The 144,179-nt window shown below is 39.5% G+C and overlaps 2 protein-coding genes across 5 annotated transcripts; both read right to left on the reverse strand.

Moving 5' to 3' along the window:
• Window positions 1-79,427: 79,427 nt before the first annotated feature.
• LOC100730653 (hepatitis A virus cellular receptor 2-like) lies at window positions 79,428-100,649 on the reverse strand. Of its 3 annotated transcripts, XM_063230703.1 has the most exons (7): window positions 100,473-100,629; window positions 98,642-98,980; window positions 97,723-97,808; window positions 93,587-93,646; window positions 91,768-91,894; window positions 84,992-85,028; window positions 79,428-82,170 (listed from the first exon to the last, which is right to left on the reverse strand). In XM_063230703.1, exons 1-7 carry the CDS (start codon window positions 100,564-100,566, stop codon window positions 81,936-81,938), a joined length of 978 nt encoding a protein of 325 aa, XP_063086773.1. In that variant the 5' UTR covers window positions 100,567-100,629; the 3' UTR covers window positions 79,428-81,935. The 3 variants fall into 3 exon arrangements, with proteins under 3 accessions (XP_063086773.1, XP_063086771.1, XP_063086772.1); XM_063230701.1 differs by lacking the exon at window positions 84,992-85,028 and having other exon boundaries at window positions 100,473-100,649; XM_063230702.1 differs by lacking the exon at window positions 84,992-85,028 and having other exon boundaries at window positions 93,587-93,627; window positions 97,725-97,808; window positions 100,473-100,642.
• Window positions 100,650-130,744: 30,095 nt separating this feature from the next.
• On the reverse strand, window positions 130,745-135,812 carry Med7 (mediator complex subunit 7). 2 transcript variants are annotated; one of them, XM_003473281.5, is made up of 2 exons: window positions 135,687-135,812; window positions 130,745-132,754 (listed from the first exon to the last, which is right to left on the reverse strand). In XM_003473281.5, exon 2 carries the CDS (start codon window positions 132,735-132,737, stop codon window positions 132,036-132,038), a length of 702 nt encoding a protein of 233 aa, XP_003473329.1. In that variant the 5' UTR covers window positions 132,738-132,754; window positions 135,687-135,812; the 3' UTR covers window positions 130,745-132,035. The 2 variants fall into 2 exon arrangements, with proteins under 2 accessions (XP_003473329.1, XP_005005206.1); XM_005005149.4 differs by having other exon boundaries at window positions 135,651-135,751.
• Between the last annotated feature and the right edge of the window lie 8,367 nt (window positions 135,813-144,179).

The raw sequence follows: 144,179 nt of genomic DNA on the forward strand, positions 1-144,179 counted from the left end.
TGTATTTTGGGAGTGTAACAATAATGTCCTATAGTTCATTGAGGCCTTCAGTTGTTGGTTGTACTAAACACAGGATAAAGCCCCCTTTAAGGGCTGTTCCAGTTTACTGCTCTCTCAAACCAAAATGCATAACTCAAAGAACTTCAATCCACACTGTGTTATTGTCTGCTAAGCTCCTGTGGGCTGGCTGGGCTCAGCTGGGAGGTTCTCACTTGGGATCACTCATGTGGTTGTAGTCTACTGGTGGCTGGGGCTAAGGTTATCTGAAGGCTCGACTAGGATGCACGTCCAAGCCAGCAGCCTCCTGTGGCTGACAGCTGAGGCTGCCTTTAGGCTGATAATGAGCCACTCTATTAGCCACAAATCTTCCAGGCCTCTTCATCTGGCTTGGGCTGCTCTCACCATGGCAGAGGGTTCTGAATAAGAGCACACAATGGTAGGGGCTGGGGATTTAGCTCAGCGGCATAAGCACCTGCCTTGCAAGCAGGCGGTCGTGAGTTCGATCCCTGGTACTGATAAAAATGAAAAAGACAAAAAAAAAAAAAAAAAGAGCACACAATGGGGAGAGTATCAAGAACAAGCATTCCAAGATGTCTGAGAGAAAGCTGCAAGGCTTCTTAGGACAGAGCTGCCGGACTCCCACAACATCCCCTCTGGTCCACTCCCTTGCTCATGCATACCTAATGCTCACCCAGACTCAAGATAAGGAGAATTAGACTTTGCTGTTAATGTGTTAATGAGAGGACACTCCATGAGATATTTAACCCTGGTCACAAACACGGTTACCACAAACATAGCCAATTGAAACCACACACCTTTCTATCCCACAGCATCTATGGGATAAGAGAGTATGCAGGGAGAAGGTTGGCTGCATCATCTGCATTAGGGTCTTTGCAAAGCAGCCATCAGGTATGAGTCAGCGCTGGGGTCCTTTGGGGAGGTGCAGGTGGGAAAGGCTGCACTGCTCATTCTCATGACACACAGCAGACTTTAGCTCCTGTGGTCTGTCAGGCTGCAGGCCTGGGACTCTGGCTGGCTGACATCCCGAGGCTAGCCTCACGTCCCTGCCATGTCATGTCCCTATCTAATGGTTGACACTCGCCCCAGCCAGAAAGGGAGAGACTCAAAAGAAATCTGTTAGCAAGGCAACAATTCTATCTCATTTACTAAATTCTCCTGGTTAAAAACAAGTCACTGGGCTGGTGCTTGCTCCTAACCAGGTGTTTCACAGGGTTTCAGTATCAGGTGACCTGGTCACTGGGAGCCACCTGAGTCTTCCACTCCAAGTTCCAATAAAGGTGGGTCCATGTTTAACCTGCCCCACAGATTTGCAGGCAAAGACTAAAGGGGAACTGACAAGTATTTCTATGTTCAAAAATAATTCCTGAACGTCAACAATGCACTACCCAGGCATCACAGTAGGCCCAAGAAACAAGTAAAATCTAGTTATTGTCCCCCCCAAAAGTCATATATGAAATAGAAAGACAGACATACAAAAACTATGTTTTGAAAAAGAAAAAATAAATATATACAACATATAGAATGCCACAATAGGACAATATAGAGAAGACAGTCAAGGAAAAATAAGGTCTACACAGGGCACAGAGAAATAAAGTGAGATCGTGAAACAAACATGGTTGGCCAGGAGTCATACCACATGGTGTAATCCCAGCACTTAGGAGACTGAGGCAGGAGGATCTTAAGGTTGAGGCCACCCTGGGCTACATAGCGAGTTCAGGATCAGCCTGTACTATGTAGCTATGTCATGTATTTTAAAAAACGAGATAAACAAGGTTATGCTAGGTAGAGAATGTAGCATACAAAAAGCAGCAAGAGTGAGAAAGAGCACTATGTTTCTAGAGAATGATGAGTCCTGTGCACCACTGGGAAAAGATAACAGGGAGGACAAGGAGTGGACAGTATACTGCAGAGGTATCATGGGGCCACATTAACATGCATCAGTTCTGTAGGGGACAAAAAGAGGAGTCTGAAACAAGAGGGATGGACATCTGAAACACCGTGTACTTCTAGGCATCTCTGCTGTGGTTGTGTGGGGATGGACAGGAGGAAAGCAAGGAGGAGGAAGGGAGACCTGGGAACTGTACTGAAACAATCCTGCATGAAGAAGCAGGGCCTGAGCGGGGATGGATTCAAGACTGTAGGAACAAGTAGCCAATAGTCTGCATGGACGGCTTTAGGGGAGTGAGAAAGAAGTTTGGGTAAGATTTAAACAGGAGAGAAGAATGCAGAGTGCATATGCGTTTTGTTTACTTCTTGCGTAAAGTCTTGGGGATGTTTAATTTGTTTTACGTTTCTTTTTTCTCCCTTTGAGCCAGGATCTCACTGTGTAGTCTAGGCTGACCTTTAACTCACAGTTATTCTGGCTCAGCCTCCTGAGTAATGAGATTGCAGGTGTGCCTCTCCATCCCCTGTGCATGTACTCTTTGCACATGATACTTTTCGGGGGACTGTCACTAAAAGGCATTAAGCTCAGATCTGGAGAATTAACAATCACTTGACCTGTAAAATACCCAAGAAAATCAACCAATCAGCAGTTCACAAGTGGATTTGAAGCTCACAACACAGACTTTGCTTTCACAGAGATTTGGGGCTTGTCCAATGAAGTGGGGGTTATGTTATTCAATTGCGTTTTAACCAAAGTCCTGGAAATAAGTTTGCAAACTTAGGTACCACAGTATTTTCTCCCTTTCGGTAAGTGGTCTATCCAACTTCCTTCATAGTATCCTTTAACAAACAAAAGGTTTAGGGTTTGACAAATCCTACTTAACTATTTGTATTAAAAATTGTTCATGATTTTTATATTATAGCTAAGAACCACTGTCTAAATCAAGGTATTGAAATTTATATTTGTGTTTTACCTCACTTTAGATCTAGAAAATTCCTTGCATGCCAACTGCACAAGAAAGGTTTGTTAAATGTTGAGGGAAAGATCAGGGAAATAGAAAAGTCAATGTGAATTTTTGTTCTTAAAAAAGAATGAATATAGACATGAATTTCCTCAACTGGATTTTCAAAATCTACTACCAAACATACATCTAATACCAAACTTCATGGTAAGAAAGTCTCCAACAAGATTAGAAAGCAGGTATGCATCTCCCCCTCACATCATTCGTTTTTGAGATCATAGTGATACCCAACTAATGTAACTGAGATGAAAAAGTTTACAAATTGTTGAGAAAGAAATAAAATATTCACATATGTTATGGGTGCAGAAAATCCTAAAAATACATAACCAATACAGTCCTACTGGAATTAAGAAATAATTACAGCCAAGCTTCAGGACATATAATTAATGTCCAAAGTCTAGTCTCTTCCTATAAACCTTTGATGAAAAGTTGGAATGTGATGCAACAAGTAAACATTTATTAAAATGAAAGAATAAATCAAAGGATTTTCCATGGTCAGTGAAGACAGCACTGAAAAGACAACTGTTCTTCCCAAACTTATCCATGGTTTCAATGAAATTCTCATCAATGTTCCAGGACGGTATTCCGTGGAAATTGAGAACATGATCCTAAAGTGCATATGGAGAAACATAAGATCCAGAGTAGCAAAGCTAAGATTGAGAGGGCAGAACAAATTCTGAGGACTGAAACTCCCCAAACTTAAGGCTTGCAGTAATGCTACAATAATCAAGATAGTGTGTTATATCTACAATCATACAGATAATTGTAACAAAATAAAAATCCCAGAAATGTACCTATAATAACACAGTTAAATTATCTTTGACAGAAAAGCAAAAGTAATGGAGAAAAGAGTCTTAGTAAATGGAATCACATTAACTGGACTTGCGCGTGTGAAAAATAGTGCAAGTAGACACAACTCTGCACTCTTCACAATTAAAACAAATCAGACCCCTACATGTAAAACCCCAAACTATTAAACTCTTAAAAGACCACAGGAGAAAAAATAACTCTGAGTTGTCGATGCATTTTTTAGCTAGCATGTTTAAAGCATAATTTTCAAAAGAAAAAGTAGCAAGTTGGAATTCATTAAACTTTAACACTGTAATGCAAAAGACACTGTCAAGAAAACCAAAGACACAGCCAGGCTTGAAAGAAATACGCGCAGAAGATGGGGTAGGCAAGTATGAGCAAGGACTCTTCCAATGAGAGCACAATTCACCTGGTCAGCAGAGCTTCCACCTGGGCCCCCCCCCCAAACACTTCCGGGAAAGGTGCAGGTCTCACAGGAAGCGGGACTTCCGGGCGCATGGAAAATACTTCCAGGTGAGGTGAAAGTCTCCTGGGCCTACATGGAGCCCAAAACAGAGTTTGCGAATCCTACAGACCAGACAGTGGCTTTTGGTGGCCTATTCTGGGCAGAGGACGTGCTGTCCTTGGAGGACGTGGGCCACCATCCTGCTGGCGGCCAGCCAGGCATGCTAATCTCAACAGAGCTCTCCGAGACTTTCCAGAAATTTCTCATGCGCGCACCTCCAGAATAGCACTACGCAGCTGGGTCCCAGCACCAGGCTCAGCCTCACTGTTTCTCCTTGCAGGACTCCCTCCACACCCCAGAACTCATCGCAAAACTCTAAGGAAAAGCGGTGTCCTTCTGTGTGTGCAAAGTGCTGTCTTTAAATCCTGCCTCCTGGGGCTCCTGCAGTGGAGAAATGACCATCTGGAGCTCATGACCTGGATGGCAGGAGGAGCAGAGCAAGAAGGGAGGATTCCCACTCCATTCCCAATTCTGGTGGCCTGCTGCTTCTTTTTAACTGAGGGCTGCTGGGTCGACGACGTTAAAGACCGATTGTACTGTGAATAGCAAATGCTGCCTGAAGAAATCCTATCTCTGTGCAGATGTTTAATTTTAATGGACAGTGCCAAATGCACTGTGCGAATCTCAATCTTCGAATGGATGTTGAGTAGCTCCCTCCTCCTGTGCGCTGGAACCACCCATACACTCAGATCATTGTGATGTTTTGTATGGCTGTAGATTTTGGGAACATGTAAGTACTGTGTACAGCAAAGATTTATGAAAAAGAATCAAATGTATTCAATTTTACTAATGAAATTTTGAAACTTAAAATGTATAAATGAAAACGAAGAAAAGAATGTATTCTCTTCATGGATTATAGTAGGTGAATGTTACATTTATTATGAACATATATGGCCTGCAACAATGTAATGAGCAACAACTCTGACTAAATTTTTTAAGTTGCTGTGTTCCTGAGAAACATTTCCATTTTTAACAGGTTCAACATTTAAAATCTTGTAATGTTCTTTTTGTTAGATAATAGTAGAGTAAAATTCAGCTTTTCAGTATTCCTCAGTAAGTAAAAATCGCCATGATTTTCACTGATTATGAGATTGCTAAATTAAAAATATATGCATATATGTTGTAGAACGAAATTTGGTAGTTCTTATCAAAATAGGAATTTGAAAGTTAAAAACTGTAGTTTGTCTTATGCTGTTTATTGCATCTCTAACTTGAAGACAATATTGTAAGACAGTTGACTTTTTGGTATGGCTTTCATCTAAAATCAAGTTTGTCAAAGGTTCTGATTAGTCTATTTATTATTACAAACAAAAATTATTAAACATGTTAATAATTAAATTTGAGTGCACTCGGATTATAAAGAAATTGTCTTAGGTATATTTGTTGTATGTCTGTCTGTCTAATTGTAAACAAGTGTTTTACTGAGCTTAACAAAGTTTCATTTCTTTTGCATCCCTAGATTTTTGAAACATTTGTCAGTAACTTAAATTGGGTTATAGGTAAATGTCATTAATATGAATGCTTTCACCCGGGTTGCCAGTGGCTCAGTGATAATAAGATTGGTTTTATAGATGTAATACATATTGTTGTGTGTACAATAAGTGGAATTTTTCAATGGTCAAAAAATAATGTGTTAAGTGTTATAATCAGATTCTCATAGATCAAAATTTTGTTAAGATGATGAAATAAAAATCCATTAGTCTGTAGAGACTGCTTCCTTTGCTGAATAAGGAAGCAGCTGACTGGAAATAACTCTTAGTCCTTGTTCATTAATGGAGGCCATGGTAGTCTCCATAACCTTATGGAAGACACCATGATAAATGTAAAATATATTGCTGTGATAGATTTATATTGGTCATTGTCAACACTTTAAGTCTGTATGGGCAATACAATAAAATTTTCTCATTACGAGTTGTATTTGGTATAAAATTAAATTAAGAAACCAAAGTTTTTATATGATTATGTCTATTCTTTGTTTCTAATTGCATTCTGTTCTAAATATACTCATGCTTTCCAGATGTACAGGTCTTTCAGAATGTATTACTGGGATTGTATATGGTGATAAATATTTTCTTTCAGGTTTAGACATGTGCCTTCTTCTTATGCTACAACTACTTCTGATAGGAGGTCCTGTGCAACCAGCAAGAGGTCACTTGTCATATGATACTTTTTAAAAACAAAGCGTACATGATGTGCAATGCACACACACACATCTCTATATATATAAATATATATATTTTTATATATATGCAGTATACATAGAGATGCTGAGTAGTCCAGAAAATGTCATTCTATTACATTGCATTAAAGGACAGCAAATTAGATAAAAGCTTTTTATATACTAGATAGGGGCCTCTGGGGCCTCCAGCAGTGACCATGCCTCTGCTGGATTGAGCTGCCTCTCCAACACAGTGAGTCTGGCTCAGGGAGAAGGCACTGCCTACCCCTTCCTTTTATTTTAAGCTTCTCTGCTCTCCCTGTGGGCCTCACTTCTTCCTTGGCATCTTTCCTGTGTCCAGAGGACCAACCTACGTCCCTCCTTACTCTCTTTTTCACAATGCTACATTCTTTCTCTGCTGCTGCCCCTTCTGCCATCTTCCCAGAAGACTATGTGCTGTCATTGAAACAAACACAAGTGATCGGTCTCCTGTGTCACTATATAACAATCTGTATAGTGACAAGAAGCCAACTGATCTAATCTGGGTATAGTTTCAACATTTCCATAAGCTTTAGAATATTTACTTTGCCCTTTACTCTTACTCAACTAGCTTTAGAGTACCTAAATGTAAAAGTTTTAGACAGTCTAAATAGCAACAGCAAGTCGTGCATTTCACCCATTTTAAAAATATGCAATAAAAATGATTAACTGTTTTGAAAATGCGCTGCACTTCTCTATGACTCCCCCACTATTTCATCTTGAAGTTACAGGTATGAAAACAATGCTCCTAGCCACCACGCGACCCAGTGTACAAATGTACAAAATTTTCTACTCAAACTCTTTTCCAGAAGACTTTAATTAATTAAAAATGGGTTCTTGCTTTGTACCCAGGCTGGTTTTGAACTCAGGGCTATCCTCCAGGTTTAGCCTCCCAAGTGCCGGGATTGCAGCTCTGTGGGTCTTGCTGTGGGTGCCAGGACACAGCCCCATGGCTGCCAGGATTTACTGTTCTTCCCCTCTCCTCTCGCACCTGCCCTCTGCCAAGGCAGCTGGCTCTTTGTTAGCTGTAACTGAACTTAGCAGTGTCACTGCAGCACGGGAAGGTGCTGAGACATTAGTATGTGGGGATATAGGACCGGTTTAGCCTTTAACATGCTAAAGGTGTTGGTTTTCCCCTAGCAGATGTGTTCCTAGAGCCTATTCCACCAGCCCCTGCTTCCCCAGTTCCCGTATCTACAGCCTCAATTATCTGCCTCTCTGCTCTAGCCCAGGCCCTGGAACACTGTTGTGCTCTCAATACTTATGCTTCTTCCTGTGCTGGCAGGTAGAAAATGTACAGCAAATGTTCACGTGGTGCCACTTACACATTCTGTTGCCTTCATCTCAATGTCAGCTCTTTCCCAGCAGTCCCTGACACCATGCTAAAGCCTGAAGAGTTCCTGTGTCTCAGGCATCACAGATAGAGCTGATGTTACCCCTCAGGGGACACTGGCATTTGTCACACAAGGAAGATCTTACTGGCACCTAGTCGGTAGAGACCTGAGATGACACCCAACAGCTGACAATGAATGGGACATTCCCTAAACAGTGTTTCCAACCACAAACTCCACAGCCCCAAAACCACGCTCTTTGACAAGATTCTCTTGTGTTCATTGGTGCCAGAATAGTGGGCATTTTGTTTGTTTGTTCTGTTTAATACAAAAAAAATCCAACTCAGTGCCTCACAGTAGGTAACCTACATCATTAGGTTCTTTTTTTCCATTTTGATTTTGAGTCCAAGCCTCACAATGTCAAGTGTGAAATCCCCCTACTTCAGCAGGGTGTTGAAATGAAAGGTATGAGGCACTGTGCCCACCTCTGTCCCCAGCACCAAGAGACCGGCAGCTAGTGGGCACCCAGTAAATTCTCATATAATTTGGCCGCATCCTAGGAGTCCATAGCAGGATGAGGATGCAGAGCTGTAGCTAACTGATGAACCTCAAAAAAATGACGTCAGTTTTCAAAATATAAAAATTTTTATTTGTTATACAGCCAGTAAGAACTCCTCATTTAATGTACTAACAAAATTATTTCATATTTGAATGAATGGTTTTTCCATTTCTTACACATGTACAAAATTTCATAAATTGAAATAAACTATCTTAAATGTAGCATCCCTTGTCCCGGTTCCTCCCATTCTCCCTCACTCATTGCTTCCCTGCCTCACTCTGAAACTTACTTCAAGAGCCTGGCAGTTTGCAGTGCCATGGCACAGGGCTGGTATCACACACAGCCTAAGTGTGATGAGCCACATGGCAAGTGCTTGTCTTCCCTGGTGCCTGCGTGGTTCCTACGCAGCACTGTCACTTCATCTGACAGCTGAAACAACCACTGGTCCAAAGATCACACAGAGCCAGGAGTAAACATCTATACCTATAACAACAAAAGTGGACTCTCTTCTGCTTCCTCATAAAAGAAGCAAAAATCTGCATATTCACGTGCTTTACACTTAGAAACATATAAAACATTCCATTCGGAGTTATAATATAAAAGCAACCAGTAATTATAAAATATACCAAAAGCCTCAAATTGGCTATTTTGCTTTTTAAAACCTACTGCTTTTGACAGTTGTGGTGGGCTCATTTTTTGTGTTACCCTGATTACTTTCTTTGATGGATAGAAGGATTGTGGAGTCTAACGAAAAGACAAAACTGTGAGGTATTCATGCTTGACAGAAAACTCTGCAGTGCCTCAAGAGACCAGGCCAGTCTCAGCATTAAGATCAGGACTATAGTAACAATGAATTTGACAACATAAGGCTTTGGCCCCAAGAGCTACTCTATCCAACAGCTCTGATTCATTGGAAATACAGATATAAGTTACGCATAAAAATGATCCAGGAATCCAAAGGATTGAACATAGTGAGGCATGGTTGGTGTCCTCTGCAGTCACCTGTCATAATCTGTGACTCAAAGTTTACTCTCGATGACACAGGCTTTGTTTTCTGCTGGATCTTGCTCTTCTAAAACTTGATATTGAGGATGAGTCTCCCAAACCTTGCTGCAGGAAGAGATGTAGAAGAACAGCATGAATAAGAGCAAAGCACATAACTTCTGAAGTACAAGCAGTGCTTGTATTTATGAGCCAGCAAAACTGGCTCTCTGGGATCTGTGACAGCCCTCATCATACAAAGAAAAAATACCTTTTTCCAGAGATATATAGCTCAGTAGAACAGTGTCTGCCTGGCAAGCCCAAGGTCCTGAGTTTGATTCCCCAACAACCGAAAAATGCCTTTTGTTGGTGTGAAAAGTGTAGTCCTTGGTATTATACCACAGCAATATCTGATTTAATATGTAAATAGACTGAGTGTGGTGGGAAACCCGTGTAACCACAGCTACTCTGAGGCTGAGGTAGGAGTATCACAAACTGAAGCCCAGTGTGGATAACTTGGTGACTTTGTAAGACCTTGTCTAGAAATGGAGGGGGTGGATGGATATAGAACACTATCAATGTCCTGAGCTCAATCTCTAGGACAAAAAAAAAATAGTGTCCATTACGATACTCATATACTAGAATACATAAGTGAAAACACACGTGTTTGGTATCAAACTGAGTTACTCAGTTTTCAAATGTCACTAAGACATGCATAACTGAGCTTTGTACAACTGTGAATTCTGAGCTTTTAGAAAAGGTTATTAATTAGTGGTTTACATCTTGTAAGATAAATATAGAACAGAAGAGTGTAGCAGGCAGCCAGAGAGTACTGTTCACACTATTGTAGTGGATCGTGGTGCCCAAAACCTTGCTGTGTTTTATGGTTGAGTCTCCAAAGCTTGGGACAGTAAACATTTAAAACACTAATATTAATAAACAACACTGATGGTGAAAGGATTCTCTTTTTAGAGAGAGCTTTGGTACTTCCTGCACCTGTGTTCCTCTGTCTTTGGAGGTGCCCAGTGAAAGTGCTTGGAGAGTTCATGGTGCTTTCCTGGTATTTGGGGTCCTGCCTGAGGACCACTGGCTGAGGTGCACAGAAATGGAGGGGCCCATCAGAGAAGAAAGTGGACTGAACTTCAACTCATGTCTGGTGCTGTGATGTGGCTGGAAATTTGTGCTTTGTCTAATACTGACTGTTGCTACTGTGGAAATGTGAACTGGAGTGTTTGATCAGGCATGGACAAAGAATGTCCTGTCACCCACTAGATTTAAAAAAACTTACAGACAAGGTATCTCTATGGTCGTGGGTCAGTTACCCATGTGATACCCAACTGAAATCTCAAATGAATCAGTGTTTTCAACCGCCAAAAATTAAGTATCATCAGGAAATGTACATTATATGTTAAGCTGAAATTCTCTTTTGCTTTTTGTACATTACATTTTCTGCCATAGTTACACAGTATTATTACTGTGTAATATTATTACACAGTATTATTATTAGTGAGCCTCCAAAAAGATAGTCAACAATGCAAGATTAGAAATCAAATGACTCAAGAATGCTGTGGTCCATCACTTTCCACCTATGTGGAGCATTTCCTTTTCATGTCCAGAGCAGTTAATGAAAAATATTTACAAGCATGGGTTCCTGAGGCTTGATTCTTTATGAACTGTGTGGTTGGATGTGGTGTGTTGGACAGTGTTCAAGGCATGTCCTATGGATTGGCCCATGGAACACAGAAAAGGCAGACCTGCAAATAGACATCCACAGAGGATGAATGGGAGTTGCAAAGAGGGGCCTAGTGGCATTGATTTTGAATATTAAAAAAAAGATTTTGTGTGTAGTCAATCTGAGCCAAATAAAGCAGGACAGTTTGCTTTCTAGTGGGACAGATAATGAACTGCATGGAATAGATGCAATCTAAGAGATTAAGCTGAAATTGAAAGATGCAATAAGTGTTTAAAAAGCTGGGTCATCATTCAAAAGAGTAGAGTGGGCAGCGTGGAGTGGAGGAGCCTGCATAAGAGAGCCCTGGCCCTGCCTCACAGCCTCTGCACTTCCTGCCCCTTCAGCCAGGAATGAGGTTCCTTCACATCTGCTCCAGGAAGCTCATATAGCTTGCTTCCTGTTCTGTGTTTCTCATGGTGTAGATAGAGAAACAATTACAGGGACCTTGTTGCTTTGCTTATGTGTCTTATGGGTTGTGTTTGTTTGTTATGTTTTCTTTATACTGGGGATCAAACTCCAGACCTCGCGCCTGCCAGGCAATTGCTTATGATGCTGAGCTAAATCCGTGGCATCATGTTTTCTCTTTCTCAAATCAGGTTCGAATGAAATAGATACTCAATAAACAATAAAAGAAAGTACTAAAGAAAATGTTTTTAAAAACCAAAAATAATTCGTGCAATATACAGCACTGTAGTTCTTTTACTCAGAGATTAGGAAAAGCTCCTTCTGTGCCAGTTTTTCCACAACTGGAGGGAAATACACTCAAGGCATTGCAGGAAGGTTTGCATAACAATAAAGGTATACAAACAGCAAAACTTTGAAGATTCAAAGGAGAGAACGTGCCAGAGGTGGTGGCACAGGCCTGTAATCTCAGACCTCTAGGCTGAGGCAGGTGGATGGCTGCAGGTGGAGGCAAGCCTGGGCTACAAAGGAAATTCAAGTCCAGCCTGAACTACATAGTAAAACCCTGGCTCAGAGAAAAAAAATTTTAAAAACACAAAGCAAAGAAGGAGTATTTCAGGAGAAAAAGAACAACTAAGCATAACTTCTTTTTATTTTTACGAGCAGAAGAACATCAAAACGTTCTGTCACAAAGCTTTTCAAACTTACCTTAGTGTCTTCATCTTCACTCTGCTGTTGAAGTAGTCTAGGTGGCCATGGAGGAAACCAGAAAGAAGTGGACAGGAATATTAAACATGTCAGCAAAAACGTTCAGGAAAACTGCTTCCAAACAAGTATACTGTTTCTGTTGTCATTTGCACCCTCCCCTGGTAACTCCAGGTTGATTCTTCCCCAGAAACCCATTTGAGTCCACAGAAACATAAAGCAGCTCTTCAGTGCACACTGTCTTGTTTTCATTACTGTTGGGTACATTCTCCCACGTAGCCTGCCTTATTACAATAAAATTTTTAAATTGCCTTTATCTAATGCACCGGAAAATTTCAGTTTTCCTAAGTGGCTGCTGGAGGTCAGGTGTAACCCAAGTCTGTCCCAGGCTACCTGAGACAGAAGGCACCGTGCTAAAGTTCATGCATCTGCCAAAGACCTTTCATACTATAGTCAAATTTTTATATTATCAGTAATTCCTCCACTTAAAAAGAAGATAAAAACTGTTTTGGTTGAAGAATGGAGCATATCTGAGGAACTTTACCCAATATCTAAATAATCATTATATGACTAAGCAAATTCTTGTAATTAAGTGAAATCTTTCTCAGATTTGACAAGCATATTCAGCTTTCTGATTTTTGCCCAGACACATGAAATAGATCAGCAAGGAGTCCATTTACTGTGTCTTACAAAATGGTGATGTAGGTTCTTTCCCTGCAAGTAGAGAAACACACATTGAGCACACACACACATACACACACACACACACACACACACACACACATACCCCTGGAAGAAAGGGGGTGCTCATCCTTGGATGGCTGTCTCTTGAAGACCTACACTGTAGTGTTAATACTATTTGGACAGTGTCCCCTCCAATGTCTCATTTGCCTCTTGCTAAATAAGTGTTCTAAGGTATCCTACATAACTTAGGGCTGTCAGGCATCTCCTGTACACCATAAGTCATTCTCAGTACGTTATAGGTACCAATACAGCCACCAAAAAATAGATATTGCTACCAGGCACAATTTACAGATGAGGCCTTGGGGACAGGGAAAGTCACGTGAAACCAAAATGAACCACCACATGGAGTTACAGTATTTGACTGCAGGCACCTGGCTGCAGATCCCTTGCTCTATTCCCTTGAAGAACAACCTTGAAATCACTTACTTTTGATAATGATGACAACCACAATAAGGAACGAAGCCAAGGTAATAAAAAGCACTCGCATATAGACTTCTTCATGAATCCGCCGCTGCCTTTGGGCTGGAAACACCTGGTGTGGAAACATCAATGAGTTAAAAAAGCAGCTACCTAGAGTTATAAACACGAAACATTTCCTTGAATGCATCAAACCCATGCAATTATTCCATTGGCCCTCAGCTACTTTGAGGCCAAAGCACAAATGACATTAAACCTAAACCACATCTGAGGATATAAACACAAAGAAATTAACAATTTGAAATGCAAAGTGTTTTTTTTGTGGATGATGGAAATGATTTGTTTGCTTGACACAGTATTTACATAGATGTATACTTTTGTAAAATCAAAACTATGCACAAACTAGCTATGTAATCTATATAAATTACATATGTTTTAAAACATGGTAACCATTGTTGATCACCTTGTATTATGTTTTTACATTATCTATTATGTCCACCCTTTTGACTTGACCAATTGTGTTCTGTTATGTCACATTTGGTTTTACTCTCTTCCAAAAAAGCAATAAGAACCGTGGGAGCAATGAAACCCAAAATGTGTAATAGTCATTGTACAAAAGAGAGGAAAAGAAAGTGCTCTAAACTATATAACTGCATGTATATTTAAGTGTATAAGATAGAAAATGATATCACAGAGTTTTATTGTATCATTGAACAGAACTGTTTGCAGTATCATTGTTGGAATGTCCACTCTACAAGCTTTAATTTTGTGACTTGAACAATTAATTCTAAGATGGCAATATGTAATCCATTAACTAGTGATTTCCTACTGTTCCATTTTTTTTCCTCTGTAAATCTGTATAACTTGTACCCTTTCACTGTTTTTTTTCTTCTTTCCTCCTTAAATAAAATAAAATTAAAAAATAAAAATAAAAAAAATAATAAAACCAGTAGGTTATTTGTGTAAGCATATCATCTTTCTTAAGAATTTTGGTTCCTGAATATCTCAATTTGATTGGGTGTCATTTGCATGTGCTTACTTATTGATTTGGTCTTTGATCCAAGGCTTGGTTTTTCAAATGTAATATATACATTGTGTATGCCTGGAATACTATCATAATCCTAGCACTTCAATGTAAGAGGGTCAAAAGTTCAAAGTATGGTGACTCAGTCCTTCCCATGTCACTAAGTGTGGGAAGTAACTACATGCTTGCTGGCAATATTTATTTGTGCCTAATTGACTAAATAATAACCCCTTACTAGTGAGGATTTACCTGTTACAACACATTCATCATGAATTATAATAATGAGTGTTCTTTCTCATATATCTTCACATTCAATTCTCTTAAGGTAAAGACAAGAAGTTAGCCCACTGGGTCAAAATATGTGCTCTAATTTACTCAGTGTATCTGGGAGACATCTGCAGACTGAGGGCTCAAAAGGCCCATGTTTTGTTATCTTTACCCATCCTCAGCTTGCTCCTAAAGTGTTTTTATTTGCTGCTAAACGTATTTGTTCTGCAAGTAACTGAGGAGAAGAACACCATTGCCATTTTTAACCTAAATTTAAAGCTGCTCAATTAGCAAAACAACAATCATTTAAAACATGGTAGTTCTGATATTAGCCAGCATATAAAATTTTGTCCCTCCCTATCAGCTCACCCAGGGCCCATGTGGGAAACGCAGTGTGTGTGTCTGTGTGGAGCACTGGGGATGGAATCCAGGGCCTTTGCATGTAGCATGTAGCTACATCTCCAGCCCACTTTTCTTTTCTTTTTTTCGACTTAGAGACAGGTCTTGCTAAACTAATCAGAATGAGCTTGAACTCACAATCCTCCTACCTCAATCTCTCATAGTGCCAGCAGTTCCTGATATCATCGCTGAGGTGGTATTGTTATTGTCACCACAGACACAGCATGGGACCACCTGGCCCTACACTAGAGTTCCACCCAGAAATTCCTGAATTCCTCTTTCAAGGACAAACTTTGTACTAATTTGTCTTTAACTTATGTTACTTGCACGTACTGAAACAAAGATAGTGTCCCACTGAAATTCCCCCCCAAAAACAAAGATGTTACTAAAACATTTTCCAATTGGCTGTAAAGATAAATGCTTATGAGTATCACATGACTGGGGTTCCTTAGCCTTTCCTCAAGCTCAATGTGCAAGAAATTTAGAATTACAGTGTTTGAAGACCTTACTACCTTAATGGGCAATCAAGGGGGAAGTTTATGTATACTGACCACAGAATTTCTACACAGAATAGTCACTGATTAAGAAAAAGATATTGAGCCCTGATCTCATTTAAGAACTCTCCCTTACATTCTATTTTTGTTGGGACAGCCCCACTCCATCCCATTGAGTCAAAGATGTTGTATCTCTAATGATAATTTCAGGGCTCCTTGGTATTAAGTTAATTTGTTCTCTCTGAATTAACTCATCATTTCTTTCCAATTTTTGTCCATGGAAAGATCTGTGTAGTGTGTGAGTGTGTCTGTGGTGTGTGTGTGTGTGTGTGTGTGTGTGTGTGTGTGTGTGCACATGCACGTGTGCTATTTCATTATTATTAAGCACTTCTAACAAACTAGTCTACTTAAACATTCCACTTCATACTCTATTTCTTTCTTCCTTCCTTTCTTCCTTCCTTCCTTCCTTTCTTTCTTTCATTCTTCCTTTTAGGAGATAAAAATCAGAAATAGGCTTTGCATTCAACTTGATTCTAAGAAGGATTACAATTGTATCCTGCTAATAAAATAGGAAGGAATATGCTTACATTTCGATCATTCAGTCCACCTGCAGACTGTGTCACTGCACCATTCCCATCTGCTCAAAAGAAGAAAAATTAATTAATGCTACAAAAATTTTGGATTTTCATTTCAGGCACTAAATACATTCACACTGTCTTCTGGTGATAAGAGATGGGATAATAATAATTTGAGAGGGAGCTCTAGAGAGTGCTCCAAAGCAGGTCTCCTGGCCTGGCAATCACAACACCCAGCCTGCCTTGGGAGAATGCAGTGAGAAGGTACAAGTCTCCAGATATACATGTCTGTCTGTAATGTGGCTGGGGGGTTTGTGACATTCCTTCCAGACCCAACATTCTTCATTTCATCACAGCTTTCACCACCTGAGGGCTGACATGGGCATGATGAAGTCTTGGCCCAGGGGCCTCAGATTCTCAGCCAAATGTCAGTGTTCATGGAAATCCCTGGAGCACAGCTGCTGCAAGGCCTGCCACATTCCAGCAAGCTCTATGGGGACCAGGTTTGAATAATATGGTACTGTAAAAAATTACTGCCAAGCCTTAATTTCTTCCTCCCCTATAAGAGTGGGCTGTCTTGTATTTCTATCACATTCTGTTTGGTTTTTGTGCACAGAAGTAGTTAACAGGGATTCCACTTTCTGAACCAAATGTTGCCACTATCTAATCCCTACTGACTGACCCCACCTCTGTGACTCTCACTGCAGGTCCATTGCAGATTCACCAGTTACCAGGAATGTGTGGCAAAAGCCAGGCTCAGGGGGAAGGGTACCCACAGGCTGGCAACTACTCAGAACAAGGAGTCACAAATCCACACAGCCCAATCAGTTGATCCATCTGGGTGAGGCACGGGCTCAAGGACACCTAAGCCAGCTCTGGGTCAGAAAGAAGATCAGCAGAGAGTGCTCTCAAACCTTACCACTATGGGTAAGAATGGGAGTTAGCTGGAAAAGACAACAGGGTTCAGGGAGAGGTGACCTTCCTCCATCTGGAAAAGACAGGTGGAGCCTACATGTCCAAATGATGGGACCTGCCCAGTCTGGCCAAATGGGCATTGCGTTTACAGAAGCCACCTGTCAGTGCAGGTTCTTTGATGCTGGTGTTGTCTGTTTTGTGAGCTCAGCATGCTGTAACAGGATCTCTTACCAGGAGTCACTGATAAAAGAAATGTCTGGTAAAGGCTGGGAAGGCCAAGATCCACACACAGGGTGAATGGGTGCCTCATGAGCATTTTCTTCATGCTAGGTGACACCTTCTCTGCACTCCCGTGGGAAGGAAAGGGCAAACAAGCTCTCTCTGGTCTGTTATAAAGAAACATGTAACCCTAGATGTTCCATGTCTTAATACACTTACACTAGGGATTAGGAACCAATGTATGATATTTAGGGGCAGCATATGGTCCATAGCAACACCTAAGAGGGTCCAATGAATAAAATCTTGAGATCAGGGAAGCCTCCTGGACATATTTAGGATCTGGGACTTGGAGATGAGGAGGAACCAAAGGGTCAAGCTCAGGAATAAGCATGGAGACAAGATTGTCAGATTTGATTCACCAAAAGAGAGCAATATGCATCTGATGTTCCCAACTCATACAACTCCCAATAATGCTACTTCTGTGAATTCTGGATGCTCTGCTTCATGGAAGTCATTCATTTTCTTCCAGAATTTGTGATCGCAGTTGAGTCAGTGCCTACCAAGATCTACCTACACATTCTAGGGTTCAGGAGAGATAGTGCAGTTACCTGATGGCCGTGAATCCATGGTGGAGGTGATGGGCTGAGGCTTTGTTTCTTGCAGCGTTGTATGCTGGGTTCCTACTGCTTGGGTTGGAACAAATAGAGTACTTTCTGTAGTGAAAACAATGGAAGAATTATGATCCATTTGTAGAGGGAAATGTGCAGCCTGAAAAAAAACAAAACATAAGCCTGGTATGGTGGCACATGTCAGAAATCCCAGAACTTGGGAGGCTGAGGAAGGAGGATCTCTGTGACTTGGAGGCCAGCCTGGACTACATAGACAGTTTAGTACCAGCATTCAAGACTAATTTGAACAACACAGTGACACCCTGTCTTAAAAAGCCAAGTAAATAAATACATTTATTTTACAAATGTCCTTCATACACTGAATTGTTATCTAGTTTTTCATTATCCTATAGGAAATATGATCTATATAATATTGTAGAATTTTTGATATACAAATTCTTCTGTTCTCTACTCCAATAAACTTCTGTGCTTCGTCTAAACTTGCAAAGTCTACAACAGTGCATGTCTTGTGGGACACCAGGTCACAGCTTTTATTTTATTCCTACAAGTGCATTTTACCTTTAGGGAATAGGATCCCGGGAGTTCCTATTAACCTGTCCTAAACCACTGGTAATGTCTCTCCCTGGATTGCCTCAGTATATGCCGAGTTCTGCGTTGTCCACCTCTCTCACGAGGGAAGAAGCCCTAGTGACCAACTGAGAGTACACGCACTGTCTGCTGCCTGGATGTCTCCACAAGGAGAAGATACTGCACAGTGTTTCCACTTAGGTAAAGATTTGCATCCCCCAAAGCGGGCTTCCTGGTAGACCTTAGTCCAGCTCTGACTCAGCATGCATTTCTCATCAAAAAGACACCACTGAGTATTCTCAAACAGAACTATGTGTTACTTTCCTTTCCTGAAAGCTTAGCTGTTTTCTGTTCCCATAGCTGGCCATTTTTACACAGTGGGTCACTTGTGTTTGTGAGGTCCTCACATGATATCCTTCTCCCAGAATATCTCAGAATTTTATGTCAAATTCATGGCAGCCGCAGGATAAGAATTCCTCAATGGGCCTCCCTTAACTGCTCCTCACCAGGCTTTGTTTCCCTCCCCACTCTTTGCATTCCTCTATCACCACTTTTCATATTTTGAACTTTTGTCCCATTTTCTCTAACACTCAAAACTGTAAAAAGATGCCACTGTTTTTAGGAAATAAAAAAAGACCATGCAAGAGAATCAGATGGTCAGGCTTTACCGGATTTAGCTTTGCACAGAATTCTGCCTGACCTTAACTTCTTCCTCTGTGGCACCCTACTAATATAAAAGTACTTATATTGATTCCATAACGTTTTTGTGTACATGCTGCCAAAGCAAGCACTCCATGACTGCTTTGGGCAGCTAGCATGAGCAGAGGCCAAGGTGAATGTAAACATAAGTGTCCCACAGTAGATGGGCTGTAGTGCTCACCTCCTACCTGTACTGTACAGTTTCATTCTCAAACTCATTAGGAAACCATCAGGATAAGAATAAGACAGGTATGATGAATAGGGCCTGCAATCCGAGCATTTGGGATGTTTAGGCAGGAGGATTCCCACATGTTCAAGACCAGCCTCGGCTAAATACTGAGTGCAAGGCTAGACTGAGCTGCATAGTCAGATCCTGTCTCCAAGCACAAAACAAAAAACCGCACCTAGAGACTCAACTAAGAGCACCTCCCAGATCGTATACATACATATCTATAGCGATCTATCTCTGCTATATCCTGGCTCTTCAAATGCTTACACTCGTGAGTTTTTAGGTGAGGACACACACCTTGTGAAGTTCATGTGTTGAGCCCAAGTTAGAATCCTCATACTCAATGGTAATTGTTTCTCTCTCTGTGTGTGTGTTTTCTTTGTTTCTTTTGTAACTGCAAATACATCTTTGCACTTGCCAGGCAGGAGCATATGCCACTGAGCTCAATCCCCGACCCTGGTACTTCTTTCTGGGTACAATGCTCTGTACGGTCTATAGCCTCCCACTAGAAAGCCTCTGGGCTCCCACAAACACCTTTACCTGTTTCCTTGCTCTGAGTCCGCTCTGTAGTTGGAGGAGAAGTGGAGACACTGGCTGACGTGGGAACACTTGTGGTCCCAGCTGGAGTTAGAAATCAAACACAAAAGCAGAGATTAGTGGAGCAACAACAAACCAGAGTCTCCTGCAGGAACTGCAGCTGAGCCTGCTAATGAAAAACGGTCTCTAGGCAAGAATGTCTCTATGCATCTCTGTCTTCACCAATGGCCAGCTAGAAGCTCTGATGTGGGAGGGTTTTCCAAAAATGCTGGGCGTGGAAAGGATCAGCTGCATTGAAAAATTAGTATTTGGGAGATGAAAACATGTATCTCATTTGCATGGAAGTCCCTTTTACAACTCCAGTCACAGAAAAGTGTCCAGAGTCACACAATTCCCTATTTTGGGGGAATCACACTATGCCTATTTTGTTACTGTGCATCTCTGCAGGTACTAAAGGAGCAGAAGTAGAGACATGAGCTGCCATTGAAACACTTGTGGTGCTGACTGCAATTAGAAATCAGGGTGGAAGCAGAGATTAGTGGAGCACCAAGAAACCAGAGCCTCCTGCTACATCTCTAGCTGAGCAGTGATGACAGGCTGTCTCTATGCTGGCCTTCCTCTCCAGGATTTAGCCTTTAACAATGGATAGCTACTCGATTTGATAGAAGAGGGTTTTGGAGACATGCTGAGTTTGGAGACGAGCATCTTAACTGGAAACTAAATATCTGGGAAATGAAAAAACATATCTCATATTTCAACTGAGGTACTTTTCTGAAGAAGACTCCGAGAGAAGGTGTCTAGAGTCTCTGACTATGGTTTGTCCTCTCAGTTGCAAGCATGTTTACCATTGTCAGCCCCAGGGACAATACTTCAGATACTGCTATCTGAGCTAAAGATCCATTGCATCCCATTAGCCTATGGTAGATCACATGCAGAGTCAGCAGGAAAGATTTGGACACTTGGTTAGAGGAGAGGCAAGGTCTTGGAAGGCTTCTTTCCATTAAAGATTCACAAAGTGGGTATCCATTCGCCAAAATGCTTGCAATATTCACATGTACATAATGAGGTATCAGGGAAATGAGGTTCAATCCTCAGTATGTGATTCACTCATGTTGCACATATACTATAGACACATAACAAAAACGTAAGTTCATATAATATTTCACTTTCAAAAATGTTGTGCATGAATCAATTTCTTAGTGTGAAATTATCTACTGATTTGGTCATACTATTGCTCAAAAGTTTCAGATGTGAGAGTACGGGAGATTTTGGATTTTTGGATGACACACTTCATATGCATTTTAGAAATTGACAGCATCAGAAATGTGAAAGAGGCCACAAATCCTGCTGAAATTTGGGGAGCTTCACAGAGAATAGAAACTAAAATTGATCCTGAACAGAGAGTGCGGAATAAAAACAGTCAGGAATGGAATGGATCAAGCATGTACAAACAGTCTCTGAAAAAACCGCATCTGTTCTGAGGAGCCTGTAGACAGAACTTGTCTGACTGGAACAAACAAAAAAATCAAAGAGAAATTTAAAAAGTAGGAGTCCTAAAACAAAAAACAGGGTCCCCAGAAGTGTGGACTTATGAACTTCTTATGAACAACTAACTAACAGTTGTTAGAATGGAAAAGCTTGGAAATACCATCAACTCAATATTTTTTGTTTGGTTTTTTTGACAGAATTTCTCTGTATAGTTCAGGCTGGCCTCAAACTCACAGTGGTTCTCTTGCCTCAGTCTCGTGAGGGTTGTGAATATAGGTTTGTGCCACCACCCCAGTTAACAAGGGAAATTTTAAATTTTAGAATGTCAATTTATTTGGTATAGAATATGTTTTAAAACCTGGAGTTAGCACAGGGAAAGTAGTATAACTCTATGCCTATACAACACACAATATGTACATTTTCATGAACTATTCTTCTAAGACATGAACTCAAAAAAGGTGCAATGGTTTAAGCAAATTGCACTTGATGAATAAAACCCTTCACAATATGTCACTTTGGCACAGTGAATGCCATTTCATGGACCCAAGTGCCTGTCTGAGGAGCTGTTCAGCAAGACATTTGGTGATTCCAGCTCATGGCCTCGTGTATCAAGGAAAGTCTAGGACTTCATCTGCACAAACACGTGTTATTCTCCCTCTACAACCTAATGTTCACTGTCAAACAGCACTATGGGACCTCCTCTTTCCTATTAAAGAAAGAGCAGTTTACCCACACAACAGTTTATGAGTGGAAGGATCGGAGGGAAGAGAGCTTACCTGACAAAACACTGAGCTGCACCGTTTTTTTGCTACGACTGAACCATCTCAGAAACTCAGTGTGGCAACAGTACAGGCCACTGTCACCCTCGGTCACATTCTGAATGGTGAGGGACACATCTCCTTGACTAATCTTCCCATGGAGCCAATAGTGGCTGTCCTTCCGATAGGTCACTCGGTGTCCATCCGTCTTGATGAGTGTGCGGGAGCATCTAGAAGAGGAACAGGGTCCTCGGTCCCAGCACATGGGTAGGATTCTCCTGTTTCTCACTGAGTAGCTGCAGGGTAGAGTAACCGTCTCACCCTCCATGGTATCCACTTGGTTAGGAAATACAGCACCTGAAACAAAGAGGAGAAATGGACAATGAGAACTCAGTCTCTTCCTCGTGTTTCTCACTTTTGAATACAATTGTTCTCTTTTCTCTGTGCATTTTGTAATCATGATGAATTTATAGCATGATTCTTCTTTGGATAGCATGCATTGAACCCAGCTTCATGTATGCAAAGGAAGGACTCTGCTACTGAGCTGTTTGCCCAGAAGGTGTTACTTTGCCTGGCACTGACCGCAAAATTTACATATTTCTGCCTGACTCTGCTTAATAGTTGGGAATTCAAGTGACTTCCACCTTGTTCAGTAGCAGCTTATACCTTTGAATTCTAATGTAAACACTTTCCTTTTAGTGTATTCTTCATCAGCATGACTATGTAATGAATATGTTTGTGGATAAGCAGTGTATTGTACTGCATGATGCTCATGCTGCTTCCCATTTGTTACCATTATACAGGGCATGGAAAATATTTCTATTGCAAAATTATTGTATATTTAGGTTTCCTAAAGGATAGATTTCTAACAGAGAAATTATCAAGAAGGAATATACAAGCGTGTGACACCATATCCAGGTCACAGGGATTTTAAAAATATTATTATAGACAGCTAAAATATGTAGAAATATGATCAACTGTCAGATAGGACTGGGCCTTCAAGGAAGTCAGTGAAAAGGATGAAAATCCAGCAAGACTGTGGATGGAGGTGCACCAGAAGATTAAATCACAAGGGCTAGTACTATATACTTCCCTAAGGGATGTACGGAGGCTTGGGATTATTTGCATCACCCTTTTGAGATTTCTCATGATCTCATTATGGGTGGGCCCTCCTCCATCACCCACTAAGACTGAGATGAAATTCACTAAGAATAACACTAAGACCACTACGACTAAAGACTGACTCTAGATTATTGACCACGGTTAATGGTTTCACTCTTGTACTCTTACTACAATTAGAACAATGTTACCTAAGTGTCTATCCTCACAATCTTACTAGTTGATCATAACTTGAACCCATGTTGCACCCACCTCATGATTTTGCTTCATAACTCTTCCACACAGAGGTGGGCTCCTTGGCAATACATTTGGGACCTCTCCTATCTCTCAGGAGCTATTTCCATTCCCCATTCTCACCCCTATTCTCCATTACTTTTCTCTAGTAAACTTTACTACTCTTAACCACTGCTGCTCTTTAGAATTCATTCTTCCACTTTGAGAAAAATGAACTGAATGTATTTGACATCTAGCATTTGCCCTAGATCATCAACAACAGCAATGGGCACATAGTGGAAATGCCCTGTTCACCTGCAGGGTCTTGCTACTCTCCTTAAGATACTATCCCTGTTGGTTCAAGCACATTTTAAAAAATACCATAAAAAATAAAACCAAGCCTAGCTGGGCACAGTGGAGCACACCAGTAATCACAGAACTCTGGGAGGCTGGGACAAGAAGTGTCATGGTTTATGTTGGTGGAGCCTAGGGCTCATGCATTTGCATTATGCATTTGTCATTGTTTCATTATCTAGCTCTTGGATTGGAGGTGTGAGTGCTACAGTGGCCTAGGCCTGGAGCCAGGATATAATGCAATGGCAAGAAAAAGGTGTGTCTAGCTCTCTTGCAAGTTTCCCGCTTGTTGTTTGCAGCTACCACAAACCACGGCCCAGCCACGTCACCCTCTCATGGAACCACCTGAGTGGGGACTGAAACCTCCAAAAGCTCTAAGATATAAACCTTTCCTTTCCCAACTTTGCACATCAGCTATTTTTGTCTCAGCGAAGAGTAAAATGTAACTAAGATAGGAGGATTGCAAGTTTAACCCTAACATGGGCAACTTCGTGAGACGATATTTCAAAATAAAAATTAAAAAGACCCTGAAATATACTTCAGTGTGAAGACCATGGGTTTAACCCTCAGCAAACGAGCAAGGAAGAAAGAACCAAAGAAAGACAAAGAAAAGAAAAGAAAAGAGAAAAAAAGGAAAGAAAGCTATATTTACCTGAAATGATTTAACATGGTTAAAAAATACCAAGAAGCACAAAAGAATTTCATGAAATACTCACTCTCCTCTTGCACACAGTGTCTGTGTGTACATCCACTCAGCTCATTTCTGTTTCAATATAAATGACAGCATATGTCTTTCTCTCAGCTGCCTACCTTGGTTATCAATCTGGGAGTTCATAGCAGCTAAATAATAGCTTTCACTAAGATTTAATCCTGGTTCTCTGCTCACTGGAAAGCACAGAACCATCCCAGAGCCCAGGATCATCTGTCTTCCTCCTCTACCACAGCCCCCAAGTACAGCCCGCTGCTCACTTACCTGTCTGGAGAAGAAGGAGACCTAAGGCCACCACCTGAGGATGCAGAATCATGGTGACACGAAGATGTCTTACACTGCACAGGTCTTAATTCTCAGGATGCAGCTTCTCCTTTTACTCTGTCAATCACTGGACCCTGCTCTTTGGGAGAAAAGCAGACAAGGGACTCAGAGTTGCATTAGCTCCTAGTGGTGGACAGGGAAAGCTGCCCTGCAAAGCAGTCTTGCCTTTCCCAACTCCTTCCACATCTGCAGCCTCCAGTCTCACTGGGCTCTGATACAGGAGCAAACAAAGTGGAACACAGAAGTGCAACCAGAGGGGGTGATCCTGAGTGTGGCCAAGGAGCAGAATTCCAGAGCAAAGGCCACAGTACAAGGGCAGAGAGCTGGTGGCAGTGGTTGGAGCCACACATCAGCCAGCTCCATGCCAACTTCATGGAAAGTAAGAGGAATTGAGAAGAACACAAAGCACTCTGTTAGCTCCTCATGCTACCAGAATCAGTGCCTGAGTCTGCATTCACTGAGGGATGGAAAGACAACACCTCAAGAATCACTGGGTTCAGATCCAAGCCCTGACATCCACAGAGCTGGCGGACCCTTAGTGTGACAGAGCCCTCCATGCCTTGCTTTCTTCACTGATAAAATAGAGCTAAATACACTGGCTTTCTCTCTTGCAAAGAACTGGACTGGTTAGAAAAAGATGTGGCAAAGTGGCATACACATTTGAAAAGGGACCAAAAGTCCTCACAGCATTAGCCAACAGCATCAGCTCACATTGTCTGATGTGCTGAGCAGACTCTGTGATAAGGACCCACTTGCATCTAAATGCTGGAGGCAGCTGCTCTCAGCTCAGCCACAGAGAAGGAAGCTGAGACTCAGCAACACATGAGCGCTCCCACCCCAGGCTGCTTTTCTCTCTTGCTCTTTCTTACTTACTAAGCCACACAGACATGAGTAAGCTGCCCAGTACTTCACTGACTCTCTGGTTGGTGTCAAGATTTAGGAATTTCCTCCCAAGTAGTAAAGGTCTCTCCACTTCCAGCTTTGCAGCTATGGGAGGCTTCAAGGAGGCAGGGATGGGCCTGGCATATTGAGACTGCATCCCACATTCTGTGCGAACCTCCACTGCATCATCCTCTGAACTTGGTTGGATCAGTGCCTTTGCATGGAGCTACCCCATGGCATGTTTAATTTTTAATTTTGGGACAAGTTCTTGCTGAGTTACTAAATCACCCAGGAAGAGCTCACACTTGAAGCCCTCTTGTCTCAGCCTCCAACAGTGCTGGGATTACAGCTACATATCACCCTGCCTGGCTTTTTAAAAAATGTTTTGTTAAACGAAATGGGTTGACAACATGTAGCCTCTGTCATTCTAACCTTTTAAACTTTCTCTCCAGCCTGTCCCATGTTCACAAGTGAGTTGGAGACCACAAATTCACAATGACTAATTTCGCACACTTCCCAAAGAATAAAATGGAACCTTGGTATTATGAGTGCCTGCCACTGAGATTGTCCACTGACTCTTCTTACTGTATGATCATCTACAGCCTCTTGAGCTACCCCAGGATTATACTCCAGAACCAGATCTTTCCCTGCACATGATCCTCTACAGCAGCTTAATCTTAGCCTTCTGCTGAATTGCAATCATTTGCTAGCCCCACCTATCCCTGTAGGTACCTAACAAACAGTGGGGTGAGGACCCATCAGAGACACTGACTCCTCAGTCATTGATGTATTGCTAAGCTTGTCTGTTTTTTATTTTTTCTTGCTGTACTCCTAAGACAATCAGGACTCTCAGAAGTGCTCCTGATGATAGAGGACTTTAGTGTCTTATAGTAGCCTTGATTGAAAGGAGCTTAACCTGAGGCCTCCTTCTTGTTTTTCTTACTCTTGGTATACTTCCGTTTGGTATTTTTTAAAACAAGTCCTCACTGAGCGATCCAGGCTGGTCTTCAACTTACTGTCCTCCTGCCTCAGCCTCCCAGATGCTAGGATTACAGGTCTGTCCCACCACACTCTGCTTTTTTCACCATCTGAAACTCCAACACTCTGATCCCTGGGCCCTCCCACAGGTGTCTGGCAGCCTATTGGTTCCAATTCTACTCTCCACAAAGGAGTTTAAACCAGGACTTTGATCTTCCATTGCAGAGTCCCAAAGTCAAATTTGCTCCAACCCTTGCACTAGAGATCTTGGCTCACACACACTAAGTATGTTGCTGTGTGCTTGCTGCCCTGTTTATGTCTGCCTTTGTATGCTTGAGAGCAACACTACTGATCCCATCTCAGCCAAATAGCGGAGCACAAATGTAAGAACCACCAAAGATTGGGAGGAGATGATTCATTTCAACAGAGTGGGAAAGATCAGAGTAGGGAAGCAAGTCCCTTCAAAGGTGATCCATGAAGTTAACCACTGAAGAAATGTGCATAGAGGGGTGAAAGGCATCTGAAGAGGAGGAAATGGGGACCAACAGTCAAGGTGAGGATGTGGAACCAAGCCCCGCAATGGTGACAGTGGCACAGCCCCACAGAGTTGCATTTCCTGACTGGCCCCTCTCCCTCAGCCTCCACTGTATCTCATAAGAAGGTGACACCAAGGACACCTCAGTTTAAAGACTCTGAGGGGTCCAGCTCAACAACGTGACAGATGTTATGCTCTATAATTATCAACCTAGTAACCAGGTACCTGGAGCACGGACCACATTATAATAAATTTGTTATAAATTAACTGACCTCCACAGAGTAACCTGTCTGTGGTGTCAATCTTTGTTCCCATTGTAAGAGACAAATGATGCTGTGTCAAACATTGTTCCCTTTATGAGAGACAAATGTTCTTGGAATAGGCAGACCAAGGGCTATGAATCGGCTAATCACCCACTGTGAAATGCCTCTCACCTCAAGCAAAGGGGAACAAAGGCCCACCTTGTTTATGTTCTCATCGCTATGCACTTACTGATCAATGAGCTAATCAAAAATGAACTATAAAAGTCAGCCAAAATTCTAACTCAGTTGTACAGCTTTGCAAATTCCATCTGCACTGTGTCGCTGGGCCAGCTAAAATAAAAGTGATTCTTTTAAAAGACATTGTCTCCTTTTTCATCTCGGGGGTCTTGCCCCTGTTTTTCATCTCATGGGGCCTTTTTTGGGGGCGGGGGGCATATAACAACACACAGTGCTCGCCCACCAGCCCTGCATCTCCAGTGCCGACTGCACAGCTTTATCTCTGTAAAGCAAGAGTGAGGTGGACCCGAACATGAGCTGATTCAGTGTTCTTTCCAGTAAACACCACGCCCTGCAAAAGGGACACATGATCAGGAGGACAGTGTCCCCGGCCACCAGGTGCTATGGGTCACTAAGGAGAAGCAGGACAGTCTTCTAGGAGATAAGAGTATTTCAAACTCATGGAATTGGGCCAGGCATGGTAGCACACACCTGTAATCCCAATACTGGGGGGCTGCACAGGAGGATTCTGGGAGTGTGAGCCCAGCCTGTGCCCCACACTGAGTTCACAGCCAGCCTGAACCACAGTGAAACTGTCTCAAAAAGATCTTAAAAAAAACAAGTACAGACTCAGGGATTTCTCTAAATCTCTACTCTCCCACACCCTAAAGGTGTTCAGTGGTGTCCCTGTCCCTGTCCCTCCAGAATCTAAAGGCCCCCCGAGGCCCCTTCCCAGACTGGACACAGGCTTCCACTCCACGCAAAGCACAGCTGAGGCACTAATATGCCTTCCAGGTCCTTAGAAGCTAATATAGACTTCAAAAGTCAGCATCAACACAAGGCTCCCCTCTCAGAGAACACTGCACTCAATGCTATGGGTTATGTTTTCACAAACATGCTTACGAGTCACGAAAGTTCATGAATGAAACTGTGAAGATGGCCATGTTCCTGGGTTGTGATATAATACCTTCACACACTGGTCTAAACATCACTTAATCCAAACATACCATCCAGTTTTCTCTGGGTTATTTTCTTCCTATTTCTCTTGCTTTACTTTTTTAAGACAAAGCTTAAATAACTTAGCAATGTGAGTCTATTATTCCAATTGAATGAGAATCCATTTCACAACAGACCCAAGGAACCCCTGATGTTCACAACCCCACATTGCTACTGCTTAACCATCACTGTGCTCATTGACTCCAAATTCATAAGAGGAACATGGCAGACAGCGATGCTCTGGTTCCCTCCTGGCACGAGTCCACAGAGGACTGGACTTACCAGTTGGCTGGAGGTGCTTCCTCAGCTTCTTGCTGGCAGCCTTTGCTTCTCCTGGTCTGCTTGTTGTTCTCTTGCTCCAAAGCAATTTATGGATGTGAACCGCCCTTTCCCAGAATTCCAGTGCTCATCTGTCTGCCACACCTTTACAGAAGAAAATTGGGAGAATCATCTGGGATTGGTTAATCTTTTTGCAAGATTTTGTCTCTTTACTATGCCTTACTGTTATTTTGTTTTCTTTTGCTTTGTTTTGCGTCATTGAGATAAAATCTTACTATATATGCAGGCTGGTTTTGAACTCACTATGGGGCCCAGGCTGGCCTCTAACTGTTACCTACAGTCCTCCTGCTTCAGCCTCCCAATTGCTGGGATTAAAGGCGTGCACCACCACACCTGGTTTGATTTACTGTTCTCAGTTGAAACATGTTCTGGGGAAATCCTGGATTTAGAATGAGCAGGATTTCTTCTCTGCTGGGCTATTGTAAAAAGGGCAGCCAGGCATGGTGGCTCAAGCTGTTATCCCTGCACTTGGGAAGTTGAGGCAGGAGGATTACAGGGAGTTCAAGGCAAGCCTGAACTGCATAGTAAAACCCTGTCCCCAAAAGACAACAATAAAAATATTAAAAAGAAAGGAAGGAAGGAGGAAGCAAGGAAGGAAAAAAGAAAGGAAAGAAAGAAAGAATAAAAGAAAAGATGCAGCAGGATTTTCATCTGAGACGTGACTCTGGGTCTGAAAGATCAGACTGACTTTGCGAAGCCTAGTGTGGGAACCAATTTCAGCATCCGGGCGAAGGACACAGCTTTTATTTTATTCCTACAAGTGCATTTTACCTTCAGGGAATAGGACCCCGGGAGTTCCTATTAACCTGTCCTAACCCACTGGTAATGTCTCTCCCTGGATTGCCTCAGTATATGCAAGTTGTGCGTTGTCCACCTCTCAGGAGGGAAGAAGCCCTAGTGACCAACTCAGAACACACGCACTGTCTGCTGCCTTGACGTCTCTACGAGGGGAAGATACTGCACAGTGTCTCCACATAGGTGAAGATTTGCAACTCCCAAAGCGGGCTTCCTGGTAGACCTTGGTCCAGCTCTGACTCAGCATGCACCACAGGTCCCACAGGTCGATGCAGGCACCCTGCCTGCTCAGCTCTTCATTTGACTGGCCAACCCTTGACCTCAGTGTGACTGTGCCTCCAGTGAGTCAAAGTGGCAGCACCTTGGATGGCTCAACAAGTCATCTGCTGTGGAGGAGCACTGATCCTTTAGCTGTTCCAATAATAGCACTGGGACTGTATGTTTGATTGGTTCTTCTCACCTTAGTTTCTTCTTGGGATGAGAGAATTCATCTTCTGTTCAGGGTTACCCACGCTGTATTATGTTGAATTCTGAGTTGACTGTCTCAGGGAGCCTCTGCAGGTAGATAATAGCCAGCTGTTATCTACCTGCCACCTTTGCTCCTCCCCCAGCATGACTTTAAATTATTAAAGGAATTGATACAGAGTGGAATGAATAATGGAGCTCAAGGGCCATTTGCTTTGGGAATTTTAGATTTTATTGTGGATATTCATCACTTAAAGCCTAATGACATGAGATGTCTTATCCTCTCCTGCCTGTCTTGTAGTCTGTATTTGCATTTTATATTCAGTTGCAAGAGCAAGCTAAGGACTAGGCTGACAGAAAGAGATAGGATAATAAGATAACTACAGAAATGCTATTGGGAATAGAATAATTTGCACCAACAGTTGTGGTGTACCAATGGCAGTTGAATGAATAGCATATGTAATGAAAAGAGATTGGCTTACCGTACCTGAGGATGGGGCTCTAGTTCCATCTGTTATTAGTGTTTTACAAGGGCCAAGAGAACCTTAGAAACAATTCGTGGCCTGATTACATGAAGTCATACAGACAAATTCCTAATGCTCAAGAAGCTGACATGGTTGTTCAACTCATTTATGACATTGCCAGCAAGACCATAAACAGTCTTTGACCATTATGCAAGCTTCTGAAAATGTAAAGTTACATTAAGGTTTATCAGGATATTGGTTCAGAAACTCATAGAAGATCTGTGTTAGCTCAAGCTATGCTGCCTTTAAAAAAAGGTACTAAAACCATATTTTAAAAGGTTCATTTAAATTGTGGTAAAATGAGACAGCTTTGATGACAGTGTATGTTTGCAAGTCGACGTAATAACACTCACACCTCTGGAACTTACACTAACTCCAGCCTGGGAAGTAATGAAGCTGAATAAGGTCTTTCGTCCATGATAAGAAAAGAATGATCACTGGGCTAGACACTGTCAGTCTAAATATGACAAGATGGAACTCCTCTGTTGGAAAATGGAAAGGGAGCCAAAAAATGAGGGATGAGGGTTTGGGACTATAACTCAGTGGCATGATGCCTGCCTAGCAAACAAGAGATCCTCAGTTCAATTCTGGCTCAAAAAATAAAAAATGAGGGCTTACCCCAATTGAGAATCAAGCTTCCAATCAGATTTCCCATCAGAATGTAAGATTTATCCACTATAGACCTAACAACAGGCTTAGGATCCCAAAGGAACATTTCCTACCTCACTCAAGAAACTTCAGGGAACACAGGATTAGATCTAACAGCCACCCAAAAGGTAGATCCCATTGGGGAGCCACAAGTCAATTGTCAATCTCACTGGGGTTTAGGAACACCCACCTACAAATACTACTGGATTTATTATGAGGAAAACCTCTTTAAGGTTAAAGGTTCTAATTGTTATGCCTAGTAGTATTGACAGAGATTATGAAAATGAGAATCAAGTCTTTGTACAGACAATGGATATATTTAGGTAATTGAGCCTGGAGAATATATTGCTCCATTGATAATATTACCAGTACCCCCATATAGTGCCACTTGTTTTAGACAGCACCCTTGATTAGGACAAAGAAAAGGAGAATTTCAAAAAGAGAGATTTATTGTACACAAAAATTGGAGGAGAGACCATGAGCTCCATTAAAATTAATGGACAAACCTTTGAAGGCCTATTAGATACAAGTGTTGATGTTTCTATAATCTTTTCTCATTAGTAGCCCACTTCCTGGCCTGCTAAGCCAGCTTCTGCATTACTGATGGAACTTGGGTCATCCCAACAGATTTCAAAAAGCAAGACCTCTTTAACTTATCGTGAGCCTGATGGTCAAATTAATATGTTTCTTCCCTTTGTAGACTCTATTCCAGTAAACTTGTGGGGAAGAGATTTAGTAAAAGAATAAAAAATTGACTGCTGAAAACTCCTCTGTTGTTCAACAAGATTATGAAGGTAAAGACTGGAAAAAATAAGCAAGGAAAGCCCCAGCCCTTAGAGGTTAAAATTAAGTTAGACCATATTGGAATCAGATATCATAACCCTTTGTTAGTTGGGCCACTGTGACAATATGGCTAATGGTTGATTCACATCAATTCCTGTAGGCTACTCAGCCTAGGAAGAGTATAGGACTCACCAACTGGCCTGCAGGAGGAATTCAGGTGACTGGCCTCTCCCCTACACTGTAGGACCCAGCAATTGGGTAAACATCAGTCACACAGTAGGACCCTAAGACACACACAATAGACAGTCAAGACTAGCAGGATTGAAAAGATGAAAATATTAACCCAAGAGGTGAAAATGACAAAACAAAAAAGCAAAATGCAATCTCAGGCATCCAGTCCTGCAGGAACAAGTACAGGAGACATCGAAATATAGGATATTAGAAATCATACACCTGAAGTTCCTGAAAAAATAGTAAGTGAAATAAATAAACAAACCCATAAGAATACACAGGAAATCAGATTATAAACAGTCTCTCTGGTAAATAAAGAAATAACCTTAATAAAGGAGTTGCTCCACGTAGGTAGAGAAGATATAGATTTTTTTAAAAGTACAGAAACATGGGGAAATGATGGAAACTTGGATGAACAATATAAGAAAGAAATAGAATGCATTAAACAAATTCAAAGAGATATCAGGAAATTAAAACTTCCATTGAGAGCTGTCAAAACAACTTGAAATGAAACTGAAGATAGACTTTCAGACCTTGAAGACATGATTGCAGCCAGCAATCATGAAAGTAAAGAACTCTTTACAAAATAACAAGGGGCTATGAAACAACAGTTCAACAGCCCCAAGAAAATGCAAAGAAAAACAACATAACACTAATAGGTGTCAATGAAAATGCAGGATCCAATGAAAAAGACATAAGAAAACTATTCACAGAAGTAATAGCAGAAAATTTCCTAAGTGTAGAAAAAGAATCTGATATACAGATAAGTGATACATATAGAACACTGAATAGCCATAATCAAAATAAATCTACACCAATATGTGTAATAATCAAGACCCCAGAAATTCAGCACAAGAACAGAATACTAAAAGTAGTTAGACAAAAGAAACAGCACACCTATCAAGGAAAGTCCATGAGAATTACAACCAATTTTTCATCACAAATCCTCAAGTCCCGATGAGATTGTAGTAAAATATTTCAAGCTCTGAAAGAAAACAACTTTCAATCCAGAATGATGTACCTCCAAAACTTTGTTTCAAAGTTAATGGAGAAATGAGATACTTCCACAACGAGGAACAGCTGAAGAAATTCATGTTCACCAAACCAACTCTAGAAAGAGTAGTCTAGAAAGAATACTGTAAGACATACTAGAGATAAAAATGATCACAATTCTCAGAATAACAACAGAAGGAATCCACCAGACAGGGCAAGCAATTAAACAAGGGGGAAAGCAAGGGACCAACAACAGAAAAGTAACATGACAAAATTAAGCCAATGCATAACAGTTATAACCATCAAGGTAAATGGCATTCACTCACCAGTTAAAAGAAATAGATCCGCAAACTCAAGAAACAGGATCCAACAATCTTCTGTATATAAGATACACATCTAGTTCAAAAAGAAACAGATTGAAATTCAAAGGTGGGAAAAATATTACATGTGACAGTAACCCAGAAAGAAGCAGGGTTAGCTATCCTGTTTGCAGACAACATGAACTTCAAACCAAAAATAATCAGAAGAGGTAAATAAGGTCAACTACATACTTGCTTGGGGAAAAAAATTAAAGTAGAAGAAATAACAATCATAAGTATATATGCACTAAGTACAGGAGCACCTAACTATATAAGACAAATAGTAATACACATGAAAAATCAAATATGCAATAACAATTGTAATGAAGGACCTTAAAACCCCATTCTCACAAAGAAATCAACTAGACAAAGAGTCAGCAAAGAAAACAACTGAATCAAACCTGTGAACAAATGGATTAGTAGATGTTTAGAGTGTTCCACCCAACAACATCAGAATACACATTCTTCTCAGCTGCACTTGGGATATTCTCTAAAACAGATCATCTATTAGCCCATAAAACATGCCTAAATAAATACAAAGAGATTGGGATTATCCCATGCATATTTTCTGATCATAGTGCCCTGAAATTGGATAGCTAAATCTTGGAAATAATGCAAAGGTAACAACAAAATGGATAAAAAAGATGTGGTGTACAATGAAGTATTACTCAGCTATAAAGAAGGACAAACTTGAGGCCTTTATGGGTAAATGGATGCCACTTGAGATCATACTCATAAGTGAAATAAATCAAACTCATTCATAAATATCACATTGTCTCCCTAAAGGAAAAAAAGCTGAAAGAGTAATAAGAGCCAAAATGTACACTAGAAACTGAAAGAGTAAATAAGATACAAAATCTTCAGTGAATATTGTGAAAGGGTAAGAAACTGCTCAAATGGGAAAAAATACCTCAGGGAAAAGGAAAAAGAAGGAAAAGGAAAAAGTTATAAGTTTGTATATATATACCTAAGATAGCTAAGAGGATTATGCTACTAATTCTATTAGTACTTGGAACAAAACAGTTAACATCCATCAATTTTGCATGTTTGTAAGTGGTAATCTGAGTAACTCTTTTGAGGATAACTATGCCAAATAATAACCTTTCTTATGTTCCTACCACTTGTTTTGATTATTATTTGGGGCCCTTTATTAATGTTATCTGTCTCTTTTATTTCTTGTTTTCCTTGTATTTTGTTTTTTCCTTTAATACAGAAAGGATTGTTGGATATGTACAAGCTTACACAAGCCTAGAACTTCTCCTAAAGAGTTTATAAGAATTGATTGTGCTATGTGTAATGATATGAACAGCTATACTGAAGAAAATGGGACCTTATATTAGTCATTGCTGATTTTCTATGACCTTTTTGTGAAGTCAAATAATGCTTTAATTCTTTGTTTTATTGGTTTTAGTTTGTTTTCTATTATTTAATTCCAATATGTGTGAAGGTATGGACAGCTATTTTGAAGAAAATAAGAGACATTATGGTAGCCATTGTTGATTCTCCTGTTGTCTGGTTTTAAAGGCCCATAATGATTTAATTCTTTTCTTTGAATGGTTTTATACTATTCTATTTTGTTTGAATTCATTGTGTGTGATGATATGGACAACTATTGTGAAGAACACAAGAGACACTGTCATACCCACTGTTGATTTTCTGTTGTCTTGTTTTGAAGTTCTTTGTTGCTAGCATTGTTTTGTTCTGATCTGCTTTGTTCTGTTTTGTTTGTGTTGTTCTCTTTAAAATAAAAAATGTACAATAGATATTGTAAAAATAAAAAGGAAAGAAAGTGCTCAAAAGGAAAGAACAACTGGGATAGGAGAAAGAAGGAAAGGAAGAAAGGAAATGATTATATGTATATAGGAATATATATATGTGTGTGTATATATATAATATATACCAGAGAGATAATTAGCCTACTAATCTCTGTAAGTTCATAAAAACGAAGTATGTGCTTTCATTATTTCATTGGTTGATCATTTTTTCATGCCTAAGTCTTGTAATCTGAACAATTACTTCTAAGACAACAACATGAAATATATTAATTTGTGTTAATTTTCTATCTTTTCAGAAACCTGTATCATTTCTATTATTGCAATTAGGCCTTCATATCATTAAACCAATGTGATGGGCCCTTAATATTCTCATTATGAAGGTCAGAAAACAAATTCAAGCACTCTAAAGATGTCCCAGCTCCTGCCATACAGTGTATTAAGAAGCAATCACAGAAACCCATGCTCAAATATTTTTCAATAATTGAGCTTTCATTAGCTGCTCTGCATATGGAAAGGAAATGCTCCTTTTAGATAGAAAATGATACTTTGCAACATTTAATAACTATTCTTGCACTGTTGAAAATCTTTTAGTTTTCCTTTTATAACAATATTACTATTGCAAAAAATATAAAGTATAAAAACATTACTTGACATGATTTTTATGCTGATTTTCATGCCAAGACTAATCTTTCAATGCAGAGCAGAGCTCTTGGTCAAACATGAACACTTCACAGTTTTTTCTTGTGTTTACAATCCATAATCTTTGTATCTCATTAGTTCCATCAAAGGAACTAATCCAGGGTAACACAGCAAATGAGCCCAGCACCACAGATACGAGCAACAGAATTTAAAAATCAAAATACCCAATTCAAGACATTTAGGAGTGTTTCATGATCACCATTTGCTTTTATAACTCCAAATGAGACATTTTTGTTTGTTCACTAAGTGTAAATCATGTTAATATGCAGGTTTTCGTTCCCTTTATGAGGAAACAGAAGTGAGTCCGCTTTGATCATTACAGCTATACGTGTTTTCTCCTGGCTTTTCATGATCCCAGGATCCAGGTGGCTACTTTAGCTGTCAGATGAAGCTACAGTACTGAGTAGGAACCAGGTATGTGCCCAGGAAAACAATCACTTGATCTGTCTCAGCACATTTATGCTGCATTAACACTATCCATGCACCAAAGTGCTATGTCTGTCTGAAACTTCCAGGCTCTCTGAAGTAACTTTCATAATGAGGCAAGGCAGAAATGAATCAGAAAAAAAAGGAATTGGGAAAAATGTTCTGTATCTTACAAAATTTCTACTGCATGTATAATAGTATCTAAAATTTTTGTTGTTAATTTCAACCAAAATTCTAAATGAGAAAATTGTCTCCAGGACAATTTGAGACATAAAATTATTTCTTTTTTGTACCAGCAATTGAATTCACAACCTCACTTTCCAAGCATTAAAATTATTTCTGAAGGTTCTTTTTCATATCTAAGCAATAAGAATGCTCACTTTTTGCTATGTAATTAAACCTTGCTTTTGAAAATCCAGTTAAAGAAAGGCTATTGTAAACACAGCTTCAGTGACAGCAATGAGTTTTTAAAAGTGTTGATTTACAAGGTACTAGCATTGTCAGAAGAGAAGCATTTTTACCTGTACAGTTCACAGGGTTGTGTATTCATTTCAATTTAGATTTGAGTAACTCCTGAACTGACACTTGAGGTTCACAGCCACTGTCACCATTGTGGTCTAGGAGGACAGGATGCTTGCTTTCTAGGGTCCCTTTGTGCCACCGCCCTGCAGAGCTCTAGAAATGAGCAGGTCCTCAGAGGGAGGGTCAGTGGGCACATAAGACAGCTGCACACTGATTACTGGGTTTGCCAAGTGAGCTTCACATGATTTATCCTAAAACTGTATTGGGTTCACACTACAGTGTTTTGTTTTCCTGAAATTTGAGGTAACATGCCTAAATGCAAAGCTGTAAAATATAAAAAAAAAACAGATTTGGAGCTTGTCTAGAAAGACTTGTGAAGATTGAATTGCATCCTGAAGTGTCCAGGGCCTTCGGAGATGGAGCCGCTCTCTAGCACTGCGCTCCTTGCCTTCCTGCCCACGTATTCTATTCCTGGCTGATGCCTAAAAGGATTTATACTTGTGATACCTGCTCTAATTCTCTACATCCCCCTGAAGGATTATACTGCACTGTAAAGGGCCTGGGAATCTGCTCAGCTGTTTAGCATTTCAGACAGTTGTTTGAACACAGGAGCATGAGTAACCAGTGGTTTCCTGTGAGACAAAGTACAAGGGGGCTGAGGAGAAAACACACACAGGATTATTGTTAAACCTCATTTCTGATCACAACTCTCAGCAATAACATTAGGATCACTCACTCTTTATTCCTACTACGTATAATCATTTCACACCCACCGTTTCCTATAGAGGTAATAGCAATAAACTATTACCTATTAGAAGACTTTAAAAAGTAAAAAAAAAAGAACACTACAAAATGCAAGTTTCCTCCCAGAAAATTCTGTAGCAATAGATCTAGCATCAATTTTTAGTACGTAATTTCACACAGGTTACATTCATAAATGTCTTAAACATACAATGTATCCATACTCAAGACACATTCATATATATTCAAGAGGTATATATTCTATATATGTATAAAACTTTTTTGAAACAGTTGATGTAGATGGTTTCATTACTATAGCATAGAAAAAACTGGTAATAACACAGGAAGAATCATTAAGAAAAAAGACATTTACTTAATATAAATTTTTCTATAAATTTATGAGTATTTTATGTCATAGTATAATTTGAAGTTTTAAGACATGGTAAAGTCCATTACCTAAATCTGTCCTGGGATATTACAGTGCTGCTACATTTAAGGTTGTTTATTTTAATTTATGAAATTTTGTATATCTGTCAGAAGTTGAAAAGCCAGTCATTCATCACAGCTTTAAAAGTGGGATCATTTTGTGAGTACATTAAAATGAGGGGTTCTTACTGGCTGTGTAATAAAAATTGTTTTTTATTTTAAAACTGACTTTTCATTTTTGATGGTTCATCATTTAACTCAGGCACTGCATCCTTAGCTTTCTGTGGACTCCAAGCATGTGGCCAGAATATGTTAGAATTTATTGATTGTCCAGTAGCTGCCAAGATTCTTAGTGCTGGGGACAGACGTAGGCACAGTGGCTCTTGTCTGTCATCTCAGTATTCTGGAAAACTGAGGTTACAAGATTTCAAGCTTGAGTGACTTTAACTTCGTGAGACTTTGACTCAAAACTAAAATGTAAAACAAGTTAAGGATGCAGAATACTTAGTGTGACGTACTCTATTCAATTTTCAGTACTAAAATAATCAAGCAAACAAACAAAATTCCCATTATTCTATTTGATTGAGACAAGAGAACACTGTGAAAGAGCCTGGCTTCTCCACCTGGTTTCTGTGGTTAGAAGCTGTTTAAGGGACGACGCATATACTGTGAGATGCTGGGCGTCATCACAGGTCTCTACCCACTAGATGCCAGTAATATCCTCCTAGTGTGACAACTGGAAATGTCTTCTGGGGGGTGATACCAGCAGTGGTTGTGTTCCCCTGTGACACAGGATGTCTTGGGGTTTTAGCACAGTGTCAGGGGCTGCCCCTGGAGGTGACATTTGTGATGAAAGCAAAAGAATGTGTCAATGGCAGGCATGTGAACATCAGCTGGAACCAGGGCAGGAAGACGCTTAAACAGTGAGCAAGAAAACTGTTCCAGGGCCTTGGCTACAGCAGAGTGAGACAGGAGGGGCATGGAATTGAGGCTGGAGAGACGGGAACTAGGGAAGCAGGGGCTGGTGGAAAAGGCTATAGGAGCACATCTGCTAGAGAAAAGGACCCAACTTTTAGAAGACAACCCCCTTCAGCATGTTAAGGGCTAAATCAGCCCTATATCCACACATAATGTCTCTGCATCTTCCCGGTGCTTCAGTGACACTGCTAAGTTCAGCTACAATTAAAAAAGAACCAGCTGGCTGGGCAGCAATCAGATAAGAGAGGAGAGGGGAAGAAGGGTAAACCCTGGCAGTCGTGGGCTGTGTCATGACACCCAGAGGGAGACCCACACAGCTGTGATCCCAGCAATTAGGAGGCCAAAACTGGAGGATTACCTTGAGGTGGAGGGCATTCTAGGAACAAAGCAGCTACTCGGTTAGTTAACCGAGTAGCTTCCTGGAAAACAGGGTTAGTTTAGCACCTTTTTTTCCATTCTTGCACTGGGCCAGCCAGTAGCTGGGAGCATTGTCTCCAGACCTGTAGCTCTCAAAGGCAGTACTGAATGAATCTTGAGTCATAAAGAGACTCAGCATATTTTCAAAACACTTGTGGGATGCCAGGGATGTAGCTTATGGCACAGCATATCTCTGGCAAGTGCAAGATTGTGAGTTTAATTCCCAGTACCAAAAAACAAAATCACCATCAAAACATTTATGGACTTTGGTGTGTGTGTGTGTGTGTGTGTGTGTGTGTGTGTGTGTGTGTGTGTTTCAGTTACCAGGAATCACATTCAGGGCCTTGTGCTTTGCAGGCAGGTGCTATGACAATACACTACAATCCTAACCCCTTTGTTGAGTATTTTTAAAATGCTTGAAACGAGCCGGGCATGGTGGCTCAAGCCTGTAATCCCAGCACTCGGGAGGCTGAGGCAAGAGGATCATTGTGAGTTCAAGACCAGCCTTGGCTACAAAGTAAGCTCAAGAGGAGCCTGCACCATGCCCAGTGCAACTGCTGTGTAGAGTAGGCAGAAGATGTTTAGTTTTGCGTTAAACTAAAATGATTCAATTATTTTGTATTCTCAGTAGCAACAAATATGAGTTTCTGTTGCTCCACATACTGGCAAACAGCAATGAATCTAAGCCATTCAATGATGCATGCAATCATATGGTGCTGTTGTTTTATGTTCTTTAATAACAGGATGCTGAAAATATTTTTTTTGTTGTCTTTGTGAGACAGAGACTCACTATGCAGTTCAGGCTGGCCTTTAGTTCACTTTCTAGTCCAGGTTGGTCTCCAATTCACAAAGAGCCTCCTGCCTCAGCCTCCCAAGTGCTGGGATTAGAGGCGTTACCCACCACACCTGACCTTGAAAATGTTTTCACATGCTTATTATTATTATTAAAGGAAAATCGCAGTTAAAGTGACCTTTGACGACTTGATTTTAGATGAAATCCTTGAGATATTAATATGTAGCATAAGACAAACTACAGCTCTTACTTTCCAATTTCCCAGTTTCATAAGAACTATCCAGCTTGACTGCACTCAAACTACAATAACTTTTTTTGAATTTATTTTTTGTAATTATAGACTAGTCATAATGTTTTTTGTAGATCAATTAACAGTGATGTCTTATAATAAAAATTTGGAAGGAATCAAAATACACAAACACATATATAATATGTATTACTTTGTTTTGTCCTAAGAATTCCAGCAATTCCATGTCCCTTTCCTTCATTGACAGCCTCCGACTCACTCATCTCTACATAGTCTACCACCTGCTCAGATCTTTCCTTCTCACAGCATTCCTGGGATCTCTCTCTGAAAGACTTAATATAATTTGGGTTAATATTATCACATCTGTAGACCTCTTCTAACGGTGTTTGTGGAATCTTTCTGTAATATTTAACACAGCAAGAATGTGTATAAAGCAATTATACAGACTTAAATTAAGCCTGTCAGAACCTAAGAGCCATTTCAGGTAGAGGGGTGTGCCTGCCTTTAATCACCATAAATCTCATAGGCTACATTCTCTGATCACTGAAATAAGAGATTCTATAAAATTTAAATATAATTGAGGCTTTTATGTACTATGCACTAAAGCTGAGATTTTATAGGATTTGAATTTTATATTGCAACAAATTCTTAGAGGGTTTTTAAGACTTTTCGAGCTCACACAGTCTGCTGGTGTCTTTGTTTTGGCTCATGCTGGGGTTACAGCCTACCACCTTACTCCATGCACCAGTGCCACCTCATCACCCATTCCAAGGGCCTGATTTTAATTTTTATTTATGTTCTTAAAAGTAATTTCTGTCTCTCTTGTGAGTGAAGAATCTATAGGTCGTTCTTGGGTCACTATGACTATTCAAGAGACTTTCCATACATCTACCCTCCTCACCCAACACACACACACACACACACACACACACACACACACACACACACACACTGCCCATCCCCATTAATGTGAACACATTTATTCCAATTGATGAACCAATACTGACATATCATTACCAATTGAAGTCCACAGATTTATTAAACTTCATTGTTGATGTTCTACATTCCATGGGTTTTGACAAATTTATGACAGGGATCCACATCTAAGCTGCAAATAGAATAGTTTCACTGCCTTAAAAGTCCTCCATGCTTTGCCTAGTAATCCTCCCCTTTCTGCACAGACCTAGTAACCTCTGTCTTATTGTCATCGTAGTTTTGCCACTACTGTAGGTCGTGTATTTGGAATCACACACTAGCATATTCAGATTGATCACTTTCACTCAGTATTCATTTATGATTGTTCTATTTGTCTTTGGCTCATTTCTTTTTATTGGTGTCCCAACGTCTGAGTGTTCCACAGTTTGTTTATCCATTCACTTACTGGGGCACATCTTTGTGGCTTTCAGGTCTTAACAATTAGGGATTAAACCAGTATATATTTTTCATGTGGGTTTTTGTAATACCTAATTTTTTTGAGACAGCATCTCATTGTGTACTCCAGATTAGCCTTGAACTCTCTCCATGCTGTCCTCGGACTCAACAGCATTCCTCTTGCCTCATCCTTCCAAGTGCTGGAATCCCAGGTACTATATTGTATTGAAGTTCCTGGCAGGGAAGGACCATGACATGACAGAGAAATAAAAATAGAGAGCTGAGGTCAGGTGGAGCCCTCTCTCCAGATGGGAAGAAAGGAACTGCTTGACTATCATACAGTACTTATTTATACACTCTCGAGGTTGATGTCAATTGTAACTCCTCCACCTCACCACTTATTTGCCTGGTTTTCCTGGGCACTTGCCATTCTGCGAGCTGCAACATTCTGCAGCTTCAGCCACTTCTCACATACAGGCTTGCACCACCACCCCCAGTGCAACTGCTGTGTAGAACAGGCAGAAAATGTTTAGTTTTGTGGGAAACTAAAATGATTCAATTATTTTGCATTCTCAGTAGCAACAAATATGAGTTTCTGTTGCTCCACATAATGGCAAGCAGCAATCAATCTAAGCCATTCTATTATGCATGTAATCATATGGTGCTGTAGTTTTGTCCTTTAATAACAGGATGCTGAAAATACGTTTTTCTTTTCTTTTTTTGTCTTTTTGAGACAGAGTCTCACTATGCAATTCAGGCTGGCCTTGAGCTCACTTTGTAGCCCAGGCTGGTCTCGAACTAGCAATGATCCTCCTGCCTCAGCCTCCCGAGTGCTGAGATTACAGGCCTTAGCCACCACGCCTGACCTTGAAAATATGTTTTCACATGCTTATTTTGCCACCTGTACATCTTCTAGGGAAATGTTTCATCAGACATTTTAGCTATTTTTAAACCAACCATTATCATACTGAGTTCAATGTTTTTTGAAAAATTTGGTTTTAAATAGTTTTTTGTTAAAATTAATACAGTATGATACTTCATTTAAAATACAAGTATAGGCTGGGGATATAGCTCAGAGGAATAATCACCTGGCCAGTGGCATGCACAAGGTCACGAGTTCAATTCCTAATACCAAAAAGAAAAAAGAAAAAAAAAAAAGAAAAGTACAAGTTCTGGAAAATACAGAAAGAAATGTAATCACTGAGGTTACTTTATTTATGTTCCTCTCAATTCTCTAATACTTTTGTACATGTTTTTAACCTTCATGCAATTTCTTTCTGCATTCTTCTTTTCCACCAATTGTATCAGTATACAGCCAGTTATCTAGAGTCTTGGGAAATTGCTGACAATAATTTTATGTTCTCGGCTTTATCTCAAACTATGCTTAAACTTCTCACTAATTTTTAAAAGGACCAAAAGATCTTAACTTTTGATAAAGGAAAATCATAGTTAAAGTGACCTTTGACGGCTTTATTTTAGATGAAATCCTTGCCCCAAATCCAACTGTCTTACAACTAGATCTCCAAGTAAGATATTAATATGCAACATAAGACAAACTACAGCTCTTACCTTCGAATTTCCCAGTTTCATAAGAACTATCCAATTATTTTTTTTAAATGTGTACACATATATTTTTAATTTGGCAATTTCATATTCAGTGAAAATAATATTTTTAGTTACTGTGGAACGTTGAAAATCCTAACAATTGTGAAGATGAGTTTGATTTTACTATTATCTAACAAAAAGCAAAGAACACTGTAGGATTTCAAATGTTTAACCTGTTAAAAGTGGGAATGCAAAACAAAAGTGGGAATGCATTTCAGTCAAGGGCTTAGCATCTTAAAAAAAACAGTGAAACTTTCTAGTTATAGGAGTTTCTCATTATATTTTTGCAGTCCCAAGATGTTCAGAATACATGGGATACTCACCTATTATTGTCCATAAAGAGTAAATTCTTTTCTTGTTTTTCGTTCATACATTTTAAATTTCAACTTTAAATAATATAATTCAATAAATTTGATTCCTTCATCATAAAAATTTGCTGTAACCTAACTTACATGTTGTCAAAGTCTACAGCCATAGAAACATCACAAGGATCTGATTCTACCCATGGTTCCATCACACAGGAAGACAGAGCTGATCAACATCTATTCGAAGATTATAGATATGCACAGTGCATTTGTCCATTAATAATATTATTATCCAAGTTATTTCTTGTTTGTTTATATATTTGTAACGCTGGCGATCAAACCTAGGACCTTTTGCATGCCAGGCAAATGCTCTACTATGGAGCCTTAGCACCAGCCCCTACTGTTCATCAGTATTAAACACCTGCACAGAGACAGGCAGCATTTGCTATTCATAGTACAATCGACCTTTCAACTTCACCACAGCAGCTCTCAGTTAAAAAGAAGCAGAAGGCAACCAGAATTGGAAATGGAATGCTCTGCTCCTCCTGCCTTCCAGGTAGTGAGTTCCATAGGGTGATTCTCCCATTGCGGGATTCTCAGGAGACAGGATTTAAAGAAAGCACTTTCTATACACTAAAAGACACAGCTTTTCCTTAAAGTGATGGGCTCTGCAGTGCCAAAGAGCCCCCCAAAGAGAAGCAGTGAAGCTGCCTGAGGGCACTAGGACCTAGAGGAGCTGCGTGATCCTGACCCGCACACAGCTTGTGCCAGAGAAGATTCTGGAAAAGCTCCTCGCACTGCTCAAATCAGCACGCTGAGAGGCGTGGCCAAGGCGGGCCACGGCCCATAGGTCCCGGCCACCCCCCGACATGGGTGAGAGGTCAGCCTGCATCCTCCTCGGACAGCATGTCCTTCCCCAGCAGAAGCCACTGGAAGCTGCTGTCTGGGCCCTCGGTGTTCGGGTCTCTGGTGAGTGTTGGGCTTGGTTGAGGCCCCAAAGGCCCACCCCGGAAGTGTTTCCTGGGTGCCCCGGAAGTCTTCTTGAGGGCAAGATGTTGACCTGTTCTGGAAGTGCTTCCCAGAGGGCCCTTAGAGGAGATCACGCTCCTCTGTGCTTGTCCTATCTTCTGCAAGTATTTTCTTCCAGTCTGGTGCTGTCATCTGGTTCTCTTGATAATGTCTTTCACTTTGTAGTGTTAAATTTTAATGAATTGCAATCTGTCACCTTTTTCTTTTGTAATTATGTTTTAGATATGCTAGCTAATAAAAGGTGATTACTAAATCCAGTTGTTTCTGCTCCTGTGGTCCTTTAGGAGTGTAATAGTTTGGGATTTACATGTAGGTGTCTAATTTGTTTGAATTAATTATTGTGCAGGGTGTAGGATTGTGTCTTTGTGCCCTTTTGACATGTGGAAATCCAGTTACTGTGACTCCATTTATGAAAACTCTTTCTTTTTCCCTATTGTATTATGTTTGGTCTTTTGTCAAAGATGATTTGACTGTCTTAGTATGAATGCGTATCTGAGATTTTTATTTTGTTACAGTTGCTTCTGACTATGATTGTGAGTGTAACAACCTATCTTGATTATTGTACAGCAAGCTTTAAGTTTGGGTAGTTTCGGTTTTCAGAGTTTATTCTGTTCTGTCACATGCACTTTATGATCATGTTCTCAATTTCACAGAATAACTTTCTGGAACATTGATTAGAATGTCATTAAATCCATACATCAATTTGGGAAGATCTGAGGTCTTTTCTAAGAACATAGAGTATCTTTCTGCTTATTGTTTCACTTTAATAAATAAATGTTTAGTTTTTACATCTCTTGTAGTCAGGGGTTTGGAAGGAGAATAAGACAATTATATATAGGACGCATCATTTTTAGTTTTATTTTATAAGGTCACCCGGAGTCAAATACAAGAAGTATGAGAAATTTGTCCATACTCTGAGACCTAGCTAGGGCCTGGGTCCCAAAGTAGTGTCCTGTGTGAGTCCAGTTGAAGACCTTGAGCCCATGACAATGCCTCCCGCAAGTCCAACTGGACACCTAGAGACTACAAAAATGACTCATGCAATTCTGTTATACAGATCTGTGCTGGGAAGGTCCAAAGAACAGCAGTGGAAGCTAGAAAGTCTATGCCAGAGGGTAAAGAATCCGTACCAGTAGGTTGAGAATTCTACACTGAAGCCAGGAAGCATTGCTCAAAATGAGGAACAGGGCCCCTCCAAAAAGTACCACAGCCATCTTCAGGGAGAATGAGGTCCCAAGCTTCTCCAGTGTTGAGGACAGCTGAGTTCATCTCAGGAAGCCAGTGTGACAGGCTTCTCCTGAAGGTTGAACAGCACACATCTTCCCCTCTGGAGCCAGGAAGTGATGTTCCAAGTAAGGACGAGAGCTCCCCCAAAGTGAACTGCAGCCACTCTCAGCTTCAAGGTGTGAGTTCCTTCATTGATTATGGCCAAGTTCATATCAGGGAAGCCAGCATAACAAGCTCCTGCAGAAGAGCCACCAGCTACAAACTACATTTAGGAGAACCCAAAATGCCATACTTTTCCTTTTCACATCTCAATTTTATGCTGGCAACTTTCCTCAGGCCAGCTACACTGAGCATCACACTGATTCAGTTCAGCTGGTGTTAAGTTCACCAAAAGTTTTTAATCCACTACAACATCACATTCCGATTTTTCATCATAGGTTTATAGGAAGACAGTAGACTTTGGATACTAATTTCATGCCCTGAAACTTTGCTGTAATTACTTCTTAATTCCAGTAGGAGCATTGTGTGTGTGTGTGTGTGTGTGTGTGTGTGTGTGTGTGTGTGTGTGTGTGTATTTGTTGGGATTTTTTAGAACTATAACGTGTCAATGAAGTGTTTTTTATTTCTTCCTTCACAATCTGTACACTTTTTGCCTCTAATCTCAATTACAGCAGCAAGACATCACTATGATGTTCAAAAGGAATGATGAGAGGGGAGATCCATGCCTTTTTTTTCATCTTGTTGGTGAGAGCATCTAGTTTCTTACTTGAAGTTGGTATTAGCTGTATGTTTTGTAGTAGATTTTTAAAATCCAGTTGAAGGAGTTCCCTTCTGTAGTCACACTTTTTAAAAACAAAAATTCATGTTGATATTTCTGTTTCCCTGATTTCACTCAACATTTAACAAATCTTTGTCATGCAGTTGTTGTGCAAGGAATTTTTAGCTCTTGAGTGAGATAAACCATCAGAGTAAATTTCAATACTTTGAATTAGGTAATGGTTCTTAGCTTTAATATGATCAGTGTGAACAACATGGTTAAGTTAGACTTTGTCAAAATATAAACTTTTTGTTTCTTAAAAAAACACTGTCAAGATAATTTTCAGGCCGTTCATGGAAAGGAAGAAAATGCAGTGCTATGTACAAACTGATTTCCACAATTGTGGTTATAAACCCATTTGGATTTGAATAGAATCAAATTCGATGATTAGGTTCCATGTTTACTTCATCGGGAAGTTGATTTGGTTCTCACGCAATTGAGTTTGTGACAAGAATTATGGAAAGATTTAAATTTGTGAAATGAGATACCACCATATTTGCAAAATTTATACAGTAACTTTGTCTTCAGAAGATATAAGAATCTTAGTGTGCAGTTGAAATTAAATAATAGTACTAAATCTTATGAACAAGTTCTGTAATACTTTGACAGTCGAAATTGATATCCAGGTAAATATTCCTTGGTAACGTGTATGGTATGAGTAAGCTGGACAGAGGAGGAATCACATTTTAAGTAGAGTGTACAAGACCATGTGAAATTTCCTTATACTGCTCAAAAGAGCATGCAAGTTGAAAGTTGTGAATAAATTATTTCTTGAGTATTTAATATTGTCAGAGCTGGGATTGAAATCTTGGAAAGGTTTCAGAGAACAGGAAACTACTCTGTATGCTAAGAGTTTAGCACCACGACATCACTGACCAAAGTCCAGTGTGAGTACAGTGTCTGTTTCTCAATCCTTGTTACTCTTGGCCTCTTTGTAGCATTTGATCCCAATAACCAAACCATCTTTCTGACCATAACATTTAATTTGGTTTCCTTCTCTCCTTCTGCGTTTGTTCCTAAACTCTGAAGCTAGGTTCTCTATCTCTGTTTCCTTATGTATTAATGCACTCCAGAATTCCATGTACTGCCCACCTTTGCCCTGGCATTTGCCCTTCTTCATTGAATGTGCATCAGATCTCTGTGAAAGCTCAGTCTCTGTCATGAGGTTCAGGTTCATGTATGTACTGCTGATTGGTTGATTTCTCATGGGTATTTCATAGGCGCAGAGACTGTTGATTCTCCAGATATGAGCTTACTGTCTTTTAATTCCACTCTCCCAAACAATATCATATCCAAAGAGAATAGGGAGGCACATTGGCAATTTCATTACAAAGGAGGCTGAGGCAGGAGGACAGCTGTGAGTTAAAGGCCAGCCTAGACTACATAGTGAGACCCTGTCTCAAAGAAAAACAAAACAAATTTTAAAAATCCACAAGCTTCCAAGCAAGAAGCAAACAAAATGTATAAGCATTCTGCATTCTCCTCTCCTGCTTAAATCTTACCCAATCCTCTCTCTCCATCACCTGCAAGTAATCCATGCAGTCTTGAATTCATCCCCACTCTTGCCTGCCTGCATATGAGCCCTTAGCTCATTCAGTGCTTCACCATGACTAGATTATTTTGGGCAGTTCCCAGGTCTCTCTTCCTCTGCCTGGTTCTCCTCTTGTCTATCCCCACACAGCCACAGCAGAGACGGCTGAAAGTTCACAGTGTGTCAGATGTCCAGCCCTCTTGTTTCAGACCCCGCTTTTGCACCCTACAGAACTGATGCATCTTAATGTGGCCCCATGACACCTTGGCCAGTCACTGTCCACTCCTTGTCTTCCCTGTTCCTTCACCCTGTGCTACACAGAAGCCAAATGGCTCATCGTTCTCTGGGAGCATAATGCTCCTTCTCACTTTTGCTCCTTTGCATATTCTGGTTCTTCTACCTAGCATAACTTGGCTAATGTCTTTACTGTGTTTTTTTTAAAGACACAGCCTAACTATATAGCACAGGCTGATCCTGAACTCACTATATAGGCCAGGGTGGCCTCGACCTTCAGATCCTCTTGCCTCCGTCTTCCAAGTGCTGGGATCTCAACATGTGGTACAACTCCTGGCCAACCATGTTTGTCTCAAAATCTCACTTCATTGCTCTATACTCTAAGTAGGCTTTTCTTGACAGTCTCTATATTGTCCTCACCCTCAAACACGTTCTTTAGTCAACTCTCTGAACAGCCTGGACCCAGGCAAGGTGATACATTCACGAACCGAATCGCTTTGCCCTACCCATGACAAATATTCCATGAGCCTCTAAAAATATATTTTGCTTTATTCATAGCTTTCATCATGAAATTTAGTTTGATAATTTATTTTCTCTCTCTACCTGGCTCAAAGCTCATGAAAGTAAAGGTGGCGGTAGTTCTAAAAGGCTGAGTAGCTCAGGTCTGTGAGAGGAGAAGGGAAACAGCTCAAGGAAATGAGGAGGGGCCCTGGAGACCCTCAGAGCCATTGAGAAACACCTCCTGGCTGAGTCCCAGCAGCACTCTGAAGGCAAAAGCAGCGGAAGTCCAGGCAGCCTCAGACTTCTGCGGAGCTCTCAACTAGCCGTTTCTTACTTTGTGTACTGGTGATTTAACAATGTCAGCCTGAACAGTTGAATACTTAAAAAGGAATGTGAGGCTCAAACTGAATTATTTTCTGTCCATGGAAAAAAACCGCTCTAAAGCTAGTGAAGATTTAGCTTCTTAAACAATTGTGTATATTTTATAGAAATTACAGGATATACATGTCTAGTGAAAAATTCTATATACACTTATTAAATAAAAAATGAAATTACTACTCTACCCATTTTGATACATAGTTTGAGTACATTACATGCCCACCTTGGTAGTAGAAATTGCTTGCCACCCTAGTTAGACAGGTGAAGAAATCACGAAGGTCAGGAACATATTTATGTTTGAATAATTCAAGAGTGCAAGACACAGGATGTGGATCCATGCATTTTGATTTTAGAATTGGTATGTGCTAAGTTTGCTAATCTCCAGATATGGTTATTTTAAAGATAAAATCTGTTGGACTGCAAGCCATCCTCTGTTGCAGTGGCCACAATTCTGGTATCCTGTAGTCACAGGTGACTAGTGACCACCTTCCAGGACAGTGAGGTATAAAATATTCCCATCACACAGAATGTTCTGTGTGGCGGTGCTGCTGTGTAGTCTGCCTGGCCACATATGGAAAAACTACTTTCCTTACTGTCTCCTCTTATGCTGTAATGAACATGTTGCTCTTATGCGCAGTTCCCATGCATATTCTGTGTACAAAATTTCTGTTTATAAAATTGTTATTAATACATGTTTGTAGTATATAATGATTGTATTCATCTTGGGTAGTTGGTGCATGCTTGTAACAAAATTATCTAAGGAAATACAAATGTAAATGTCCTGATCATACAAATCTTATTTTCATGTAGTGTTTCTCTAAGGTAGGATCAAATTATGCATATTGTTCCATAACTTGTTTTGTTACTTAACAATTAATTTTGAAATTAATTTACAGCAGATTTTTGAGGAGTATCAAACTGTTTTCCAGAGTAGTTGTACCATTCCAGAGTGATTCTGATTCCAGCAGATAGGATTGCTCCAGTGTGTCTAGGTATTTGCCAACGTTTGAAGTCATTAGTTCTTTCAATTTTAACTAACTTGGTAGTTGTTTAGTGGTACCACATTGTGGTTTTTATTTGCAGTTTCCCAATAGCTGACTAGGTTAAACATCTTTTCACATATGGATTTGCCATTTTATACCCTTTTCAGGAAACTTTCCATGCATGTCTGTTGTCCATTTTCTACTTTGTTGTGTGTGTTTCAGGAGTTGAACTCAGAACCTTATGCTTGCCAGGCAGGCACTTGTGCTGCTGAGCTACATCCTCGCCCTTCCTACTTTTATTTTTTATTTCACCTGTTATCTGTATGTTCTTTGAGTGGTCTTTGTATATTCAAGTATTAGTCTTTTGCTGGATATTTTGATTTTGGATATATTTTTTCCCACTATACAAAGGAAATATCCAAACTCAAACAAGGTCTTTTATAGAGAGAAAAATATTGCTATGTAAACTAATTTATTAAATTTTCTTTATATACATAAATATTGGGAGGGCTTTTCTCAATCCTTTTTTCTTAGATGCTTTTTAGTCCTGTATTATATATTAAAATTTTTATTCATTTGAGTTTTAATATTTTTCTAAATTGTGAGATTAGATTGAATCTCTTTTATGTTGCTGTGAATAGCCAATTGCCCCATGATCATTTGTTGTAAAAGCAGTTTTCTTTCATTAAATGGCACTTGACCTTTGTCAAAAGTATACTGGCTGTATGTGTGTGGGCTGATACAAGGCTCTGGTTTCCTTCCATTGCCTGATATGTTTATCACCCTACCAGTATCACACAGTCTTCACATGCAGGAGGTGACCTGTTATATCTCGAAAATTGGTAGAAAATTCCTGCCTCTTATACACTTTATTTCAGCAATTCTGGTTTCTGTGCCTTTTCTTACAAACTTTGAAAAAGCTCTCAACTATGTTAATAAAAAACGTCCTTTGATTTACATGAGAGTCACATTACCTCGGTACAGCAATTTAATAATGAGTGATTTTTCTATGTTTAACCTCCCAATCTGTGAACAAATTATGTATATTTTTAAAGCATCTTAAACGTACTTCTAGAGTAATTTTTGGTGTTCAGCATAGAACTACTAAGCATTTTTGCTAGTCTTACACCTAAATACGGTTTTCTTTTAAGTGCTTTGCAATGACACTGTATTTTTAAATTTTGGTCTCTGTGTTCATTGCTGGTGCATAGAAATATGAGTGCATTTTAATTTCAAGTTTACCTTATATCTTACATATTTGCCAAGCACTCTTTTTAAATCCACCAAGTGTTTTAAAATGACATCTTCTATATAGACAAGCATTTTATGTACACTTTTTTCCTATTTTCTGATCTATATGTCTTTCATTTCCTGTTTTGTCTTGTTGGCTTAGGTTGAACTTGCAGCTGTATGTTGAATAAGGGTAGTGAAAGCAGACATCCTTGCTTGCTTTGTAGTTTAGCAGAAAACATTCAGAATCCTCCATTTAGTGTAGTGTTAGCTATAGCCTTTTGTTCTATATGACTTTTACTAAATTGAAGAAATTCCCTTCTATTTTTATTGTTCTGTAAGTTTTGCTTGTGAATGACTTTTGAATGTTTTTGAAAATTTTTCAGAATTAATTGCTGTGGTCGTTTTTCTCCTGGAACCCAGGTACTATTGGTGGACTAGAGTGAGTGATTGTTGAACGTAGAATCAGCCTCACATCCCTAGAATAAACCCTTGTGAGGCTGCACTGCATAATTCCTCTGGTGTATTGCTAATCTTTCTCCTAATATTTGGAAAGAATTTTTATATCTGCATTAATGAGGGATCCTGTTGTGTTGTCTTTGTTTTCAAATCAAGCTTTCAAGGTGAATTGAGAGTGTTGTATATTCTGCAAGAGATTATGTAGAGTTGGTGTCAGTTCACCTTTAAATGTCTGTTAGAATTCTCTATTGAACTTCTTTGAGTTTGGATATTTCTTTTGTTCTGGATTGTTAAACTTATGCATTCAATACCTTACTAGTAAAAGAGCAATTCAAATTATTGTTTCTTTTGGGTGAGTTCGAATAACATGTGTGTTTTGAGGAACCATATCATTTTATCAAAACTGTCAAACTTATCCATCTAGAGTTGTCTTTAGAATTCCCTTTTTATTCTTTTGATGTCAGGGGCAAATACTGATTTCCTTGTTTTCATATGTGATGTTGATAGTGTGAATATTTTCTCTATGTCAGATTTAATTTTATAGATCTTTCTAAAGAACTAGCTTTTGTATGTGCTTGTGCGCACACACGTATATGTGTTTTTGAGGCAGGGTTTCACTCTGCAGTTCGGGCAGGCCTTGAATGTTCTTTGTAGCCTAGGTAGGCTTCAAACTCACAGTGATCCTCCTGCCTCAGCCTCCCAAGTGCTGGAATTATAAGCATGTGCCACCATGCCTGACTCTAAAACAAGTTTTTTGTTTCATTGATTTCCTCTGTTGTTCTTTTGTTTGTTTGTTTCAATGATTTATGCTGTCATCTTTATTTTTCCTTCATATGCTTAAGAGTTTTTTCTTAGTACTTGTTTTAAATTTGTTTTACTGAGTTTTCTCTACATTCTGTAGATAGGAGCTTTATTATTGATTTGAAATGTTTCTTCTTTTGTATACACACAGTGTAAATTTCCCTTCGTTTATTTTTATAAACTATGTTTCCCACATTGTGATACGATTTTGCCTGTTTCACAGTTTTGTTTTGTTTTACTGTATTTTATTTATTTTATTTTTGGGACAGGGTTTCACTATGCAGTTGAGGCTGGCCTTGCACTCACTCTGTAGCCAGCCTGGCCTCAGACTCCCCGAGATCCTCCCGCCTCGGCTAGAACTATAGGCATGTGCCACAATGCTCCACTTCTAGTTCAACAGTTTCAAACATTTCTAAACTTTCCTAAAACTTCCCTTTTGATCTGTGGATCATTCTAAATTGGATTAGTTAGGTTCCAAGTGTTTGAAGATTTTTCTGTTAGTGTTTCTTCCGTGGTCTGAGGAGATGCCTGTGACTAACTTTTTTGGTATCAGGAATTGAATTCAGGACCTTGCACTGTCCAGGCATGAGCTTATGGCGCTGAGCTATATCCTGAGCCCCTTTACTTCTTTTACATAGTTTGAGGTTTGTTTTATGGGGTGAGCTATAGCCTATGTTCATGTGTGTCTCTTGTAAATGGAAGAGAAAGTAAGTTCTGTTATTAATGCACTTTGTAAATGTCATTGACATCTGTTCACTGATAGTGCTGACCTCCTCTATTTTGGTGGCTTTCTGAGTTGCTGGTCTTTTAATTGAGGTAGAAATACTTAAGTTATGTTATTAGTACCTGTTGTAGTATATGATGTCTATATCCTTTGTGGGAAATTGGCACATATTTCTAAAGTATCTTAAGTCTTTTTTTATCCCCTTCCCTTCCCTCTCTCCTCACTCATTACCTTACTTCATCCATCTCTTGATATGCTTCCTATTTCTTTTTTCTGTACTCTTTAGTAGTTTCTTTACAAATTGCATTATATATACATAACATCACAGTCTACTGGTATGGTTATTTTATCAGTTTTAGTATAGAAACCTAACTTCCTTTTCCCCATCTAAAATAGAATTATTTCTAATGTTTCCTCTCTATATGAGTGTCACTATATAATAACATAATTTACTTCAACCATAAAAATTGTTTAGAAAACTCAAAATTGTATAATGTGCAATAAATTGAAGAGAACTGGAAGATATATTAAGTGAAGCAGTCCACACCGAAATAGCCCAGCACCTCACATTCTCTCTCACATGTTGAAGCAAAAATCTGTGCTGAATGTAGAACACTGACTCCTAGAGAACAGAAATGTGGGGGAGGTGAGCAGGGAAGGGTGAGGGGGGTAAAAGGAGACTGGATTTGATCAGTGTAGCTTGTAAGTATGTTCTTAAATGGCATACTAAAGTCTGTTACTATAGAAAATTACACATTAATCAAAAGTCCATTTTTAGAACTTAAAAAGAGCCAGGCATAGTGGCACCTGCCTGTAATTCCAGCACTTGGGAGGCTGAGACAAGAGGAACACTGAGTTCAAGCCCAGCCTGGAAACATGAGCGAGCTCAAGGCCCGCCCCAGAACATAGGGAGACCCTGTCTCAAAACAGAAGCAACAATTTAGAAAGAAAAACTCAAGAATAAGAGTCTAATGTTTGTCCATATCTTTGTGTAATAAATGCCTTCCTCTGTTTTTGAAATTCCAGAAATTATCTATCTACCTATCTCTATCATGTGTCTATTATCTATCTATCTATCTATCTATCTATCTATCTATCTATCTATCTATCTAATTTTAGAGAACCTCCTTGTTATGGTTTAGGTCTAGATGTCACTTGAAATCATCATGGGGTCATGGAGAGGGCTGAATTTAGAGTGTCTGGTGCTGGATTAAGGATGTGTAGCTGCTCAGTCAGCCCACTGACCCTAATTCCAGCCACCTCAATACAATATAAAAATGCCTTCATTGCTTAGCTGTCCTCTGTCACCATGAACTGTTGCCCCTCTACCATGTGCCACCCTGCCTTGGAGCCATTCCTATGGACTGATATGTGTGCACTTTGCAGCTATATGAATTTTTCCCTCTGTTAACTTTGAGTGTCAGGTATTTTGTCTCCTCAATGAGAAAACTAAGACATCCCTTAAGCCATCATATTGTGGTAGACTTGCTATCAACAAATGATCTTAGTTTTTTTTTTCCTTTCGATCCTGAAAATATTTTTGCTAGATGTAAAATTCATACCTCATTTTTCTTTCATCACGTATCACTGTAATTTTTATGTGTGTTAAAAATCTTTTGATTTCTCTTGTAATATTTCAGTTTTTTGTAGCATCTTAGGGCTGGTAGATTACAACTTTTGTCTAATTTGAGAAGTTTTTTAAAATTTTATTTAAAGACAGATGAAACAGAACAGAAAATGGTTAGAAATAATACATACATTCGAAGAAAAAATAAACAGTAAGAAATCACTAGTTGATGTTTACATATTGTCCTCTTACAAATAGTTGTTCAAGACACAAAAGTGGAATATATAAAGTAGGAATTCAAACAGCGAGACTGCAAACAGTTCTAATCAACTATCCAACAAAACTTAGTAACATGGTTGTCAATCCTATACACTTAAACATACATGCAGTTATCCATATCTTCATTTATGTTGAGATTAAACAAACTAAAGCAGGCTAAAATCATTCTGAACAAACGATTATAGTATTTCTGGATTTCACATCATGACACTCTGGGATAAGCACTTGGTACTGTAGTGTCTTTTTTTATTTGAAGAAAGACTAAACAAAACAGAAAATGTATAGAAATCATACATACTTTCAAAGAAAAAAAATAAATAGTAAGAAATAATTAGTTGATCATTACAATTTGTCCTCTTACAAATAGTTATTTAAGATATTAAAGTGGAGTATATAAAGTGGGGATCCAAACAGTGAGACTGCAACCAGTTCTGTTCAACTATCCAACAAAAACTTAGAAATATGGTTATTGGGGATAGCGATTTAGCTCAGCAGCATAACCGCCTGCCTTGCAAGTAGGCAGTCATGAGTTGGATCCCTGGTACTGATTAAAAAAAAACTTAGAAATATGGTTATGGATCCTATTCACTTAAACCTACATGCAGTTATCCATATCTTTAATTATGTTGAGATTGAACAAATCCAAGCAGGAAAATATCACTCTGAACAAAGAATAATATTATTTCTGGGTGTCACATTATGACACTGCAGAATCAGCACTGTGTATTTAGTGTCTCTTTTCCTTTAAAGTATCTGTTCATTTCATCGTGTGTCATAAGATCAGTTATCACAAACTGTTTATAGGTTCTACACATGCATGAGTCTTAACATGTGTTTCTATCTTTTCTATATTAGAGGGAGAAAAAAACAAATCAAGACAAAACAAAATGTATTCTTACAAACACGTGAAATGAAAAAGACATATAAGATCGTTGTACAAGGAATTCTACCATAGTTCCTTGTGTTGTCTCTTGTTATCTTCAATAGAATTGGCTATATAATCAAGCATAGTATAACTGAATATATCAGTACATAGCAGTATTAATAAAAATACAACCTTGTATATAGTATAAAACTTCAAACACAGGCAGTAATCAAACCACAAAGTGTATCATAGTGAGTCTTATCATCTTAAGTGTAATTGCCTATACTCTCAGACTTGATATCAATCATATCACTTTTGAATAAATCTGTCGATACCAAACAGCAATCAAACAATCCAGATTTAACTAATCTCAGTTATGATAAAATAGTATAAGTCAGACAGGGCTCCAGATTAAGTTAACAAGAAATTAAAGATCATTACTGTGCTGCATCCTGATGTTTTGGGATAGCTGTCTATGCCCTCAAATCTAATGCAAGTAGACAAACTGGGACAGAATAAAATCTATCTAAGCACAGTGATGCAAGTAATGTGGATTTTAAATACTGATACATTATCAACAATATGTTCTGCCATCTTTTTTAACACTTTCCCTCCCCTTTCACTTCCCCAGGGCACACTGTGCATTTTTGGGTCTTGCCGAGACCCTTGGTTTTAAATTGGGGGGGAGAAAAACCTGCTATTTACCTAAGTGGTTCCAAACCTTCTCTCTCATGAACTTGATTTGTAATTATATTCCTTTACCTATTAAAGCCTCTCTACCCACAAATACTGGTCTAGTTGCCCCTATTACCCTGTAGTTCTCTGTCACATAGAGCATTGTTTTCTCATATTTGATTTTCAGTCCATGTACTCTTCTTCATGTTAATTATATTTCCTAAAAATAGCATCTTGGTGAATCCTAACTTCTGCTCTACTCTACGTGTGGTTCTCACTTTTTTTTAAATTTAGTGTATCAAGGCCATCTATGTTTGAGGTTATAACCAACCTTCTCTGCCTCATTTCTGTTATGCTCGCTTTATGTCATCAGTTGTCTGCTTGTCTTCTTCATTCTGTTTTCTGCTCCATTCATTGAGGCCTCTCTGCCACTGTTCCTGGATTCCTAGTACTTTTCTCTCTCTCTAGAATGCCCTGTGGAATTCTCCGTAGAGTTTGATTGGTGGTTGCGAATTTCCCACATTCCTCTTTGTCTTGGAAGCATCTTGTTTCTCCATTAATTTCTAGAGACAGTTTAACAGGGTGTATCAATCTAGGTTTGAGGTTATTTTCTTTCAGGGTTGGCATATTTCACTCCAGGCTCTTCTTGACTTGATGGTTTGTGTCAAAATTCTGCCATGATTCTGATGGGTCTTCCTTTATAGGTGATCTGTTTCTTGTTTCTAACAGCTTTTAATATTCTGTTCTTACGTTGAATCTCTGGGATCTTCATTATTATATGTCTAGGTGTGGCTCTGTTTTGGTTGTAGGTGGTTGGAGTTCTGTATGCCTCCTACATCAGAATATCATTTCCTTTTCCTATGTTTGGGAAGTTTTCCTTAATTATTTCTGTGAATAGCCTTTGTAGTTCCTTTGTTTGTGTCCCTGCTTCTTCATTCACATTCTTTACTCTCAAGTTGTAGATCATCTTATTGTCTTCTAGCCTTTGTATTGTTACTGCTTGTTTCCTTGTTATTTTTAAAAAAGTTTTTCCTTTCATAATCCCACACTGAAAAACTGTCTTCCAGTTTGAATAATCTATACTTAGCTTCTTTCAAGCAGCTTTATCATCTTTCCATAGTGTTTTTAACTTCCTGATAATCTCTTTGAATCTCCTTCATGTATTCTATATTGTGTTTCTATTCTTCATCAAATGGTTCTCTCCTTTGAGTTCCTCCCTTCTTCCATCTGTGTCGGCTTGAGGGGAGCTTACCATCTCTTTTATTAATCTTCTTATATCTTGCTTTACTTCACTAAATATTTTACTTTTGAACTCATCTATGAGGTCCCAAAGATATCTCTTTATGTCCACTGGTGCCATGTCTGATATTTCATATTTGCAGTCCTCATTCTCCTTTGTATATACCTGTCCTAGGTCAATGTTCTCAGTGTTGGGGCCTGGGGACTTTTTGTTGTTGCCTCCTCTTTGCATCTTTTTTGTTTCTTCCTGGAGGCCCCAGTTTCTTTCTTTGTTGATTACAATTCTTTTGAAGCATGCTGGCTAGGTGACCCCACTGCAGTGTGCTAGTGAGTTGCAAACAAGGGAAGCTTATGCTGGCCCCTGCCCTCTGGATCAGTCAAACTGCTGAGGCCTTCACTGCATTAGTGTGTACTGCTGCTAGAGGGAATTGATTTCAGATAACCTATTGGGTCTCAGCCAGGTCGCATGACCCAGGCCACGCTCACTCCACCAATCCCGTTCAGGAAGGGAACAACTGACTGAAGTCACTGCTGCCCCTTGTTCCTGCCAGTCCTGCCCAGTCCATGAATGCCGTCTGTTGGAGCCCTCTTCTCTGTGGAATGGTTTTAATCCTATCACTCACCACCGGTTCGATGCAGGTTCCCCACCAGCTAAGCTCTCCATTCACTGAAGCTCACGGACCCCTGACCTCAGTGTGACTCTGTTTCCAGTGAGTCAAAGTGGGTGGATTTCAGAAGGCTCCGTTAAGTTGCCGCTGCTCGGGTTCGGGCGCTACAGCGGGAGCACTGAACCTTTAGCTGTTCCAGTAGTTGCACCGAGACTCTATGTTTGATTAGTCCTCACCTTAGTTTCTTCTTGGGATGAGAGAATTCATCTCCCTCTGCTCAGGGCTTCCCACACTGTATTATGTTGAATTCTAAGTTGACTATCTCAGGGAGCCTCTGTAGCCTGCTGTTATCTATCCACCATCTTTGCTCCTCCCCTAATTTGAGAAGTTTGAAGGTATTATTCCATTGAATTATCTCAATCCTGCTCATTGTTTTCTTCTGAAATTACTCTATTACAAATGTAGCCACTTTCATTGTAGTCTCTCTGGTTGCTGAAATGGTATTATTGTTTGAGAAAAGTGTTTTTTACTTGTTCAGATTAAGACAATTCTGTTAACCACTCATCAAGTTAACTTCTTTTCTCGCACATAGTCACCAGCATCCATTTATAACATCAAGTCCATCTATTACGGTGTTGATTTATCTAAGATATTTTTCCATTCTATCATTTGTATTTGGTTTATAAGTTCTGTTTACTTCTTCATGCTTCTTTTTGTTTTACTTTTCTTTCTAATTGGCACCTATAGTTGTAGATATGTATGGGGTAAAAAGTGGTGCTTCAACTCATGCATATGATGCATACTGATCAAGATAAGGTAATTTTTTTTTAATTTTATTTAAGGAGAAAAGAAAAAAAAACAGGGAAAGGGTACAAGTTATACAGATTTACAGAAAAAAAATGAACAGTAGGAAATCACTAGTTAATGGATTACATATTGTCATCTTAGAAATAATTGTTCAAGTCACAAAATTAAAGCTTGTAAAGTGGACATTCCATCGATGATACTGTAAACAGTTCTGTTCATTGATCCAATAAAACTCTGTGATATCATTTTCTATCTTATACATTTAAATATACATGCAGTTATATAGTTTGGAGCACTTTCTTTTCCTCTCTTTTGTACCATGACTATTACACATTTTGGGTTTCATTGCTCCCACGGTTCTTATTACTTTTTTGGAAGAGAGTAAAACCAAATGTGACATAACAGAACAGAATCGGTCAAGTTAAAAGGGTGGACATAATAGATAATGTAAAAACATAATACAAGGTGATCAACAATGGTTACCATAATGCCTCCCGCTATCTTTAATAGAATTGCCTATATCGTTAGTTATAATACAATTGAACAAAACAGTAAAGAATAAAACCGACAAAACCAAAACATTGGAGACATTGCAGGTCTTCAAAAGTATATAAAAGTCAACAAGAATGGGCGTCATAATGAATCTCATTATCTTCACAACTGATGCCTAAACTTTCGAACCTGATACTATCCACTAAAACAGAATAGGGGAACATCAGTTAAAAACCAGATGGTGAGAGTAATACAGGGCTTTAAATCAAGGTAATGAAAAGTCAAAGTGGGTTACTATAATATATCCTGCTATTTTTTTTCCTTTAATTAAAAGGATAAAGATAAAAAAGTAAATAATGGAGTGGAGATTGAGATAAAAGAGGGCATAACAACGAAACAGCGCAGATCAAAACATAACCATTTAAGCAGAATAGTGTTTCACCACCAGATAATCCTAACCTAAAAGTAGTTACCATATTGTCTCTTTCTTTGAAATCCTTGAGTACAACTTCGTATACTGTAGCATTAAGTATATCAAAACAATGTAAAACCATTCAAGAGAATGACAGCATTACAGAGTATTTAGAATCGACTAACAGAAAATGAACAATGGTTTCTGTATAATCTCCTTGTCTTTAAAAGGTTTTTGCTTATACTATCGTACATAATAAAATCCAATAAGATACAGCCTATTTAGACCATTGGAGACAGAAGGACAAAAGCTAGATGAGACTTCAAAACAAGATGATACTAAATCAGTATTACCTATTAAGATGTCATTTTCTCCAAAATAGCTGTTCCTATCATCCAATCTTCTCTGCCTCATTTCTGTTGAGCTCTTTTTCTGTCAGTAGCTGTCAGTTTGTCTTCTTCATTTTGTTCTCTGCTCCATTCATTGTGGCCTCCCCACCACTATTTCTGGATTCTTTGTATTTTTCTTTTTTTAGAATATCCTGCAATACTCTCTGTAGAGTTGAATTGGTGGTTGCAAATTCCCCCAGTTCCTCTTTATCCTGGAAGCACCTTGTTTTTCCATCAATTTCCAGGGACAGTTGTGCAGGATATCTCAATCTTGGCTGGAGATTATTATCTTTCAAAGCTTGAATTATTTCCCCCCACGCTCTTCATGCTTTGATGGTTTGTGCAGAGAAATCTGCTGTAATTCTGATGGGTGTTCCCTTGTAAGTGATCTGTTTCTTGTCTCTGACAGCTTTTAATATTCTGTTCTTGTATTGAATTTCTGGAATTTTTATTATTATATGCCTGGGTGTTGCTCTGTTTGGGTTGTAGGTAGCTGGGGTCCTGTATGCCTCATACATCTGAGTATCTTTACCTTTTGCTAAATTAGGAAAATTCTCCTGGATTATTTCTGTGAGTAGCTTTTGTAGTTCACTTGTTTGTGTCCCTACTTCTTCTTTTATGTTCTTAATCCTTAAGTTATGGATCCTCTTATCATCTTCTTGTCTTTGTATTATTGCTGTTTGTTTCTTTGTTATTTTTAAGAAGTTTTTCATTTCATTCTCCCATATTACAAGTCTGCCCTCCAGTTCAGATAGTCTGTCCTTAGTTTCTTTCAAGCTGTTATGCCAGTCTTCGATAGACTTCTTAGTATCTTGGTAGTCCCTTTGAACCTGCTTCACGTATTCTATGCTTTCTCTGTTTTCTCCATCAAACAATTCTCCCCTCTTTTTCTGTTCTTCCATTCCACCATCTGTTTTTTCCTGGGTGGTGCTTAGCATTTCTCTAACTATTCTGCATACTTCTAGCTTCAGGTCGTTGATAACTTCATTCCTGAATTGGTCTATGAGGCTCTCTATATGGCGCCTTATGTGTATTGGTGCGGTGTCTGCTATTGCCGGTTTCTCAGAATTGGGGGCCGAGGAGCCTTTCTTGTTGCTGCCTCTTCCCATGCTGCCTCTTCTTCTCTGTTCCTTTTATATGCAAGCTTATATAAGAGGCCCAGCTTCTCTCCCAGTCAGCCACAGCCTGATCGAATTGCGCCAGTTAGGTGTTCCCACTCACCGCTGCACACCAGGGAGTTACGGACCAGGCAGCCTACGCGTCTCCCCCACCCCCCCGGCCACCGTCAGGCTCTGGGATCTGGGTTGGGACAGCCTACCAGGTCCGCTGGCAGCGTCACGCAGGCCAGGCACTTTTCACCAATCCCGCCCGAGAGGGGGGTGTATGGCTGGAGTCGCCACCGCGCCCTGCTCCCGCAGGACTGCCCAGGCCCAGAAAGTCCTCTGCTGGAGTCAAACTGTGGTAGAGTGTCAGTTTCTCTCACTCACCTCACAAGTCAGTGCACGCCTCCCTGCCGTTCGCAGATTGCCGTTCTCAGAGCTTCTGCGCGTCTCTCTCCTTGCCAGGCCACTGTAGAGGCAGCCAGCCGCCGCGCGGCGGGAAACCCAAATCGCGGCTTACAATGGCGCGGGGTCCAGCCTCCACACCGAGGCTTTTCTGTTCCTGTTTTAGCACCAGGACTGCATTCCAAGTTGGTTTCTCTCAGCCCAGTTCGTTCCTGAGTCAGCAGAGCATATCTCCATCTGCCTATGTCTCCTTAGTCCGCACCATTCCTGGCTTCTGAGCCAAGTCTTTCAGAGAGCCTCCGGTAGTTGCTGTTAAGATAAGGTAATATTTTAATCTTACTGTCTTGTCTTTGTATTTGTGTGTGTGTTTGTCTAGCTTCAAATCAGAGCCTTGAACATGCTAAACCATATCTCCAGCCCTTAGTATATCTTTATATTTGAAATCTTTAAGTTCTTGTATTCTACTTCTTCATAAAATATATAATTTTTATATTTATACAACAATTTATTCTTTATTTATTAATTTATATATAAATATATAAAACTATAAATAATAGATTAATGTGAACTGTACCAGCATACTGTGTAATAGAAATCTAGCATGTATTTTTTATTTTGATACCTATTATTTAACCTTCCTCTGATTTCCTTCATGCCTCCTTTTCCAGGCTGTATTAATCAACATTTTAAGTTCAGATTAGCCTTTTTAGTTTCCACATGTGAGAGGGAATAGATGGCATTTGTCTTTCACCTGGCTTATTTCACTTAATATAATGTGCTTTGTTGAAAATGACCAGGTTTCATTTCTTTTCAGATATATATATAGTACATTGTCCTCACGTATTGACCCAGTGATGGACAATTATAGAGATTCCACCTTGGCAGTTGTGACTAGAGCTACAATTAACAGGAAATGAAGCCCTCTCTTTGCTATACTGATTTTCTTTCCTTGCACTAATTTACATTTCCACTAGCAGTATATAAAAGTGCTATTTATTTGCCTTTCTGTAACATTTGATATATTCTTTCTCTCCTTTATTTTTTTTCTTTTCTTTTCTTTTCTTTTCTTTTGCACTAAATTCAACTGAATTGAAACAGTGGCTCAATTTGGTTTTGATTTGCATTTGCCCAATGGTTAGAGAGACTGAACATTTCTCTTTTTGTGCAACATTTGCATTTCTTCTTTTCTTCCTCCTCTTGCTCTCCTCTTCTTTTTAAGGCAGGATCTCTCTATGCAGTTCAAGTTGGCCTGAAAGTTTTGGCAATCCTTGTGCCTCAGCCTTTCCGGTGCTGGAATTAGAGGCAGACACCACCAAGATTGGCAATGTATTTCTTCTCTTGAGAAATCTCTGTTCAGATTGTTTGCTTGTTTTCTGATTGGTTTGTTTTCCTGTGTTTGTTTTTGGTTTTTTGATCATTCAAGTCTTTTTACTTCCTTGTATATTACGGATATTAATTCTTTAGGAGACGAATATTTTCTCAATACTTTTACCCATTCATTAAGTTTTCTTTGACATGGGATCTCTCTGTAGCCCAGTGGTGTGAAACTCATGGGCCCACATGATCCCCTTGGCTCTGTTTCCAAGGAGCTGTGGCTATGATATATTCCACCTTGTGCAACTAACTTTTTTAAAAATGTCATTTTAGATTCATATTGTGGATGTGTATTGCTTCTTCTATGGTGGAATAAGATTGTTTGTAATATTTTGTGTCTTAATTGTCACATTCAATAGTAAAGACTGTTTTCTTACTCCAGTCAATGAATTTTTTAAACATCATTGTTTAAGCTTTTTAAACAATATTTGTTTGTTTATTTATGCTGAGAATTAAACCCAGGGCCTCATGATAGGGAATTGCTGTACCACTAAACTCTATACACTGCTCTACAAATTGGTTATTTGCATCTTTTTTGGATGTCTTAGTATAAATCTTCCTCTTGGTGCACATGACATGTTATTTTTGATTTTATACTGTAATATTATTACCATGAGTCTTATATTTGTTTGGGGGGTTTAAAAAAATTTCTTGTTATTTTGAAAGAGGATCTCACTGCATATCACACCCTGACTTCACTTTTAATAGTCTTGGTTCTGCCTCCCATGTACTAGTCCTGTATTTATTTTTAAGAATTTATTTATGTCATGCTTGTTTTTAAATGATAATATTTCATATTAAGGTTTTTTGTTCTTAAGGTTTTCCAGTTTTTAAAAGTAGTATGGATCTCATTGTGTAGCTCAGACTGAGCTTGACCTCACTGTATTACTCTGGCTGGCCTCAAACTTGCAGTAATCCTCCTGCTTCAGCCTCCTAGTTTTGAGAATACAGATGTGTGCCACAGCGTATGCCATGATGCCTACCTACAATATTGATTTCTCACCCAGGTACCTTAGAGATGTTGGTGAGGATACTGGATTTGCTGTGTTGATGGAGAAATACAATTCATCTAAGTGAGTAAATATGTGTGTTTTGTAAGGCATTCAAGTAAATAGCTTTGAATTTTGACTCTAAAGTATTTTTTATTTGAATGTAGAAAAAGATCTCTCTTATCCTGAAAAAGAATAATTTGGATAAAAATTTCAACAAGGAAGGCTCTGGAAGTTCAAGTTTCCCTTAGCAACGCAATTCTCACTTCCTTTATTGTCCCATAAATAGAAAACACTTAGCATACTTGGTCCTACTGAAAAACAGCTTCAGTTGCAGAGTAGGGCACAAAGAAAGAAGCAGCTCAGTATCCAGCCAAAATGACGATGATAAAAATAATTCATTTTTTAAAGTGTCCATCCCTAACTATCTCAGTAGGCTATTATGGGCTCATCTACTGGTCAGCCTTCCATGATGAGGCAAAATACCCAGAGCTCATCTTACAGAATTAAATGTTTTGGCTGCTGGCCTCAGTAGTGTCAATCTATAATCACGATTTTCTTTGCCAGAAAAAATACTAAAAATAGAAACTCAGTAATAGAATCTAATTGACGTTTGATATTATTTTCCACCCCCATATCTCAATTGTCTAAAGTACTATTTTCTGAGACTTGAAGCAGAGAGAACTTTGGATCTCAGTTAAAACAGTCTCTACATTTTATGTGTGAGGAAGCAGATGGAAAAGGCCTGGTTTACATTTCATTATAAATTTCATTTTCTTCCTGAAAATAAGATTTGGTTCCTCAATTCTTGGCTTCTATAAGTGTTTTTCAAAGGCATTGTTCCTCTGGAAACATCTTGATGCTTAATGACAGAACTGGGTTTTCCAGGAGAAAAATTATTTCTCACTTCAAAGATAAAGCCTCTCAGTATGGTTTCAACTTAAAGAATCAAGTGTTCAAATTCCCTCATTTAATCCCCTGTAGTTTTTTGTACCATTAATCTTTCTTATTTAATTTATTTCTGTTAAAGAGAAAGTAACACTCTGGTTCCTTTGCAAAATGTTTTATCTGTGCCCTTTTCTCCCTTTTTGTTTGATAATTTTTCAAAAACTGATCCAGGATAATTGAATAGAAAGTAGAGGATCGTGTGGTAGATAGCAGTTCTGGCTCAGCAACAATAATATGATCACACTGTCAATAAGAATCAGAAAGAATATAATAATCAACTTAATCCAGAATTCACAAAACTTTTAGGATGAAAAAAATTTAAAGCTCTACTAAGGGTTATAAGAAAATTTGAAGTTGCCAATTTCATAGATAGAACAATTTAACATGTGTAAAGATACCAGTCTAGAGGTTGAGAATTCAATAATAAAGCAACATATGCAAGATTACTTTTAAAATGTACCTACTGAGTGCAGTTATTTCTGTCTGATTTCTGGCTAGAAGCCCTCTCATTGGAGAGATTTTGTTTTCAAATAGGATTTCAATATTCTCTTTTTCTTTTTTTCTCAAAGCGGGTATGATCAAGTGTTTTTGAGCCATTCAGAATTGGGTTCAAACATCTGTGATTGTGTTAGTTCGGGAAAATTATTTAACGTCTCTGTTAATCTCAGGTTATAAATCTGTATCATGATTGATACACTGTTTCAACTTGAGAAGTCTAGAAGCTTAACTGTCTTAGAACTTCATCCTAGGATGTAGAAGACATGGCTGTGTATCCTGTCGGGTGTTGTGAAGTTGATTCATTGTATTAACCAGAGAAGTTTTGAAGTGTAAGTAAGCAGTTCCATAGAGGGCCATGGTTCTCCTCCTCCTCCTCCTCCTCCTCCTCCTCCTCCTCCTCCACCTCCTCCTCCTCCTCCTCCTCCTCCTCTTCCTCCTCCTCCTCTTCTTCTTCTTCTTCTCCTTCTTCTCCTTCTTCTTCCTCTTCTTTTTTTGTACTAGGAATCAAACCCATGACCACACATTTGCCAGTCAATTGTGCTGCTGAGCTAAATCCCTGGCCCAAGGTCCTCATTTCGTAAACATCCTCAGTGCATACAAGAGAAGGACACAGAGATGTTGTGAGTGCTACACCTGCCCTAGGGCAAGTAGCCTGCATATAGTCTAAGGGAGGAAAAGAAGTTGAGTCTCACCACTTCTTGCTGTGTTCTAGGATCAGTTGCCCCTGTGTCCTGCCACTCTGCCTTGGAACCAGCTGATTATAAACTGAAATATCCAGTGGGCCATGGTGGTGCACTTCTGTAATCCCACCACTAGGGAGGCTGAGGCAGGTGGATCTTACAAGCTTGAGACCAGCCTGGGCTACAAAGAGAGCCCAAGACCAGCCTGAACGGTATAGTGAGACCTGTCTCAAAAAGACAAAAATAAAATAAAAAGACTGAAACATCCACAAACTGTGAGCTAAATAAATCTTTCCTGCTTTAATTTGGGCATTAGGTATTTTGTCTCAGCAGTGAGACAAAAGTAACTAAGACAGTCTGTAAAATGGGTTTTGTAAACATTCAATGAGTTAATTTACTTGAAGTGCTTGACTTTATGTTAGGCATATATTGCCTCACAAACTAATTCGGTAAGGGAGTCCTAGTGTTTTAAAGAAAGTTCTATTACTGAGATAGGAACAGGGATATTTACAGTGGATTCTTAAAAGATCTCTAGTGTAAAGCTTCAATACCTTTTCAGATTTGCACACATCATATAGTACTGGAGTTGCAGGGGACATAAGTTCTTGTCTATTCCCCCAGGCATAACCATGTGGGAGGGAAGGGTTTCATCATACTGGGGTTTGGTCTTGAGACCCTTAATAACTGTCCTTAGGTATAATAAATTTAGTTTGCTCCACAATGGTGGCTTTTACACTGGTAAACTATCCCAGGATTCAACAGTCTTTCTGTAACAGGTCGGAAAACTCATGGTTTGGGCCTTGGTTGCCACAAAGTCTAATCTCTGTTGTAACTACTCAGCAGTCACTGCATGCCAAGGAGCTATAGCTGAGGTGTGATGAATGTGTGCCCTTGTGCTTTAATAGAACTTCATAAAGGCAGCATGTACAGCTGTTACATGTTATTCAAAATTCTTCTTTGGATTCTTCCATTCCTGTAAACTGTGCTCAGCTCATAGGCTGTGCAAAAATAAGCAGTGAGATGTTGCCACCCGTGATCTGTACCTCAGACACAGACAGCACCTGAGATGTGAAAATGCCTCGCTAGGGCTCTTCCAGGACATTCCTTGAACGTTGCCTCCAACCCTACCAAGTTTCCAGTCCTCAGAAAGTAAAGGTGGTTCTTTTAACGCTATCACTTGTTTTTTTCAACTTTATTTTTTAGGTTACAGAATAAATGCATGCTTTTCTAAAGGACACAATTAAGTGAAAGGAAACCTCATCCCCTTTTACCCCTCTGCAAATAGCCCATAGTTACTGTATGGTAAAGGGCTAACTTCTTTGGGTATAGGTAACGTATAATCCATGCCACCTTTTAAACTGAAAAATTCCTTTTATCTTCCTTTAGAAAATCATTGTTCTTTTAAACCCACTTAAAAAGTCATTCAACAAATTTATAGGTCTTGACTGCACAGCTATCATATACCATGAATACATTAAACTTAATGATATGAAATTTTTCTTATGTAAACCATTTTTAAACAATTGTATACTTTGATAGAGTATTAGACTCATAACAACTTGTAATAATAGAATGCTCTCTCATACATTATTCCAGCATTCACTGATGGTAGCATTTTATGTACATTGTCAAAACCAGGATTTTCACATTGGATAAACAGAATAAACTAGTATATAAGCCCCTACTCAGACTTTGTCAGTTTTTGAAAATTTATTTTATTGAAACACTTTTGATGTACTAAAGATCACATTCATTATAGTGAATTTGTACCTATAAATAAGATATCTTGATTCTTCTATTTTCCTCCATCCCCCAGCTTCAATCCTTCTGTACATATTAGTATTTTTTGATGATCCTGTGGAAAATCTAATATTAATCCAGAAGTTTTGGTGAATATGTGGGTTGGTGTAAAGAAGGCTTAATGTAACATTCTTTTTCTGTAACATTTTAATTATTCAATTTTAACATAATTTACAAAAAAAGTCAAAAATTAAAAAATTATGATAAAGTCTGTATTTCCTTGACCTCTTCATCTAACCTCAGAGGCATTGTTCTCTTAAAAATATCATGGCGACTCTGTATGTTTGTCGTTGCTGCTGTAATAAATTATCACATGCCCAATGGCTTGAAACAGAACAAATGTACTATCTTATAGTTCTTGAGTTCAGAAGTTCTGAAACCAAGGTATTAGCAAAACTATATTCCATATAAATGTCCTACAGCAAGACATTTCCTTGCTTTTCCCATTTTCTGAATGACACCTGCATTCCTTGGCTTGTGGCTCCTTCCTCCATCATCAAAGCTAGCAGTGTGGCTTTCTGAATTACCATCTTTGTTCCTGAGACAAAATAACTGACATCCAAAGTTAAGGGAGTAAAAGTTCATTTGACTCACAGATTGTAGAGGTTTTAGTCTATATTATGGTAGATCCAATATAGGATAGCATAGCTGTGGGGCTTCTCACAGTCCACAGTGCAGTAGGGTAGGCAGCAGGCAGCAGAGGAGTAAAGTAGCACAGCAGGATCAGAGCGGGCAGTGGCAGTGGACTTTCTGTCTCTTCATTCCATCCAGGCTCGTTATTCTGATGAACTCTTGCATTGGTGAGGCTTCCTCCAGAACGGGCCCAGGTCCATGTTCAGGGACTAATGGGCTGGATTAGCTAGCTAGAAGGTTCCTTTTAGGTGAAATACAGCCCATCAGCTTTCTCAGATTCCAGCCTCAGAAGGAATAGCTGGATTCTTCATGGAATTCATGGAGCACCTTCCCAGCCTACACCACAGGAGAAGATAGGATGGAAAGAGTCACATAAATCCAGGGAGTTAATCATATACTACTTTTCCTCAGAATCCTAGTATCTCTGTGACATTCTATAGAGCACCTCCTTCTCTAAAATGAGCTAAAATAGGCAAGTCACAATGTCATCAGTGTCATAATCTAACCTTATCAGATTTGAGTAAGAAACTATAACTAAATGCTCAGCCCAGGCTCTGCTCATAGTATGTGCTCACTGTAGCTTAGCTTTGTCACTAATTTTGTAAGTTCAGAAAGCAGAATCAGATTATAGTCAAGTGCTCCAGTGACAGCTGTCATAGGCGCAAAGCTCAGTTCTTTTTGGCTTTGTGAAATCAGTGAACTTGCACCAGCTTCCTGAACCTCAGGTTTTCACCTGTCCAGTGAGGGCAAGTCTGGTGCCTATTTCATAAAGTTGTAAAAATTAAACACAATGATGTATAGAAAGTGCTCAGCATGGCACTTGGTCCATACATGTCACTCAAATATAAGTTACTGATATTACAGTCAGTATCTTCACCACTCTAAGCTTTCAATTCTCTAGCAATCAGTAGCTAGCATTTGCTGTTTTACTGAGGAAATTAAGCATGGTGGGAACGGATGACCACCCACATGGAGGTTCAAGTTGTACCAGATATTACACTGTTCCACTGTTTTCTGTTAAAGAAGTTATCAGCTTAGACTTAGATGGGATTTGGGGGGACATTTCATCGCTGTGCTTCAGCACCCATCACTATAGCACCAATGAGTGGGCATCTACTGTATGACATGGATGCGGGCAGATAGCGTGTGGGAAGTTCACATCCCCACAAGACAGGGCATTCCCTTGTTCTTGCCTCTATCATGATCAGAGGTCTCCTTCCCTTTAGTTTTTTGATTATTAGTTAGTTTCTCCTAGAGCAAGAAAGTGGGGCTCAATCTTACATCAGAGAATACTGATATACCTCTGAACTTTTTAAGAGTCTACCTGAAAAAATCATTCAATAAACCAACAAAAGTTAATGCCTTCAAATGAAAATACAAAATTAGAAAATGAAACTATTTTAAAATGAATGACTTGTCTATAAGATATAACAGTTGAATCACTGCTTATGTCAATACTTATGCAGCTATACATATCTTCTCTTTCATGTGAAGGCAGTTGAATTTGATATGTTTGATATAAAATAATTCTCATCCAGAATTTTCAGTTTCTTCATCCACGTAGGGTACCACCAGTCCACTTTAAGATTGATGTTGAGTGATAACTAAGATGCTTCATTCATTAAAAGAGCTTGGCACAATGCCACACGAATTGTAGCCATGGTATTATTTTTCTCTAAAGGCAACCAAATAACATGTCTTCCTCCTACTGAGTAAATACCAAACTTTTTCAAGAAAATTCATTTTTGTTGTCTTTTCAAGTCTGCTTCGAATATAAGAGCTGTGTGAACTGTGATGTGGATTACTATAGGATTCTTTGGAACTCTGAGGACAAAATAAACTACTTGTTTAACATGGGTCTTGCTGGCAGAAGTCTCTCTTTCAAAAATTTAAGTAGAAGTCGATTCCTAAGCACTCAGTGAATGCTGTTTATATCCTAATTATTGAGAAGACTATGGAGAACTCTATACATTTAATAACGAAGTAGCCTTCATTTCACCACAAAGGTAGTGTCCCTAAATTTCTGAGCAAAAGAAAAGCCACAGGATTGCAGCCATGACAGAAATTCCTTGAGGTGCTACTTAGGACTCTGCACTCTGTCGTGCATGTCTCCCCCTCTTGTATTCAAGATGGGTACCCAGCATCAGGTGACCCAGGGTGGCCTGGGAAGTGACCTCTGTGCACCCTCTGTGCCTTAGGCACAAGGATGCCAGCCCTTGCACCCCCGCAGGAGTAATGCAGGGTCAGTAAAAGTGCAAATGTGTATCAGATAAGTAGAAAATTTAACTTCCTTGACTTTTTTTGTTTTAAAAGTTTTTGCTATGATTATTTTTAAGAGAATGAAATTCTAGAAAGCTTTTTATGTAACACTCAGGTATCAAGAATTATATTAATTAGAAAAATGACAATATTCACCTGTACTGAATGGGCACATATCCTGTATCACTCCAACTGCTAAGAACTTTAGAACATCATTTCCAAACAACTCTACTACATCCCTGAACTCCTGGCATTGATGGGGGACTTGAACCCTAGACAATCTGGATGTAAAACCCTGGCTCTTAAATCAATTTTCATAGAAAAGCATGATTAATAGGCAGGACTTTGCCACCAGACAGGCCTCCATGCCCATCAACAGATAAATACATAAAGAAAACATGGTCTATGTGCAGAGTGGGACACTGCTCAGCCAGAAAGAATACATTTGAGTCATTTGTAGGAAAATGGATGGAGCATGACAGCATAAGACTGAATGAAATAAGGTGCATAAAGAAGGTGAAATATCACATGGTTGCTCTAATGTGAGAGCTCCAAAATATAAATAATTAAAGAGCAAAATTAAAGAGAGATGGGAGGAAATAATAAAATAGAGGTTCAATGCCAAACCTTAAATATAGACCACTCTGCAATGCCCTGAGAAGAATAGAGGTATTAAATGAGTGGGACTCCGTGCTATGTCCATTCTAAGGAGAGGGGCATGGGGAGAAGCCCTGGTACGAAGAACTCACTCTACACATACAGCACAAAGAGAAGGATTTTAAGTCTTTATTAACTCCCAAGATGGAGCTAACCCATGTCTATGGTGGTTTGAGTCTTGTTTAGAAGGAAAAGATTGAGGGTTTCAGGCCCATGCCTGTGAGGCTGACTTGGACAGTCCAGTTCATACACTAAGACTGGCTGTGTACACTCATGGTGTTCTGGCCATCCACAGCTTCAATTCTGTTTGTGTTTCCACAGCAAATGTTCACACTGGCTGAGGAGTTCTAAGCCTCTGGAGTCATCGCCAGAATAGGTGTCTACATCACAGCAGGAGTCAGCGCTGCCATGGCCTTTATGTTTATTTTTGGTGCTTTAACTCTCCTATGTAAGTCACTGAACATTGTATCTCTCTTCTTCTGAGACTGTCTGTTTAGGCACTAGTTCCTTCCCTCCCATCAGGAGAGTAAGGAATCCACCTGACCCCAGCTTTGTCTCTTCTTTATTTTCTCATCCTCTCATAGTCTTTACCCCAAGAACCTAAAGAGGCATGCAGGTCACAGCACACATTGTCATTCAAATTATGAATATGCTTAGGTTGAATAGGAAACACATTCTACAAAAACTACCCTCTTTAGTAACAATGGATCATGACCAAGTCACAGAATTTTTGCCCTTTATCAGAACACTTGGCATATACTTTTTCTAAGTCACTTGTCTTTATTTTTTAATTACTTAAAGTGCAATTATTTAATGATTACAGTTATTTAAGATATAATTGCCATACAATGTACAACATATTTAAATTGTATTCATATTCGATGATTATACTGGGAAATCATCACTGCACTTAGGACCCAAATATTCCCATCACACTAAAAGTCTGATATCCTTTTATGATTCTGATGTATTCTTTTATCTCTTGGAGAAGACATCAAGGCTTTATACTTCACAGTTTAACACATCATAACATTTACTTTTTCCTACATGAAATTCCTTAAATCATAGACTCTGTGTAGTGTGTCAACCATCTCAGACTTTCCAGGAGTGAAGGGGATTCCTAAGATACGGGATTTGCAGTGGCAAACTCGACAGTGTGGGAAAACTCAGGTGGCTCAGCCTACCTTTTGCCTGAAGTTGCCAAGTACTTGAAGCAGATTCATCCTCATTGTCAACTATGTGATAGTTGAAACTTTCTATTGGAGAACCAGGATGCTGAAAGTTTAAATAACTTGCCCAAATTTGCACACTTAATTGATGGGTATAGGAATTCAAATAGAGGCTGCCATCCTCATCATCACCTTTCTGCCACTGCTAGTAAATGGATTGTTCAGAGGAATAAATATCCACACTTACCTGCACTTACCTAGAGATAGAAGTAAAGTTTGGGAATTGATCATATGAATGTGTCTGGGAATGGATCTAAATGTAGGATGTAAAGGCTATTAAGGGACAATGATAAAACTGAGTACATTTTTGAGTTCAAAAGTTAGGAACTGGCTGGGCATGAAAGCACATGATGCCACAAGCCTATAATTCAAGAACTCTGGAGACTGAGGCAGGAGGGCTGCTGTGAGTTCAAGGCTGGCCTGGGCTACATACAAAGTTCAGGGCCAGCATGAACTACCTAGCAAGATCCTATCTCAAAACAAACAAAGAGGGGCTGGGGATTTAGCTCAGCGGGATAAGCACCTGCCTGGCAAGCACTAAGTTGTGAGTTATATTCCTGGTACAAAAACGAAAACAAAAAACCAAAAAGTTAGGGCCTACTATAGTTTTTGTAAAAGTTAGTCAGTAATGGGAAAGTTGGACATGTTGTTTAGGTACACTTACCCACCCAAACATTCTGTAGCCATGGGTTCCACAACCATGGATTTGAATAACCTCAGATCAAAAGTATCACAGAAAATTGTGCAGACTTTTTTCTTATTACTCCCTAAATATAATTGTTGTACTTCCCCAAAAAGGCCCCTGAGATGAAATATGGGGCAAGACCCCTGAGATGGAAAAAAGGAAGAAACGCTTTTATTTTAGCTGGCCCAGCCACAAAATTCAGATGGAATTTGCAAAGCTGTGCAACTGAGTCAGAACTTTGACTGATTTTTATAGTTCATTTATGATTAGTTCATTGATCATTAAGTACATAGGGATGAGAAAAAGAAACAAGGTGGGCCTTTGTTCCCCTTTGTTTGAGGTGAGAGCCATTTCACAGTGGGTGGTTAGCCGATTCATAGCTCTTGGTTTGCCAATTCCAGGAACATGTATCTCTCATAAAGGGAGCAAAGGTTGACACAACATCATTTGTCTCTTACAAGAGGGAACAAAGATTGACATAGCACACAGATTACTTGGTGGGGGGGGTGATGCATACAGAACAGCATGATAATGTGGTCAGTTAGTCTATAACTATGTGGTTGGTGCTTGGTTACTAGGGTAACGAGCTCAGTACAGAATGACAATACTGCTAGTAACTATTCTTTTAACTATTTTTACTAATTATCTTTTAATCAATTATTTTAATTTTTCAGCATCTTAGTATAACAATAATATGTTATTTTTATATAACATTTAGATTATATTGGGTGTTATAAGAAATTTAGGGTGATTTAAAGTACATGGAATCATGTACTGAGGTTATATGCAAATAGCGTGTTTTATAAGGAACTCAAGCGCTCTAGGATTGTGGTATCTATGAGGGGGGCTGGAACTGTCTATGGTGGATACAAGGGTCCCACCGTGTGTAATTCCCAAACATGGCTAATTAGAAGACCAAATCAGAAAGTCCTGTTTAATTTGTAACTTTTTCCTGGAAGTTACTGGAGAATATCTTACAGGCAAGGTAGTACAGTTTTGAGCCAGACTTCACAGCCACAAACTGGCTTAGTGATAGCCAAAGTTCCATTTCCTTTCTTTCTTTCTTTCTTTCTTTCTTTCTTTCTTTCTTTCTTTTTTTTATAGTTTTTCACACAGGGGCTCACTATGCAGTTTGGGCTGACCCTGAGCTTAGTTTGTAGCGCAGGCTGGTCTCAAATTCACAAGGATCCTCCTGCCTTAGCCTCCCCAGTGCTGGGATTGTGGGTGTGGGCCACCACCTGCAAGAGTTCCATCTTGTAGTCACTTTCTGAGATGATCCCCCACAGAGCTCAAGGCTACTCAAACCTTCGTCCCTCTTGCACTGATAATGGAGCAAAAGCTTCTTGGCTTTGGCAGGGCTCATCACCTTTAATCCTTTCATGTGAACCATCTACCTCTTTTGCATTATGACTGTTTTCTCTCCAGTGGCTCCCATTTCTCACTCTCCTTTCCAGCCCTGGTGCTCAAGTGAGTTGTTCCTGCTCAGCCCTGCTGCCGTCTGACTGCCCATCACCTTGCTTTTATTCTTGAAACACCATCCCCATCTGAATAGTTTTGGTCAAGCTCTGCCCTGCATGTTCCTGTCCCCCCATTCTGATATTATCTTAGCTGCAGCTGATCTTTCTGTAGTGTCCTCCCTTGCATCCCCATCCTAGAAAGTCTAAATTTTTAAATAAATGTATTGTTACATTTTAGGTATGCATAATGATCGTATTTATCAGAAAAATTTGTTCCTGTACATGACACGTCTTCATTCTTTTTTCCCTTCTCCTGCACTACCTTCAGCCTGTTTCCTTCTCGCTTACAAAAGCTTTGTTTCTATTTTTTCCTGTTTTCTCATTTTCTTTTCCCTTCCTTGCTTTCCTTTTTCCCTTCCCTTGCTCCTCTTCCCATTTGAACACTTTCTTCCTGTTTCACAATATCTATTATACATTTCAGTATTATTTCCTTTACTTTTTCACACCAGAAAAACAATGTGATATTCACATGTGTATTCAATTTAATTCACTTAAGCATGGTCTCCAGGTGCATATATTTGGCTAGAAATGCCCCAAGCTTCGGATCCTACTAGCTGGAGGCTGCCAAACTCCAAGTGATCCTGAGATGGAACCAGCAACAACAGAAGCACCCAACTCCTTTTTAGCAGAATCCACTACATCACCCTGGAAAAGGGAATTTGTAACTGCTTAACTCCAACATGACTTCCAGCCAAGGCCCATTAGATTCCTCTCTGCACAGAGCCCTGACTGTGGTTTCCCCTGTGCTGATCCTAGTCAGCTCCAAGTGGCTAGATAGAAACTGGGCCCTTTCTCTGCTCACTGCATTTAGGGTACCTCTTCAGAGTGGGGAGTATCACAGAGAGTTAAATTAGGTAGGAATGTAGCAGGCAGTCAGACAGAGCTGGGCTTTTGAGGGAATCAGACGATGAGAACACACCCAAACTGTGACTGGTTTGTATCTGAAGAAGACTGAAGTCGCAGTGGCTAGATTACATACCTCTATAAAAGATAAACAGAAATTTGGGATTATTGGTATCACCTTTTGAGATTTCCCATTATCCCCTTAGAGGTAGGTTATCATCTCCCACCAAGACTAAGACTAAGACTGGCAAGGTCAATGATGCCACCCATATCCCCCAGGTACCACTGAGTCAGTATTACCTAAGGGACTATACTTGCATCCTTATTGTTTAGTCATCATTTTGACCCACATCGTACACACCCATTGTGTATCCCCATGTCACTCAAGTATTCCTACTCCCCATTCCTTTTCCACAGTAAACTTCCCTCCTCTGAACCACCATTGTTCCTTAGAATTCATCCTGCAGCAGGGCATGGTGGGGCACACCTGTAATCTTAGCATTTGGGAGGCCTAAGCAGCCAGCTTTGGCTACATAGTGAGTTCAAGGCCAGCCTGCACACATAGTGAGACCCTGCCTCAAAAAATATACAAAAACAAAGCAAATCAGAATTCATTCTTCAACTTCACAGAACACAAACTCAATTTAATATCTAGCATTTCCCTTATTTGGATTAGTGGCTCCTTCTGGCTTCTTCAAGGTGATGGATATCTGTTTAGAATATCAGTCCTTAGGCTGTGGCTGTATTTATTTTGTCTTTTGTCTTGAGATCTGGGCAGCAGGAAGTGTTTGTTTTTCCCCATAGTTGCAAGGTATCTGGTCTTCTGTCCTGGCTGGCTGAGGGTCCAGCACTGTCTGACTGCCTGTAATATTTTATCTAACTCAGCTGCCTATATCATAATCATCATGATGAAAAGGAGTTATCTCACTTGATGACATTTCATTTACTGTTGGATTTTAACTCTTTGAATTTTGAAATAATTTGAAATGAACAGAAAAATTATACAGCTGGTACACCTCTATAATTAACTACTTGTACATCACTGTACATTTGTCAACACTGTGAAATGAGTACGATACTGCCCTCTCTACACTATTTGTTTTGCTTTGTTTTTTGAGATAGGGTCATGCTACATAGTTCAGGCTGGCCTTGAACTCCCAATAAGGCTGACCTAGAATTTGTGGCCATCCTCCTGCCTCAGCCTTCTGAGTGCTGGATGACAGGCATTTGCCACCATGCCTGGCTAAACTATAGTTTTTACTTAGATTCCTACTATTATTTCTTAATGTTTTTAATCTATAAAGTATTATAATTAGTTTATATTAAGATTACAACCATAAAACAAAAATAGCAAAGCCTTAAATTTTATAGAGAGTAAAATATTATAAAACCTGCATCACAGCAGGTAATTGCTAGGATGCCCTTCCATTGCTTTTCAGCAGTGATTTCTTAAACGATATTTAGATTCAGGCACCATTTAAATGCCAAATATGTCAGTGACTTAGTTTATACAATCAGAAATAACATTTAGCTCCTCACAAAATAAATGCTTTTTTAAAAAACTTTAGACAATCATCTAGAACTTCTTAAAGTTTTAAAGAACTTCAAAATGTAGTGTTCTATATGAAACCAATAAAACTAATAACAAAGCTTTATTTTTTGTTAGAGACATAAACTAAAAAGCTAATATATAATTCTCCAGCTTATCCAATACTTACATATTCACACAAACTGGTTAACTTATAAAAAACATAGGATTATTGATCTTATGATTTTGGAAGGGGAGAGCTGAAATTTGTTGTTGTTGTTGTTATTGTTATTACAACTATTTTTTACTACTATTTTATTACTACTATTATTATTAAATCAGGGTCTCCTTATGTAGCTCAGGCTGGCCACTGAATACCGAACTCAGGTTGGCTTTTTGAATTCACAGTATTCTTCCTGCCTCAGCTTCCCAAGTACTGGGATTACACATGTGCTTTGTTTCTTAAAAGTGAGTGCTTTTAGAAAATTACATTGTGATTTAGAAAGATTCAAGGCTTTCCAGTTCCCTATTCCATGACTGACCAGTGATGCTGTCATTCTGTCTGTAGCCTAGCTTGGCCTCAAACTCGCAGCAACCCTCCTGCCTCAGCCTCCTTAGTGCTGAGATTACAGGTGTTCCCCAACATGCCTAGCTATTTTAAATTCTTTAAATAACAATTTCCACGTTTATAGGCTCTTTGTAGGAAGTTCTCCTGCCCCCGTTCTATGCCACCTTCTCCATTCCAAGTGTGTAATGTACAGTGAATCCTATCTTGAAAACCAAGTTCCAGTCTTGACGTAATGCTACAATCTATCACTAGCCTTGACTGACCATGACCTCTCCAAGTCTTCACTTTCTCCTATGGGGTAGAAAAAAGATAAGGAAACACTGATATCATGCTTAAATTTAAATGTTTATTACAAAACGAAATGGAAAAAATAGTGCAAACTCACAGAAACATGCTAAAGGAAGAAAGGGAAGGTCTACCTCAAACTTTTGTCTCCATGCTGGAGCCATGTTATTTTGGGGTGTTTTTGGTTTGGTTTGGTTTCATTTTGTGTTTCTGAGACAGTCATGCTGTAGAGCTCAGGCTGGACTGAACTCACTATGTTGCCCAGCTGGCTTGAAATTTGTAGAGATCCTCTTGCCTCAGCCTCCTGAGTGCGAGGATTATAGGTGTGCATCACTATGCCCATCCATTCCACATTTTTAAAGTAAAAATCCCTCTCTGGTTATATATACAATTCTGTAACTTTTGTCTTTTGATTTAAGATAGCAAGAGCAAGGAGTCTTAACTTTCATTCACTGAGAGGCTGCAGTCTTAAGACACAGTGTGTGGCATGAAGAAGTGGTTAATGAATCTTCACTGAATGGATGAATGGGCATGAACTGCATTCCGCAAAGTCAGGTCAGCTAGACATTCCCCGGAACCAGGGAGGCACCCATGGCCCCAGCACCAAGGATCCCAGGACATGGTAACCACTTAAAAAGTATTTTTCAAATTAGGAAAAAAGTAAAGTAAATAAAACCACTTAGTTCTATTTATTTAATTTTTTCAAGTTTTTGAGATAGGGTGTTGCCAATGACAGTAGTTCAGGCTAGCTGTACAGTCCAGGCTAACCTCAAACTTCTCCTGCCTCAGCCTCCCAAGGGCTGGGATTACAGGTGTATGACACCATGCCCTGCACCACTTAGCTTTTTTGAATTGTACCGTTATTCCCCTATTGTCTCTGTCTTATTTCACCCTTTCACTGTACCACTCATACAGGCAGCTAGAGATCTTGGCCAGGTCCCCAATGGGTGACTATAAAATGGTCTCCCTTACATAGCTTTCTCAAGAAAGCCAGTGCCCTCCCACTTAGGTGCAGCCTACACATCGCAATTCATACACAGACGGCCAGGGAGCTGGAAACAAGCAGGAGGCTCATCCCCAAGGACCAGGGGGCCTCCGGAGAGCAACTCTGGAGCAATGCAGCCCTCTGCTCCAGAGGTGCATGTGCAGGCAGTGACAGGGCCACAGGGCTGATTTATTAAGGAGCTCGCAGAAGGCGGGGAGCAGGCAAAAGAGCCCCAGCCTGCCAGGCACCTCAAGAAGGAAGCGATGTTGGAGACCAAGACCACTGTGGCTGAGTAAGAGTGGAAGTGGGCACTTGTGAAGAGTTGGGCTCTTCTTGAGCTCTTCCATGGAAACGTCTTGTGGGGAAGGTAACTTGCTTACTTAAGTCTTCATTCTGAAGCGAATTAGTCTATTTCTGCTGTGTGGGAGAACCAGGCCAGCACTGGAGGATGAGCAAAAAGCACACAAACCTAGTTCCGTCATCTTGAGACTTACACATAGGGACCGCTATCTTCCTTCTAGGGAATGATGTTGACAGTACAGAGATCTGGGGGCCTCTGCCCGCTTTCCATCAGAAAAATGTATACCCAGTGACTGGTTGAGTCTTTTGTGAAAAACACTGCTTTGACACAAAACGAAGGAAAAAACATAAAAAGAGGAAGAGAACATAAAAAGAACAAGAGGGGGAGGGGAGAAGAGAGGAGTTACTTCCCCATGAAGACAACACAAGTTAGCCCAAACACAAGGGACACTTCCCTGTCCCCAGGAGCTCTGTCCACACCACAGACTGAACATGCTTCTTAATGGAGGTGGGAAAGAGCTACACAGAGGTGCTCACACTGGGAGACAGCATTCAAATAGGCAAGAGCTTTGAGACTCAGAAGGGAGTTTAAGATCACAGAGTACTAATGTGGTCCTGCTTAACTCTTTAAGGATCAGAGACCTTATGAAAATCACTGGTCCCTTTAGGATTTTTATACCCTCCCCCCAGAAAAGCATGCATAGATCTCGACACACAAATTTCCTTATTTCCAGCTGTATAGATGCAACATGTGCCTGACTTCTCTGGAGGTCCAGAGACCTCATATCAAGAATTCCTCGTCCAATACTGGGCATATGCCTTTGTTACCAACACTCAGGAAGACTGAGGCAGAAATATCATGAGTTTGAGCCCAGCCTGGGCAATTTAGTGAATTAGCAACAATCTGTCTCAAAATAAAATTTTCTAAAATGGGTTTAAGAGCAGGACCTTAGGTTCAAACCCTGGTGAAACAAAGGCTTCTTAATCTGTATAAAAGCATTTTTGAGCTCTAAGGTACACAGTTAGAAGTCTCTGGGTTGGGCAGCCATGGAGGCTGGAAAACAGAAGTTATCCTATGCCTACATTCAGCATGGGTCACCGCTGAATCCCCATGTGAGCTTGTTATCTTCTGAAAACAGAGATATCCTTTTAGGAGGCTGTGGGGAGAACCTGCAAAACCAGTCACGTATCTGTTTTGAAGAGGACAGTACCAAGGTGAACAGTGATGGGACTGAAACCAACAGCATGGAAGAGCCAGAGGTCATCACTCTGGCTGCCTGCTGCTGACAGAGCAGGAGTGGTCACTGGAATCCTCCACTTCGTAGACGTTTTCCTCCATGGTGTAGACATCCTCCATGGTGTAAACGTTCTCTGTGCTGTAGACATTCTCCGTGGTGTAGACATTCTCCTCAATGGTGTAGATGTTCTCCTGTGAGTGAATCCCTTCTGCCCCTGCGTTTGTGAGTCCCGAGGGAAGACGGCTGGCCAGAGTGATGAGGCTGTGAAAACAAAATGCCGAGGCTGACTTAGGCATTTCCCAATGACACACCTGTGGAATAGGCTAGAAGAACAGGTTTATCTGAACAGGCTGCAAGCAAAGGCAGAGCATGATCCTCAGTGGGATACCAATGGGGGGGGTGATAATTTGGCAAAGAGCTAAGAAAATTGGAGCTAATATCAATTTTCTTAGGTGTAAAAAGTGCATTTTTTTCTCAGAAAACACAGGCTGAAGCGTTGAGTTGAAGTGTCAGGATTCTGTAACTTCCTTACAAATGGTTCAGAAAAAACCGTGGTCCATATAGAGAAACAGATAAAGCCAGGATGCCATTCCCAGTGAGGAGCTTAGGTGAAGGGGTCTACTGGCTCTCGTACTGTTGTGGTTCTGCTCATGTCACTGCAGTTCTTTCACGGCCTTCAACAATTTCACAAAGGAAAAGAAAAAGAAACGAATGTTATAGATTTAATCAGGCTTGAGTTTGAATATTGTCTTACTGTATCCTGTGGCTTGGGTAAATTGTGTTGTTTTCTATTTTCATTCAAGAAATGTTTAGTGTGTTACACATGATTTTACATACCTGCAGATAACAGCAGTGAACAGAACACAAAAATCCCACCTGTACTGTATATTAGTAAACTTTGTATCTCAGCATCCTCATCTATAAAATGGGAATCATTAGAGCCCTGCCTCACAGAGCTACTGTGAGAAATATTCATTCATTCATTTAATTGTATTGGTTGCTCCCAGGCTGATGGCACATGCCTGTAATTGCAGCTACTTGAGAGGCTGAGGCAGTAAGATCAAAAGTTGGAGCCCAGCCTAGGCAACCTAATGGGAGCCTGTCTGGAAACCAAAAAAAACAAAAGTCTGAATACAGCTGGGGCTATTGCTGTGGTAGAGCACTTGCCTATCAGGTGTAAGCCCTAGGGATCAGATTCTCTCTCTCTCTCTCTCTCTCTCTCTCTCTCTCTCTCTCTCTCTCTCTCTCGACATATGTATATATAAATATAGATTTATATATATTATTAGTAGGTGTCTGGGACTATGCTGGGGATACTGTTGTCAGTTCCTAATTGCATAGAGTTAACAATTTACAGACAGAAATGAATATAAACTACATAATTTTACAAATAACAGATTAATGAGTGCCTATCAGCGTTACCTGTCAATAGCATCATATTTTCATGTTTTAAGTCTAATGAAGAATATTGATCCTACAATTCAATATTTTATCTGACCTCACTTTATTACTGCACATTATTTTGTGTTTGTAATATGACATTTGTTTGTTTGAGACAGGGTTTTGCTATGCAGTGCAGGCTGGACTTAAACTCATTACGTAGCCCAGGATGACCTTTAATTTATGACAATGCTCCTGCCTCAGCCTCCAGAGTGCTGGAATCATAGGCATGTGCCACCATAGCAAGCTAATATACCATATTTTACTTATCTAAAATGATTTATATAGTAGGATTCAGTAGCATTTTTTTCCAAAATATATTTCATTCCCCTGTATCAAAGGTCAGAAAAATTTAAAATATAGTGATTCTATAACTCTGCTTATTTGAAAGGCATGTATATGTAGAGTCAGGCATGGACATCAAGACAAAGACCTATAACAGACCTGGGTTTCTCAGCCCTGGTTCCATGTTACAGTCACCTCCAGAGTGAGCCTCTGTACTGCATCTCATTATCCCAGCTGCTCAGAAAGCTGAGGCAAGAGGATACAAGTTGAAAGCTTCCTGGGCAACTTAGCAAGACTCTGTCTCCAAACAAAATTAAAATGCTGGAGATGTAGCTTAGTGGCAAAGCACTTGCCTAGCACATGTGAAGCCCCCAGGTCAATCCCCAGCATCACACAAATACACACACACACACACACACACACACACACACACATACACACACACACACACACACACACACGAATGGTGTAGATGTTCTCCTGTGAGCAAATCCTGGAGAGTTTTTAATAAACTATTTGCTCAGATTGCAACCCAAGATTCTGATTCAGTTGCTCTGGAGTTAATCCTTCATATTGCACATAAGTGGTCAGATGATCCTAATATTCAATTAGAGATAAAACTGATGGATTTTGGCTATAAGAACTCTGAAAATAAATTCTGGTTTTCTTGTTAACGTTGGTAAGCCAGTGTCCAGCCCAGACCCTGGAAAATGGACATTTGCTTCCCTAAAAGTAATACTATAGTGATAAAAAATGTTTATCATTAATGGGGAATGGGGATATAAATTCTATAACTTAAGAACTCAAGAAGCAACATGCTGAATTTTCATTTCAGAATTAAGCTGTCACAGCTCAAATCTAGAATATCCCCTTCTAACATGTGTTAGAGGTGAGGCTTTTGGAAGGATCATGAGAAAGCCAGAGCTGAGTTATGTCTTAGGATGCAAAAGAAGAATCCCTAGTGTGTGATGTTTCCTGGTGCACGATATGAGCAGCTCTCCTCCACCAGAGTCTTCTACCACCTGCTTCCTGCCTTGGAGCCAGGAGACCACTTGTGAAAATTGAAAACATAAGTTAGACCTCTCTCCCTTTAAGTTGCAGTGGAGGGTCGCAGCAAGGATCAAAGTGACTAAGACATAGGCGCCTCTTTTAAATGATGAACATTTGAGAGTTTTTAGTGATACAAAGAGCCCACTGTTGCACATGTGCCATCAGTTCGCCACCACTGGCTTAGGGCATAAAAGAAGTGTGAGTTTAGCTCCCAAACCCCAGGTCAGAGTTTCCCTGAGCAAACATCAAAGCCTGATTAGAACCCAGGCCTCCAACATACCCTTCTCCCCAATCCTGTAATTCTCACCTTGCATTCTGTGAGTTCTTTTTCCTGTGAAAGTACCCTACGTAAAAGGAGAAAAATGTTACTCAAAGTAGTTTTACAGATAAACAAGAACTAAAATAGGCTCACTAAAACAAAATGGTTTTTGTCTGTTTTAGGAAAATATGGTCTTAAAATGAATTAAAGGAAACTCTCAATGTGCATGTAAGAACTTTCTTATATGTACTCTGCATATAAGAAACTAAGATGCATTGTTCTTACTATGGGACACATTTCCTGTGGCTGACAGCTTGCCACCTGGGGACACAAAGATGAACTATAAGACCTGATTTCAGCCATCCCATGAGCCAAGCTCCACCATAGGGATCAGTAAGCCAGCTGGTGCACAGGATGGGAAACCAGAAGAGAATCCCCATCCCAAGCCACTGGCTGATTCAGAGCAACTCAGGGTGCAATGACAGCAACTGAGCTGAAAGGAAAGCTCCATGGTTGTATTGTTTGATTGACTTGGTGGGCGGGGCACCTATTTGGAGGAAGGCAGTGTGTGTTGTGGTAACCGTGGGGGATGGGATTTCCTTCTCTCTTGTTTTTGAAATCCAATGTGTTGTTCAATTTGTTTTCTTTTAAACTTGTATCTGGTTACCTGAGTAACTATTTTGAAGATAACAAGATGCAGTATAAAGCCATTGTTAAATTCCAATCATCCTGTTTTGAAAACCTCCATAGCTATTGTTTTGGTTTTTGTTCTTTGTCATTTTGCTTTTGTTGTTTTCCAGGTCTGTTTCCTTCTTGATTTTTCCATTTTTTTCTTTTTTCTCATTAAAATAAAAAACAGACCTAACTTTATGATACTTACATTTTAATGAGGGAGATATTTATAAAAGAAAAGAAAAAAGTGCTGGACAAGGTGGTGCATTCTTGTAATCTGAGCACTGGAGAGGCTAAGAGGTAGAGGTTGGAGACCAATATGGGCAGTTTAACAAAATAAAATATGTCTCCAGTGCTACAAAACTGGGGAGAGTGAGAGTGAGAGAGAGGGAGGTCTGTTTTCATAAACATTATTTAGTAAGTAAACTGTAACATGTTTTATCTCAGGGGCTTAGTACATTCCTTGACTAGGCTGGTGATAGACATTTGTAGGCAGGTATATGGTAGCTATATTTCATATTCAAGCAGGAATACAGCATTACAAATGCAAAGATTCTTGGTTTTCCTTCAAGGAAGTCGAATGTAACAAGGATGACCAACAGCCAAGGAAAATTATCATAGACAGCAATAACAATATAGCAGATCTGCAGGCAACTAGATTTTGAATAACACAGAAAAGAATGTTTTCATGCTGTTTTTATTTTTTCTTTTTATGGAAATGGAAATCTTTACCTTTACCCCTTCCTTGCCTTAGCTCACACATCTTCTCTTACGCACAGGACTGAGATTGCTTTATAAATGTAAATCACTGGCCATAGCTTTTGAATTATAAAATTATTCCAGAGATATCTTTTAAAAATCAGCACTCATTGGCAGCACAACTCAGTGACACATAATGAGTCATAAAAATTGCTTACTTATGAGATGTATTCAATTTGTTCAGTGAACAGTCTGTCACTTCAGGGGAGAACGATAACTGTGTTAAGGTCGGCAGAGAAAGTGGATGCATTCAGAGCTAAACTGAACTCTTAAGAGTGTCTTGTGAATGTCAGAATTTTTGACACTTTGCAAGAGATTGATTCAGGAGCTTCTTTCCACCAGCTGCTGTATGTTCACTTATCTCAGCTTTCAAAGGAGTTTAAGTATTACTTCCCAAATACAAAATAGCTCAAATTTAAGAAATAATAGATATGGGACCCATGTGTGAATTAGGTCAGGTCACTTGACTTTGAATACTCTAGAAGAGGTTCACTTGCTTGACTTTGCAACTGACAGTGTCCTTAAAAATATGTTTGACCCTGGCATAGTGGCTCACACCTGTAGTCCCAGCACTGGGGAGGCTGAGGCAGAGGAATCACTGTGAGTTCAAGGCAGTCTGGGCTACATAAGTGAGTTCAAGGCCATCTTGTGTTACATAGTGAGAACTCGAATTAAAAAAAAAAAAAGAAAACCAACCCAAAAACCAAATAAAGTAACAAATCTATGCTGGAGATTAACTTCAGTTCTCCGTACATTGTAGATTAAATTGAAATTGGAATATCCTGAGATTATCACAAAACATTGAAAATCCTGCCCTTATTTCTAGAGTAGGGTTTTCTACAGTGACAGCAACCAAAGTAAAACAGTGGGGCAGACTGGAGATGAGCAACACACAGCTGTCACATTATGCATTTCCACATTACAGGACTACCTTGGGGCAGAAAATCAAGCTCAGAGCTCCAACCTTCTGTGCATTACAGTGAGTGGTATAATTACCTCACCATGTATTATCAGATAATAATAATAGAAATGAAGCATTCAATAAATTATTGAATGATCCCAAACCAACCTTGAGGTCCCCCAACCATGAAAAAATTGTCCTCCATGAAACTGGTCCATGAAAATGAGGACCACTGTGCTACAGGACTTCTCAGCCATAATGAAGAGTTTGGATTTTATACTAACACCTGAAGGAAACTGAAGGACAGAAATACGATCTGACTTAAGTCTTAATTACACTTAAGACTGTTAAATGGAGTGCAGGTTAGAAACAGGAATAAAGAAATTAGACAAATATAATGAAGGGATTTGAGATTTATTTTATTTGTCTTGAGACAAGGATGGGTTGTATAGTTCAGGTTGCCCTTGACCTCACCATGTAACCCAGGCTGGCCTCAAACTTACAGTGATCCTCCTGTCTTAGACTCCGGAAAGCTGAAGTTACATGCCTAGCTTACACATTCTTGGCTAGATTTTAGATAGCTGTTAGACAAAGGTTACAGGAATTAAAGTCAGACTCTGAATTAAAAGGAAGGAAAGAGAAGTTGCATAAATGACTTCCGCATTTCTTACTTGGGCTGCCAGGTAGACAGTGGTGAAATTATGAAGACATGAGGGAAAGGTTGGGCTGTGGGAAGGTGGAATGTGGCAGTGGGAGCTTCGTTTTCAACTTGTTAAATGTGTTAGACTTAAAAGCAAACCTGCCACCTGGAAAGTCAGACAAATATCATCAATACTTAAAGTGCTGGAGAACTAAATTAAAGATGACATTAAAGCCCATGAAAGCATCTGCCACAATTTAAAGAGTTAAGAGCCAAGGAATCTCAACATCTAAAGGTCAGGCAAAAAAGGAAACAGCCACATAGCTGAAAAGGGGTCGCCAGTCAAGTAGGACAATGGTGTTTCAGAAGCCAAGACTTCCTAGGATGGGGAAGCAAGGGTTCAGGAAGTAGTAGAAGAAAGATCAGCTGCAGAGAAGACAACCTCAGAGAGAGTTAGCCTAACACAGGGCCTCGGTGAGTCTGACCAAAACTATTCAAATGGTGATGGTGTTTCAAGAATAAAAGCAAGGTGATGGACAGTCACAGTGCAGAGAGGATGAGCAGGAACAATGGCTGGAAAGGAGAGTGAGAAATGGGAGCCCCTGGAGAGGAACCTGTGGATTAATGAAAACAGCCACAATGCAAAAGAAGAGGAAGATGGTTCAGATGAAAGGATTGAAGGGGGTTGAGCCCTTGCCAAAGCCAAGAGGCTCTTCTGTGTCATCAGTCAGGAGAGGGAGAAAGAAGGTTTGAGTACCAATGGGATCTGGATGGACATCTCACAGACTGAGTATAAGACAGAATTGTTGGCCATTATTGAAACAGTTTGTGGCTGTGAAGTCAGGAATTAAAATGTGCCATCTTGCTTGGAACCCGTGGATACTTAGGATTCCTGTATATGTGCATGAATAAAATGTCAAATTTTTCCCATTCTTGATTATCCATTAAACTATAATAGTCTCTAACTTTTGAACTCAAAAATGTAGTCAGTTTTATCACTGTCCCTTAATAACCTTTATATCTTACTTTCGTGTGGTCATTTCCCAAACTTTACTTCTATCTCTGGGTAAGCAGGTAAGTATGGATGGGATCATTTCTTACTCTGAACAGTTCACTTAACAATAATGACAGAAAAGATAATGAGCAGGAGAGAGGTGTCTCCTGTTTCAATTCCTATACTCATCAGTTAAGTGTGCAAATGTGGCCAAGGTATTTAAGCTTTCAGCATCCTTGTTCTCCATTAGAATGATATTCCTATCTATCACTTAGGGATATTGTGTGGAGTTAACCTGCTGAAAGTACTGGGAACTTCAGGCAGCAATTGGAATGAGTCACCTACTCTGAGTTCTCCCAGACTGTCGGCTTTACCATTGGTAGTCCTGTATCTTAGGAACCCCCTTCAATCCGGGTAAATGCAGGATGTTTAGGCACACTACATCGTGTCTATATATTAAGCAAGTCCTTTTAGGAAACATATATTTAACTCTAAGGCCTTGACCTTTTCCCTCAAGAAAAAAGAATATACCACAATTATAAAAGGATGTGAGACCTCTAGGGTGTTGCAAATGTTTGGATCTTGCAGGTTTCTGAGAAGATGGCAGAACAGTAAGCATCAGGGTAAATAGCCTCTCTGACAGAAACAGTGCAGGTGCTGGAATACTACATCATGGGGAAGACAAGAAGGAGGAAGGAGACAGGAAGAAAATAAAGTGAGAATTGAAGCTCACAGAGTAAAGTTCTGAAAGAAAACAACTTCCAACCCAGATTGATATACCTTGCAAAACTATCTTTCAAATTTAATGGAGAGCCAGGGATTTAGCTCAGCGGCACAAGCACCTGTCTGGCAAGCACTGGGTCATGAGTTTGATCCCAGTACCAAAAAAAAAAAAAAAAAATTAATGTAGAAACAAGATAATTCCATGACAAAGAACAACTTTCATGACAAAGAAGGAATTCATGACCACCAAACTAACCCTAGAAAGAATACTGAATGAAATTCTAGAAAAAGATTTAAAAAAAAAAAAAAAAAAAGACCATGGTTCCAGGCCCAGCAGCAGAGTAGGATCACAGAGTAGGGCAAACAACGGAATAGAGGGGAAAAGTAAGCAACCAACAGCAGGAAAACAGCATGACAAAAATGAGGCAGAGCGTGTTGGCGATAATGACTAATAAAGATGGTCTCAATTCACCAATAAAAAGAAACATGGGCTGATGGGATCAGGAGACAGGGTCCATCAATATGCTTTCTACAAGAAACACATTTAACCATAAAGGAGGTTCATAGACTAAAAGTCAAAAGAGATAAAAAATGCTCTATATGGCAGGGAATCAGAAAGAAGTGGGGGTATCTTGCCCATCAGATGCAGACTTCATAAGAAAGACATGGCACTGTTATACAATGGAAAAATGCTCAACTCTAAAGAAAGAGAACCTTGAGGCTCTTGTGGGTAAATGGATACCACTTAGATCATGCTCATGAATATTGTGAATACTGTGATCCCTCCCTGGTATAAAAGCTAAAGGAGTTAGTGGGATCCAAAATTCACAATACATCCTGTGAAGGTGAAAGTGGAGGAAGTGTCTAAGAAGGGAAGGCAGTGGCCATTGGTAATCTATTGTCATACTTTGACACCCATATTGTTTTCATTGTTCTTTTTAGTTTGGTTTTCTGTTTCAGTTCATCTAATTTTATTATATTTGATGGCATGCACAGCTATTTCAAAGATAGCAAAATATATTATGGTAGCCATTATTGGTTTCCTATTATATTGTTTTGAAGCCCTGTATTGCTTTCATTGTTTTGTTTTGACTGATATTATTCTATTTTGTTTTGATTGTGTCATGTCTGAGGGTATGACAGCTACTTTGAAGATAACAAGATACGTTATGGTACCCACTGTGTTTTACTGTTATCTTGTTTTGAAGTTCTGCACTGCTTTCATTGTTTTTTATTTTATTGGCTTAATTCTGTACTGTTTTGTTTAATTTTATTATGCCTGATGGTACGGCCAGTTCTTTTGAAGACAACAAGAGGCATTATGGTAGCCATTATTGATTTCCTGGTATTTTGTTTAAAGTCATGTACCATGTTCATTGTTTTGTTTTGTTTGAATCTATTCTATCTCATTTGGTTTTATTCTCTTCCAAATTAAAAAAAGGACAAATGTTTGGATCTTGAATAAAATGGTGGTTTCCCTGTATGACCATCAAATGTGAATAGACTGTCAATATGATATATATATATCATGTCAATTATACTTTAAATAATTAATTACTAAGTAAGTATATTTTAAAGTTTTTTAAATAAAAGAAGCAGTAAAAAATGTATATGCCAAGAGTTGTGAAAAGGAGGAAAATGTGATGACCTTTGTCATGATCCATAGTCACAGCACAGGGTTGTTTTCATGGAATGTGTTTCCTATTAAACCTAGGCATATTTGTAAATTTGAAAAGTGAGGTTTCTTAACTAATGATATGGATGGAGACAGGTACTGGAATCTATGTGCCTAGATTTCAGTGTCAGCTTTGCCATTTGTTGACTCTGAAACCCTGGGAAAGAGTCCTGCTGTCTCTAAGCTTCACATTCCTCTACCATGATATGGGATAGTAATACTACCTGTCCTTTAAGATGGTGATGGCAATAAAACATATGCAGAATGTTCAGTGCCCAGCAGATCTGACACAGGGAATCACTGATTATTGGTTATTATTAGTGTGAGAGTTTATAGGGGCAAATATATATTCAGTTAATAAGCTTTAGGAATGATTATAAAGAGATATTTTTATCTCGGATTGCATTGGTTCCTATAGGGACAGTCCCAGAGGAAGAGACAAAAACATCCAATGACTTACACAGGAGAGTTAAAGCACCAAAAATAAACATGAGGGCCACAACAGCGCTGACTCCGGCTGTGATGTAGACACCGAGTTTGGTGGTGGCTCCAGAGGCTTGGAACTCCTTAACCAGTGTGAACATTTGCTGTGAAAACACAAACAGAATTGAAGCTGTGGATGGCCAGAAAACCAGCAGTGTACACAGCCAGCATAACAGTGTGTGAACTGGACCGACCCTGTCAGCCTCACAGACATGGGCCTGAAACCCTCAATCTTTTCCTTCTAGACAAGACTCAAACCATCATGGACATCGGTTAGCTCCATTTTGGGAGTTAACAAAGATTTAAAATCCTTCCCTTTGTGCTGTGTGTGTAGAATGAGCTCTTGGCACCAGGGCTTCTCCCCACACCTTTCCTTAGAACAGATGTAGCCTGGAGTCTCATTCATTTAATACCCTGTGCTCCTGAGGGTATTGCAGAGTAGTCTACAGTTGAAGTCATTCAGTGAACCCCTGTTCTATTCTTTCCTACTGTCTCTCATTAATTATTTGTATTTTGGAGCTCTCATATTAGAGCAACCATGTGATATTTCACCTTCTTTATTCACCTTATTTCATTCAGTCTTATGCTGTTGTGCTCCATTCATTTTCCCACAAATCACTCAAATGTATTCTTTCTGGCTGAGCAGTACCCCACTCTGCACATAGACCACGTTTTCTTTATCCATTCATCTGTTGATGGGCAGGGAGGCCTGTCTGGTGGCAAAGTCCTGACTATTAATCATGCTTTGCTATGAAAATTGATTTAAGGGCCAGGGTTTTGCATCCAGATTGTCCAGGGTCCAATTTCCCAATCAATGCCAGGAGTTCAGGGACACAGTAGAGTTGTTCGGAAATGATGTCACAGAAAATCTAAAGTTCATAGTACTTGGAGTGATACAGGATATGTGCTCACTTAGTGCAGGTGAATATTGTCATTTTTCTAATTAATATAATTCTTGATACCTGAGTGTTACATAAAAAGCTTTCTAGAATTTCATTCTCTTAAAAAACAATCATAGCAAACACTTTTAAAACCAAAATATCACAGAAGTTAAATTTTCCAATCTGATACACGCTTGCACTTTTCCTGAGCCTGCATTACTCCTGCGGTGATGTAAAGGCTGGATGCTAGGCATCCTTGTGCCTCAGACTTGGCAGGCACATGGAGGTCACTTCCCAGGCTGCCCTGGGTCATCCGATGCTGAGCACCCATCGTGAACACATGAGGAGGAGACATGCACGACAGAGTGCAGACTCCTAAAATAGCTCCTCAAGGAATTTCAGTCATGGCTGCAACCCTGTGGGTTTTCTTTTGCTCTCAGAAATTGAGGGATACTACCTTTGTGGTAAAATGAAGGATACCTCATAATTAAATGTATAGAGTTTGGATTTTAACATCCCTCTTGGTGTCTTGTCATGTATAAGTAGATAAACTGATACAACTTTTCTCATCAGGATCGTAAAGAAAACAAGAGGAGAAAACCCCTAGTGGAAGAAGACCAAGGAGTCTTTGAGTGGGCCCCAGCTGTGCTGGACGTGAGATGTGAGGAGAGGAGCCAGATGCCGATACTGGATTTTGGTTTTGCAACGTGTGCCAGGGCTCTGCACTGATACCCTCCTTGGCTCCCCACCTCGGCCCGTGGCAGAACTGTGGTCATGCACTGCAGCCCGTGAATCTGAAGGCAAGCAAGGTCAGGGCTTTCTCCCCAGGAAAGGGTAGGCATGAAGGAAATCTACCACCACACGTCCTTCCCACTCGGTTGAGCATGATGTTAGGGCACAGAAATGGTTACTTACAGTTTGATTTTTCTCATGGTGCATCCCCGAGGTCTGTGTCTCTGACACACGCACATACACACATGCACACAGAGGAAAATAAACAACAGTTAAGAATTTTTTTAAAGGTCTCAGTCAAGTAAACACTTAACGATGTCTATAATTCTATTTAAAATTAAGTCTCCATACTCTTCACAATAACTGAAAGATCACAAAATTCACTGAATGCTTTAGAATCAACTTTAAGATGACTATTTTTCTCCTAGATAATGAGCCTACTTCCTCTATTTTATGAGATAATTCTTCCAGCAGGATTTACAATAAAACATAGTTTACTTTGTCATTGGTGTCCCCAAGAGTTCTGCAATAATCCAGTAAAATGATAAACTCAGCCCTGATAGTAACCATATTTTGAAAGATAATGAAATAATTTTCTTGAAAAAGGTTAGGATTTATTCAGTAGAGGGAAGATAAAGTATTTGGTTGCCTCCAGAGTAAAACTATGCTATCGGTACAGTTTAGCAGGAACCAGGCATCGTGCTAAACTGTCTTCATGAATGCAGGATCTTATTGATCATTCAGTGCAGCTGTCTTAAAGTGGGAGTTGAGGTCCCCTAGATAGGTGACGAAACTGAGCTTTCAGGACGTGACTTTCCCAAGTTTGCACAGTTCAGTGAGTGACAGAAATGGCCTCCACCTCAGGTCCACATGGCTTTGCACACACACTGTGACTTACACAGCCTGAACACCCTTCCTTTGGGCATTGCTGCCGCTGTGAGGAGGGACGCAGTGCTTGGCCACCACTCAGCAGCCTTCTCTGTGTGCATTTGTTTACTGCTTCGCCTGTGTGTTTAGTTAGCGAGTGTGCAGTGCTCTGCACCGGGTACCGAGGGCAGAGCAGAGAGCAAGATGCACCCAGGCCCTAAGCTCAGGAACTCTGCATTCTAAAACCACTACCATAGACTGCACCCCTCCAGAAACCGAGCAGGCCAACTCATCTCGATGACTGAGTCACACACTTTGAAGCCCCTTAAAGGTCACAGTCGCCGTGTGGAAACCTTAAAGTCTAAATCTTTAAAGGTGTATAAAAGGTTTACTTGATTATAGTTCAATAGACTGTGGTATAAATTTTATAAAGTTGCACTAGATTATTTAAGAAAAAAGTAAAAGAAATTATGTTTCGCATAGCTTTGCTCTTCTTACCTAGAAAGGAATTTAAGTATAAAAATCACAGTAGTGGCCAGGGATTTAGCTCAGAAACTCAAGTGCCTGCCTAGCAAACACAGAGTTATAAGTTCAATCCCCCGTACCAAACCAAACAAAAAATAAAATCACAGTAGTGAAACTTCTAAGTAAACATGAGTCTTAACCACTTGCAAGTTTTCAACTGAAAATTTATCCTGTTTCTGTATAATTATTATTATTGTCAGTCTAAATGGTCAGATGACTTTTTCCGTGTGTGTTTGTGTGTGTGTGTGTGTGTGTATGCATGCACATGTGTGCATGTATGTATGCATATGCCAAGGATTGAACTCGGCATATGCACCCAGGTATGTCGCCAGCCTATTCACTCATTTATTCATGCACTTATTTGTGACATGGTCTTACTAATTTTCTTAGGCTGAGTTCAAACTTAGGATTCTTCTGTTCAGTGTTCCAGAGTGCTGGGTGTACAGGTGTGCTCCTCAAAACCCAACTGAGCCTTTGAAAATGATCAGGAAAATGAGTACTGTTGCATTATCATAGCTTTCTCCACACAGATTTGCTGTCAGTCAAGATGGTGGAATGACCCAATGACATTGCAGTGTATTCTGGAAAATCCCATGTGGCTAGGGTGGAGGCAGCAGTAGGGTGGAACAACATAATCCTAAAAGTATGCAAGTGCATTTATATGCATTTACGATGCAGGAGACATCATGCTTAGTGCTATTCCCACAATTGCATTTAATTCTCATGACAATAGTTAGGTAGGTACTATTATTTCTCCCACTTTTTAGATGAAGAAATTAAGTCTTAGAGAGATACTTTAACCATGATCACGAAGCTTTCACAAAATTGAGAAAGCCATCCTACCTGCTTCAGGAAGAAGAGATAATGCATGTGTTGTGTATTCAGTATGGGTTAAGGAAATTCAACAGTCCTTGGAATTCACTTTTAAAATTTTATATCAATGTATTAAATATAACTACATTCACATTAAAAATAAGCTATATATAACTGCATAAGAGTTGATTTGCCAGATTGGCATATACTATATATTTCAGACAAGTCATCCATTGTGCATTACTTTTACTTGTTAATTTTATTTTCCTTTTTGAAGACGTTAACTTTCGTTTGTTTAACTGTTTTCAAAAACCTTAGAGGTATACCAGTATTCTTTGATATATAAGTTGACCCCACTTTCTTGCTTTAGGAGGAACTAAGTAATAATCAAAAGCTAAAGGGAAGGAGACCTCTGTTCATGATAGAGGCATGAACAAGGGAATGCCCTGTCTTGTGGGGAATGAACTCCCCAGGCACTATCTGCCCACATCTGTGGCATACAGTAGATGCCCACTCAGTGGTGCAATAGGGAAGGGTGCTGAAGCAGTGATGAAACGTCCCCCCAAATCCCTCTGAATCTAAGCTGATAGCTTCTTTATCAGAAAACAGTGGCAGAGTGTAATATCTGGTACGACCTGAACCTCCATGTGGGTGATCATCTGTTCCCACCATGCTTAATTTCTTCAGTAATCACACAGCAAATGTTAGCTACCAATTGCTAGAGAACTAAAACCTTAGAGTGGTGAAGATACTGACTGGAATACCAGCAACTCATATTTGAGTGACATGTATGGACCATGTACCACACTGAGCATTTTCTATACATCTTGTGTTTAATTTTCACAAATTTATGAAAAGGCACCAGACTTGCCCTCACTGGATAGATGAAAACCTGAGGTTCAGGAAGCTGGAGCAACTTAACTGGTTTTGCAAAGCCAGAAAGAACTGGGCTTTGCACCTATGACAGCTATCACTGGAGCACTTGACCATAATCTAATTCTGCTTTATGAACTTACAAAATTAATGACAAAGTTAAGATACAGTGAGCACATACTATGAGCAGAGCCTGGGCTGAGCATTTAGTTATACTTTCTTACTCAAATCTGATAAGGTTAGATTATGACACTGATGACATTGTGACTTGCCTATTTTAGCTCATTTTAGAGAAGGAGGTGCTCTATAGAATGTCACAGAGATACTAGGATTTTGAGGAGAAATTCTATATGATTAACTCCCTGGATTAATGTGATTCCTTCCGTCCTATCTTCTCCTGTGGTGTATGCTGGGCAGGTGCTCCATGAATTCCATGAAGAATCCAGCTATTCCTTCTGAGGCTGGAATCTGAGAAAGCTGATGGGCTGTATTTCACCTAAAAGGAACCTTCTAGCTGTCTAATCCAGCCCATTAGTCCCTGAACATGGACCTGGGCACATTCTTGAGGAAGCCTCAACAATGCAAGTGTTCATCAGAATAGTGAGGACTGTAAGACGAGTTGTCCCACTGGATCAAATTTATTTGATATTTATTAAGGTAAAAGAATAATTTCTTATTGAACTATGAAAGGTCAAAAATTTAAGTAAAATAAAGTCTTATGGTGTCTTTTTAATATAGTGATGGCAAAATTCAACATTTTTTTTTTGTTATTTGGCAAAATGCATGGCTCATCAAAATTTTTTCTGTGGAAGAGGATGGAAATTCTCACTGAGTTGTGAAATTCCAAAGTCTCTAAACATGGTTTAGACAGAAGAGGAAGCTGCATTCCAGAGAAGTGAAAGATCTTGCTCAGGTCCCATACTAGTTTGTGGCTAATCTAGAATCCTAACCCAGGGACTCCATTTGTAGTGTTTAGTAGATCTTCAGGGAAGGTGCCCTGCAGGTAGGCTTAGAAGCTGAGAATGTGTTTCTCTTAATGTATTGTATTTCATAGTTTTCCTAACGCTAAGTTTTTCCCCCAGCACATGTGTGCCTCTCCCCTTCCTCATCTTGAACATCATTTCAGGTACACGGTGGCAACTCTTTCCTCTACCCTTAAACTATGCTATCAACTTTTTTCATCCTCCAAACCTTCTAAATTCAGACACTAACCAATGGATTCCTTCTATGCTCCTTGAGTTACCTGGTCCACGTCCTTCGGTGGTAAGAGTCCTTGGAAGGGTTGGAATCCAGCCTCTCTGTGCAGTCGGAGCGGGAGTGACCTCGACTAATGTCAGAAACCAACATTAAGCATGAGGCTTCCTTGAGAATAAGGAGTTTGTTTCAGGGAATCAAAGGGGCAGCCGGAAAATTATGAAACAATAAATGAGGAGAAATACATCTTCAGTTTCTAAACCTACCTCGGGGCACCTTCCCTGACGATCTACTAAACACTGAAAGTCAATCATTGTTTTTACTGCCAAAATAAAAACAGAACTAACACCTATTCATGTGGCAATATCAAAAGCTTTGCATTAAATATTATCGCATGAACCCTTTCACATCCTGTGGTAGATATTATATTTTACAGTGGAGGTCATAAGGTTTGAATAACTTCCTCATGATCACATAACTGATATGAGGCAGAGTTGGCTTTGAATTCTGCCACATCTGGCAACAAAGTATGTGCTCTGTAACTCTTAAACATTCAAGGACACACACTCTTCCAACACACATACACAGTCCAGCGATTCACAATCCTGGCTGTACTTGGATTAAACTTACTCAAAGGCTAATGCTCAGCTTTGCTTCCAGAAATTCTGATTTCTCTGGTTTGTAGGTAGTGACTGAGCATACTTAGTTGTTGAGATAAAAAAAAAACAAACAAAAAAACACCTCTCCAGATAATTCTAAAAAGCTGCTGGTCTAGGCCTTTCTTCCTATTCTGTGGGTCCTGTCAAGTTTCAAGACATATGGAGGGTATTACACCTCACTGGGCATCATGGATTAGGTCTTCGGGACCCATCCCAGGACTGTAGGGCAGAGGTGAAAAGATCAGTGTGTTTCCTATGACCTACTGGTGAATCTTATGCACAAAGAAGGATTTAAAGGTGTACTCACTTGGCCTGATAACCAACTTTATGTTGAATTTGCCATCATTAAATGGACCTGGGAATTGGACCCGGCAGCAGTAGGTTCCACTGTCATCCAGAGTCACATTTGTTATGGTCAGGGACACATCTCCTTTGTGGAAGTCTCTCTCTAGTGTATATCTTCTGGACGCCATATATGTCACATTCTTTTCATCAGTCCTGAGTATCAAATTCCAACAGTCGAATGCAGGGCAGGCTCCCCTGCCCCAGCACACAGGCACGAAACTCCCAGGGGCAGGCAGGCTGTATGTGCAAGGCAGCTGGGCATTCTGACCCAATGCCACTACAATCTCCTCTTCCAAAGACCCTGGAGAGGAAAAGAGCACAGGACCACAAAGGGAGCACATTTTAGGAAGATGGCAAGAAACATTTTAGAGAATGAGGACAAAGTCACTGCTGTTGTCCTGTCTGAAGGATGAGTGACTATGTCAATGATTCTCAGGTATAAAAGGCATCAAATTGAGCAGGAAGCCCTGCTCACACATGAGTTGTAAGGTTCAGCCTCTGGAGTTTGGGGCTCATCTCACTTGGGTGCAGCCATAACCCTTGTATGTGCAGCAGTTCTCAGAGTTGAGGGTTCTAGCCCCTCACCCTGAAGACCACTGTCCTGGAGAGAACTGTGGAGTAGTCCTGTAATCATCAGAAGAGACAGCTGATGAGAACTAACAGTAAGGAAAGGTCATTGTCAACCAGAACCATTTTACATCCATTATCAAAGGACAGCTGTCCTCACATAAATCTCCCTCTCTCTAGGAAGCATCAGGAAGCTGAGCATGGTGGCACATACCTGTAGTCCCAGCATCCTAGAACCCTAAAAGAATTGCAAATTTGAGCCCAGGCTAGGCAAACAGCAACTTAGTGTTTTGGGGGTTTTGTGTGTGGTTGGTTGGTTGGTTGGTTGGTTGGTTGGTTTTGAGACAAAGTCTTGTTACATTGCTAGCTCAGTGACTTCGAACTCACCATGTGGTCCAGGAAGACCTTGAACTCATGGTATTCTCCTGAGTCAGCCTCCTGAGTGGTGGAATTATAGGCATGTACCACCACACCCAAAAATTTAGTGATTTAGGAAGACCCACTTGCAAAATTTCAAAAAGGCTCAAGATGTAGCTCACTGAGAAAGCCCTGTGTTCACTTCCCAGAATTTATATAGAGACAGAGAGAAAGAGACACATATACATAGACAGAGACAGAGATAAAAGAAAAAAATACACTAGGAAAAAGTGAGTAAAATCCTGAAATGACCAAATAAGAAGTTTCTATTGAGTTCAATCCTCAGTACCAAAAAATAAGAAATAAAAAATAAAATAAAAAAAGAAGCTTCTGTGTCTGAAACCACTCACAGTTTGCTTTGAAGTTTCAGATTAATTCTTTTATACCACACAGACTTTTATATGTCCACACAGACTTACCTGGTAAACTACTCAAACAGTAAAAATGGTGTATGAAAAGTACAACTTCCTCTCCAAATCCTTCCATTTCCCAGCTCCCCTTCCTGGAATAGAGATTCCCTTCTCCCTTACAATGTACACACACACATGGAAGTCTGATGTACGCATTGTTCTGTTCCTTGATGTTTTTCAGTAACATTATAACTTAAGGCATTCTGTGTCAGCACATTCAGTCAAGCACACTGTTTGCATCACGGATATACCACATTCATTTACCCACACCCCGATGATGAACATTGAGGCTGCTTCTAAACTTACGCTATTACAAGCACAAATGTGACCATGTTTGTATTGCTCTCTACATACACCACCATTCTCCAACTGTAAATGTTCCTGCCCACCCACACTTACTTGTAAGCAATGGTAGCAGCAGCAGCAGGACACACTCAAGAGAAAGATGTGAAAACATGGGTTCTTCAGAGGAAGACTCAAAGGATGACTGCATAAGCACAGTTTAGCTCTGCAGCTAAACTGGGTACTTCTCCAACCACCTGCTTAACCACAGTCATATGAGTGGTAGCCACTCCCACTGGGAACCAGCCAGCACAGCACTCTGACTACCAGTGATTTCTCTGTTAGTGCTGCTAAGCCTACACTGACCAGGAAGCCCCAGGCTTTGTCATGCCACAACACATATCCGGTAACCTTCTGATGTTTATGCTATTACATCAACAAAGAGGAAGCAATACTAACTGCAGTAGAAAAAATTATATTAGTCATAGCAAGTAGAGCAAACCCTTTGAAACTGCAAATAACACAGCACTGAAATGGACCACATTGAAGTCTAGCTGGTTATAAGAGAATACAACATTCAAACATATCATTCATGCATCCATTTAATCAAGTCTCTCCTACCCAGTATACATAAGGCATCTACTTTGTGGCTGGCACTAGACTAGTCTCTCGGAATAGAACAATGAATAGTGTGATCTTTACCTCGAGCTCAAATCACAACCCTAAATTTTATCCTTGCTCTATCTCAGGTTAGTCTGTGACCTATAATCTTGCCAGATGTGAGTTTTCTCATTTGCAAAATTTATAAAATGAGGAAACTGTGTTAATATAGGCCCTGCTCCATGCTCTAATAGTCTGACTTTGACCTTCACACTTTGAAACTCTTCTGTTTGGGAAAGGTGTGTTCCTTTCTGCAATCCCTCTTTTCTCCTACATTGGATGTAACTGAAAACTCCACCCTCGGTGTTCTGTTTCGTCTCATGCACAAGGTGTCTCATCTCTCCTTACCTGAGGGAGTTTGAGACATGAACTGTCATGAAGTGTTGAGTTCTAGTCACACCATTCATTAGAGGTAACGTATCAAACCCAAATAATATCAGTCCTGGGAAAAGTAACTGTTACCTAAATACTTTAAAAACCAAAGCTTCTTTGCAAAAGGGAAGTAAGCTCACTTCACTAAGGGGTTTTTGAAAAAAAAAGGGGGGGGGGAACTCCCTATATGTCTTGACTTCTTTAGTTTCCTTGTCATATTTATGCCATTAAATATGCTTAAGATAAGTAAATATCCAATTTGTTCAACATATGTACTTCCATGGCCTCATACCCAAGAGATCATAGTTAATTTTCTCATTTTACAGACAAGGAAAATGAAACTCAGGAAAACTGGCTTGTCCAAAGACACACGATTGGTGATTCAGTGTAAGAATACAAGTCTCCTAAACTCCAGACATTTTGGCACTGTAACTAAGTTGCATGAATCTAATATTTGTCACCCACACATCTGTGGACAGAACTAATAACAGCTAGCACATGCTCATGTTCAAGTGTAAGGTGGGGTGGATGGAAGATGGATTAGGAACCATATTTACTCCCCGCACCACCTCAGACAAGGCTCTTACAAGCATCAGTCTGAAGTTTTTGTGTTTTGTTTTGTCTCTTACTACTGGTTTCTGCCTACTTCTAGAATTGTTGCTGAGACAAGCTTTATAAAACATGAATAAGGAATTAATTTACTCAAGTCTACACATGTAGAAGCTGAGAGTTCTACTCCAACCCTTTCTACCCTGTCAGTCCCTCTTGGTGAAATTTTTAATTCCCATTGACCTTTTAAGATTTACTTATTTTTGGAGTGCTAAGAATTAAATCCAGGACCTTGCACACTTGAGGCAAGCTCTACCACCGAGTACATATTTTGGGGGATTTACTTTTTGTTTTGTGACACATTTATTCAGTATCATGATCAGACTATTACATTTAGCAAACAATATCATAGGTGCAAATAATGCATTAAAGACCTTTGTTGGAATGCTTTATAATTTCCATAGAATAGAAACAAAAGTAAACATTATTCCCATCATAAACATAATCCTGGAGGTTTTTTAAATCATATACTTCAGTAGTCTAAAATGTATCTTCTTTGTAGCAATGAGGCCCTGTTTACCACTGCACTTATCTAAATTGTCTATTGTTTATTTTTTAAAAGCTAAGAAATGTTTTGTTTTCTTTGTTATTATAATGAAACACCTGAGCCTGGGTAACTTAGGATAAAAAGAGGTTTGTCTCTTCATACTTTTGGAGGTCTAAGGGCACTGGCACAGCTCTGAGGAAAACCTCACAGAGGACAGGGCCACCCTGCTGAGAGGTGTGAAGGAGAGACATCACAGTGGCACAGGAAGCCAAAACTGGGGGAGGGAACAGGCGTGTTCTCTTTTAATAACTCAACCCCAAACTCAGGGCTCCCTGAGAGCTGTCTTAATCCCTTTCAAGGGTGATACCCCCGGGGACCTAGTCAACTTCTGCTGGCCCTCGCCTCTTAAAGGTCCATATCTTTCCTTTACCACATTGCGGATGAGCTTGCACTATGTGAATCTTTGAAGGACGAATCTCATCTAAGCCAGAGTGGGTAGAATGTTCAGATGGCTAAGAAGAAAAAACAATATAAAAAGCTTGTTGGGGCTGGGGATTTAGCTCAGCGGCATAAGTGCCTGCCTTGCAAGCAGGCAGTCGTGAGTTCGATCCCCGGTACGGACAAAATAAAGCTTGTCTATTCCCACCTGTTCACGTGGGCCCCATTTCTCCTACTCACACTTTATACTTTCTTTTTTTTTTTTTTTATCGGTACCGGGGATCAAACTCGTGACTGCCTGCTTGCAAGGCAGGTGCTTATGCCACTGGGTTAAATCCCCAGCCCTACACTTTATACTTTCATCAGTCTCTGTGTTTACCCATTAGAAACACAGGGAAATGAAATATGTCTTTATCTCTTTACTTAGACAAAATAGTCCATCACGTACACTTACTTTCTTTTTGCTATTTTGGTTGTTAAAGTATTTTAAAAACAAATCAGTGTGCAACGTATGTACCATTGTTGCCTCCTATAAAAAAATTAAAATAAATAAAAACAAATCATAGACATGAAATAAATCATAGGCATGTTATTCCATGTATAGGCTTAACTATTCATCTTCTTTAAAATATGGAAATATTGCTGCATAATACTAACACCACTGTCTCACAAAAGAAACAAGAAATAAAATTAATACTGATGACTTTTTTTTTTTGTCTCTTCGAGACAGGGCTTTGCTATGAAGTTCAATGAACTCTCTCTGTATCCCATGCAGGCCTCAAGTTTATAGTGGTCTTCCTACCTCAGCCTCCCTCATGCAGGGATTATGGACTTGCACCACCACACCCAGCTGAATCATGACTTTTTATACCTCATATTTTGGTCCAAAATCAAGTTTCCATAATTACCTCAAATATATCCTTGTTCATTTAAGGTTATTTAAACTCAGACACAAATATCGTCCCCCAAACAGTCCCTGTGCTGCAGTTAGTGGTTGGGTCTGTAAAGTACTGTGTAACCTAAGTCAGTCTTCTCTTCAAACCTCCTGTTATTGATTGGTTATACAAACCAATTTCCTTGTGAAATGACTCACATTCTAGGGTTTGTCTGTTTCCCTGTAAAGTCACTAATATTTTCCTCCATTTCTTTATATTTCCTGCCAACAAAATTTAGCTCTAGAGGTTTGTTCAGATTCAAGGTTGACATTTTTAGCCAAAATCCTTCACAGTTAGTGCTCTGCACTTCATGATCATCACAGTCTAGATGGCCCGACATTTAGATACCAAATTGGTTAGCTTCCTTCTTTTTTAACATTATAGTCTGATAATCTTTCAATTTCAACTTCTATAACATGTCTTCATTCTTTATTACAGCTAGATATATTCATTAAATGAAAATATTGAGGAAAAATAAAAAACATTCGTCTTTCCTTTTCAAATAAAAAGTCTCTAGCTGGGCGTGGTGAAACATGCCTGTAAGCCCAGTACTCAGGAGGCTGAAACAGGAAGATTATTGTGAGTTTGAGATCAGCCTGGGCTACAAAGTGAGTTCAAAGCCAGCCCAAACTGCATAGCAAGACTCTGTCTCAAAAAAAATTATTTAATTTAATTTAAAAATAAATAAGTAGAAAGTTTCAGTTTCTTCACTTGCAAAAGTAATCACAAGAGAAACATCCACAAAGCATGCTTTTATATTTTTGAACAGTAAGATTTGTTTTTTAAAAGGAACCTTTGGACATGTTTTTTGACAAAGAAGTTTTTTTTATTGTAATTAATTTGTTTCTAAATTATGTTTAGAAAGTTGTGCCCTACAGTTTCTCAAGGGCCAGTTGTTAACTATTGGTTATAGTTATATAAAGGGACAGATACTGTGCCACAGATTATTTGTTTTTCCCCTTATGAGCAGGAAAAGTGGCAGAAAATATCAGACTGTTGAAAGATAGCCTCCGAACTTCAAAAAGAAACATTAGAATTATGCATAATTACATTTGCCCAGTAGAGAACTTGATATACTTGACATAATTCATAAAGGGAAAGTTACAGGATTTTACTCTGGTTGGAGACAGGAAAATATAAGATGATATAGATGAGATTGCCTGGAAAAACTCAGGCCAATTAGACTCTACCCTGGACAATGGGGGAAGGACAGTAGAATGGATATTGGATAGTAATCACAATGACTACTGACCATGGGTCCCTACATGTGCTTGATTTGAACTGATAGTCCACTCTTATTTAAATCACAGCGTATTGGTTAGGTTACATAGACTATTAATCTCAGAGACACATAGGGTAGATATTAAGAATATGAGGTTAAATTTAACAATTTCAAGCTAGCTTTTCAGACTTCCAGATTATAACTACCACATGACTTTACTTTAAAAGTAATTGCTACTTTCTGTGTTTGCATAGTACTTAAAGATACGTCATATTTACTTCAGATAATTATGAGAAATAAGATTTTAAAAAAGGAAACATAGGCTGGGTATTTAGCTCAGTGATGTAAGTGCCTGCCTGGCAAGCACAAAATTGTGAGTTTGATCTCCAGTACCAAAAAGAGAAAAAAAAAAAAAAGAAATAAAGACTATGATCTCAGTTCCATGAAACAGCTTCTATCAACATAATGGATCCTTTTTCAGATGTTTTCTATACACCTCTATAGATATATACCTGTAACTTCTTGTTATGTGTATAGATGTACACATGTATACATATAGATGTATACATGTAACTTCTTGTTAGTGTCAGTATATCCCACTGATGTATTACCAAAAAAAAGTCTCCCTGCTGTACAACTGGGAACATCATGAACACACGTGGAACCCAACAGAATATAATCCCGGGTTCAGACCAGCAAACCTTGATAGAGAGATGAATGAAAAGTCAAGAGACAGAGAATATCTTTGTGAGGGACCAGGGACTTCACCAAAATGAAGCCCTGAACTGATTCAAACTTCCAGATTTACTGAGGAACAACAAAGGCATAATGTTCTGCTGAGCACAGAGGTTCATTTTAGGTTAGCAAGGCACAATGACCACATTGCTGAATTATTAACTTACATCTGATTGTCCCATAGGCAGCTTCCTCATTTCCCTCATTAGGCCCATCTCTGCTCCAGTTGACAAAACACCCTGTCTTCAAGATGTTCCAGGTCCTTGCACACACACACACACACACACACACACACACACACACCTCTGCTGTCAACTCAAGCAAATATTGACCCATTGGGGGTCGCAAAGGACTTCACAAAGATATAGGATAGTTTTGTGCTTTCCCTATTAAATCACCTGTCACTTCATAGTCTCAACCTCAGATGGATGTACTTTTATTTTATTTTTTTGTCTCAATTCTCTCATTGTTGCCAAGGTATTTCAACACTTTACCCCACACACCCACCAACACCCTGGGTCCCAGCACTGAGATCAGTATTTCAGACAACCCGGATTGTGAACACGCTGGAGCATGATTATAATGTGAGAACACATTTATAAAATAGCAAACTTAGAGGTATTTTATGATACAAATCTTAGAGATCTCAGACCAAGTTTCTGCTGCTTCTGCTGAATTGAGTAGACCTGACAGTGCCTAAAGCCCAGTTACAAACCTCTGATAAGCCCTAAATCAGGGTAAGTGTCTATACTTTAAGACAGGCTGGGCTGGTTGCAGACACTTTTAACTACGCTCACCCTGTAATGGCCCCCTCCCCTTGTTTCTGGAGTGTTTCTATATTATGATAAGCACTTCCTTTGTTTCAACAAATCTGTTTAAGACTAACCTGCCCATCAATATATGACTCAACACATGTAATCAATGATGTAATGTTTCCTCACTTGCTTTGTACTTCCCACTCCTAAATACTTTATAAACGAAAGCTTTTGTAAATTTAGGGCTGTTGCCTTTGGGAATGATCCTGCAACAGTCCACCAGCATGAAGAATGATCCCACCACAAGCTAGTGAAGATTAATGCTCCTTTCTTATCTCCTCAGTGCAGTCTTTCCTTTGGTTTGAAGCGAGAATTTTCCCACAATAAACATACATGAAGAAAATCATTTCACGATCTTCAAAACAACATGTACAAACTTCTGCATTGTCACTGACCATAGCATGACTCTCATAGCATAACTTTAGTGTATCCTTACATTTGTCATGGTATGCTTATTTGAGAACAGCCTCCTCTCACAAATGAGCCAATATTTTGTTTATTTGACAAAGGACAGAAAATCAACTAAACTGTCTTAAAAGTGTAAAGTGAAAACTCAACTTAAGGCTTGATTCATTGGCCTCCAGTGAGGTCACCAAAGACTTAAGTTTCTGGCTGAGGTCAACACTCACCCAAGTCCAGTGCTACATGGGCTCCTCTCCTACACATACAGAACACCCATGTGCCCACCAAGGGTACATCTCTTGGCTCTTCACCAACCCAGTCCAGGCATTTTCACTCCCTCAAAAGCCTAACTTAGGTTATAGACTCATTCATGAACAATCACTGGGTCCTAAAGGTCAAAAAGCATTAACTGACTTACAGCTGAGTCACTTCCTAAAACCTCTTGTCCTAAACGTAAGAGAAGACTGATTTCTTAAAATAAAAATGCAATGTGAGAAGAAGCAGGGCTGAAGGGGAACAAGATACCAGCTGAGTAAGACATTCCAGCCATCATTTCCCCCCGCAGATATGTTAATTTAAACACCAATTCACACCCCAGAGCATCTTCCTAGAAGTTAAGGAGTCTGGTGATAGTCATGCTGCTTGATTTTACATACATATAAATAGATAAAGATATACTTTTAAAGGGCTGGAGATACAGCCTAATGTGAAAGACTAGATTCAATCCCTGGTACCAAGGCAAGAAAGAAAGAATAAAACAAAGAAAGAGAAACATGCATTGGAAAAGGAAGGAAGATGTCAGCCATCTTCTAGTAGCACATCTATAATCCCAACACTCTGGGAGACTGAAGCAAGAAGATCACAAGTTTGAGCCCAACTTGACAACTTAGTAACAGCAAGATCCTGTTCCAAAGGAAAAAAATGGGTTGGGTTGAGCAATGTGAAGGCTCTGGATTCCTTCCATCTCTAGTACCACAAAGAAGAGAAGAGGAAAAGAAAACAGGAAAGAACAGGAAGAAGAGCATCCTCTATGTCACCACTCCCCCTAAGAAGTGCGCAGAAATGTCCCCAGCCTTGGGGAGAGAGAGGCAATTCACTCCATGCCTTAGGCTGGAAGCCAGTGCTAGACTCACCATAGTGAAACCTGGTGCAACACAGAGCCCCAAGACTTGTGCTCAAACCTACATCTGTGAAACCTCATACCCAGTTCAGTTAAGAGACTCAGTTAAGGGACTGCTGCTGCCCTTCCCCCAACCTTACACACAGATGAGGGATCAAAACTCCACACAGAACTTGCAAGGGTTTTGCCATAGAACTCAGCATCAGGCCCACCTTAGAAAGATCCAACATGAGGCAAAAGAAGCAAAAGTCCCTTTACATAATTAGCCATGCCAGAGCTTACAGACAGAGCCACTGGATGTACCATGGTATCAGAGAAGAGACTTGCCCACTGGTGCAATAGACTGAAGTTTTGACCTGGGTCAACGCCAGCCTTAGGTTGGGCCACCACTCATGAGACCACTGCTGTGAGACTCAGGTGCAAGACCAGGCTTAGCATCAGTCTTAAGAAGAACTGCCTCCATCAACCTTCGCCAAATCTTGGTTAACAAAGTTATCCCCAGGCCAGGGTGTGCAAGACAACAAAGCTATAGCTGTGCCCAGCACCCAGAAAAGACCTATATTTCAGCCTGCATCACTGCCAGCTATGGAATAGGCCTCAGTGCACCCCTGAAGCTTTGCAGGTCCTTCCAACTGTGAGACTCAATCCATCAGCCTAGCCAGTCAAGGGTTCACTTACATTATTTCAACTTCAGACAACATAGTGTAGTCTATTTGCTGGGGATAGGACAGAATAGGAAACAAAAGACTTTGTCCCTGGTGCTGGAAGACCTTAACAGACCTCATCCCCAAGCCTGCCTGCAGACCGAACCTCTGAAATAGATCTGGTTTTCGAGTAAGACAGCCCAAATCTATCAAGTGCCTATTCCAATTTGTATTACCTATGCCTGGGTACAGTGGCTGTGAGCCATGGGTTCACTGCAGTAATAGGCAACCCACAGTAGTCCAGCCCTGGTCTTTCCCCAGCTTATGTTGTTCTGAGCAGGATATAGGCTCAGCATGTAACCCAGCTTTGTAGTGTGATGGTGGCCACAGATGTGAAGCAGGGTCTTGGGCCCGACCCATTCACAGTGATTGCCCCAAGCAGAATTCTGCAACACATAATCACAGGCTGATAACTGAACACAAGGCATGTAGGTCCACTCTGAGCCAAGAAGAGGCTCAGGGGACTGATTAGTCTGGTAGCCTCCTGGTTCTTTTTTCTTTTTTGTCTTTTTGAGACAGAGTCTTACTATGCAGTTCAGGCTGGCCTTAAGCTCACTTTGTAGCCCAGACTGGTCTTGAACTTGCAACAATCCTTCTGCCTCAGCCTTCCCAGTTCTGAGATTACAGGTGTTCACTACCACACTAGCTTTTTTGCCTCCTGGTTCTTTCTGAACAACATATCAAAAGTGTAATTAGGACACCTAAGGGCTTGGGTTCCCCCAGCACTGAAGCAGTGACAATACACCTCCAACAAGCTCCTGGTAAATCTGGACCTGAGTCCCACCTGTTAAAATGCTGGGAGTTATTACAGGCTCAAAGAAAATATGCCTTTTGAGAATTTCTGGAAAGCATAAAAGCATATTAGGAAGAGTACAATAAACGCCCAAATGATGCCACATGCCAACAAGCATTAAAGATGCCACATGCCAACAAGCATTAAGAATTTTTAAGAGCTCGTGACCTTATCTAATACTCAAAATAGGTTTCAGGAACTGACCAGATGGTAATCAATTTGGCAGAACTCTCAGAGAATTTCAACTAGATGTCTTAAGGAAAATGAATGAGCTTGAGAAAAACAGAAAACCAGGGCTGGAGATCTAGCTCAGTGGAGGCTACTATGGGTAAGGCCCTGGGTTCAATCAATAATAAACACCAAGTGGGGCAAATAAACATTTCCACATTGTAACAGAGAAACAGACAGAAGCAACTTTTAGAAAATCAAACAGAAGTTCTTCAGTTAAAAATGTACTCAGCAAAATTAAAATATAATTGAAGGCATCAGCAAGATATATTAGACAAAAGAAAGAATTATATCAAAGATAGCTGTCTGGGAATACACAGAGTGAAGAGGGATTGGAAATGTAGTTCAGTGGTTAACTGTTTGCCTAACATGCACAAGGCCCCAGGTTTGACCCCTGTCCCCCCACACACACACAAGGGACTGAAGAAAGCTATGGAAAATTTCAGACAGTATTAAAGTCACAAATATTCAGGCAGTTGGGATTCAAGGAGGATTTTAAGAGTGTTGAAGGGATAGGAAACTATTAAAAGAAATAGTATGACAAGTACATTGTCTTATGCTTGTGGGAAAGTATTAAAAGAAAGTACATTGTCTTATGCTCCCAGCAATGTGGGAGATTTAAGGCAGGAGGATTTCAAGTTCAAGTTCAGTTTAAGCAATTTAGTGATTTAAAAAGATCCTGTTTTAAAATAAAAAGCTCAGTGTGCGGGCCCTGGACTTTAAACCACAATACCACAAAGAAAATTTTAAGAAGAGTAACAGAAAACTACTCAAACCTAGTAAAAGACTCAAGTATACAGGTACAAGAAAGTCAAAGGTAACCAGTCAAATTTAATTCCACCCTCCAAAACACTTTATAATCGAGTTTTCACAGATGAAAGATAAAAAGTCTCAAACCTTCAACAAACAAACAAACAATACATAGCAGTGCCCTAATTTGCCTGGCATCAGACTTTTCAGAGAAAACCTTATAGACCAGAGGAGAGTGGCTTGAGATTGTTGCAGTCCTGAAAAGAAAATGCTGTCAATATGAGAGAAACTCTTCAGAATGTTGGAATGGTCAAGGATATGTGGATTCCAAAAGCATGCAAAACAAAAAATATAGACAAATAGACTGCATCAAATTAAAAAGCATCTGCATAGCCTAGGAAACAACTGAGTGAACAGACAGCCTACAGAATGAGAGAAAATAATTTCAGGCTACACATCTGCAACAGTATTGACAGCTTGAATACATAAGGAGCTCCCAAAATGCAGTAGTAAAAGTACAAATCACCCAACTAAAAAATGGGCATCTAGACATTTCTCGAAGACATGCAAATGACCAATAGGTAAATGTTTTAAATGCTCAGTATTCTTAATCAGGGAAATCCAAATCAAAACCACAATGAGATATCTCTTCACTGCAGTAGGAATGGATTTTCTCAGGAAACAGGAACATAGGAAGGAGACCAAGAGATGGAGGCAGAAGAGGGAAAGAGGATGTAAAAAGAATTGCGATGTGTTACAATCACTATATATGCAAACATGTACTAATAAAAACATAGTTTTAAAGTGACTAATTTCAAAAATACTGTATCTAACAAGTGCTACTGAGGATATGGATAAAACGCTTACACGTGTAGGTAGGAGTTTAAATTACTACAAACATGATGGAAAACAGTATGAAGTTTCCTCAAAACTTTGAAAATATGACTACTGCATAGATCCAAAGGAAATAAAACTAGTATGTCAAAGTGACATTTGAGCTAAACATGGTAGCACACTCCTGTAATGTCAGCACTAGGAGACTGAGGCAGGAAGATCATTAGTTAAGAGTCCAGCCTGGGCAGTGCAGCAACTTACCAAGACCTGTCTCAAAATGAAAAAGGGGCTGGAGATGTAATTTAGTATGAAGACCCTGGGATCAACCCCAGTACTACACACACACACACACACATACACAAAGTGCATGTGCATACACAGACATCTGCACTCCTGTGTTCACTGCAGCTGTATTCACCACTACCAAGAAATGGAAACCACCTAAATGTCCATCAATGGATGAATACAATCCTGTCACATGCAGCAATGTAGAAGAAATCTGAGAGACCTTCATGTTAAATTAAATAAGCCAGGTACAACAAGATCTGACTCATATGTTATTTTAGTTACTTTTCTTGCTGCTGAAGCAAAATACCCAGCACCCAAAGTAAAATGAGGAAAAGTTTATTTGGTTCACAGTTGGCAGAGATTTCAAACCATAGTTGGCTCCAAGTCAGGGTGGCACATGGCCGAAGGGCAACGGCACATGGCCGCAGTAGACAGGAAAAGCAACAGTGGAGGGAAACAGAGACAGACAGAGACAAACCAGGACTAGGGCAGTGCCAATCCAATCAGGAAAGAAAAAATTATTTACTGAAGTACTCACCCAAGCCTTGATCCCAGCATTGCACCACGAATCAGTCACACACTCTGGATCCAGAAAAAGCTCACCCCAGTGACTGCATGAGGCTTTGGGGGGACTAGACACAAACCAAAACATATGTGGATTCTTAAAATGTTGAAAGAAGAAACTGAGACTAGAATGGTGGTTACCAGAGACCAGGGGAAGAAGGGATGAGAGGATGACCAATGGATACTATTTAGATACAAATAAATGCTAGGGTGTTACTGTTATAACCTATATTTTAAAAAAAGACTCTTCATGGGTCTTCCCGGAGGCAAGCGCAGAACAGGATGTTTGTCTAAACTTGCTTGCTAGCCCACCTGAATCTTGTCCTTCCCAAGAAATGTAACCACTGCGTTCCTGTTCTGTAGTTCACCGCAAACCCACCCCCTGCATTGTGAGACCAGCAGCTGTTTGTGGTTTTACAGGATAAAAACCCTGCCGGTTAGCTATTAAGAGCACAGTCTTCCATATTGGCTACTGGAGGCTGCGTCGCCAGGCCTGTGCTTTAATAAATAATTTTTTCTTTCCAAATTACTTTCTCTGGCTCCTTCATACCTCAGGAAGCAGGGGACCACCACAGTTACTAAGTGCAGTAGAGCCAGGCATGGTGGTGCACACCTGTAATCCCAGCATTTGGGAGGCTGAGGCAGGAAGATCATTGTGAGTTTTAGACCAGCCTAGCTACAAAATGAGCTCAAGGCCATCCTAAAGTGCATAGTGAGACACTGGGTAAAAATCAAAATAAAACAAAACAAAACAAAAAACACCAAGTACAGTAGAATTAGAATAGAAAATAATGACGTGCTATTTATTTAAAAAAGAAAAAATAATTTTGATTGTTTTCATCATAACAATGATAAATGTTGAGAAGACAGATATGTTTAACCTGATTTAAACATCAATGTATGTATTACCAAAACATCACATGGCATCCCACACATATGAACAATTTCTATGATTTTATATATCAGTTAAAAATCCATTAAAGTAAAAAAAAAACTATTTAAAAAATTTCCATACTAGAGATTGAATCTAGAGTATCTCACATACGAGGCAAGTGCTCTACCACTGACCTACATGCCCCACCTGAAAATTTCTTTACTCATGAATTACTTGATTTTTTTGGTACAAAAAATTGTTCAAATCTCTTGCCTATTTTCTGACTAGGTTTCTATATTTTTCAAATCAATTTATACAGAGAATTTATATATTTTTATTTTATTTTAAGAGAAAAAAGAACACAAAAATCAAGAAGCAAACAAATAAAAAAACAGCAACAAAAGCAAAAGGACAACAACAAAGAACAACAATAGCTATGCACGTTTTCAAAGCAACATGATAAGCATTTAACAATTAGTGCATATTGTTATCTTCAAAATAGTTGCTCAAGTTACCACATCCAGGAATAAAACAAAATAGTAAAACGGAACAAAACATTGGATTTTACAAACAAGACAGACAGAAATTCCCCACAGTTGTTATAATCCTCCAAATAGATGCTCATACTACCAGCTTTAGGCTTGCAAAATCAATCAGACAACACAAGCACTAAGTTACTTTTTTCCTCCAGGTCCTGTCATCTCAATTTGACTTCCTCCAATCAGCCAGTCACCTATGGGGCCAGGCTGGGTGGACGGCTCTTCTTGCCTCCCAGCCAGAGCGTGGCTGGCTCGTGGGAATGCATGGTTTGGCTTATTGATTGTTTTCCCATTCCCTATGGTGGCTGCTGCAGCTCATAGGAAGGAATTTATATATTTTGAATGCTGGCCCTCTACTGGTTTAATGTGTTGCATATATTTTTCCTCACATCTGGCTTTTCACTTTATGGTATGTTTGTATGACTACAAGTTTTTAATTTTAATTTTAATGTAAGGAAATTGACTCACATTCTTTTGTAGGTAATATATTTCATATTTTTTAATCCCTAAATTCAGAGATTTTAAAAATATTTTCCAACATTAGCCTCAAAACTTCATAGCATTGTTAGGGGATAGGTATGGTGCCTTCCTGTAACCTCAGCACTCAGGAGACTGAGGCAGGAGGATCACCACGAGATCAAGGCCTAGCTACATAGGAAGACTTTGCCGAAGAAGAAGAAGGGGAAAGGGAAGTCGAAAAAGAAAAAAAGAAAAAAAAAATACAGCATTGTCTTTCAAAGTTAAAACTTTAAACCTCCTGGAATTGATTCTTCCATATTTTATCCCCAGCCCTATTTACTGAAAATTCCAGCATTTTCTCACATTATGTCATCTCTGCTGTTGATTATTCATTTATTTTTTTGGTCTTTTTGAGACAGTCTCAGTATGTAGTTCAGACTGGCCTTGAGCTCACTTTGTAGCTGAGGCTGGCCTCAAACTCTGTTCTCTTGTCTCAGCCTCTGGAGTGCTGGGATTATAGGCATGTGCTACCATACCCAGATCCTATCATTTCTGTTTTATTTTAAAAACCGTGTAGACATAGATTTATTTCCTGTCAGTTTTATTTCAGAATGTATTTGTCTATCCTTCTTCCAATACAACATTTTGTTTAATCCGGTAGCATTATGATAGGTGTTGTTACCATGTAGAGAAATCCTTTCATCATTTGTAGGGGCAATCTGGCTGTCTCCATCCTATGCAATGCCTATCAATTTAAAGTCAACTCATTAAATTAAAAATAAAAAATAAAGTTGATGGAAATTTGACTGGCTTTCTTGCAGTCAACAGAACAGTTCATGGTAAGTTTAACTTCTTTATAATATTGAATGTTCCTATTAATAATATTGATACAGGGGAATGAGGCTCCCAACCTACTATGTTTGCAAGTTCATGTTCTTTAAAATCGAAGTATGAATTTCAGGAACAATGGAGATGAGGTGTAGAATATATTTATTGAGAGAAAGAAAGCTTCTCTCTGAAGAGAGACAGAAGAGAGTTCTAAGCGGGTTTCCCCAGACTCTCTGTATTTTCCAGGGACTTTTATAGAGTGAAATCATGGGTTCAAGGCGGCAGAAGACTGGGAACTCACAAAGCAGATGGGCATAAGGTGGGGCATAACTATAGTCAGCCAATAAGATCAACAGTTTAAGTAAAATTGATCACATTGGGGACAAATGGGGGAGTGAGCCAGGTAGAAACCGGGCATTCTTAGAGAGCAGTGACTCTTCCCTAGGGATTGGAACGCTGGCTCCTGACCCACGGTGATCCAGACTTAATCCCTAAGGATTATACTTAAGGGTGTGGTTGCATTTGATGTGCCTTCTGTTTTGAGATCTGGCCTGTGCACAGCAAAAAGTGTCTGTCTGCTCCAAGGTCATCAGACATCTGGTCCTCTGTGCCAGCTTTCTCAAGGGCCTAGCCCTGTCTGCCTGCCTATAATGTTTTTAACCAGCTCAGCTGCCTGTAACAATATAATTTCTCTCTCCTTTGTTTTTTTTTTAATTTATTTATTTAAACAGAAAGAACCAAAAAAAAAAAAAAATACATGGAGAAAAAAGGGTAGAAATAATACAGAATTACAGAAAAATAAATGGTAAGAAATCACCAGTTGATAAGTTACATATTGTCATCTTAGAAATAGTGGTTCAGGTTACAAAAATTAATGTAAAGTGACATTCAAATAGTGACACTTCCAATAGTTCTGCTCAGTGATCTAACAAAACTTAGTAATATGGTTATCAGTCCTACTGCACTTGTTTTTTATCTTAAAGAGGATAAAAAGAAACAATTTAAAGAAATACAGATTTCAAAGCAAGTCCACTGGAGATATGCACTGTTTATCTAATTGTCTCTAGTTTTTCTTCCAAATAGTTGTCCCCATCTTCACACACATTAAATACATACTGCATATTATAGAACTAATCAAATCATTACAGGATGATGAAAGCTTTTTAGGTCTTCAAGATCTGACATTGGGGAAGACAATAATGACCACCATAGTGTCTCTCATTCTCTTCGTAGTAGCTGTCCTTATCTTTGCGTATGCTGAAATTGACCTTGAGACTAGACTAATATCACTCTGAATAGTGAATAATAGTATTGCTAGATTTTATATCATAATGCTATAGAATTAGCATTGGGTTTCTTAGTGTCTCTTCTTCTTCAGAGTATCTGTTCATTACATCTTGCGTTATATAATCTATTCTCGTAAACAGTTTAAAAAATTCTTCCCGTGTGTGAATTTCTATATGTATATCTATCCTCTCTGTATTATAGGGAAAAACAAATCATAACAAGACAGCAAAACAAATTCCTAGAAAAACATGCAATGAAAAAGACACATAAGACCACAATATTAGGTGATCTACCGTAGTTACTATGCTTTCTCTTGTTATTTTCAATAGACTTGTCCACATCATGAGGCTTAATAGAGTTAAGCATAGTATTATATAGCTATTTTTATAAAAACACAACTTTGAAAACATTGTAGGACTTGAGAGCTGTTAATAATCAGAACCGGTATGGATATCTTTTACATCTTGTTATCTTCAGAGTAGTTGCCTCTACTTTTAGGGTTGATACTATCAAGCATACCAAATTCAAATAAAATCAGCCAAGGCAAAACCATGGTCTAATGAATCAGATTCAAATAAGATCAGTCATAGTAAGACAATATAAGTAATACAGGGTTTCAGTTTAAGTTAATAGGAAATTAAGGATAGTTACCTTGGTATAGCCTGCTATTTTGGGGTCAGATGTCTGTGTCCTCAAATCTGATATGAGTGGACAGACTGGAACAAAATAAATTCAAACTAAATAGAGCAATAAGACTACTGTGACTTTTAAATCCTGATACACTATTAACAATGACCTCTGCCTTTTTTATAGTGTATCAAAGCTATCTATACTAAAGAGTATAGCTTTACTGTCTCTGCCTCATGTCTGCTACTCCACTTTACTGCTACAATTTGTCCACCTTACTCCCTCGTTTCACTGTCTGCCCCATTCATTGAGGCCTCTCTGCCACTGTTGCTGGAATCCTGGTATCCCTTCCTCTCTCTCCTGGAATGTCCTTCAGCACTCTCTGTAGGGTTGGGTTGGTGGCCATGAACTCTCACAGTTCCTCCTTGTCTTGGAAACATCTTATTTCTCCATTAATTTTGAGAGAGAGTTTTTCTGGGTATATCAGCCTTGGTTGCAAATTATTTTCTTTTGGGGTTTGGACTATTTCCCCCCAGACCCTTCTCGATTTGAGAGTTTGTGTTGATAAGTTTGTTGTTATTTTGATAATTTTTCCATTGTAGGTTATCTGCTTCTTTTCCCTGGCTGCTTTTAGTATTCTGTTCTTTTGCTGGATTTCTGGAATCTTGATTATTATATGTCTGGGTGTAGATCTGTTTTAGTTGTAGGTGGCTGGAGTTCTGTATGCCTCATTTATCTTGGTATCATTTCTTTTTCCTATGCTTGGGAAATTTTCCTTTAATATATCTGTGAATATTCTTTGTATTTCATTTTTGGTTACTCCTGCTTTCTCGCTCATGTGCTTTATTCTTATGTTATGTATTCTTTTGTCATCTTCTAGCCTTTTAATTGTTTCTTTCTGGTTCCTTGTTATTTTTAAGAGGTCTTTTCTTTTATGATTTATATATCATAAATCTCTCTTCAAGTTTCAAAAGGCGAACTTTAGTTTCTGTCAAGGCATTTTGCCAGTTTTCAATGGAGTTTTTAGTTTCCTGGTAATCTCTTTGGATCTGTTTCATGTAACCTAGGTTATGTTTAAATTCTTCATCAGAGGTTTCTCTTCCTTTTCTGATTTCCTCCATTCTTCCATCTGTGTTCTCTTGGGCGGGGCTTATCATTTCTTTAATTAATCTCTTTATATCTTGCCTCACTTGGATCAGAAGTACAGTTTTAAATTTGTCTATTAGGTCATGAAGTTATTTCTTTATTTTGGCTGATGCTGTGTCAGTATTGGATGGTTACCGTGCTGGTTCTCTTCTGTATTTACTTCTCCTGGGATTATTTTCCCAGGTTTGGCATCTGGAGATTTTGTTTTTATTTTTATCTCTTGTCATGTTTCTGATTCCTTTAGGCTGGTGTGTCCTGGGACTCTCTGACCTTCTCTGTATTGCCTAGGGCCTTTCTGAAGTGTGCTCACTGGAATTTTTGCTGCCCTCCCCAATTTGCTGTTATCTGAGGTAGGCAGGGATGCAGGGATGGTGCAGGCTAGCTCCCAGCCTCTGTGCCAGTCAATCCACAAGTTAGGCTGCATCTTGTGGACATCACAGAGTTGCAACTATTTTGTATCTGCTTATTGGGTCCCAACCAGAGGCGTAGTTCAGCCCCAGAAGACCCTGTCAGTTCTCTCTGCACCAGAAGTGGCTGACTGATGTCACTGTGGTGCAGGGCTCTGCCCAAATCCCAGCTGTCCTCTACCAGACCTCTCTGCACCAGGGGCGACTATCTGATGTCACAGCGGTGCCAGGGTCTGCCCAATTCCAAGATGTCCTCCATCAGACCTCTCTGCGCCAGGGGTGACTATGATGTCACCATGGCACGGGCTCTGCCCAACTCCAAGATGTCCTCTACCAGTCCTCTCTGTGTCACTGATGTTGCCGTGGTGCCAGGCTCTGCCCAATTCCAACATGTCCTCCAGCCAGCAACAGCAGCCGCAGGACCCAGTCCCTAGTACTCACCAGAACTCAATGCAGATCTTCCTCTTGGGTCCACTGCACACTGCGCCACTTGTCTTCACTGCGTTCACAGCATAGCACAGATCGGTCAGAAAACTGCGCAGTTTCTGGCTTAAGAGCTCTGGAGCGTCTCACAGTCTCTTCCGGCATAGCCATGTGGCTTTGGCTGCTTCACGGGGTCCCAGGTCTCAAGTTCCAGCAGTCACCAAGAGCCAATACAGCTTTTCCCCTTGGATCCATTGCTCACTGTGCCGCGTTAGGGGTCTGGGATTCGCAGACTCCCATTATGGCAGCCACAGTCTCAGCATGACCTTAAATCCTCTGGGCGTGCCTAGTACAGCGCTGAGCGGGGCTCAGTGAGTACATCAGGCTTCAGCTCTCCATCTGCGCATTTCCTTCCTCTTCCTAGTTTTATTTTTCCTTTCAGTTACCGCCTTGGTTAATAAGAATCATTATCCATTCATCTGGCCCTCTTCATGTTGTCATATTCTAGCATCTAATCTGATTCCTCTGCAGAGACTCTGCAGAGACTCCCAGCCCCCTAGCAAGCCACCATTTTTCTTATCTCCCTATCTTTGTTTTCTTTAATATTCCTGAATAAAATTGTAAAATTTTCTCCACATAAGTCTTCATCTTACTTCTAGATTTATTTCTGTGCCTTTCACATTATCATTGCTATTTTCATGATATTGTGGAGACAGGGAGACCTGTAGGTAGGGAAAAGACAGGATGAAGGCCTCACTGAGCTTTATTTAAAAATTAAACCTTCTAAGGCAATTTCTGACCTCAAAGGCAAAGAACAAGGAAGAAACTAAATTTAGGAAATTCCTCAGTGATTAACATAAATCCTTTTACTTAATCCTTAAACCTACTGTATTTAACCATAAGTCCCCCAGCCATAATCCTATCCACCACCAAAGAACCAGAGTCATGACAGGAAGAAATTGAAGGAGAAGGCCGAAGACAGCCATCGAGCCAATCAGATTCCTGGACCCTAGGTGGGACAAGAATCGGCAGACAAGAATCCAAGAGTATTTCACTTCCCAATGCTCCCTGCTAATACACAGCAGCTGTGTCTATTTCTTCCCTCTTTTCCTCACCTTGCAATGAACCATTTTTCTCTTCCCCCTTTCTCTCACCTTTGAACAGACTGTCTTTTATATTCAACTCTGTTTTTTTATTCTTCACTGACTCTGGGGTTAGGACTGCTGGGAACTATAGGTTCCAGCAGAGGAGTGGCCTGGCATGGGGAGCTCCCTCCCCAGACATTACAGAATCATCATTAAATTTATTTTTCGATTGTTGATATCAGATTGAAATAAAATTTAAATATTGGTTTTGCTTAGCAATTAGTAAATACTTAATAATAAATTACCAGTGTACTGTATTAAATTTTCAGTGCCGACATTTTCTGCAAATATAACTTGGTTTCATTTATTTCGGTATCATGGTGAGTGAGTAGAGAATCCAGTGCATATTCAATGACAAGCTTATTTGATTTTGTATGTATGTGTGTATGGATGTACATGTGTAATTTAGGCTCTACTGGGGCTCAAACCCATCCCCCAGTCCTTTAAAAAAATTTTTTTTAGACTGAATCTCACTGAATTCCCCAAACTGGATTTGAACTTGCAATCTGCCGGTCTCAGTCATTCAAAAGGCTGGGATTACAAACATATATCACTAAAGCCAGTTTTGATAGCAGGCAAACTTATTTCATACCTGCTTCCAAAAGAAAGGTCTCAGGTTTTCACCTTGGGTATATATGCTATGAGCTTGCATTTACCTTATTTAAAAAGTTCTAAAGTTCTAAAAGGGTTTTTCTGTTTTTATCAATAGATGTTAATTTCTTTAAAAGAATAAAAACAATGAAACTTCAAAACAAGACAATAGGAGTGTAACTATGGCTAATATACTCTGTATTGTTATCTTTAAAGTAGTTGCTCAGTTTACAAGATATAGGCATGAAAAATTGACAAAACAATATTAGCACAACCTTTATTTTCTTTTTTTGTGATTCTTAAATTATTTTTTATTAAAAAATTTTTTAAAAAGAAAGGTGATTAAGATAAAAGAGGACATAACAACATAATAACACAGGTCAGAACAGAACAATTTAAGCAACATAGTGTTTCACCACAAAATAACCCGACATAACAGTAGCTATCATAGTGTCTTTTTCCTTGAAATATTTGAGTATAACTTCATATTTTATAGCATCAAACACAACATGACAGTGTAAAACCATTCAAGAGAATGAAAGTATTACAGGGTATTTAGAACAAACTAACAGAAAACAAACAATGGTTTCTATATTATCTCTTCATCTATAAAAAAATTTTGTTTATACTACCACATATAATAAAATCCAATAAGACACAACATGATAAAATGATGGAGACAGAAGAACAAAAGCTTCATGGGATTTCAAAACAAGATGATATTAAATCAGCACTAGCTATTATGATGTTTTGTTTTCTTCAAAATAACTGTTCATACCATCACAGACAATAAAATCAAACAACCCAGAAAAAAACTATTCCAATTAATGAATGAAAACATTATAAGGCTTCAAAGCAATATAATGGGAAATCATGTTTACCACATACTTTTATGCATTCTTATTATTTCTTACACTAGGGAAACTATTCAGTATTTATACATGTGAGTTTGATTTACTTGGCTTATGAGTATGGACTCAAGCTGTGCCCATTTATTTATAAATATCTCAATGTGATCATTCTTTATAGCTGAGTAGTACTGCATTGTATAAAAATACAACTATTTTATCCATTCCTCAGTTGATGGACACTTAGGTTGTTTCCAAGACCTGGCTATTACAAATTGTGCTGCTATAAACATGGGTGCACATATATCACTGTGGTATGATGCTTTCAGTTCTTCTGGGAATATGCCTAGAAGTAGAATAGCTTGAACAAATGGGATTTCCAATCCCAGCTTTTTGAGAAATCTCCAGACTGACCTCTGCAATGGTTGCACCAGTCTACACTCCCACCAACAGTGCAGGAGAGTTCCTTTTTCCCCACAGCCTCTCCAGCATTTGTTGTTGGTAGTTTTCTTGATCCTGGCCATTCTTTCAGGAGTGAGATGGAATCTCAGTGTGGTTTTAATTTGCATTTCTCTAATGAGTAATGATGATGAACATTTTTTCATGTATTTATTTGCCATTTGTATTTCTTCATCTGAGAATTGTGTATTCATCTCAGATGCCCATTTTTGGATTGGATCTTTGACTTTTGGGGGTCTGATTTTAATTCTTTATATGTTTTAGACAGAAGTCCTTTGTCTGAGGGACAGTTCACTAACATTTTTTCCCAGTTTGTGGGTTTTCTTTTCACTATGCTGAAGATTTCTTTTGATGTGCAGAAACTTTTTAATAAGAGGTGATCCCATTTATTGATTCTGGGAAGTATTTCCCATGCTGTTTGATTCCTCTTCATGAATTCTCTACCTACCCCTATGTCTTCAAGGTTTTACCAATTTGTTTTCCAATAGATTTAGTGTTTCTGTTTTAATATTCAGATCTTTGATCCATTTAGATTTTAATTTAGTACATGGTGATAGGCATGGGTCTAGTTTTAGTTTTCGGCATATGGAGAGCTAGTTTTTCCAACATCATTTATTAAAGAGACTGTTGTTCTTCCAGTGAACATGTTTGGCCCTTTATCAAAAATAAGGTGGTTGAGTGTGTTTGTAGTTGTGACAACGTTCTTTTCAATGAACTAAGAGAACTTGGTAGTATAATTATTTTAACTATGTGTGTATATGTAATATATTTTAACTTTGTGTGTATATGTAATATATATATATTTTTTTTCTCTTTCCCTTCCTGGATGCTAATTTTTTTTGGTGTAGGGGGTTGTAGAAATAATACATATGTTCAAAGAAAAAATAAACAGTAAGAAATCACTAACTAATGTTTACATATTGTCCTCTTACAAATAGTTGTTCAAGACATAAAAGTGGAACATACAAAGTGGGAATTCAAACAGCGAGACTGCAAACAGTTCTGTTCCACTATCCAACAAAAACTTAGTAATATAGTTATCAATCCTATACACTTAAACATACATGCAGTTATCCATATCTTCATTTATGTTGAGATTAAACAAACTAAAGCAGGCTAAAGTCATTCTGAACAAAGAATAATAGCATTGCTGGATTTCACATCATGACACTCCAGGATCAGCACTGGGCATTGTAATGTCTTCTTTTAAAAATTTTATTTAAAGAAAGACTAAACAAAACAGATAACAGGTAGAAATAATACATACTTTCAAAGAAAAAAATAAACAGTAAGAAATCACTAGTTGCTGATTACAGATTGTCCTCTTACAAATAGTTATTCAAGATACTAAAGTGGAGCATATAAAGTGGGAATTCAAACAGTGAAACTGCAAACAATTCTGTTTAACTACTGGATGCTAATTTTTGTAAATGCTCTCTGCACATTGAAATAAGTATTTTAATCTACTATTTTGACAGACTATAAAAACTAATTTTCTGTTGTGAAATAAACACAGATAAGCCATAAAACATTACCTTTTGATTTTTATGTATTATTGGGTTCCACTTATTAATGCTTTGTTTATACCAGCCTCAAACAGAGATGGGAAGTGTCTCCTGTTTTCCTACAGAATCTATTTAAGATTAGACTTGTTTCATTCTGTGTGTGTTTTCTGGCAATTTTGGCACACTTGCCAGCAAAGCTATTTGAACTTTACGTTTTCTTTGTGAGAAGATTTTTTTTTTTCCCTTTTGAGATAGGGTCTCACTAAGTGAGCAGTTCAGGCTCACTTTGTAGCCACGCTGGTTTGGAACTTGCAATGATCCTCTTGCTTCAGCCTCCTCAGTGCTGGGATTACAAGTGTACAACTCAAAGCCTCGCTTGTGAGAAGATTTTGACTACTGATTCTTTTTTTATACAGTACTTTTTTTTTTTTTTTTGGTACCACGGATCGAACTCATGACCCAGTGCTTGCCAGGCAGACACTAATGCCATTGAGCTAAATCCCCAGCCCTTACAGATACCTTTAAAAAAATCCTTCGATAACTATTCAAATTTTCTATTCTTAAACCAGTACTGACACGCTTGTAAGAATTTCACCATGTTTCTCTAAATTTTCAAATGTAAAATTATCCACTACTCTTTCATTTTTTTTCTTTCTGTAATATATAAACACTGGTCAGTGGTGGCAGCACATGCCTGTAATTCCAGCACTCAGGAGGCTGAGGCAGGTGGATGGTTGCTAGTTTGAGACCAGTCTGGGCTACAAAGTGAGTTCAAGGTCAGCCTGACTGCCTAGCAAGACCCTGTCTCAAAAAGACAAAAAAAAAAATAAATAAATAAATCCATAGAAACATCCCTTTTCATTTTTTCTGTTTATTGTTGATGCCTTCCTCCTTTTTCTCTCCATCAATCCTCAAGTAGAAGGAACTTAAAGCCCCAAGTTTGAGGCCCAGAGACCTCTAGAGCACCTCAGCCTTCCGGATCAGATGCAGCAGAAAGACAGGCACACTGGAGACTAACCATCTTGCCTTGGCCAATTGAAAAGGAACCGGGTGGGTCTTCCCTTTCACTCTCAGGGTTGTATTACAATGGGGTGCAGCTATAATTACCACAGTTAAGGAATGTGAGTTCCCAGGGAGGGTAATATGCTAAAGGATGGTTACACAGCTGATGAATAATAGCACCTACGTTCTAGAATTCTGGGTATTTTCTAACACAAACCATCTCTGACTCAACAAATGTCAACTGGGTTAGCTACTGATTCAGTGTAATTCTGACATCAGTCATCAGAGTTATGATAGATACTTCAGTCTCTTCCTTTGCCAACAGGCAGCCTCTTAAATTTGAGATAAAAGCGCCACTTACTGGTAGACTGATCACATTGCAAATTCAAACCTCTAATAAACACTGCATCAGTAGGAGGCAGAAGACAAGACTCAATACCAAAAAGTGTATTTGTATCAAAACGCACACTATACACCCTAAATGTATACAATTATTATTTTTCAATTAAATGTAAAACTTTTCAAAAGACAGTAAGGATAATACCTGACTTTCACAAGATTTTTAAGTATTGTTCTAGGGAATGTGGTAAGTGCTTTGCAGTCATTACCTAATTTAATCCTTAGGAAGAGCCTATGAAACATATTCTAGCACTTTTATTTCTATGCTATGTATTAGTATCTTTGTAACAAAACAGAGTTTAAAATCCAGTCATCTAGATCATGACCCATCAGCCAAATCTAGTCTATCCTCAGATTTTGTACTCCCACAAACAAGAAATGTCAAACATAATGAAATTCAAACTTCAGTTCTAATATATAGTTGTATGGAAACACAGTGGCCTTATTGGTTTACCTGTTATCTATGGCTGCTTTTGAGTCAGATTAGTCGAGTGCTTGCAACAGACTTCATGATCCTCAAATATTTATGAACTATATCTTTACCAAAAAAGATCCTGACCTAGATCAACCTCAGTAAAATACAAATTTTAATTCTGTTTTTATTAGTCATAAACAAGGGCAATACATCCTAAGGAGAGTTGTTAGGAAGATTAGAACTTTAAGCACAGCATTTTAAGATACAAAAATCTTAGCTAAGTCATACATGCCTTAATGTCTTCCAAGGGAATTCATAATTTTGATTTACAAATATGTTCCCCCTCCAGTTAGGACCATGAAATATTTGTGAGCATAATCTCAAAGGTTAAAATACTGGGTTCCATGTGGCTTCACTACTTATTTATCAAACAACTTTTTAGCAACAAACTGGAATAGAAGACAATGAATAATAGGAGGGAAGTGCTTAGGCTTTGAAACCAGGGAGTCTATTTTTTAAAAATTTTTATTTTAAAGGAAATAAAACCTAACAAAATAAAAGAGAATAAAGTCAGTCAAAACATAACAATGAAAGTGGTACAGAATTTCAAAACAGGATAGAAGAAAATCTACAATGGCTACCATATCTCTTATTATCTTCACAATAGTTGTCCATACCACCAGATATAGTAAAATATAATAAAACAAAATGGAAAAATCCAATCAAAACAGAACATTAAATAAAACAAAACAATAAATCAGGACAAAGCTAAACAGTGAGAACAATATTGGATCTCAAAAACAAGACAGAAGGAAATCCCCATATTTGCTATACTGCACACTGTTATTCTCCTAATAGATGCTCAGACTACCAGCTTCAGACCTGAAAGTCAATCAAACAATGAAAGCATTTAGGTTTTTTGTATCTCAGTTGCTGTCAACTCACCCTGTCCTCCAAACAAGTTGGTTGCTTACTGTATGTGTGTCAGGGTGCTGGGGTTGATTCTCAGACCACATGCCAGTCTCACAGGAGGGGCAAACTGGCTTCTCTCTTCCTGGGCCCTCCATAGCTTGTGCAGCTTACAGGAAGGGAAGACTGGCTTCTTGTACTCCCCCAAGACCCAACGTGGCTTCTGACAACTCACAGGAAGAGTGCCTACTTGCTATCCTGGTTCTTCCAGTCACTACTTGGGTGACCTCAGATAAGCAACACAACATCCCTGAACCTTCACTCCGCACTGTGTAATACAGACATAAAAATAATTGCAACTTCATCGGGCCAACTCCAAGATAAAATGACTATGTGAAGAGATTAGAACCTTGCTACAATGTACTATGCATGTGTTTGCAACTGATTTCCTATCAGAATTAGTATATAAAACCAAGCTCTTTTGCTCTCTAAATCCTGTATATCTGCCTTCCACCTGCTTCTCTGGTTCTACCTCCCTTTTCCCTATACTGTATTTTAGCTACAATAGGTGTTCTTGAATTATGCCAATTTTCTTATTTCCTAGAGACAACTGCACCTGCTGTTTACAATGGCCTTAAGGGCTCAAGAGGCCTTTTCTCTCACACACTGCACAGGGTAGAGGCTGCCTTCTAAAGCCCTTAACAAGTGTGACTATTCCCTCTCAATAATGTGGACCAGGTGTTTGGAGTAGGCAACAGGAAAGGAAAGTTCTTCAGAGAGTGCTAAACTTATCACCTCCAAAAATTAACTCATTCATATTATCTTTCCTCATTTTTTTCCTCCCCATTCCCACTCACCCAACACTAAACCAGAGTGTCAAGCATAGAGAAGACTAGAACAAATATTCATCATATGAATACAGTGAATAAATGAATAATTGGGGGAAATATTCTCATATTAACGTGTGCACTGTTTATTTTCAGTAATTACACCAAAGTGTACATGTGTTTAATTCGTAGTGAACATGTGCAGTATTGTCAGATCAGCACCCCTTCCCTCCTCTGAGAATTGGTTTCTCCATACATGGACATTAATGGAGACAACTAAATTCTTACAAGATCAAAGTCCCAACTGAGTAGCCCAGTTGAAATCAGGTATGTAATTCCTTTTACCTCATGCCTCTTGGTTTATTAGCTTGCCTTAACTTCAGGGTTTTTTTTTCCAGAGAGCAAAAGTTTTTATTTTTTTCCATTGCATTTTAAAAAAAATTTTTTCAGTCATAAGGGAACCATCACTTCTGGTAGAATAACATATCCACGGGTTGACTCTGGATCATGGCTTAGGCTACTTATGATGGTAATCATATTTGCCAGTTAAAGAGGTTTACTTGGAGAAATTTAAATCTAGAAAGGAGAACTAGAACTCATCAGGGCCCTTGATGGAGGATTAAGAGGGAGACAATTCGAAGTTTGTACTTGAGAAGCAACTCACAGGCAGTGGCAAAAACAGAAATACAGACAGTTCCCAACTTCAAATGACTTACCTTATGATGCTTCAGCTTTATTGTGGTGTGAAAGTGATAAGCCTTTGGTAAAAGCTATAATTCAAATTCAGATCTTTTCCTGGACTAGCAATACACAACACAATATCCTTCTGATACCCAACTGTAGGCCAACATAAGCATTCTGAGCACCTCTCAGCTAGGTTGAGCTATGACGTTTGATAGACCTATTGAAAACATTTTCCACCCACTATATTTTCAACTTATAATGGGTTTACCAAGATACAAACCCACTGTCTGGAAGTTGAAAAGCATCTGTACATGAAACTTAGAAACTTAATGCAGTTTTTTCCACCTGTATCATTAAGACTGGTCTGTAGAAAGTGAGGCTAACAGCGAGGGTTTTGGGCCCAATGAACCCCACTCCATCCACAGCTTTCCTTTCTTCCTCAGAATCTGGATGTTCATTTTACCTTCAATCCCATGGTAAACTCCATATCTTCCCAATGAATTCATCTTTCTGCTTCAGCTAGTTTGTTTTTGTGGTGCTGGGGATCAATCTCATGACCTTGCATGACCTTGCACTTGCCAGGCAGGCACTTAGGTCGCTGAGCTAAATCCCCAGTCCCATCTTCAGCTAGTTTAAGTACAATTTTGTCACCAGCAATAAAACATTGGTTATACAGTACTTTTGTTTTCTTTTTTTTTTTTTTTTTTTTTGTCTTTTTGAGACAAGGTCTCACTATGCAGTTCAGGCTGGCCTTGAGCTCACTTTGTAGCCCAAACTGGTCTTGAACTCAAAATAATCCTCCTGCCTCAGCCTCCCGAATCCTGGGATTACAGGTGTGCACCACCACACCCAGCTACACAACACTTCTCTTTTTTTAGTATTTTTAAAATTTTCCAAATCTACTTTATTCAAACACAAAAAGAAAGGAAAAAAAACTACAACAAAATTATATAGCATGTCAATCAGAGGAACAATACTTCTTAACTACTGCACAGAATCACCTACAGATTTCTTACAACCAATGCTATGGGCCCACTCCATAAAAATGAAACCAGAATCTTTACAGTCTGGGAATTGGTCACTTCAATTGCAGGTTAGGTGATTCTTCCAGATATTTTTTTGGATGAATTTATTTTTCGATAATGTTTATACAAGCAAGTGTGCAGAACTTTTTTTTTTTTTTTTTTTTTTGAGACAGGGTCTCACTGGTCCTGAACTCAGTATGGAGCCAAGGCTGTCCTTGAACTCACAGCAATCTTCCTGCCTCAGGTTTCCAGGTGCTGGGTTTACAGGCATTTATCACAACGCCCATTCCAATGACCCATGTAAGGTTTCCAATGATCTTATGTAAGGTTTTAAACTTGTTACAACTACCAGACCACTAATAGTAATTCCTTCCAGATGAGGGAGGAATTAAACGCAGACATCTAAGGACAGCGTGACCTCTATCAGTGGTTCTGAATCTTGAGCTTGCACCATAATCTCATGGAAGGCTTGATAAAACACAGCTTCCTGTATGCTTTCTCATTCCACTGTAATATCAGTTCACATCAGAGGTCCTAACAGTCTGTTTGGGAAAATCTTGCACTGCAAAGATCAGACCCTCCAGACCTCTAAAGATCTCTCATGGCATTTTAACTCCTCAACTCTCACCAACTCCTCCAACATACACAGTCATACACAAGTAACTGCTGTGATTCATGATGATGTCAGGAAATACCGTTTTAACACTCCAGGACTTATGTGGTAGCCCCAGACTGGTTTTGTACTCTACCCAACACCCTTTCCAGAGCTTTAAGAATTAAAGGTCACAGGCCAGGTGTGGTGGCTCACGCCTGTAATCCCAGCACTCGGGAGGCTGAGGCAGGAGGATCGTTGCGAGTTCGAGACCAGCCTGGGCTACAAAGTGAGGTCAAGTCCAGCCTGAACTGCATAGTGAGACCCTGTCTCAGAAAGACAAAAAAAAAAAAAATTAAAGGTCACACAAATCTTTGGAGTTGCTCACTTCTATGCAATTTCAACATTGTTCCCTCACAAGATTAAGGTAGAGACTGCTCCCTCACTTCAACGGAAGCTTGAAACCTAGACTGCTTTTCTGGAGTCTCTAGAGCCCAAAGGGCTGTACCAAAGATAGAACAGGTGAACTACTCATGGTACCTGCCTGATAAAGAGCTAAACTTGGGAAAACCCACGTATTCAAGATTTGTTAAGGCAACAGATGTCTCATAGGACTGGCCTGTAGTCATTTTGTTTATGCATGTAAGCATTTATTTACCTTTTTGAGACAGAAAAACACTATGCAGTTTAGGCTGGCCTTGAGTTCAATGTTTAGCCCATACTGGTCTCAAAACTTGCAGTGATCCTCCTGCCTCAGCCTCCTGAGTGCTAGGATTACAGGTATGTACCACCATGAATTTTGATTTTTTTTTTTTTTTGTATCAAGAGTTATAGTACTTTGCACTTGCCAGGGAGGTGCTTACTCCACTGAGCGATATCCCCAGCCCTATAATTGTTTTAAGCTGATCTGTACCAGTTTGGGAACAAGTAAAATCTTTTTTCCTTTGAGACAGGGTCTCACTGTGTTGTTCAGACTTTCCTTAAGCTATGTAGCTCAGGCTGATCTCAAACTCATGGCAATCCTCCTGCCTCAGCCTACCAAGTCCCAGCATTACAGGCGTGTACCACCGCATCCAATTTTAAATCTTAATGAAGAAATTCTTTGCTAGAAACCAGATGAGCAAAAATCTAAGAAACAGTATTATCTCTATCAGTGATCTTAATTTTGAGCTTGCATCATAATCACATAGAAAACTTAATAAAATATAGCTTCCTGGTCACTGTCTCTGGAGTTTCTTCTGGTTCAGGTATGGATTGGGGGGGGGGTCAGAATTTGTCCCCAGGTGACACTGTGGCAGATCCAGGGCCACAATTTGAGAATCACTGACCTACATTTAGAAAATGGCAGGCAGAGTTCAGATACAAGGCTATTTCTCCACCAAGACCTTGGTGGAAGAGAGATGGAGTGGAAGGAGAAAAAAAAAAGTACAGAAATAAAAATATCAGCACTAAAACAAATTTATTTTTTGCTCACATAGTCGTATCTTCTGGGAAAGGGCATGTACAATTAATGAAAGACCTACTCCTCTTTCAAGGAACCAAAGCGACTGAATCTTCACCATCTTCAAGTGGCTTCTGAAGATATCCTGACTGTGCCTGTCAAACCGGGAGATGGCAGAAGAAAATGGAAGATCATGAAAGAAATTTCAGCGAGGTAAACCTGGTTTCCTACCACCATGTTATTCCATCCTCTAGGACTTAAGTTGTAGGACCTCACACAGACTACAAGGCCACATTTAGGGTATGCTGTGCCTGACTGGGAGCCATCTCTCGACATTATCTCATAAAGAAGCAAGAATTTTTGGTAGACGTCTAGCAGTGCCTGCTACCAAACTTTTTTCCTGTTGCTGGCTTCCAGCCCCTAAGCAAACCTGAGCTAATATAAACGGAAATGTATAGATAACTGCATAGTCATCTTAATTACTAAAATAAGTTCATGGAACTAAAGGAACCAAATAATTTATTACCTGAATGACTGGCAAAAACAACAGCTTAGGCTGGGGATGTAGCTCAGTGGCACAGTGCCTGCCTGGCAAGTACAGGGTCCTGAGTTTGACTCTTGATACCAAAAGAAAAAAAAAAAAAAAAGCCCAGTCTATGGAACTACCGTCCCATGATTTTATGCAGGATAGAGAGAAGAGGTTGGGGTGATATGGCAAGAGTCCTGGGGAAAACACACTTAATTGTACTGGTTCCTTCTTTTAGCATTTTGTATTACTTTTTGGGAGATAAGTAAAATTTTTAAGGAAGTCTAAAGATTTCATAATTTCACAGATACACCTCAATATCCTTTATTCATCATTCTTAAACCAAGTGACAAGTTTACTTTTTTCAAGGCTAAAGCTTGCTACACTAAGGGTATCTTCAGTTTTATTGCAACTTCAAAAACCAGAATCTCCCACACAACAGCAAACATTTTGCGCTTTTTTTTTTTTTGTAAAGTAGGAAAATTTACTGGAGAATGGGAATGGGAAATAGGGAATAGGAATTGCTCCTGAGGGGTCCCAAATGGGTTGCCTACATTTTTCTTTTTAAAGTAATTTCTCTTAATGTAGGTGTATTCATGTGCCTATTTTTATTAAGCAGTGAAATTACTGCCTATAGCATAATTAAAAAGGTGGAATCAAGAAAAAACACGTTTTTAGTTATACAGAACCTCTTTTAACATTATCTAAAAGAAAATAAACTAATTTACAACTGTATTTAACAACAGGAAAAAAGAACAGGAAGACTTCATGGTCTTTCATTCATTTCATCAATAAGGACACATAAGGCAGCATCTTTTTCTATAATCTGGTCCCTCCTGTGACCTGAATTTTCTCTTTGCTGTTCATTCTGTCCAGTACAAGTGTTGCTGTCATCAGCATCCATTGGTTCAGTTTTAACTTTCATCCCTGCTTCAGAATGGGGCAAATCATCAGGCAAAGAAGCCAAACAATTCTGAATCATCTCAATTACTCGTTCTAGGTGTTTCTGAAACCTCTCAGCTGTTTCAAGCCGTTGGCGTTTCTGGACCTCCATCATGACTCTCAAGGTCTCTCTTGCTTGGTGGGGTCGGTATTCATTTATAAGATGATGCACATGTACAAAAAGTAGCTTAAGATCTTCCAGCTTCTCTTCTCGTTTTATACTCCCAGGGCTCCTTATCAAGATATCTAAAAGGTCCAAGAAATTAATAAGGATAGACATATTGAGTTTTCTCAGTTCTTTCTTGTGATCAAATTGCATAGGATGAAGTCGTTCAATTCCCTGACTTTCCAAAGGGCGGATGATAAGATCATCACACTGGAACTGGTTACCAAACATCATGTAACTGTCTTTAATTGGAGGTGGAGGCTTCGGGGCTAAGCCTTCCTGAATATTTTCATCTGTATATTCCTTGATGTACTGCATTGGTGGCGGAGGGAGTGCGCTCACTTGCTGTGGTTCACCCATTGTGGAAGATCAAAAGCCTATAGAAACAGACCAAAGCTTATTAGAGTACAGCTACAAAACAAACCCACAACATATAACAACTAGAGAGTTTGCTCTGAGAGTTGGAGTCCAAGACAAGACGATCATCTTAGTTTCTAAAATTAGTATTTACAACAGGGTAAGGATACTACCTTTTTCTGAGTGTTATATTGTTAACCATCCACAAAATTTCCCTTGTGTGTGGTACACGTACATACACATCCCAATTCCTCCTTTTCATCCCTTTTCCCTTTCTTCCCTCTCTCTCCCTCCATCTCTGAATGCCTTCCCTGCTGAGAATCATCTTTCCCTCAATTTCCTATTATCTTTTATTTTGCTCTTTGAGTTTGTCACAAACAATTCAGTATTAATTTGTGTCTGAATTATTTTGTTTAACATTATGGTCTCAAGGTGCATCCAGTTTTATACAGTGACTTAAGTCTTGCCTTCTTTATGACAGAGCAGTAGTCTATAGTGCAAATACCACATTTCCTTTCTCCATTCCTGTTGATGGCGTTTGGGCCACTTTCAAGATCTAAATCCACAATAACTTCCACTTATGGCATTTGAAGAGGAGGTAATCTTAATATGATTCCCTGGTTCACTTTAGACTGATCTGATCAGAATTTCAAGGTAGGGCAATGTTAGACAGGACAATTCACGTATGTGAGATATTGAGAGCAGGCATGGGTAACTCCAAGTTTCTACCAGGCCAAGTGGTGTGCTGGGACTGAGCTGAGAAACAAGGGAGCAATTTCCATTGCTGACTTTGCCTCTCCTCCATCCAAACTGCTGCTGTGCCTTAGAACTGTTTTCATCTAACAGACCCTCCAGATTTCAAATATTCTACCATGAGAACATTTTCTCTAAGGCAGGCTTTGAGTAAGCCCATAAACCTTCCAACACAGAGAACCCGCCATCCCAGGCACTGCTGAACTTCCTTAGATGCTAAGTTAGGTTTACACTAGAGAATAATGGCAAATCTATATACACAGCTAACACACATTTTAACTTGTCATTATCAAAAATGTAAGTGCTAATACTCTTTGAACCAACAATTCCATTTCTAGAAATTTATCCCATAAAATACTTTTAAAAGCACACAAAGTTGTACACAGGATGTTTAATGCAGCACTTTTTTAATAGGAAAAGTTAAAAAAAATAAGTCATTTATCAATATGAACAGGACAAAATGTCTGTACAACTATTAAGAACACATGAACTCCATTCCTAGTCCCCTTCCCTCCCTGCCAAAAAGGCCAAAAACAAAACAAAAAACCCACACACACATGGATGAGAGGTTTATAAAAAGTTATATACTGTTTTGATTGATTATAACCTACTTGTGTTGCAAATAATACATTGGACTTGTTCAAACTTTTAAGTCATATTTACACAAGTTACATGAATTTACAAAGAATATTTTATGTTCTTCACTCAGATTCTCCAATGTTAACATTTTCCCCATGTTTGGGCTTCTCATCCGTACTCATCCCCAAGTACTTCAGTGTATGTTCCTAAGACAAGAATAATCTCTTATTACAGCATCACCAAAGCCAGACTACTAACACTGCTCTAGTATATCAAAATAAACTTTAGAACGCCCATGTTCACTCAAGTTGTTTTGTTTTTTAGGTCAAAAGCTCCATAGCTCCCTATAGGAAACCCATTTCTAAAGTTGCAAATTTCCAAAAAACCAATATGCAATAGATGTCGTTTTGTATCTTCCACAAGTTACACAAGTCTGTGAGTGAAACACTTTCTTTTTAGGGATAAGGATTCCAAGCCTCAACATGGGTAAACTCTCCAATCAGATCAAAGAGCTAGGAAATTATGTAACAAGAATTCTTAATCTTTGTGGCTCCAAAGCATAAACTTTCTTGAATTCCGGATAACTTCAGCCAAGCAACAACTCAGGCCACACCTGCTTTTACCTGAACCCACTGTAAGCCATTTTGAGTTGACTTTTGGGTGTCTTAAAAAATTGTTGGTGTGCTGTAAGGTTTGGGTTTTTTGCATGTGAATATCCAATTGTTCCAGGATATATATTGAGGGTATGATCCTTTCTCCACTTAATTGCTTTTGCATCTTTGCCAGAAATCAATTGTCTGTTATCTATTTTGGGACTTTATATTGGTGCTTTGGTGATTTATCTTGATATCAATGCCATTTTGTCATGATTGGTGTAACTGTGATAAATCGTGGGTTGGACTAGACTCTTCTGAGTCTTTTCTATTTTTACAGAAATGTAAGAATCAAAATGTTAATTTTTATGAAAAATGATGTTGGCAGTTTGATAGGAATTGTGTTTTCTGATCTTTATTATTTTCTTCTTAGTTTTAGTTTTGTCTTTTATTTTTAATTTCTCAAGGAAATATATATCGTAACTTTCTTTTCATGAATCCGACTGCACAGTGGGAACCTGACGTGCCGTAGAAACTGTTTCCCCATCGCTGTCAGAGTGAACTTTCAAACCCCGCGAGGAGTCACCCTATTAACACCAGTGAGAGGCGTGGGAGCCGGGCCTCAGCCCCAGCCTCAGGCGCCCGCTCTCCGGGCGGAGGTCCAGCAGGGGCCGCTTCTTCGGGCGCCTACAGGAGGCCAGGCTGCTGCCGCGCAGTGGCACCGGGCCCCGCCCTCCACTCGACTCCCGCACTGCCGCCCCCAGGAGGTCCGCGACGGCTGCTCCCACTTTACTAAGGCCAAGCCTCGCTCGCCGAGCCCACACAGCGCCAACACCGGTCGGGGAGAAGGAGGGGAGCGGGCTGCCCACCGGGGCCGCCTCAGGGGACCGCAGGGCGAGGCGAGCCGCCGCCTCCGAGCCGAACCTCACCAGGCCTTCGGGTCCCCAGTCGGTCCCGAGGAAGCCGAGAGGGTCAGGCAGGAGCCACTCACCTAGCCTGGAAGCGCAAGCCGCGGCCGCCCACTCACCTCCGCTCTTCGTTTACACTGTAGCAGCTTTCGCCTCAGCAACCCAATCGGACTTCCGTTCTCCTCCTCCAGGAAGAAGCCACTGGTGCGCTCCTTTGATTGGCTGTGGGGTCTGTCCTTTAACTGCGGGCCTAGTCCCGCCTTAGACTTACGGGTTGCTATTGCGCCTGCGCATGCGCTGCCGGCCCCCGCGGTCCTGCGTAGCTGTCCATGTTTTTGGCGCGGCAGAACACTGTCAGGTCTGGAGTGTGTATCGTTGTATTTTGTCAGTAAAAGTAATAGCTGCTAGTTGTGTTCCTTTGTTCCCCCTGTTAAAATTGAACAAGGCATTCTTTTGCCTAAAGTAAAAAAAAAAAAATCAAAAAATTCTGTCAACATTAGTGTCACTGTCAAAAATATTTAAAACACGAAAGTGAACTCTACGCTATTTGTTGTATATTTTTCAGTCTGGAAAAGCATTAAATATGATTTTTGAGATCAGTAATATTCTCAATATTCGTTTCTTCACCATTCGTTCACTTTTATTGTCATTTAGGAAATTAGAGGTGTTTATCATATTTCTCAGCCACAAATTACTAAATGGTTAGAAAACTCAGACATAAGCATGTCTTTTGAACGGTATTTTCGTGAAAAGCTCCACATATTTCCAAGTTTAAGACTTTTAAAAAATAGGATTATTTGATTCGTTTCTTTTTTTAAATTAATAGAGAATTCCAGCCATAAAAGTAGAGTACAGTATACTCTTCACCCAACTTGCATAATTATCTGCCCATGGACACCATTTCCTTTCATCTCTACTGTAGCATGCATTTTTAAAAAGTAAGGCTTATGTTTTTAATATAACCTCACTGTCGTTGCTCATTTGAGACGAGAAGAATAATCCTTTTATATCCCCGATTACCAGATCAGTATTTGAATCCCAGTGTGTCAGGTTCCAAAGAAGGCCCACCCTTTTATCTGTTAGAGGTTCCTCCCCCATCTGGGTTTCCTCACACACACATTCATTTTTTTGTTGAAGAAATCCATCCTCTCTTAAGCATACATCTAGCTGGCTTTTCTTCCCACCCCTGACACTAGTCACACAACAGTGACTTCTATGGTGTTGTCCAGGCCCATTTTACTCTACCTATCAACAGCACTCGCCCGTTTGATCATTTGGATCGCCCCAGCAACTGGTTCGCATCTGGGTAATATCAAGCAGGCCCTAGGCCGGGCTTTCCTCTGTACCTCAGACCAGTGTGTGCACTTTGTTTGCAAAATCAGAAAATAAGGGGTCATCTTTTTCTCTGTAAGTGCTCCCCTCAAACCATCTCAGTAGCCTTTTATTTTAGGTCTATTTAAAAATATGTAGTCTTCAACATTCCCACTGCTATGGGCCCAGTGATATCATTACTCTCTCTCACCTGGACTTTGGAAATAGCTCCCCACTGGTTCCCTTGCTTCCATTTTTATCTGCCATTAGTCTGTTTACCACTCTGTCTTAAAAGGTAAGACCGATCATTTCTGTGTTCAAAATTATTCAAAGTTTTCTGGCATATTTAAAATAAAATCTAATGTCTTCACCTTGGCCTACATTGGTCCTACAAAATGTAGTACTTAGATTATAGGGTTTAATTTATAAATGAGTACAGTAAGAAATTAACAATAATCACAACATACTGTAATGAAAATTATGGAAATATGGCTTCTTAAAGTATCTTGCATTTTATAGCTTCTGTTTGGCATATTTGAACTGCCAGCATCACTCTTCATGTACTTTGGTGCCATTATTAAATAAAACAAGAATTTCCTGAACACAAGCAATGTAATACTGTTACAGTGGATCTGATAACTGAGATGGCTACTTAAGGGGACAAAGGTATGATTCACATTCTGGGCAGGTCAGGGCAAGACAGCTCTCAGATTCTAACATGCTACTCAGACTGCCACACAATTTAAAACTTAGAAATTGTTCAGTTTTGAAAATTTCCATGTAACATTTTCATACCATAACTGACCACAAGTAATTGGAACCACAGAAAGCAAAATCTGGAATATACAGAGAATGCTGTATTCATTTTATTTTATTTTTTACTAGCATATGTTTGCAATACAAAATGATTACAGTCAGGCATCTGCCTCGAGAGCACAAGACCATGAGTTCGATTCCTGGTACTAAAAAAAAAAAAAAAGATTACATTCGTTAGGGAAATAGGTACATGCACACAACATATCTTGCTTCATTCTTTATCACTTTCCCTGCCCCTCACATTCTATCTTTTTGACCCCTTTCCTTTTTTCTTTTTCTTTTTTTTTTTTTTTTTTTTTGAGCCAGTCTTGCTATGCAGTTCAGGATGGCCTTGAACTCACTTTGTTGCCCAGGCTGGTCTTGAACTCGCAACAATCCTCCCACTTCAGCCTCCTAAATGCTGGGATTGCAGGTGTGTACCACCACTCTAGCTTATCTTTCTTTCTTTCTTTTGTTCATATTTATAAGACATAATAAATACCTTCCTTGTGTGGAGTTGGTTCATGTACACAGCACATCCCAAGTCCTTTTCTTAAAATCCCATTCCGCTCCTCTTCCTCTCCCCTCAATACATGTCTTGGTCCCTTTCCCGTATGCAAAAATTCTATGTTGCTCTTTCTATTATCTATCTTTTATTTTGTTCTTGATTTATACTTGGGTTTCTCACATAAGACAGACCATGTGCTATTTAAGCTTGTGTGTCTGATTTATTTCATTTAACATTATGGTCTCAAGGTATATCCATTTTCCTTTAAGTAGCTCAAGTTTATCTTTCTTTTATGCCAGAGTAGTACCGCATTGTGTATATATGCCACATTTTCTTTATCCATTTATCTGTTGATGGAAATATAGCTGCTTCCAAGATTTAGCTATTATGAATTGTGCTTCTATAAACATGGGTATGCATATATCGCTATAATACAGTGTCTTTTAACACTTTTGAGGAGTTGCCTGGAAGGACAATAGTTGGGTCAAATAGAATTTCCAGTTTTAATTTTTATGAAGAATCTTTGTGTTGATTTCCATAGTGATTATACCCATTTACATTCCCACCAACCCCACAACCTTGGCAGCATTTGTTACTGGATTTGTTGGTTATGGCCATTCTTTCTGGAGTAAGATGGAATCTCAGTGTAGTTTTAATTTGCATTTCTCTATGGCCAGCCAGGTTGATCATTTTTCATATATTTATTGGCCATTTGCACTTCTTCTGAGAAGTCTTTTCTTTTCAGATGCCTTGTTTTTGATTGGTTCTTAAATCTGGTTGATCTAATTCTGGGGCTTCATATTTATCCTAGGTATTAGTCCTCTGTCCAAGGAAGAGCTGGCAAACATTTTTTCCTACCCTGCAGGTTGCCTCTTCACCCTGTTGGTTGTTTCCTTTGCTGTGCAGAAGGGTTTTAATTTGTTATGATCCCATTTGTTGATTCTTGTTATTATTTCTGGAGCAATTGAGGTGCTAGTCAGAAAGTCTTTGCCCATACCTATGCCTTCAAGAGTTTTACCTGTCTTATCTTCCAGCAGATTGTTTCTCTTTTAACATTTAGATCATTGACCCATTTCAGTTTAGTTTAGTACATGGTAAGAGATAAGGGACCAGGTTCAATCTTCTGCATGGGGATAGCCAGTTTTCCCAGCACTGTTTGCTAAAGAGGCTGTCTTTCCTCCAGTATAAGTTTTTGACCCACTTTTGTCAAATCAAGTAGCTGAACTGCCATTGTCATAACTGTTTATTTTATGTTATTTATTTATTTAGTCATTTTGAGACAGGGTCTCGCAATGCAGATCAGGCTGACCTTGAGCTTACTTTGTAGCGCAGGCTGGTCTTGCATTCGCAACAATCCTCCTGCCTCAGCCTCCTGAGTGCCGGGGTTACAGGTGTGCACCACCACGCCCAGATTGTCATACCTGTTTAAATCTTCAAGAAAATAGGCTCATTTTGTCAGCTGACTAGTTATTTCTCCATCCTCTATTCTGTTTTACTGAAGCCCTTTCAATTCATAATTGCATGCTTGACAGTATAAGAAACTGCTAATTGGTTTCCTGAGGAAGCTATCATTTTTTTTATTTCTCAAGGCAATTTATGAGATATAGTTGTTTCACATATTCAGTCTGCATTTATTAAAATTTTCCATCCAAATAGCTGTATATTGAGGTTTTTTTTCCCTCTAAATCCATTTGATTTCAAGATGAAAAAGAAAAAGGAAGAAGAAAAAAACCTAAAACAAAATTTTAAAACACATCAATCAGGGCACAACAATGGTATATACATTGTGCATTGTCAACCCCAAATCATTCACCCAGAGCACAAGACATCTGCATTCAATTGTCTGAACAATACCAGCACTAATTTCTCTTCAGTGAACTCAGAGAAGTCAGTAGTAAACTATTTTAACTATGTTTTAATATACATATACCTTGTATATTGGTTTTAAAGTATATTTCCCTGGTGTTTAGTATCTTTTATGTGCTGACTTGCTTGTATCTTTTCTTTTTTGGATTGTCTCTTCAATCTTTTGCCCATTTTAACTGTCTTGTTTTCTGAGTAGGAAGGCTGTGTACACACAAACACACAGGAAATAAGTTCCTGAGTAGATACGTATTTTGTAAATATTTTTCCTAATTTGTGGCTAATCTTTTTACTTCCTAACAGATTCTTTCAAAGAGAAAAGGTTTTTAGTGTCACCAAAGTCCTGTGTACCAAATGTTTTCTTGTGTCCTAGCTGAGACTCTTTTTAAAGTTTTTATCAATATGTATTTGCAGTCAATAAATGAATACATTCATCACAGAGAGCTGGTCCATGTAACAACACCTTGCGGTGCTTTTTTGGGTTCCTCCTCCCTCCATCTCTTGGTCCCATTACCATTTTCACCTAAGAATCTTTACCTGACCAAAGGTTGTCAGGGTTTTTCCTCAGCATCTTATTCTAGAAGTTTTATCATTTTTGTTTTATCAATTTGTTTTTTCAAATTACTTTTTGTGTGTGGTTCAAGGTAAGAGCTGAAGCTCCTTTTATTGATTTATTGATTTATTTTGGTATATGAAAGTCCAGTACCCTGCTGATGTTGTTGATGTTATTACTTCTATTGTAGTAGGCATACTAACCATAATAGATGTTGTTATAAATGATAATCCCCAGGTTTGTTGTTATCTTCAGGTAGTTGATCAGTCCAAGAATTGAAAACTCGAAATTAAAATTGTCCTCTGCAGTGCATGCTTCTTTCCCCTTATAATTTTATCATCATCCTTAGGTAATTTAAAATGATGTGATTTTGGTGAGAATCACCACTAATACAGTTTCCCCTGCAGCCTGCCTGCCATATAGTTTCAATTGCTAATCCCCATGTTGTTGTTGTTGTTTCTTAATCTGTATGAATGACCTTATCACTAAACAATTTCAACAACCCAGATTTTGGTGGAAGGGTGGGTAGAAGGGAAGGGTGTTTGCTTTGCAGACTATGTTTTTTTTCTTACCAGCAGGAGGCAGCAGTAAACTTGTTGTGATCCAGCCTCAGACTTTCCTTCATAACAAAAAGATTTGTGTCCCATATGTGGCGTCCCATTGAGAGACATTATCAATTATTTCTTACAGGCTGAAGAACTTAAAGTGGACTTAGAATCTTACAAAAAGGTAGGTAAGTCCTTTTGAATGATTTGCAATGGTTATTAAAGTCTATATTTACATTATTATGAAAAATGTTACCAAAGAAGAAAACAGCCAGGCCATTACCATACGTGTTTGTTTTACTTATATATTTATTTATCTTTTTGAGACAGGGTCTCACTCTGCAGATCAGGTCGGGCTTGAGCTCACTTTGTAGCCCAAGCTGCTCAAACTCCGCAACAATCCATCTCAGTCTCCTAAATGCTGGGATTACAAGCATGCGCCACCCATGCTTGGCTTGTCATACCTGTTTAACTCTTCAAGAAAAAAGTTCTCATTTTGTCAGCTGATTGGTTGACAGATCTCCATCCTTCCGAAAGTATCTGGGCTACAACCAACCCATGTAATGTCCTTCTCAAATATGACCTTCTCCAAAAGATTTCTCCAAGTTCACCCAAATAAAAGTTACCCACTTGTTTTCAGCTCTTTTCTTTACTCCTTACATCACTCTTCTATCTTCAGTTGTTGCCTTATTTCTATGGCTATAACCAAGTTCCTGACTTAACTGGGCATCATCTCTGACAGTCACTGGCTTCCACGCAGCCAACATGGAACAGTGTTTTGTTGAGAGATAAATACTGAACAAAAACAAAAGAAGAAACCACTGACTACATCCTAAAAGCAAATGTGTCCAACTAGCAGCCATCCGCTTTCAGTATCACTTTACATCAGGGCCAAGAAGTAAAGCATGTGGGGATTTTGTCTCACAAAATCAAGGGGAGGTACAAAACTCAGTAATCAAGATAAATAATTCTTAATGTAATTTAAAAAATAAAAATTGTGGCAAAAATTCTATGACAGACAAAACATTACCATTTTAAATAAAGCAAGATCAGCAGTTCAATACCACCATTTTGAAAGAGGAGAGGTCTTGTGCAACTCTAACATTCAAAGAATTATTTTTCAGAAAGTAGGGGCTAGGGTTTTGAGTTTAATGATGTGTTCATTTTCTAGTGCATTCATTTATTCACTCATTCATGTTGATTGCTCACATTCTGACTGCCAGCTCCTGTCCTACATGCTGCAGATAGAGCAGTTCAACTCGCTCAAGCACCAATACTCTGCAGTTATCTGAGGAAATCTTTTATCTATTTGATTCAACTCTGCTTCAAGTCTATAATGAATTTCTGTTAATTCTCTGTGCCTCCCAAGGACAGGGACAGGCTTTATGAATTCAGACCCTTAGAGTTGGTTCCTTTAGTCCTTACAGTCTGAGACATACATAGTTTTTGGCTATCTTCCTTCCAAATCAACTTCCTCTCATCTCATTTCTTACCCACTCAGTTCCAGTTTGATCTCTGACACATGTTATCCTGGACTAAGAAACTTTCCAATTCAATAAGGGTGGAGCAGAGAACAGAAAGTCCAGGCATGAGATTCAGGAGAGTGTAACCAGTCTGATTGGTAATCTTGGCTAAGCCACATCTCTCGCAGTAAAATGAGAGTTGGCAAATTTAATGAGAAATATTTTCCAGGTATCCCCTGAGGCAAAGCAGAACCAGGCTGCTAAGACTGTAGGGTGCTCATTTTGTTCTCACTTTCAATCAGTGTACCTTTACCCACATTTTAGTTACTTTTCTCTCATTACTGAAACAAAATACCAGATACCCAAAATTAAGGAAGGAAAGGTTTTTATTAAGCTCACAGTTTGTGGAAGTTTCAGTCCATTATCAGCTGCTCCAATGCAGGGTGGCACATGGCAGCAGACAACAGTTCATAGCAACAGAAGACAGCAAAAGGAGCAAGAACAAAAAGGGAAGAACACAAGAGAAGACTCTAACCCTTACATAGTGTGTAGGTACATATCCTAGGGTAAGTGTAGCGCTCATATCCATAATCCCAGCATTGGACCATGAATCAATCAAATTCTAGAAGTCTGTATGAGGCTTTGGGGGAACATCCAGACACAAACCATAAAACCCTCCTTTAAGATTTCATACTTGTTTTTAAAAAACCATTCAATCTCTGCATGTGCTTTACATTTGATATTGATTTTTCTATTAGTGCCCCCATGAGTGTATTGTAATAACAGACATATTAAGGCTGGCAATCTCACAGATTTCAAAGAGCCCTTGAACAGTCATTTCCAATGAGGAAGAAAGCTTTTCTTCCCAGGAGTTAAGCAAAAGGTTCTGTAATTCAATAACCACTCCATTGTTTAAATAGACTTTATTATGTAGAACCGTTTTAGGTTAACACGAATCGAGTGGAAGGTGCAGAGAATTCCCTTACCCCCACCATGCAAACTCACCCTCCCCCCATCAACACGTACACCAGAGTGGTAAAGTTAAGGTTGCTAAAGCAACATGGACACGCCCCTGGCACCTAACGCCAGTAGTTCACATTGGGGTTCACTCTTAGCGGTACACATTCTGAGAGTTTTGACAAATGAGCAGTGACATTCCTACTGTTACAGTCTCATACACACTGTCTCTTCACTGCCCTAAAAAATCTGTGTTCCACCTCATCATCTCTTCCCCAAAGCTCTGCAAACCATGATCTTTTCACTCTGTCTGTGGTGTTGCCTTCTCCAGAATGCACGTTGGAATCACAGCATGTAACGTTTTCCAATTGGCTTCTTTCACTTTATAATATGAAGTTAAGGTCCTCCCTCCCGTTTCTTTCTGTGGCTTCACAGCTGATTTAGTTTTATCACTTCCTAACATTCTGTAGTCTGGATATGCACCGCAGCTTGTGCATTCACCTACCCAGTGGTCCCTAATATTTTCAGCACCAGGGACCAGTTTCACAGAAGACAGTTTTTCCGCAGATGGGGACTGAGGGGTGTTCTGGAGGTTTCAGGATTCTGTTCTCCTAAGG

This window comes from Cavia porcellus, unplaced genomic scaffold, assembly GCF_034190915.1.
Source record: "Cavia porcellus strain 051 isolate PalLab524CR breed Dunkin Hartley unplaced genomic scaffold, mCavPor4.1 scaffold_19, whole genome shotgun sequence".
NCBI lineage: Eukaryota > Metazoa > Chordata > Mammalia > Rodentia > Caviidae > Cavia > Cavia porcellus.

Coding starts and splice junctions, on each gene's coding strand:
- LOC100730653 (XM_063230701.1), bottom strand. CDS start 100,566: ATGCAGTCATCCTTTGAGTCTTCCTCTGAAGAACCCATGTTTTCACAT. Junction 97,809..98,641: donor AAAGTTGGTTATCAGGCCAA/GTGAGTACACCT, acceptor TTCTGACATTAG/TCGAGGTCACTCCCGCTCCG. Junction 93,647..97,722: donor CCGAAGGACGTGGACCAGGT/AACTCAAGGAGC, acceptor CTGTGTGCATGT/GTGTATGTGCGTGTGTCAGA.
- Med7 (XM_003473281.5), bottom strand. CDS start 132,737: ATGGGTGAACCACAGCAAGTGAGCGCACTCCCTCCGCCACCAATGCAG.